This window comes from Populus alba, chromosome 3 (assembly GCF_005239225.2).
Source record: "Populus alba chromosome 3, ASM523922v2, whole genome shotgun sequence".
Taxonomy (NCBI): Eukaryota; Viridiplantae; Streptophyta; class Magnoliopsida; order Malpighiales; family Salicaceae; genus Populus; species Populus alba.
Window position 1 is genome coordinate 6,756,748 of NC_133286.1, and position 144,179 is coordinate 6,900,926.

General features: G+C 38.7%; 1 non-coding gene and 2 pseudogenes across 1 annotated transcript; 2 read left to right on the forward strand and 1 right to left on the reverse strand.

The window, feature by feature from the left end:
* Nucleotides 1-5,555: 5,555 nt before the first annotated feature.
* LOC140955436 (uncharacterized) lies at nucleotides 5,556-46,030 on the forward strand (annotated as a pseudogene).
* On the forward strand, nucleotides 8,116-8,222 carry LOC118031078 (small nucleolar RNA R71). Its single transcript, XR_004684451.1, has one exon. It is a non-coding gene; the product is annotated as a small nucleolar RNA R71 (small nucleolar RNA).
* Nucleotides 46,031-51,564: 5,534 nt separating the features above from the next.
* LOC118031068 (uncharacterized) lies at nucleotides 51,565-68,350 on the reverse strand (annotated as a pseudogene).
* Between the last annotated feature and the right edge of the window lie 75,829 nt (nucleotides 68,351-144,179).

Below are 144,179 nucleotides of genomic sequence, written 5' to 3' on the forward strand. Positions count from 1 at the left end.
AATGTCCAAAAACTCTTGTAATGATTTGAGGACAATCCAACGATCGAATCAAAAGTTATGGCCTCTCGAAGCGATACAGTGGTCTGGTCTGGCGCGACCAGAGCTCCACGTCACCGAGTAGCGATTCCACATCTACTCCAAAACAAATGGCGTCCGAAAATTCTGGTAAAAATTTGAGGCCAATCTAATGGTCTGATGAAAAGTTATGGCCAAATCGAACTGGTACTCTGGTTTGGTTGGGCGTGACCAGACCTCTGCATCACCGAGTAGCGATTCCACATCTACTCTAAGGCAAACGTAGTCCAAAAACTCTCTTAAAGATTTCACAGTGATCTAACGGTCGGACAAAAAGTTATGGCCTTGTTGAATCGGAACTCTGGTGTGGTCTGGAACAACCAGACTTCACCGAGTAGGCTTTCCGCATCAACTTCAAGGCAAACGGCGTATGGAAACTCTCCTAAAAATTTAAGGGCGATCCAATGGTCGAATCAATAGTTAAGGCTCTGTCGAACCGGTACTCTGGTCTAGTCTAACGAGACCAGACCTCCGTGTAATCAAGTAGTGATTCCACATCTAAGCCAAGGCAAACAATGTCCAGAAACTCTCATAATGATTTGAGACCGATCCAACGGTCAGATCAAGAGTTATGGCTCAGTCGCCTAGGTAATCTGGTGTGGTCTGGCGTGACCAGACCTTCGCTTGACCAAGTAGCGATTCCACTTCTACTCCAAGGAAAATGGTGTCGAGAAACTCTGGTAAAAATTTCACAGCGATACAATAGTAAAATAAAAAGGTATGGCCATGTTGAACTGGTACTCTGGTCTGGTCTGGCGCGACTAGTGATTCCACATCTACTACAAGGCAAATGGTGTCTGGAAACTCGTAAAAATTTGAGGGCAATCAAACTGTCGGATAAAAGTTAAGACCCTGTCGAACCAGTAATCTAGCATTGTCTCGCACGACCAAACCTCCGCTTCACCGAGTAGCGATTCCACGTCCACTCGAAGGAAAATGGTGTCCGGAAATTCTAGTAAACTCTGTGTCACCAAGAAGCGATTCCACATCTACTCCAAGGCAAACAGCGTCTGTAAACTCTCGTAAAGATTTGAGGGCGATCCTACAGTCGGATCCAAAGTTATGGCATGTCGAAGTGGTATGCTGGTCTCGTCTAGCGCGACCAGACCTCTGTGTCACCGATTAAGGATTCCACATCTATTCCAAAGTGAAGTTGTAAGCTAGGTTGGTTTGGCACGACCAGACCTTTGCGTCCCCGTGTAACGATTCCACCTCTACTCCAAGTCAAATGGCGTCTGGAAACTCTCGTAAACATTTGAGGGCGATCCAACGCTTGGATCAAAATTTATGGCACTATCGAAGCTATACGCTGGTCTGGTCTGGCGCGACCACACCTTCGCGTTAATGAGTAACGCGTCCAGAAAAATTTAAACGCGTCCGTAAACTCTCGTACAAATTTAAAGGCGATCCAACATCGCATAAAAATTTATGACCTTGTCGAGCGTAACTTTGGTATGGTCAAGTGCGACCACACCTCAGCGTCACGAAGTAGCAATTCCACATCTACTCAAAGGTAAAAATTTAAGGGCTATCCAACGGTCAGAATAAAAGTTATAGCCCTGTCAAAACCGTACTCTTGTCCGGCTTAACCAAACCACCATGTCATCGAGTAGCAATTCCACATCTACTCCAAGGCAAATTACGTCCGGAAACTGTCATAAAAATTTGAGGGCAATCCAACGGTCAGATCAAAAGTTATGGCCCTATCAAACCCGTACTCTGGTCTAGTTTGGCGCGACAAGACCTCCGCGTCATTGAGTAGCGATTCCACATTTACTCCAAGGCAAGCGGCGTCCGAAAACTCTCATAAACATTTGTTGGCGATCCAATAGTCGGATCAAAAGTGATGGCCTTGTCGAACCGGTACTCTGGTCTGGTCTGGCGTGACAAGACCTCTACATTATCGAGTAGCGATTCCATATCTACTCCAAGGCAAACAACGTCTATAAACACTCATAAGAATTTAAGGGCCATCCAATGTCGAATAAAAATTTATAGCCCTGTCAAGCAGAACTCTGGTCTGGACAAGTGCGACGAGACCTCTGCATCACATTATAGCGATTCCACATCTACTCAAAGGAAAAAGGCATTCGAAAAATCTTGTAAAAATTTAAGGGTGATCCAACGGTCAGAATAAAAGTTATGGCCCTGTTGAAACGGTACTCTAATCTGGCCCAACCAGACCTTCGCGTCATCGAGTAGCGATTCCACATCTACTTCAAGGTAAACGGCGGCTGGAAACTCTGGTAAAAATTACAGGGCGATCCAACAATCAAATAAAATGTTATGGCCTTGTAAAATGGGTACTCTAGTCTCGTCTGGAGCGACCAGACCTCTGCATCACTGAGTAGCGATTCTACATCTGCTCCAAGGCAAGCGGCGTCCGAAAACTCTCGTAAACATTTGAGGGCGATCCAACGGTCGGATAAAAAGTTACGGCCCTACTAAATTGGTACTCCGGTCTAGTGTGGCCCGACCAGACCTCCGTATCACCGAGTAACGATTCCACATCTACTCCAAGGCAAACGGCAGCCGGAAACTTAGGTAAAAATTTCAAGGCCATCCAATGGTCGGATAAAATGTTATGGCCCTGTCGAACCGGTACTATAGTCTGGTCTGACGCAACCAGACCTCCATATCACCGAGTAGCGCTTCCACATCTACTCCAAGGCAAATGGTGTCCGGAAACCCTCATAAACATTTGAGGGCGATCTAACAGTCAGATCAAAAGTTATGGCCCTATTGAACATGTACGCTAATCTAGTCTGGCGCGACTAGACCTCATCGTCACCTAGTAGCGATTCCATATCTACTCCAAGTCAAATGGCGTCCGGAAACTCTCATAAACATATGAGGGCGACCCAACGATCAAATCAAAAGTTATGGCCTTGTCGAATCGAAACTCTGGTCTTCTCTAGCGCGACCAGACCTCTGCCTCACCGAGTAGCGATTCCACATGTACTCCAAGTCAAACGGCATCCGGAAACTGATCTAAATTTTAGGGCGATCCAACGGTCGAATCAAAAGTTATGGCCTTGTGGACGATCCAATGGTCGGATCAAAAGTTATGGCACTATCGAGCCTGTACGTCGGTTTGGTCTGGTCTAGTGCGACCAGACCTCCGTATCACCTAGTAGCGATTCCACATCTACTCCAAGGAAAACAATGTCTGGAAACTCTCTTAAACATTTGAGGGCAATCCAATGGTCGGTAAAAAGTTATGGCCCTCTCGAACCGGTACGCTGGTCTGGTTTGGAGCAACCAGACCTTCGCGTCACTAGTAGCGATTCCACATCTAATCCAAGGCAAAGTTGTGCAAAAACTCTTTTAAAAATTTGAGGGCAATCCAACGGTTGGATCAAAAGTTATGGTCCTGTCGAACCAGTATTCTGGTCTAATCTCGCACGACCAAACTTCTGCGTCACCAAGTAGCGATTCCACATCTACACTAAGTCAAACGACATCCGAAAACTCTTGTAAAAATTTAAGGGCGATCCAACAGTCGGAACAAAAGTTATGGACTCTCAAACTGGTACTCTGGTCTAGTATGGCACGACCAGACCTCCGCGTCACTGATTAGCGATTCCACATTTACTCCAAGGCAAACAATGTTTGGAAACTCTCATAAAAATTTCAAGGAGATCCAACAGTCGGATCAAATGTTATGGCCATGTCGAACCTTTTCTCTAGTTTGGTCTAGCGTAACCAAACCTCCGTGTCACTAAGTAGCGATTCCAAATCTACTCCAAGTCAAATGGTGTCTGGACTCTCATAAACATATGAGGGCGACCCAACGATCGCATCAAAAGTTATGGCCTTGTCGAATCAAAACTTTGGTCTTCTCTGGCGCAACCAGACCTCTGCCTCACCGAGTAGCGATTCCACATGTACTCCAAGTCAAACGGCATCCAGAAACTCATAAAAATTTTAGGGCGATCCAACGGTCGAATCAAAAGTTATGGCCTGTAGACGATCCAATGATCGGATCAAAAGCTCTGGCACTATCGAGCCTGTACGTTGGTCTGGTGTGACCAGACCTCCGTATCACCGAGTAGCGATTCCATATCTACTCTAAGGAAAACAATGTCTGGAAACTCTCGTAAACATTTGAGGGCAATCCAATGGTCGGATAAAAAGTTATGGCTCTCTCGAACCGGTACACTGGTCTGGTTTGGAGCAACCAGACCTCCACATCACCTAGTAGCGATTCCACATCTAATCCAAGGCAAAGTTGTGCAAAAACTCTTGTAAAAATTTAAGGGCAATCCAACGGTCGGATCAAAAGTTATGGCCCTGTCGAACCGGTATTCTGGTCTAGTCTCGCGCGACTAGACTTCTGTGTCACCAAGTAGCGATTCCACATCTACTCTAAGTCAAACGGCATCCAAAAACTCTCATAAAAATTTGAGGGCGATCTAACAGTCAGATCAAAAGTTATGGCCTCTCAAACTGGTACTCTGGTCTGGTATGGCGCCAGACCTCCGCATCACTGATTAGCAATTCCACATGTACTCCAAGGAAAATGGTGTTTGGAAACTCTCGTAAAAATTTCAAGGCAATCCAACAGTCGGATCAAATGTTAAGGCCATGTCGAACCTTTACTCTGGTCTGGTCTGGCGCAACCAGACCTCTGTGTCACTGAGTAGCGATTCCAAATCTACTCCAAGTCAAATGGTGTCTGGACTCTTGTAAACATTTTAGGGCAATGCAACGGTCGGATCAAAAGTTATGGCCTTGTGGAACCGGTATTCTAGTATGTTCTAACGCGACTAGACCTCCGCATCACCGAGTAGCGATTCCACATCTACTCTAAGTCAAACGGCGTCCAAAAACTCTCGTAAAAATTTGAGGGCGATCCAACAGTCGGATCAAAAGTTATAGCCTCTCAAACCGGTACTTTGGTCTGGTCTGGTCTGGTATGGCGCGACCAGACCTCCGCGTCACTGATTAGGGATTCCACATTTACTCCAAGGCAAACGGTATCTGGAAACTCTCGAAAAAAGTTCAAGGCGATCCAACAATCGAATCAAATGTTATGGCCATGTCGAACCTTTGCTCTAGTCTGGTCTGGCGCAACCAGACCTCCGTGTCACTGAGTAGCGATTCCAAATCTACTCCAAGTCAAATGGCGTCTGGACTCTCGTAAACATTTTAGGGCGATCCAACAATCGGATCAAAAGTTATGGCCCTGTGGAACCGGTATTCTAGTATGTTCTAACGCGACTAGACCTCTGCATCACCGAGTAGCGATTCCACATCTACTCCAAGGCAAACAATGCCCGAAAACTCTCGTAAACATTTGAGGACGATTCAATGGTCGGATAAAAAGTTATGACCCTCTTGAACCAGTACACTAGTCTAGTTTGGAGCAACCAGACCTCTGCGTCACCTAGTAGCGATTCCACTTCTACTCCAAGTCAAATGGCGCCCGGAAACTCTCATAAACATTTGATGGTGACCCAACGATTGGATCAAAAGTTATGGCCCTGTCGAATCGAAACTCTGGTCTTGACTGGTGTGACCAGACCTCCGACTCATCGAGTGCGATTCCATATGTACTCCAAGTCAAACGGCGTCCGGAAACTCTCAAAAAAAGTTTAGGGCGATCCAACGGTCGCATCAAAAGTTGTGGCCCTGTGGACGATCCTATGGTCGGATCAAAAGTTATGGCACTATCGAGCCTGTACGTTGGTCTGGTCTGGCGCGACCAGACCTCCGTATCACCGAGTAGCGATTCCACGTCTACTATAAGGCAAACAATGTCTGGAAAATCTCGTAAACATTTGAGGGCGATTCAATGGTCGGATAAAAAGTTATGGCCCTCTCGAACCGGTATGCTGGTCTACTTTGGAACGACCAGACTTCCACGTCACCTCATAGCGATTCCACATCTACTCCAAGTCAAATGGCATCTGGAAACTCTTGTAAAAATTTAAGGGCAATCCAACGGTCGGATCAAAAGTTTTGGCCCTATCGAACCGATATGTTGGTCTAGTCTCGCACAACCAGACTTCCGCGGCACCGAATAGCGATTCCACATCTACTCTAGGTCAAATGGTGTCCGAAAACTCATGTAAAAATTTGAGGGCCATCCAGCTGTCGGATCAAAAGTTATGACCTCTCAAACTGGTACTCTGGTCTGGTCTGGCGCGACCTGACCTCCGCATCACTGATTAAGGATTCAACTCTTGTAAAAATTTGAGGGCGATTCAACGGTCGAATCAAAAGTTATGGCCTTGTGGAACCGATATTTTGGTCTGGTCTTACGCGACCAGACCTCCGCATCACCAAGTAGCGATTTCACATCTACTCCAAGGCAAACAATGTCCCGAAACTCTCGTAAACAATTGAGGGCGATCCAATGGTCGGATAAAAATTTATGGCCCGACCGAACCAGTACGTTGGTCTGGTTTGGAGCAAAAGTTATTGCTCTAGCGAACCTGTATTCTGGTGTGGTCTGCCGGGACCAGACCTCCACCTCACCGAGTAGTGATTCCACATCTACTCAAAGGCAAACATTGTCTAGAAACTATCGTAAACATTTGAGGTCGATCCAATGATCGGATCAAAAGTTATGGCCCTGTCGAACCGGTACTCTAGTTTGGTCTAGTCCGGTATGACCAGCCATCCGCGTCACCGAGTAGCGATTCCACATCTAATCCAAGGCAAACGGCATCCGGAAACTTTCATAAAAATTTAAGGGCAATCTAGCAGTCGAATCAAAAGTTATGGCCCTTTTGAAAGGTACTCTAGTGTCGTCTGGCGCGACCAGACCTCTGTGTGAAGGAGTAGCGATTGCACATCTACTAAAATGAAAGTGGCGTTCAGAAACTCTTGGAAAAATTTAAGGGCGATCCAAAGGTCAAAATAAAAGTTATGGCCTTGTCGAACCGGTACTCTGGTCGGGTCTGGCGCGACTAGACCTCTGCCTTACCGAGTAACGACTCCACATTTACTCCAACAAAAATGGCATCCAGAAACTCCTATAAAAATTTAAGATCGTCCTCACCATGTCGTGATTCCACATCTAAGCCAAGAAAATAGCCTCTGAAAACACCTGTACATCTTATCAAGAGGAGATCCTAGTACATCTTATCCATGTGCAAGAGGGGTCCAATACAACCTTATTTGGTCCATGAGATAAGGGCTTTATTTTATTTTGTTAGCTACAGCCCAAGGCTTGATTGGGCTTAATTCATACTTTGTTTTAAGCTAGGATCCAAGGCTTGTTTGGATTAAGTTATGGGCTTTTTATTTTAGGGTTTTGGGCCAGTTTTGAGTGGACCTCATATAAGTCCACATAAAGGGTCCATTAGGGTTAACTTTTCAAGAACTATTTAAACTCATGTAGGCCAAAATTTCGGCAGCTTTGATGATTATTATTTTGAATTTTTCAGTTTTAACGTGTGAGAGTGATTCTTGCATTCTTCAGTTCTTGAACGAACTGAATCTGACTTATCGAAGATTAACTGGTTTCGTAGCGTCATTCTACTCATTCCAATAGTGTTGGTGCCTTGGGGCAGGTTTCCATTGTGTCGCATTCATATCAGACCTATTTCGGCTTTTCCGGGATCAGATCTTAATCTTGATTGTGGGTTGCGTGACCACGTGATCACGAGGTTCGCATCAGTTATGGCCCTTTTTTATTCTGGTCTGGCGCAACCAGACCCCCTCCTCACCGAGTAGCGATTCTAGATCTACTCCAAGGAAAACAAACTTCAAAAACTCCAGTAAAAATTTGAGCGCAATTAAATGGTCGGATAAAATGTTATGGCCGTTTTGAACCATTATTCTCTTTTGGCGTGACCAAACCTCCACCTCACCGAGTATCAACTTCACATCTAGTCCAAGGAAAATAGCCTCCAAAAACTCGTCTAAAAATTTGAGCGTGATCAAATGATCGAATCAAAAGTTATGGCCTTTTTGAATAGTTACTTTAGACCATCCTCGAGTGTCTTATCTACCAATGCCCCTCCACTTGCCACATTGATGACACTGCGGTCAGTAGGCATCAATCCTTCATAGAAATATTGAATGAGCATCTGATGTTGAGGGCATTGAATGCACAGTTGCTCAAATCTTTCCCAATACTCAGAGAGTGTCTCTCTATAAGATTGTTGAATCCTATATATTTCTTTCCTTAAGTTGGCAACTTGAGAGGCTGGCAAATACTTTTCAAGAAAAATCTTCTTCATGCCATTCCACGTTCCAATGGAACCTAGGAGAATAGAGAAAACTCACATCTTTGTTGCCTTTTTTAAGAAATAGAAAGGAAAAGCTTTCAACTTAACCTATTCTTCGTAAACTACATTTGGTTTCATGCCAACACAAACCATATGGAACTCCTTGAGATGAGTATAAAACCAGACTTGAGCTTGAAATTGACATTATTGTCAATGTTTATGCACAATGGTTGCTTTTCCACATTGGGAACAACATGCTCCTTGAGTGTCTGTTGTCGTACAACAACCATAGTGTTGACGCAAGCTTCCTTTCATAACCTACGTAAAGTGGTTTTGATTTCGAGATATACTTGCACATGACTCTGGTTAGTAGAACAGGTTACAGGCATAAATAGTCAAGAAAACTCAAAAGAAATCGGCCACACAAGAGATTGAAAACAATGTAAATTGAATGAAAATCCTAAGCTAGAACATAAAAAATGCCTAAAAACCATAGAAAAACAGTGGAATTTGTCCTCGATAGGGTGGGGCTAGTGGCCAAATGCCACTAATCTTGTTCAGAATGTCATTTCTCTTTAGGAAACAAAGGTCGAGACCTAATTCCACCAAAAAATTGGTTTTAAACAGTATAGGTATCATATTGTACAGTACTGCAACACTGTTTTCTGTTTTTTTTAACAAAAAAATAACAATCACAACATAAGAATCAACTAAAATTACTTCCTTGGCAACGACTCATAAATTTGTTGCGATGTCGCGGTCACAAAAATTAATTACCCTAGCTTAAAACACAACACATAAAATAGTATATAGCAAGCAAGAGGTCGATCCCATGAGGAAGGTTCAAGTTAGATTTATATGCTAGTTGATATACAATTTGGGGGGAGGGTTGCATGTTATGTTGGCTAAAGTAAAAGAACAAAAAACGATCAAGTAAAATTAAATAAAATCAAAAAAATATCAAGAGAACAAACCTTGGTCGCAAGTAAACATCCACCTACAGAAATCAAAACTGATCATAGAAACGAAACGTCAATTTATGCTTTAAATATCTATCTTTTCTTATGTTGATTAGTTAACAGATTCATTGTATAACTACTTCTAGCCATCAAACAACCATAGTATCCGTACTAGTAATTTAATTTAATGACAGCCTTAAGAACTAGATGAGTTGATTAATCTAGACAACATAACTGTCCGCAGTCCATGTTTGATTTGATCAATCGAATGCTCTTCCTAAGATTACTAATCTGGATCCCCCACAATTATTAATCTTAGTTGCTTCACAAGTTTATATACTACAACTTTGGTTTTGATAGCAAACTTAGCAATAGATTGTTCACAATAATAACTTAGAGTCCGCTCTAGTAATTAAAATAAACAATCATAAGAAATAAGCATAAAAGAAATCTTTAGGTGGAGGCCAATCCTAAATGGCCTTAACCTTCTCCTCATCCTTCTCGATACCCTGTATAGTTAGAACATAGCCAGGAAACACAATTCTCTCCATGCTTTTTAAGATTAGCACATAATTTCTCACCATACAATACATTAAGTACATTACACAAATGGTCAAGATGCTTAGTTAAGTTCTTGTTATAGATTAGAATGCATCAAAATACACAACCACAAACTTACCTCTAAATGCACGCAACACATTATTCGTTAAACATATAAACGTTCAAGGTGCATTTATAAGTCCAAAGAGCATTACTAACCATTCATACAAATAATGCTTTGTGTTAAATGTTGTTTTCCGCTCATTCCCTTCTTTCATCCTAATTTGATGGTACCTACTTTTCAAGTCAATTTTAGAGAAAATAGAGGATCCATGTCTAACATGTCATCAAGCCTAGGAATTGGGTGTCTATACTTTACCGTTATGTTGTTAATGGCTTGGCAAATAACACATATCCTCCATGTTCCATCCTTCTTCGGCACAAGTAGCACGGGTACAACACACAGGCTCATACTCTCACGAATGTACCCATTTTCCATCAGCTCATCAACTTACCTTTGAAGCTCCTTCATCTCCTCAAGATTCTATAAGCTGATCGGTTAGGAATTGAAGCTCTGGATACAAAATCAATCTGATACTCTATCCCCCTTAATTATGGTAATCCGCTAGGAATATCATCGGGGAACAAATCATCAAACTCCTACAACAAAGCAATATCAACACTAGGCATAATATGATCAAGATTAATAGTATTGAAGTAAGCCTCTTTATACACAAGTAAAATCATTAGCTTGTTAATGAAAAATATAAATTTGACCTCACCCTCTAGCATAAAAAATTGCATTGTTTCTTTAGTTTTTCCACACAATTCTCATCACCCTTCCTGACTTTCTTTACTCCTCTTATCTTACCTCCACTCTCATCCAGATTTGGGTGTTTTTGAGTAATGGTCGAATGGTCTAATTTGTTTGGAGTGTTGGCCGAATATTTCTTTGTGTTTGGATGGGTGGCCAAATGGGTTGTAGTGGTGTTTTGGGTTCTAGCCGAATTTGTTGGTCTTCTCTCCCCTTCTTCCTCACCTTGATTTTCTCTCCCCATAGCCCCATGCTCATTTTTTGGCTTTATTTGATCATCATACACCAATTTGGGTGGAAGAGGTACAAGAATGATGGTTTTACCATCTTTTACAATGGTGTACATATTTTTAACCCCATCATGAATTGTCTTCCTATCATATTGTCATGGTCTCCCTAACAAGATGTGTGATTAGTACTTAAAAGTGCATTTTATCAAGGTTTTATATAACCTTAGGGAAGATCATGACCTCCAAGCCAAGTTTGCATCATTAGCTAGAAAAGTCAAGGCACTAGAATTGAAAAAGAGTGGTCATTTAAAATCTGTTCAAGACATTATGTGTCAAATCTGTGAAACAAATGAACATGCAACCAATGTGATGTGGACCAGCCCAGAAACACCAGCAAGGACCCATTACATGTTCCAAATGGACCAACGACTCGGTCCAAGACAAAGACATTGAAAGACGCATTGAATGCATTGGTTTTGAAGGTTTCCACCAAGTCATAATTGGAAGGTCCATTGGAGTATCAAGAGGAGATCCTAGTACATCTTATCCATGTGGAAGAGGGGTCCAATATAACCTTATTTGGGCCATGAGATAAGGGCTTTATTTTATTTTGTTAGCTACAGCCCAAGGCTTGTTTGGGCTTAATTCATACTTTGTTTTAAGCTAGGATCCAAGGCTTGTTTGGATTAAGTTATGGGCTTTTCATTTTTTTTTTTTTTGCTTAGATGACACAGACACGAAGAACAAGAAGATGGATGCAAACACTAAAAAACTTAAGGGACACTAAAAAAAACGAAAATAACAGAATGATATGACCTTGTTTCGGAGCCTAGCTCTGATACCAACTGATGCGAACCTCGTGATCACGTGGTCACGCAACCCACAATCAAGATTGAGATCTGATCCCGGAAAGCCGAAATAGGTTTGATATGAGTGCGACACAATGGAAACCTGCCCCAAGGCACCAACACTATTGGAATGAGTAGAATGACGCCATGAAGCCAGTTAATCTTCGATAAGTCAGATTCAGTTCGTTCAAGAACTGAAAAATGCAAGAATCACTCTCACACGTTAAAACTGAAAAATTCAGAATAATATTCATCAAAGCTCCCGAAATTTTGGCCTCCATGAGTTTAAATAGTTCTTGAAAAGTTAACCCTAATGGACCCTTTATGTGGACTTATATGAGGTCCACTCAAAACTGGCCCAAAACCCTAAAATGAAAAGCCCATAACCAAAAAATAAAAAGCCCATAACTTAATCCAAACAAGCCTTGGGCTTATTTCATCTTGTTACTGCCTCTAATCATATCAGTTTGTTAAAAAGAAAAAAAAATCAGAAAGAAATAGAGAAAAGAGTGATTAGTTGAAATTTGAAGGATCATTCAATTTTTGCTGCAGAAACACAAATCTTGGTGAACCATAAGCAAACCACCTCGGAATCAATTTAAACTTCATATTCAGTCTATTGGGGGTGGGATAGCATGATATATCAAATTTGGGCTTATTCTGATATTATTTGCTTGAGGTTTTAATTCGAGTTTCAATTCTGCCGCAAAACACTACTCTTAGTGAACCCTAGGTAAAACACCTTGGAATCTATTGAAACTTCATATTCTGAGTATTGGGTATGCGATTACATCACATATTAAATTTGGGATTATTTTGATATCGGTTTCTGGAGGTTTTAATTGGAGGTTCAATTCTGCCGCAAACTGATCATACAAGGGGTTTGGGTACCTAGACATTATAGAACGACCTATAAATTGATTTTTGGTGTTTTCATAGTATTGCAATACTAAATATTGAATTTGAGGTCATTTGGAGATCGTTTGGTCTGGGTTTCAATTCTGTTACATAAAATTGCGTAATAGGTTAGATTTGCCTCGAGTTTCAAAACATGATCTTTGCTGTTTAGTTTTGTCCAAATATTTTTTTTTTCTGCTATATTTGGATTATCTAGGAGTCAAGTAATTGTTTTCTTAACATTCGCTTCTGTTTTATTTCGTGTCTTCGTTTCGTCCACAATTCGTACGAATTTGCATTGCTACTCGCAAAATCATAATCCTAGTTTTGTTTTGCTTTGTTTTCAGTATATTTATTGATTCTTGAGTCTGAAAATTATATTTAGAGTGCGCTGCGAAGGCTATTGACTTTGATTTGTTGATTTCAGTTCCTAAAGAACCAAAAGAAAGCAAGTTGTGAGGTAAAAGGCATAGAGACCTTAATAGAGTGAAAAGCCTTCATTTTTGTTTGTGTGATACACGAGAGGTGTGAGGATATATTTGTGCTACTGACCAAATTTTGCAGATTCAAAGAATGTCTGAAAACAACGAATCAGCGACACAAAACGTTGACGTAGCTTTCCAATTGCGATCCATAGGCCAGCAACTTGAGTTGTTGTCTAGGACGTACAAGGATCTGAAAGATGAGGTGAATTCGATAAAGCAACAGAATAGTGGGGTTGATCGACGGGGAAATACGGTCCGTATGGCTGCACGGAATGTTAGATCTGATTTTGAAGAGTTTGTTGATGAAAACGCAGATGCGGGAGAAGATGACTATGATTTTGCATCAGCTGGCCAAGGAATCAGGTCTGGACCGAACAGGGCTAGGAGGAATGTGAATTTCCGTGGCATGAGCACTTATGAAGATATGGATGGGGACTTGGACACCATTAAACTGAAAATTCCTACCTTTCAAGGTAAAAACGATCCCGAGGCTTATTTGGAGTGGGAGAAAAAGGTAGATTGGATTTTTGATTGCCATAGCTATTCTGAACAGAAAAAGGTGAAATTGGTGATAATTGAGTTTACGGAGTATGCGTTGATTTGGTGGGATCAGATTGTGATCAGTAGGAGGAGGAATGGCGAGCGACCCGTTCAGACTTGGGGGGAGATGAAAGTCTTAATGAGGAGACGATTTGTGCCGAACCACTATTATAGAGACTTATATCTGAAGCTCCAAGGTCTGAATAAAGGTTATAAGACAGTAGATGAATATCACAAAGAGATGGAGATAGCAATGATTCGGGCTAATGTTGTTGAGGATAGAGAAGCCACCATGGCTAGATTTCTTAATGGGTTGAATCGGGACATTACTAATGTGGTTGAGCTACAGCACTATGTGGAGCTAGAGGACATAGTTCACATGGCGACGAAGGTTGAGAGACAACTTAGGAGGGGGCATGCTCGGCCAGCGTTTAATTCGGGTTCGTCATCATCTTGGAAGCCGAATCTAAAGAGAGAGGGCACTGTCCGCCCAAGATCCTTTGGTCCTTCTAGAACTGAACCACCAAAGGCTAAAGTTGATGTCCCTACTGATGCCAAAGGTAAATCTGAAACTCAACTTAAACGTACTCGTGATGTTAAATGTTTCAAGTGTCAGGGACATGGACATTATGCTTCAGAGTGTCCAAACAAGATAATCATGATGATTAGAGATAATGGTGATGTGGAATCTGAAAGTGACAGTTCTGATTGTGAAGGCATGCCACCATTGGAGGATAGTGATGGGGATGAGTTAGCATTACCGGTTGAGGAGTCCTTGGTTATAAGGCGAACACTTCAGGTTCAGGTCAAAGAAGATGATACTAATGAACAAAGGGAGAACATCTTCCATACGCGTTGTTACGTACAAAGAAAGGTGTGCGGTTTAATTATAGATAGTGGAAGCTGTGTTAATGTTTGCAGTGCCACCCTTGTTAGTAAACTGAATTTGTATACTGCTAAGCATGCTAAACCATATAGATTGCAATGGCTGAATGATAGTGGTGAAGTGAAAGTGACTAAACAGGTTGTGGTTCCATTTTCGATTGGGAAATATGTTGATGAAGTTCTGTGCGACGTGGTACCAATGCAAGCAAGTCACATCTTGTTGGGGAGACCATGGCAATATGATAGTAAGGCAATTCATGATGGGGTTAAAAATAGGTATACCATTGTAAAAGATGGTAAAACCATCACTCTTGTACCTCTTACACCCAAACAGGTGTATGATGATCAAATAAAGCTAAAAAGTGAGCATGAGGCGATGGGGAGAGAAAATCAAGGTGAGGAAAAAGGGAGAGAAACCATCAGATTCGGCTAGAACCCAAACCACTACAACCCATTCGGCCACCCATCCAAACATAAGCAAATATTCGGCCAACACTCCAAACAAATCAAACCATTCGACCACAACTCAAAAACACCCAAATCTGGCCGAGAGTGGAGGTAAGACAAGAGGAGTGAAGAAAGTCAGCAAGTGTGATGAGAATTGTGTGGAAAAACTAAAGAAACAACCCAATTTTTATGCTAGAGAGGGTGAGGTCAGATCTGCATTTTTCACTAACAAGCCAATGATCTTACTTGTGTACAAAAAGGCTTACTTTAATACTAATGATCTTGATCATATTGTGCCTAGTGTTGCTATTTCTTTGTTGCAGGGATTTGATGATGTGTTCCCCGACGATACTCCTAGCGGATTACCACCATTGAGGGGGATAGAGCATCAGATTGATTTCGTACCCGGAGCTTCAATTCCTAACCGACCAGCTTATAGAAGCAATCCCGAGGAGACGAAGGAGCTTCAAAGGCAAGTTGATGAGCTGATGGAAAAGGGCTACATTCGTGAGAGTATGAGCCCGTGTGCTGTACCCGTGCTACTTGTGCCAAAGAAGGATGGAACATGGAGGATGTGTGTTGATTGCTGAGCCATCAACAACATAACGGTAAAGTATAGACATCCCATCCCTAGGCTTGATGACATGTTAGATGAGTTACATGGATCCTGTATTTTCTCTAAAATTGACTTGAAAAGTGGGTACCATCAAATTAGGATGAAAGAAGGTGATGAATGGAAAATAGCATTTAAGACTAAGCATGGTTTGTATGAATGGTTAGTAATGCCGTTTGGACTTACAAATGCACCTAGTACGTTTATGCGTTTAATGAATCATGTGTTGCGTGCATTCATAGGTAAGTTTGTGGTTGTGTATTTTGATGACATTTTGATATATAGCAAGAACTTAACTGAGCATCTTGATCATTTGCGTAATGTACTTAGTGTGTTGCGTAATGAGAAATTGTATGCTAATCTTAAAAAGTGTGCCTTTTGCATGGAGAAAAATTGTGTTTCTTGCTATGTTGTAACTGCACAGGTATCGAGATGGATGAGGAGAAAGACAAATTATGTTCTGCACCTGTTTGGCTTTACCTGACTTTACAAAAAGCATTTTGAAATAGAATGTGATGCGTCTGGAATAGGAATAAGTGCTGTTTTGATGCAGGATCAGAGACCTATTGCGTATTTCAGCGAGAAGTTAAGTGGAGCAACCTTGAACTATCCCACTTACGACAAAGAACTCTATGCTTTGGTAAGAGCACTTGAGACATGGCAGCATTACTTGTGGCCAAAAGAGTTCGTAATCCATTCGGATCATGAGTCCTTGAAACATCTGAAAGGACAAGGTAAGTTGAATAAGAGGCATGCAAAATGGGTTGAATTCATTGAAACTTTTCCTTACGTAATCAAGTATAAGCAAGGGAAAGAGAACATCGTAGCTGATGCACTCTCGCGCAGGTATGTTCTTTTACACACCATGAATACTAGATTGTTAGGTTTTGAATATGTGAAGGAATTGTATGATAATGATTCTGACTTTGCTGAGATTTATAATGCATGTGGACATTCAGCTTTTGGTAAGTTTTATTTGATGGATGGTTATTTGTTCAAAGAGAATAAATTGTGTGTTCCTGCTAGTTCGTTGCGTGAATTGTTTGTTCGTGAAGCACATGGGGGTGGTTTAATGGGTCACTTTGGGGTTGCGAAAACCTTGGATGTATTGCATGAGCATTTCTATTGGCCAAAGATGAAAAGAGATGTGCAACGAATTTGTGAACAGTGCATTGCTTGTAGAAAGGCAAAATCTAGAGTACAACCGCATGGACTATATACACCACTACCTGTGCCTACTGAACCTTGGGTAGATATCTCTATGGACTTTGTTTTAGGTTTACCTAGGTCAAAGAAAGGTAGAGACTCTATCTTTGTTATGGTAGATAGGTTTTCTAAAATGGCGCATTTCATTGCATGCCATAAAACAGATGATGCATCTCATATCGCAGACTTGTTCTTTAGAGAGATTGTACGTTTGCATGGCATTCCTAAGAGTATAGTGTCAGATCGTGATGTTAAGTTCCTTAGTTACTTTTGAAAGACCTTATGGGGAAAGTTGGAAACTAAACTCTTATTTTCAACAACATGCCATCCTTAAACATATGGACAAACTGAGGTAGTGAATAGAACATTATCCCAACTTTTACGTGCTGTAATTCAAAAGAATTTGAAAAGTTGGGAAGAATGTTTGCCTTTTGTTGAGTTTGCTTATAATAGAACTGTGCATTCAACTACTACTTTTTCTCCTTTTGAAATTGTTTATGGTTTTAATCCACTAACTCCTATGGACTTAATTCCTTTACCTTTTGAAGAAAGGGTAAGTTTAGATGGTGAAAAGAAGGCAAAGATGGTGAGAGAACTCCATGAGGGAGTTCGACTACAAATAGAGAAAAAGAACAGACTTTACGCTTCTAAAGCAAATAAGAGACGTAAACTGGTTGTTTTCCAACCCGGTGATTGGGTATGGGTGCACATGCGTAAGGAACGATTTCCTAACCAAAGGAAATCAAAATTACAACCTCGTGGTGATGGTCCTTTTCAGGTTTTAGAGAGAATCAATGACAACGCATACAAATTCGACCTTCCAGGTGAGTATAGTGTTAGTGCTACCTTTAATGTTGCTGATCTTACTTTGTTTTACACAGATTTTGATTCGAGGTCGAATCCTTTCGAGGAGAGAGGGGATGATGCGGACCAGCCCAGAAACACCAGCAAGGACCCATTACATGTTCCAAATGGACCAATGACTTGGTCTAAGACAAAGACATTGAAAGACGCATTGAATGCATTGGTTTTGAAGGTTTCCACCAAGTCAGAATTGGAAGGTCCATTGGAGTATCAAGAGGAGATCCTAGTACATCTTATCCATGTGGAAGAGGGGTCCAATACAACCTTATTTGGGCCATGAGATAAGGGCTTTATTTTATTTTGTTAGCTACAGCCCAAGGCTTGTTTGGGCTTAATTCATACTTTGTTTTAAGCTAGGATCCAAGGCTTGTTTGGATTAAGTTATGGGCTTTTCATTTTTTGGTTATGGGCTTTTCATTTTAGGGTTTTGGGCCAGTTTTGAGTGGACCTCATATAAGTCCACATAAAGGGTCCATTAGGGTTAACTTTTCAAGAACTATTTAAACTCATGGAGGCCAAAATTTCAGGAGCTTTGATGAATATTATTCTGAATTTTTCAGTTTTAACGTGTGAGAGTGATTCTTGCATTCTTCAGTTCTTGAACAAACTGAATCTGACTTATCAAAGATTAACTGGCTTCGTGGCGTCATTCTACTCATTCCAATAGTGTTGGTGCCTTGGGGCAGGTTTCCATTGTGTCGCACTCATATCAGACCTATTTCGGCTTTCCGGGATCAGATCTTAATCTTGATTGTGGGTTGCGTGACCACGTGATCACGAGGTTCGCATCACAATGACTATCCAACTTTTCCTTCTTTCAAAGAATGCCTCCATGAACAAGCCCATGATTTAAACAATTTCCAAAGGCCCAATCATAACCCATACTCGCAAACATACAACCCTGGTTTGAGAAATCACCCAAATTTCAGTTGGAAGAGTGATAATAATAATGCACAAACTTCACAGCCACCGTTTCAAGCACACCATAATTTACAAAATTCTCATGGATATACACCTTTTTATGCTCCACCTCCTAGAAGAAATCTTGAGGAAACATTGCATGCATTCATTGAAAAGCAAGAAACAATCATCACTCAACTTTCTTAAAGCATGACAAATTTTAAAGATGCTATTGCAAAATTCACATCTACTCTCAGTTTTCAAGAGAAAGGTAAGTTTCCATCTCAACCACATCAAAATCCAAATGGGCAATACAATGCAAATGCAAGTAGTTCTGGAAGCCAACACATGGATCAAGTCAAATCAGTCATCACTTTTCACAGTGGTAAGGTTATTGAAAAACCCACTCTTGAGCTTTGCGAGAAAGATGATGAGTCAATCTTGAGGGTAAGAAAGGGGTTGAATCTTGGAGCTAGTATGAATTTACTTCCATATTCAGTCTTTCAAAGTCTCAATCTAGGTGGGTTAAAACCAATCTCTGTAACTCTTTTACTTGCTGATAGATCTGTAAAAGTACCTAGAGGAATAGTTGAGGATGAGTTAGTAAAAGTTGATAAATTCATTCATCCTGTGGATTTTGTTGTCTTGGATACACAACCTGTTGAAGCATGTAATTCAATTCATGTTATTTTAGGATGTCCATTTCTTGCAACTTCTAATGTATTGATTAATTGTAAGAATGGATTGATGAAGCTATCATTTGGAAATACAACATTGGACATGAATATTTTCAACATTTGCAAGCAACCTAGAGATGATAATGATTTACAAGAAGTGAAATTTATTGAAAAATTAGTTCATGATCAATTTCAAACCACTTCCAGTCAAACTGAAATTGATGAACTTGATGAGTTGCAAATGGTCTATTTTCAGGAAGAAGCAAAGGCATGTAATTAAAGATCACAAATTGAAGAATTGCCACCACGATCAATTGAGTCCATACCTTTAAGTGTTCAACCATCAAAACCTGATTTGAAGCCATTACCATTCAATCTCAAATACTCATTTTCGGGAGAAAATAAAACTTTTCTGGTAATAATCTCTTCCAAACTTAATGCACATCAAGAAGGTAAGTTATTACAAACTCTGAAAATGCACAAAAATGCATTAGGATGAACCATAGCTGACATAAAAGGAATTAGTCCTTTGATTTGCACACACAAGATTTATTTAGAGGAAAATGCTAAACCCTCCATAGAAATGCAACGAAGACTTAATCCTAATATGAAAGAAGTAGTGAAAAATGAAGTCATTAAGCTTCTAGATAATGGAATCATTTATCCTATTTCTTACAGCAAATGGGTAAGTCCTACCTAACCCAAGCTGTACCCAAAAAGTCTAGAGTCACTATGATAACAAATGAGAAAAATGAGTTAATTCCAACTCGGACTATTATTGGTTGGCGCATGTACATTGAGTATAGGAAACTTAATTCAATGACTAGAAAAGATCATTTCCCTTTACCTTTCATGGATCAAATCCTAGAAAGAGTTTTTTTTGGTAAGCTGACTTATGTATTAAAAGAAAATGATACAAAGAATATAATGGGCATACCCAAGATTTACAATGAGGACAGAAACGAAAACCAACAAATGGCTACAGGCTAGCCACAACAAAACAAAAACTTGGACCAACTAGATATGCTAGGGGTACAAAAACACCCAGCTAAACATCAAATTAAGAGTCCATGTTATTGACCCTCCAAAGTCTTTGGATCCTTATGTTTTCATCTGTTTGTTGAACATTCCTTATCAAAACAAGCTTATCGCGAATGATACATTCGATTTGATCAAAAACCAAATTCGAAGCTTTAGACACATCTGCAAAGATCCTTGCATTCCGTTCTTGCCAGATACAATACACTGTAGCTGCGAAACCCAGTTTACGAGAAAAGTTGACGAAACTTTTTCCATGCCAAGAGAAATCCTAGAAAGAGTTACAGGTCATGAATTTTATTGTTTCCTAGATGACTATTTAGGTTACAACCAAATTGAAATTGCATTGGAAGATCAAGAGAAGACTACTTTCACATGTCCATTGGTACTTTGCATATCAAAGAATTGCCTTTTGGATTATGTAATGCACCAGCCACGTTTCAAAGATGCATGCTTAGCATATTTAGTGATATGGTTGAACGTTTCCTTGAGATTTTTATGGATGATTTTTTTGTTTTTGGTGATTCATTTGATGATTGTTTAACTAACTTGGAAAAGGTTTTGAACAGGTGTGAAGAGAAGAATCGTGTACTGAACTGGAAAAAAATGTCACTTTATGGTAACAAATGGCATTGTACTTCGTCACATTGTTTCATCGAAAGGAATTGAGGTCGACAAATCTAAAATCGAGTTAATTGCCAACTTACCAACACCAAAATCTGTTAAAAATGTTTAAATCATTCTTAAGACATGCTCAAATGAATTACACCACCACTGAAAAAGAATTACTTGCAGTAGTATTTGCATGTGACAAGTTCAGATCTTATCTTGTTGGCTCACCTGTTGTCGTTTTTAGTTATCATGCAGCTTTGAAATATCTTCTCTCTAAGAAAGATTCTAAGGCTAGATTGGTGCGGTGGATTTTGTTACTTCAAGAATTTGATATCACAATCAAAGACAAGAAAGGCACCGAAAATGTTGTCACAGATCATTTGTCAAGATTGACAACCGATTCAAGATCTGACATCACATCAATCGATGACTACTATCCTGATGAATCTTTATTTTTTGTCTCTACAACGCCTAGGTTGCTAATATTGTTAATTTTTCTTGTTTCAGGACAATTGCCAGCTCATTGGAGTACCCAAGACAAAAGAAAGTTCTTGAACGAAGTGAAAATCTTTTATTGGGATGACCCTTATTTATTCAAATATTGTCCTGATCAAATATTTTGAAGATGCATTCTTGACAATGAGGTAAGTAGTGTCATTAAATTTTATCATTCTGAGGCATGTAGGGGTCATTTTTCATCAAGAAAGACAACTACAAAAATCTTACAAAGTAGATTTTACTGGCCCACCATGTTCAAAGACTCACATGCATTCTGCAAGACTTGTGAAAATTGTCAAAAGTTAGGATCTGTTTCGAAACGTCACATGATGCCTTTAAATCTGATGCGAACCTCGTGATCACGTGGTCACGCAACCCACAATCAAGATTGAGATCTGATCCCGGAAAGCCGAAATAGGTCTGATATGAGTGCGACACAATGGAAACCTGCCCCAAGGCACCAACACTATTGGAATGAGTAGAATGACGCCACGAAGCCAGTTAATCTTCGATAAGTCTTTTTTTTGGTAAGCTGACTTATGTATTAAAAGAAAATGATACAAAGAATATAATGGGCATACCCAAGATTTACAATGAGGACAGAAACGAAAACCAACAAATGGCTACAGGCTAGCCACAACAAAACAAAAACTTGGACCAACTAGATATGCTAGGGGTACAAAAACAACCAGCTAAACATCAAATTAAGAGTCCATGTTATTGACCCTCCAAAGTCTTTGGATCCTTATGTTTTCATCTGTTTGTTGAACATTCCTTATCAAAACAAGCTTATCGCGAATGATACATTCGATTTGATCAAAAACCAAATTCGAAGCTTTAGACACATCTGCAAAGATCCTTGCATTCCGTTCTTGCCAGATACAATACACTGTAGCTGCGAAACCCAGTTTACGAGAAAAGTTGACGAAACTTTTTCCATGCCAAGAGAAATCCTAGAAAGAGTTACAGGTCATGAATTTTATTGTTTCCTAGATGACTATTTAGGTTACAACCAAATTGAAATTGCATTGGAAGATCAAGAGAAGACTACTTTCACATGTCCATTTGGTACTTTTGCATATCAAAGAATGCCTTTTGGATTATGTAATGCACCAGCCACGTTTCAAAGATGCATGCTTAGCATATTTAGTGATATGGTTGAACGTTTCCTTGAGATTTTTATGGATGATTTTTTTGTTTTTGGTGATTCATTTGATGATTGTTTAACTAACTTGGAAAAGGTTTTGAACAGGTGTGAAGAGAAGAATCGTGTACTGAACTGGAAAAAATGTCACTTTATGGTAACAAATGGCATTGTACTTCGTCACATTGTTTCATCGAAAGGAATTGAGGTCGACAAATCTAAAATCGAGTTAATTGCCAACTTACCAACACCAAAATCTGTTAAAAATGTTTAAATCATTCTTAAGACATGCTCAAATGAATTACACCACCACTGAAAAAGAATTACTTGCAGTAGTATTTGCATGTGACAAGTTCAGATCTTATCTTGTTGGCTCACCTGTTGTCGTTTTTAGTTATCATGCAGCTTTGAAATATCTTCTCTCTAAGAAAGATTCTAAGGCTAGATTGGTGCGGTGGATTTTGTTACTTCAAGAATTTGATATCACAATCAAAGACAAGAAAGGCACCGAAAATGTTGTCACAGATCATTTGTCAAGATTGACAACCGATTCAAGATCTGACATCACATCAATCGATGACTACTATCCTGATGAATCTTTATTTTTTGTCTCTACAACGCCTAGGTTTGCTAATATTGTTAATTTTCTTGTTTCAGGACAATTGCCAGCTCATTGGAGTACCCAAGACAAAAGAAAGTTCTTGAACGAAGTGAAAATCTTTTATTGGGATGACCCTTATTTATTCAAATATTGTCCTGATCAAATATTTTGAAGATGCATTCTTGACAATGAGGTAAGTAGTGTCATTAAATTTTATCATTCTGAGGCATGTAGGGGTCATTTTTCATCAAGAAAGACAACTACAAAAATCTTACAAAGTAGATTTTACTGGCCCACCATGTTCAAAGACTCACATGCATTCTGCAAGACTTGTGAAAATTGTCAAAAGTTAGGATCTGTTTCGAAACGTCACATGATGCCTTTAAATCTGATGCGAACCTCGTGATCACGTGGTCACGCAACCCACAATCAAGATTGAGATCTGATCCCGGAAAGCCGAAATAGGTCTGATATGAGTGCGACACAATGGAAACCTGCCCCAAGGCACCAACACTATTGGAATGAGTAGAATGACGCCACGAAGCCAGTTAATCTTCGATAAGTCTTTTTTTTTGGTAAGCTGACTTATGTATTAAAAGAAAATGATACAAAGAATATAATGGGCATACCCAAGATTTACAATGAGGACAGAAACGAAAACCAACAAATGGCTACAGGCTAGCCACAACAAAACAAAAACTTGGACCAACTAGATATGCTAGGGGTACAAAAACAACCAGCTAAACATCAAATTAAGAGTCCATGTTATTGACCCTCCAAAGTCTTTGGATCCTTATGTTTTCATCTGTTTGTTGAACATTCCTTATCAAAACAAGCTTATCGCGAATGATACATTCGATTTGATCAAAAACCAAATTCGAAGCTTTAGACACATCTGCAAAGATCCTTGCATTCCGTTCTTGCCAGATACAATACACTGTAGCTGCGAAACCCAGTTTACGAGAAAAGTTGACGAAACTTTTTCCATGCCAAGAGACAGTGGCCAATCGAATCCATTCATCCAAGCTCTTTGTCATTCTTGGAATGTCGCATCTATCACAAACATTCCACCATAATGCTTTCGCAAAGGAGCATTCGAAGAACAAGTGGTTGTGATCTTCATTATTGCAGAGACAGAGTGAGCACCTATTGGGACCATGAATACCAAACCGATGAAGTCTATCCTGCGTTGAGAGTTTCCGTTGGATAGCCACCCAAAGAAGAAATGCATGTCTTGGGACAGCATTCTTGAACCACACGATGTCATGCCAATCAACCATTTGATGATGAATTCTTAGTTGTTCCCAAGCTACTTTGACTGAGAAACTCTGATTTGGCGAATCCAACCAAACAATCTCATCCTTTTGCCCCTTAGGAGTAGAGGTGGAAGGAATAGCTTCTAAAATGGGGTGCCAGCCAATAGCATGAGTGATAGGAATTCTCCATTCTAAGTTATTAATCAGCACGTTCACTCTCGCGTTGTGTTCCATACCTGAATCATAGATGAAACGTTCACCGTAGGTATCAGCGAGCGGGCTGTGAGGATGCCAATTGTCAAACCATAGAAAGGTTGTCATTCCATCTCCGATGACGTGCTTCATCTTCGGCCATGCTAAGGATCTGAGCTTTAGAATCTTTCCCCAAGCCCAAGAGCAGCTTCCTGGCGCCTTGATTGTCCAGAAATTCCTACCTCGCAAGAGATTGGATCTGATCCAAGTAGACCAGATTGAGCCATCTGAGTCATTGCACAAGTTCCAAATATGTTTCAACAAGGCAATCTTGTTCCATTCTGCTATCCTTTTTATGCCTAGCCCCCCTCCTTTTTTGGAAGACATACCTGATCCCAAGCCACTTTAGCCCTGGTAGTGCTCATATCTGAACCTGACCAAAGAAAGGATCTCATAATTTGCTCAACATTTTTCACTACTTCCCCAGGTAATAGGAATAGAGATGCCCAATAGACCTGGATGGAGAATAAGACTGAGTTAATCAGTTGTACTCGCCCTGCGAAAGAGAGTGTTCTACAGGTCCAATGTCGAACTTTGGCGGTAATTCGATCCACGAGGCCCTTACAAGTAACAGCCTTTAGTCTGGACGAGATAAGAGGCACTCCCAAATATTTCATAGGAAGCTCCCCCTCTCTAAACCCAAGAATACTGATAATTTGTTCCCTCTCAGCTCCTAACGAACCGCTCAAGAAGATGTCACTTTTGTTTGGATTTGGATATAGACCTGATAGAACCTGAAACTCTATGAGTACATTTTTGATCATACGGATTGAATGTACATCCCCTTTGCTGAATATCATCAAGTCGTCGGCAAAGCAAAGATGAGAAATTCTGTCCTTCTTGCATCTCCAGTGGAACTTGAAGTTTTGGTTGGCACTCATATTGCAGAACAGCCCTGACAGGATTTCCATGCATAGGACAAACAAATATGGAGATAATGGATCACCTTGTCTCAGCCCTCTCCCCCCTTGGAAGTAACCCGCAAGTTCACCGTTGACGTTGATTGAGAATTGACATGATGTAACACAAACCATGATCCAATCAATGACTGTTCTAGGGAATCCCATTTTTATCAACGTAGCATCAACGAAATCCCACCGAACAGAGTCATAAGCCTTCATCAGGTCTACTTTCATAGCACAACGAGCAGGACCCGTAGTTGTGTGATAGCCTTTCATTAGTTCCTGAGACAAAATAATATTGTCGCTGATTCTCCGTCCAGAGATAAAAGCTGTTTGATACGGACCTACTAAGGATGGTAAAACAACTTTCATTCTCCCAGCTAGAATCTTCGCGATGCATTTGTATACTGTATTGCAGCAAGATATAGGACGAAAATCTGTCAACCTCGTAGGATTAGCAACTTTAGGGATAAGGGAAATGGATGTAGCATTCATTTCTTTAAGCATTCTACGAGTCTGGAAGAAGGAGCTAACAGCGTTGATTACATCTTCCCCCACTATGTGCCACATTCTTTTGAAGAAACCTGCATTGAAGCCATCTGGACCAGGAGCTTTGTTGTTTTTTAAACTAAACATAGCATGCTTAATCTCCTCTCTTGTGACATCTTGTGCTAGTACATGCTGTTGAGTTGCTGACACTTTGTAAATAATTGCCGATTGCATCACTTCCTCGTTCAGGACCCTAGGCATCTGTTTCACTCCCAATACACGCTGGAAGTATGCAATTACTTCTGATTTGACTGCCTCGTGTCCTTCAGCGACTTCTCCATCCTCCCTTGTAACCGAGAGAAGCTTATTTCTATTCTGTCTACCATTTACTGATTTGTGAAAGTAGCTAGTATTTTGATCCCCCAAGCTAAGCCATTGTATCCTTGCCTTTTGTCTGAAAAAACACTCTTCCGCCCTGACAGTAGAAGCATAGTTACGAACAGCATCTCTTTCTCGCATACGCAATGTTGGATCCTCAGGCGCTGTATGCAGAGCTTGTTGAGCCCTATCCATGTGATCTTTTGCATCTTTGACTCTATCGGAAATATTGGAGAAGTGAGTCTTATTGAAATGTTTAAGTTCCTGCTTTAGCTTCCTTAGTTTGCAACACAGTTGATACATTGGACACCCTCCTGAATGCTGATCCCATACTTTCTTCACCAAGGGCATGAACTCGTCATGATCCATCCACATATCGAAGAATCTGAATGGTTTCTTTATGTTCTGAACATTGCCAGTGACTTTTACCACCATGGGAGAATGATCTGAAATACCAGCAGGCAAGAATCTCGCTTCCGACAATGGGAAGCGCATATTCCACTTCTCATTCACAAGCACTCTATCTAGTTTCCGCATAATCATATTCTCAGGACATTGGTTCGTCCAAGTATAATGCATACCTGAATACCGAAGATCATCCACTTTTCGCTTCACGTATACATGTTTCCAATCTGTCCATATGACCAGCCCACGTAGAAGACCCCCCTAACCTCTCTGACTGGTTGCGGATAGCATTAAAGTCACCCATAAGAATCCATGGGGTTGACTCCCATCCATCACTACGACTCACAATATCAGACCATAAAGCCTCACGTACAGATGCATTATTGTCTCCGTAAATGATTGAAGTATTAAAACAGATATTGGTAGCTAATATCATGACAGAAACATGGATAGCCTGGTCTGACATTCCCAGAACATCCACCTTCACCAAATCAGCATTCCAACAAACCCAAATACGACCACGACAAGAGAAATCATAATTATACAAGAATGACCAATTACGCAAAAGAAGTTGCGAAACATTATCTTTATTCCTGTCTCTAACCCGAGTTTCAACCAAACCAAAAAAAACCATCCTCTCTTGATGGATGAGCTGACGCAGTTCTGAATGCTTTATGGGATCATTCAAACCTCTAACATTCCAACATCCACTAATCATAGGGAAATAGAGAGGAGTACCAAACATCAACACACGGATTACCTTGACTTGCCCCCCCTCGAGGAGCCAGATTTCTTACTCTTCTTTGAAAAGCCTGGAGAACCCGTTTCTTTTTTTCTAGAGAGTCTCTAGCCTTGCTAGCTAACTGATTAATAAAAGTTTCCCCGTCAGAAGAAATCGGACTTTGCGGACTTGTTGGGATCAGTGACGTCGACTCCTTATCATCATCTTCCTTACCTGTACCACCTCCCATAACTCCAATATCAACATTCACCTCATGACTAACAAGGTTCATGGTTGCATTACAGATGGTTGAACTTTGATCTAAAGAAGTACATGCATCCCCTTCCTCCGGCACCATGTCTGCTCGTAAGCTCTTCAAAATAAGAGGAGAGGTAGGATTTTCATCTTCATAACAACCAGCATTGGGCACATCTAATGTCGCAGATTCATTCGTATTACAATCAGCACTCTGTAAAGCAGATGCTAAACAACCATTCTCATTACAATTAAGCTCTTTAGATGCCAAACAATCATTCTCACCAATCGTAACACCCTTATTTCGTTTACCAACTACCTGCCATTGAAGCTGATTCTGCTTATTATCTGCATGTTTAGAGTTCACAGCTCCTATTTTCCTTTTGCCCTCTGCCCCATTGTACGATCATCAACTTTACTGGTAGCACATATCGCTGTGGTATGTCCAAAGACATTGCAATTATTGCACCTTGAAGGAATCCATTCATAATCCGCTGAAATTGTTATGAATAACCCATTTGGACAGCGAAGGTCGTATTCCTTCACCAGCGTTTTCGAAGCTTCTATCTCAACGCAAACTCTGCGTAGCTAAGCCTTTTACGCAACAATGTAGTAAGGTCAGCATGAAGGGGAAACCCCAATAGCACTCGCTACACAACTCAGCCCCTTAACAGTCCAATACTCGAGAGGAACATTGTAGAGCTTAACCCATACCGGAACTCTATCCAGATCATCTTTCAAAAATTGCATGTTCGGATGCCAACGTTTAAGCACCAAAGGTCTGTTGGCCATGTGCCATGGGGCTCTCTCCAGAACATTAGTGGCGCGATCGACAGAATCAAAGTGAAGAGAAAGAATCCATTATCAGAAGATAAAACTTCGGATAGACCGTGGGAGCCCCATATTCTTTTAGCAATAGAATTAACAACAGGATAGGGTAATTTCTGACCCACGAAATGACCAACTGGAGTGGATTTCCAAAGTTCACAGCCATCCTCAAACACATCAAGTGGAGGAGCTACTGTCACACACGACCATCAGTTATTGCGGGGAGCAAAATGCAAGTTACGGACTGGATTCATATCAAGGGACATCCTACCCTTATTTTCATCAACATCAAAGCCCTTCAAAGCATTTAAAAAAATTCAATTTGGGGCTAAGGTGTAGCTGTTCTTGTTGCTTAGACCCAACCTTCAACTCATCACCTTTAGAACCCAACACAGGATTCATGTCATGACTATTTAGCATGTCTTGGAGCTCTAATTGTAAAGTATGTCCAGATTTAACTCCATTGTGTTGTTCAATGTCAGAGCTAACCATTGGAACAAATTTGACAGCAGAACACAAAGACAATTTGGCAGCATACAAATACTAGAAAAAACTCAGTCCAAGAAGCACTAATAAGCGACCAGCACTATGATTGGAACACCGATCAGTTCAAACATCCCAACGGTTCAAAGGAAGATATACATGTTATGTATAACATATTCAAAAATCAGCACAATTTAACGGTTGGATCGCCGCAGATCTTAATTATACCGAAACTAACCTGAGAATGACGACCTTCTGTTGAACATGTAGACAACGTTTCTGGAGGCTTAATTTCTAATCTCCACCGTTCAGAATGTGTATCATAACCAGATTCATCACATATCCAAAAATAAGCTTGATCCAACGGTGGAATAAGGAGAAATATGCCGGCGGCTCTGACTGTTCCGAGAAGGATTTCTCCAGAAATATTCAAATGGCTGGCTTCCGCAGGAGGAATCCAATATGGACGATCCCTCTGGACAGAATGTAGGCAATATAGATGTTCACAACATACCAAAAAATAGTCTGGATCCAACGGTATAACAAGGCAAAACGGGCCGGCGACTCTGACAGCACTAGGGGGTTTTCCAGAAAATTGCAAGTGTCCAGATTTCTTAAACGGCGGCAGCTTTAGAAGATCCCTCCGGTCAGAATGTAGACAATAGTTCAGTTCACAACATAACCAAATCTTGGCTTGATCCAACGGTGGTCGCCGGAGATATGGCTGTTGGAGCACCGCCCCTTTGAATCTTTCCTCTCTAACCTCTCTCTAACCTCTCTGTTGGATACTCCGGAGATCGGGTCAATTCTAATCTTCGATAAGTCAGATTCAATTCGTTCAAGAACTGAAGAATGCAAGAATCACTCTCACACGTTAAAACTGAAAAATTCAGAATAATAATCATCAAAGCTGCCGCAATTGTGGCTTACATGAGTTTAAATAGTTCTTGAAAAATTAACCCTAATGGACCTCTTATGTGGACTTATATGGGGTCCACTCAAAACTGGCCCAAAACCGTAAACTAAAAAGCCCATAACCTGATCCAAACAAGCCTTGAATCCTAGCTGAAAACAAACTATTAATTAAGCCCAAACATGAAAGAAAATAATAAAAATAAGTAACTTGTCATTAAATACCACCATCCCTTCTTTCCTTGTGTAGCTAGGATGAATAAGGAATCCTTATAAGAAAAGGATTCTGAAACATTAATGAATCCTTGCCACACTAGGAGATTATATTGCAACTCATTAAAGATCCTTGTGGAACTAGGAAATTCCCAAAACCAGCTCCCACATCCTTGGAGGAAAAGAATCCTAATCAAATAGGAAGTCCATAAGTCAAATGGAAGTAAATAACAAAATCCGTACAGCCTCTGTTGACCAGTATTGGGGTGCCTTCCCGAACTCCGATTGACCTGGATTGTTGCGCTTTTTACGCCAAAATCCGAATTTGACCTTACTTGGGTCGTATCACAGGGCTGAACCGTATCATTCCCTCCCTCTTCAAGAAGATTCGCCCTCGAATCTTGAATAGCATTAATGGTGACTTCAGTAACCTCTTGTTTAAGCCTTCGAAATCCCCTTATTGCTAACACCTTTCTCCAACAACACTGTATAGTAGTGACTGACAAGAATTTTTCAAAATAAAGCACGCCGTACTAACCACTTGCGTGCATACTTTTGAATGATAACCACAGCGACTCTCCTTCGTCTTTCATCCTTTTGGCGTTGTACCTCTTTTTCCCATGAAGCTTCAAGATCATAGCATAATCTTCTACACTTATCAACTTCTCGTTCTACAACCCCCAAACCATGGCTTAGTATTTCGCATCGTTGATCTACAATCCTCCTTTGTTCCCTCTCTCTTAGTGAATACATGACACATATAGGGGGGAAAAACAAGAAGACGATGACAAGAATAGAGTTTATAGCATGAAGAACATTGATTTAGACTCGAGAATACAAATCTGACTTTTGTTTGGACCAGAACTTATCGAAAAACAAACTAATGCGAGGGTGATGAAAATGACTCAAACAACAGCCAAATATCAAAATATGATGATAGTATAATGGCAGGAACGAAATCAACAGAAACAAAACAAGTTTTGAAAGATAACACCAAACAGACCCGTTACGACAAAACAAGACCTAATTCGGGAAACCTAAAGAAACCGATATCCAAATGACCTCTAATTTAATTTGTATTATTACAATACTATGAAATCATCAAAAATAAATTTATAGGTCGTTCTCTTATTTCTAGGTACCCAAACTCCCTGTATGATCAGTTTGCGGCAGAATTGATCCTCCAATTAAAACCTCCAGAAGCCGGAATCAAAATATGCCCAAATTTAATATATGGTGTGATCTCATCCCCAATACACATAATATGAAGTTTCAACTGATTCTAAGGTTTTTTTCTTACAGCTCACTAATAGTAGTGTTTCTGCGGCAGAATTGAACCTCGAATTAAAACCTCAAGCAGACAATATCAAAATATATCCAAATTTGATATATGATGCAATCTCATCCCACATAGACTGAATATGAAGTTTAAATTGATTCCAAGGTGTGTTACCTAGGGTTCACTAACAGTAGTGTTTTTGCGGCAGAATTGAAACTCGAATTAAAACCTCAAGCAAATAATATCAGAATAAGCCCAACTTTGATATATCATGCGATCCCACCCCCAATAGACTGAATATGAAGTTTAAATTGATTCCAAGGTGGTTTGCTTATGGTTCACCAAGATTTGTGTTTCTGCGGCAAAAATTGAATGATCCTTCAAATTTCAACTAATCACTCTTTTCTCTATTTCTTTCTGATTTTTTTTTTCTTTTTAACAAACTGATATGATTAGAGCAGTAACAAGATGAAATATAAACTTTTTTTTTTTTTTTTGCTTAGATGACACAGACACGAAGAACAAGAAGATGGATGCAAACACTGAAAAACTTAAGGGACACTAAAAAAAACAAAAATAACATAATGATATGACCTTGTTTTGGAGCCTCGCTCTGATACCAACTGATGCGAACCTCGTGATCACGTGGTCACGCAACCCACAATCAAGATTGAGATCTGATCCCAGAAAGCCGAAATAGGTCTCATATGAGTGCAACACAATGGAAACCTGCCCCAAGGCACCAACACTATTGGAATGAGTAGAATGACGCCACGAAGCCAGTTAATCTTTGATAAGTCAGATTCAGTTCGTTCACGAACTGAAGAATGCAAGAATCACTCTCACACGTTAAAACTGAAAAATTCAGAATAATAATCATCAAAGCTGCCGAAATTGTGGCTTACATGAGTTTAAATAGTTCTTGAAAAATTAACCCTAATGGACCTCTTATGTGGACTTATATGGGGTCCACTCAAAACTGGCCCAAAACCCTAAACTAAAAAGCCCATAACCTGATCCAAACAAGCCTTGAATCCTAGCTGAAAACAAACTATTAATTAAGCCCAAACATGAAAGAAAATAATAAAAATAAGTAACTTGCCATTAAATACCACCAACCCTTCTTTCCTTGTGTAGCTAGGATGAATAAGGAATCCTTATAAGAAAAGGATTCTAAAACATTAATGAATCCTTTCTACACTAGGAGATTATATTGCAACTCATTAAAGATCCTTGTGGAACTAGGAAATTCCCAAAACCAGCTCCCACATCCTTGGAGGAAAAGAATCCTAATCAAATAGGAAGTCCACAAGTCAAATGGAAGTAAATAACAAAATCCGTACAGCCTCTGTTGACCAGTATTGGGGTGCCTTCCCGAACTCCGATTGACCTGGATTGTTGCGCTTTTTACGCCAAAATCCGAATCTGACCTTACTTGGGTCGTATCACAGGGCTGAACCGTATCAAAATCCTATTCTTGTCATTGAGATCTTTGATTATTGGGGTATAGATTTTATAGGTCCATTTCCTCCATCATTTGGTTTCTTGTACATATTGGTCGCAGTAGATTATGTTTCAAAATGGATAGAGGCAATTCCAAGTCGAAACAATGATCATAAAACAGTGATAAAAATTTTGAAAGAAAACATTTTAAGTCGATTTGGAATCCCTCGAGCCATGATAAGTGATGGTCGAACACATTTCTGCAACAGGCCATTTGAGTCTTTAATGAAGAAATATGGAATCACACACAAAGTTGCCACCCCTTATCACCCTCAGACAAGTGGACAAGTAGAACTTGCTAATAGGAAGATCAAACAAATCTTGGAAAAAACAGTGAACCTTCATCAAAAAGACTGGTCTTTAAGACTTAATGATGCACTTTAGGCTTATCGAACTGCTTATAAAACATCATTAGGTATGTCACCTTATAGACTAGTCTATAGAAAACCTTGTCACTTACCTGTGGAAATTGAACATAAAGCTTATTGGGCTATTAAAGCTTTCAATTCAATCATTGATGATGCTAGTCAGTTGCGAAAATTGCAAATAAATGAGCTTGAGGAAATAAGAAATGATGCATATGACAATTCAAGAATTCATAAAGCAAGAATCAAAGAGTTTCATAACAAGAAAATACTTAGAAAAACATTCAATGTTGGTCAAAAAGTCTTACTTTATAATTCTTGACTCCATTTATTTCCTGGAAAACTAAGATCAAGATGGAGCGATCCTTTTATTATGAAACATGTGTATCTATATGGGGCCTGTGATATCAAAAATCCAAAGAATGGTAATGTTTTCAAGGTAAATGGCCATCGTTTGAAAGTTTATTTTGATAATTTTTCAGTTGAAAATGACTTTTATTGAATTGGGTGATCCTGTATATAAAGATTGATTCTTTTTCTCACATTGTTTTTGTGTGACTTTTGTTTTGTTAGTCTCTCACCCCGGTCAAATGGCGGATAACGGTACTCCGTGCTCTTAAGTCGGTTCTTTTAATTTCCCATGATAATTGATATCTATGTATATATTTGTGCAATTCTTTGCTCTGTCTCCTTTCTTTGAATCTCTCCTCCAATTCTCATTTGAAAATGGACACCACTCTTGAAAAATTGAAAAAGTATTTTCCCGCTCTAACTCAGAATGCGATTCTAAAAATTTATCATGCTAGATGTGCAAGATTGAGGTTGTTAATGAATCATGGAATTCCTGAAGATATTTGTTGGCTGATTGAAGCAAAGGTCCGATTATCAAGTGAGTCCTCTAATTCTTTCATTTCACACATGCCTGGAACAGATTAAAGCACTTTTGCAAAGAAATGTCATGCAAAACGACTCAAAGTCTGTCACAGATGTGCCAGATGGACTTGTAATGCAACATGTCGTTCTTTAGGAATGATATCTGTAAACCGTGAAGATAAAATACAATTCATTAAGGATGGCCTGAGTAAGGGGTCTTTAGATAATCTTCTATTGACTTTTGAGACGCACCCTAGTGGAGATGTGCATCGTGCAATTCATGATTTATGGCCACAATTCCATAAAGAACATGCTCGACTTAGTCTTGGGAATCTGACTAAAAAAGACCCTGTTTGGCAGTTTTTAAGAAAACTAGATGGGAAGCCTATCCCCGACCCATAGATGGCGTTTAAGCCGTTCTTGAACGTAAAACCAAGAAAAGATGTGAGCCACAATCACAACTACCTGTACATACATATGCTTTTTCAAAATAAATAAATAAATAAAGAGAGAGAGAGAGTGAGACTACAACTAGCCTACATATAGGTGGTATGATTGCATTTTCAATTTCTCATCTATAAATTCTTCTCTTCCCTCCCTTCATTTCTACTCAACCCATACATTCATCAAATATAGAAGTGTGTAGAAATGGCAGGTTCCTCAAGTCATCACATAAACAATATTTGTGTTTTCGGTGGATCCAATCCTGGGAAAGAAAAAGAGTTTTTAGAATCAGCAAATCATCTTGGTCAAGTACTAGCTGAGCGAAAGATTCATTTAATGTATGAAGGAGGCAGCCTTGGGTTAATGGGGGGAGTGTCAATAGCTGCATTTTTAGGAGGTAGGTCAAGTTTTGGGGGTTGTCCCCGAAGCTTTAGCACAAGGGGATATCATTGGAAAAAAAATTGTAGAGGAATTACAAGTCCCCACAATGTCTGATCAATCGAATGCAATATTTAACCATGTTGATGCCTTCATCGCCTTCCAGGTGGTCTGGGCACATTGGAAGAGATCTTTCATATTTCCTCTTGGGCCCAACTGCACATTCACCGTAAACCCATAGGTTTGTTAAATGTTAATAGTTTTTATCATAAGTTGTTATCTTGTCTTGATCATGCTATGGAACATGAATTTCTAACATCTTTTCTAACATCTTCGGCACGACAAATCATAATCTCTACTTCTACTGCTGAACAATTGATTGACCAACTACAATCTTTTATCCCTGTAATTAATCCCTCCATGAGTCGCATAAATTGGTCAACTAAGGAAAACCGTAAACATATTAGATTGGATTTAAGCCTGCATTTGTAAAAATTTGTGTCTTTTGGTTTTATTATTTTGTTTTGTTGTTTCTTATATTTGTTTAAGTGTGTTTCAGGTTTGTCAGTGTTCGTTGTTTCAAGTGATGTCTTCTATACTCTATACTCAGAATAGATTGTGTGTTCCTGCTAGTTCTTTGCGTGAATTGCTTGTTCGTGAAGCACATGGGGGTGGTTTAATGGGTCACTTTGGGGCTGCGAAAACCTTGGATGTATTGCATGAGCATTTCTATTGCCCAAAGATGAAAAGAGATGTGCAACGAATTTGTGAACAGTGCATTGCTTGTAGAAAGGCAAAATCTAGAGTACAGCCGCATGGACTATATATACACCACTACCTGTGCCTACTGAACTTTGGGTAGATATCTCTATGGACTTTGTTTTAGGTTTACCTAGGTCAAAGAAAGGTAGAGACTCTATCTTTGTTGTGGTAGATAGGTTTTCTAAAATGGCGCATTTCATTGCATGCCATAAAACAGATGATGCATCTCATATCGCAGACTTGTTCTTTAGAGAGATTGTACGTTTGCATGGCATTCCTAAGAGTATAGTGTCAGATTGTGATGTTAAGTTCCTTAGTTACTTTTGGAAGACCTTATGGGGAAAGTTGGGAACTAAACTCTTATTTTCGACAACATGCCATCCTCAAACAGATGGACAAACTGAGGTAGTGAATAGAACATTATCCCAACTTTTACGTGCTGTAATTCAAAAGAATTTGAAAAGTTGGGAAGAATGTTTGCCTTTTGTTGAGTTTGCTTATAATAGAACTGTGCATTCAACTACTACTTTTTCTCCTTTTGAAATTGTTTATGGTTTTAATCCACTAACTCCTATGGACTTAATTCCTTTACCTTTTGAAGAAAGGGTAAGTTTAGATGGTGAAAAGAAGGCAAAGATGGTGAGAGAACTCCATGAGGGAGTTCGACTACAAATAGAGAAAAAGAACAGACTTTACGCTTCTAAAGCAAATAAGGACGTAAACTGGTTGTTTTCCAACCCGGTGATTGGGTATGGGTGCACATGCGTAAGGAACGATTTCCTAACCAAAGGAAATCAAAAATTACAGCCTCGTGGTGATGGTCCTTTTCAGGTTTTAGAGAGAATCAATGACAACGCATACAAAATCGACCTTCCAGTTGAGTATAGTGTTAGTGCTACCTTTAATGTTGCTGATCTTACTTTGTTTGACACAGATTTTGATTCGAGGTCGAATCCTTTCGAGGAGAGAGGGGATGATGCGGACCAACCCAGAAACACCAGCAAGGACCCATTACATGTTCCAAATGGACCAATGACTCGGTCCAAGACAAAGACATTGAAAGACGCATTGAATGCATTGGTTTTGAAGGTTTCCACCAAGTCAGAATTGGAAGGTCCATTGGAGTATCAAGAGGAGATCCTAGTACATCTTATCCATGTGGAAGAGGGGTCCAATACAACCTTATCTGGGCCATGAGATAAGGGCTTTATTTTATTTTGTTAGCTACAGCCCAAGGCTTGTTTGGATTAAGTTATGGGCTTTTCATTTATGGGTTATGGGCTTTTCATTTTAGGGTTTTGGGCCAGTTTTGAGTGGACCTCATATAAGTCCACATAAAGGGTCCATTAGGGTTAACTTTTCAAGAACTATTTAAACTCATGGAGGCCAAAATTTCGGCAGCTTTGATGATTATTATTCTGAATTTTTCAGTTTTAACGTGTGAGAGTGATTCTTGCATTCTTCAGTTCTTTTTTTTTGGTAAGCTGACTTATGTATTAAAAGAAAATGATACAAAGAATATAAAGGGCATACCCAAGATTTACAATGAGGACAGAAACGAAAACCAACAAATGGCTACAGGCTAGCCACAACAAAACAAAAACTTGGACCAACTAGATATGCTAGGGGTACAAAAACAACCAGCTAAACATCAAATTAAGAGTCCATGTTATTGACCCTAAAAAGTCTTTGGATCCTTATGTTTTCATCTGTTTGTTGAACATTCCTTATCAAAACAAGCTTATCGCAAATGATACATTCGATTTGATCAAAAACCAAATTCGAAGCTTTAGACACATCTGTAAAGATCCTTGCATTCCGTTCTTGCCAGATACAATACACTGTAGCTGCGAAACCCAGTTTACGAGAAAAGTTGACGAAACTTTTTCCATGCCAAGAGACAGTGGCCAATCGAATCCATTCATCCAAGCTTTTTGTCATTCTTGGAATGTCGCATCTATCACAAACATTCCACCATAATGCTTTCGCAAAGGAGCATTCAAAGAACAAGTGGTTGTGATCTTCATTATTGCAGAGACAGAGTGAGCACCTATTGGGACCATGAATACCAAACCGATGAAGTCTATCCTGCGTTGAGAGTTTCCGTTGGATAGCCACCCAAAGAAGAAATGCATGTCTTGGGACAGCATTCTTGAACCACACGATGTCATGCCAATCAACCATTTGATGATGAATTCTTAGTTGTTCCCAAGCTACTTTGACTGAGAAACTCTGATTTGGCGAATCCAACCAAACAATCTCATCCTTTTGCCCCTTAGGAGTAGAGGTGGAAGGAATAGCTTCTAAAATGGGGTGCCAGCCAATAGCATGAGTGATAGGAATTCTCCATTCTAAGTTATTAATCAGCACATTCACTCTCGAGTTGTGTTCCATACCTGAATCATAGATGAAACGTTCACCGTAGGTATCAGCGAGCGGGCTGTGAGGATGCCAATTGTCAAACCATAGAGAGGTTGTCATTCCATCTCCGATGACGTGCTTCATCTTCAGCCATGCTAAGGATCTGAGCTTTAGAATCTTTCCCCAAGCCCAAGAGCAGCTTCCTGGCGCCTTGATTGTCCAGAAATTCCTACCTCGCAAGAGATTGGATCTGATCCAAGTAGACCAGATTGAGCCATCTGAGTCATTGCACAAGTTCCAAATATGTTTCAACAAGGCAATCTTGTTCCATTCTGCTATCCTTTTTATGCCTAGCCCCCCCTCCTTTTTTGGAAGACATACCTGATCCCAAGCCACTTTAGCCCTGGTAGTGCTCATATCTGAACCTGACCAAAGAAAGGATCTCATAATTTGCTCAACATTTTTCACTACTTCCCCAGGTAATAGGAATAGAGATGCCCAATAGACCTGGATGGAGAATAAGACTGAGTTAATCAGTTGCACTCGCCCTGCGAAAGAGAGTGTTCTACAGGTCCAATGTCGAACTTTGGCGGTAATTCGATCCACGAGGCCCTTACAAGTAACAGCCTTTAGTCTGGACGAGATAAGAGGCACTCCCAAATATTTCATAGGAAGCTCCCCCTCTCTAAACCCAAGAATACTGATAATCTGTTCCCTCTCAGCTCCTAACGAACCGCTCAAGAAGATGTCACTTTTATTTGGATTTGGATATAGACCTGATAGAACCTGAAACTCTGTGAGTACATTTTTGATCATACGGATTGAATGTACATCCCCTTTGCTGAATATCATCAAGTCGTCGGCAAAGCAAAGATGAGAAATTCTGTCCTTCTTGCATCTCCAGTGGAACTTGAAGTTTTGGTTGGCACTCATATTGCAGAACAGCCCTGACAGGATTTCCATGCATAGGACAAACAAATATGGAGATAATGGATCACCTTGTCTCAGCCCTCTCCCCCCTTGGAAGTAACCCGCAAGTTCACCGTTGACGTTGATTGAGAATTGACATGATGTAACACAAACCATGATCCAATCAATGACTGTTCTAGGGAATCCCATTTTTATCAACGTAGCATCAACGAAATCCCACCGAACAGAGTCATAAGCCTTCATCAGGTCTACTTTCATAGCACAACGAGCAGGACCCGTAGTTGTGTGATAGCCTTTCATTAGTTCCTGAGACAAAAGAATATATGTCGCTGATTCTCCGTCCAGAGATAAAAGCTGTTTGATACGGACCTACTAAGGATGGTAAAACAACTTTCATTCTCCCAGCTAGAATCTTCGCGATGCATTTGTATACTGTATTGCAGCAAGATATAGGACGAAAATCTGTCAACCTCGTAGGATTTAGCAACTTTAGGATAAGGGAAATGGATGTAGCATTCATTTCTTTAAGCATTCTACGAGTCTGGAAGAAGGAGCTAACAGCGTTGATTACATCTTCCCCCACTATGTGCCACATTCTTTTGAAGAAACCTGCGTTGAAGCCATCTGGACCAGGAGCTTTGTTGTTTTTCAAACTAAACATAGCATGCTTAATCTCCTCTCTTGTGACATCTTGTGCTAGTACATGCTGTTGAGTTGCCGACAATTTTGTAAATAATTGCCGATTGCATCACTTCCTCGTTCAGGACCCTAGGCATCTGTTTCACTCCCAATACACGCTGGAAGTATGCAATTACTTCTGATTTGACTGCCTCGTGTCCTTTCAGCGACTTCTCCATCCTCCCTTGTAACCGAGAGAAGCTTATTTCTATTCTGTCTACCATTTACTGATTTGTGAAAGTAGCTAGTATTCTGATCCCCCAAGCTAAGCCATTGTATCCTTGCCTTTTGTCTGAAAAAACACTCTTCCGCCCTGACAGTAGAAGCATAGTTACGAACAGCATCTCTTTCTCGCATACGCAATGTTGGATCCTCAGGCGCTGTATGCCAGAGCTTGTTGAGCCCTATCCATGTGATCTTTTGCATCTTTGACTCTATCGGAAATATTGGAGAAGTGAGTCTTATTGAAATGTTTAAGTTCCTGCTTTAGCTTCCTTAGTTTGCAACACAGTTGATACATTGGACACCCTCCTGAATGCTGATCCCATACTTTTCTTCACCAAGGGCATGAACTCGTCATGATCCATCCACATATCGAAGAATCTGAATGGTTTCTTTATGTTCTGAACATTGCCAGTGACTTTTACCACCATGGAGAGAATGATCTGACATACCAGCAGGCAAGAATCTCGCTTCCGACAATGGGAAGCGCATATTCCACTTCTCATTCACAAGCACTCTATCTAGTTTCCGCATAATCATATTCTCAGGACATTGGTTCGTCCAAGTATAATGCATACCTGAATACCGAAGATCATCCACTTTCGCTTCACGTATACATGTTTCCAATCTGTCCATATGACCAGCCCACGTAGAAGACCCCCCTAACCTCTCTGACTGGTTGCGGATAGCATTAAAGTCGCCCATAAGAATCCATGGGGTTGACTCCCATCCATCACTACGGCTCACAATATCAGACCATAAAGCCTCACGTACAGATGCATTATTGTCTCCGTAAATGATTGAAGTATTAAAACAGATATTGGTAGCTAATATCATGACAGAAACATGGATAGCCTGGTCTGACATTCCCAGAACATCCACCTTCACCAAATCAGCATTCCAACAAACCCAAATACGACCACGACAAGAGAAATCATAATTATACAAGAATGACCAATTACGCAAAAGAAGTTGCGAAACATTATCTTTATTCCTGTCTCTAACCCGAGTTTCAACCAAACCAAAAAAAACCATCCTCTCTTGATGGATGAGCTGACGCAGTTCTGAATGCTTTATGGGATCATTCAAACCTCTAACATTCCAACATCCACTAATCATAGGGAAATAGAGAGGAGTACCAAACATCAACACACGGATTACCTTGACTTGCCCCCCCTCGAGGAGCCAGATTTCTTACTCTTCTTTGAAAAGCCTGGAGAACCCGTTTTCTTTTTTTCTAGAGAGTCTCTAGCCTTGCTAGCTAACTGATTAATAAAAGTTTCCCCGTCAGAAGAAATCGGACTTTGCGGACTTGTTGGGATCAGTGACGTCGACTCCTTATCATTCATCTTCCTTACCATGTACCACCTCCCATAACTCCAATATCAACATTTCACCTCATGACTAACAAGGTTCATGGTTGCATTACAGATGGTTGAACTTTGATCTAAAGAAGTACATGCATCCCCTTCCTCCGGCACCATGTCTGCTCGTAAGCTCTTCAAAATAAGAGGAGAGGTAGGATTTTCATCTTCATAACAACCAGCATTGGGCACATCTAATGTCGCAGATTCATTCGTATTACAATCAGCACTCTGTAAAGCAGATGCTAAACAACCATTCTCATTACAATTAAGCTCTTTAGATGCCAAACAATCATTCTCACCAATCGTAACACCCTTATTTCGTTTACCAACTACCTGCCATTGAAGCTGATTCTGCTTATTATCTGCATGTTTAGAGTTCACAGCTCCTATTTTCCTTTTGCCCTCTGCCCCCATTGTACGATCATCAACTTTACTGGTAGCACATATCGTTGTGGTATGTCCAAAGACATTGCAAATTATTGCACCTTGAAGGAATCCATTCATAATCCGCTGAAATTGTTATGAATAACCCATTTGGACAGCGAAGGTCGTATTCCTTCACCAGCGTTTTCGAAGCTTCTATCTCAACGCAAACTCTTGCGTAGCTAAGCCTTTTACGCAACAATGTAGTAAGGTCAGCATGAAGGGGAACCCCAATAGCACTCGCTACACAACTCAGCCCCTTAACAGTCCAATACTCGAGAGGAACATTGTAGAGCTTAACCCATACCGGAACTCTATCCAGATCATCTTTCAAAAATTGCATGTTCGGATGCCAACGTTTAAGCACCAAAGGTCTGTTGGCCATGTGCCATGGGGCTCTCTCCAGAACATTAGTGGCGCGATCGACAGAATCAAAAGTGAAGAGAAAGAATCCATTATCAGAAGATAAAACTTCGGATAGACCGTGGGAGCCCCACATTCTTTTAGCAATAGAATTAAACAACAGGATAGGGTAATTTCTGACCCACGAAATGACCAACTAGAGTGGATTTCCAAAGTTCACAGCCATCCTCAAAACACATCAAGTGGAGGAGCTACTGTCACACGACCATCAGTTATTGCGGGGGGAGCAAAATGCAAGTTACGGACTGGATTCATATCAAGGGACATCCTACCCTTATTTTCATCAACATCAGAGCCCTTCAAAGCATTTAAAAATTCAATTTGGGGCTAAGGTGTAGCTGTTCTTGTTGCTTAGACCCAACCTTCAACTCATCACCTTTAGAACCCAACACAGGAGTCATGTCATGACTATTTAGCATGTTCTTGGAGCTCTAATTGTAAGTATGTCCAGATTTAACTCCATTGTGTTGTTCAATGTCAGAGCTAACCATTGGAACAAATTTGACAGCAGAACACAAAGACAATTTGGCAGCATACAAATACTAGAAAAAAACTCAGTCCAAGAAGCACTAATAAGCGACCAGCCACTATGATTGGAACACCGATAAGTTCAAACATCCCAACGGTTCAAAGGAAGATACACATGTTATGTATAACATATTCAAAAATCAGCACAGTTTAACGGTTGGATCGCCGCAGATCTTAATTATACCGAAACTGACCTGAGAATGACGACCTTCTGTTGAACATGTAGACAACGTTGCTGGAGGCTTAATTTCTAATCTCCACCGTTCAGAATGTGTATCATAACCCGATGCATCACATATCCAAAAATAAGCTTGATCCAACGGTGGAAGAAGGAGAAATATGCCGGCTCTGACTCTTCCGAGAAGGATTTCTCCAGAAATATTCAAATGGCTGGCTTCCGCAAGAGGAATCCAATATGGACGATCCCTCTGGACAGAATGTAGGCAATATAGATGTTCACAACATACCAAAAATAGTCTGGATCCAACGGTATAACAAGGCAAAACGGGCCGGCGACTCTGACAGCACTAGGGGGTTTTCCAGAAAATTTCAATTGTCCAGATTTCTTAAACGGCGGAAGCTTTAGAAGATCCCTCCGGTCAGAATGTAGACAATAGTTCAGTTCACAACATAACCAAATCTTGGCTTGATCCAACGGTGGTCGCCGGAGATATGGCTGTTGGAGCACCGCCCCTTTGAATCTTTCCTCTCTAACCTCTCTCTAACCTCTCTCTATTTCAGATTTGTTCAGTAAACAAACATCTCTTTACATTAGTTCAGTAAACAAACATCTCTTTACATTGATCTCTACTGGAAAAAAAAATCTTCCTCTAGGCCCAAGAAGATATTGAAAGAGGTCTAACGTGCTAGAAAGAACAACCCTCGAGCAAAATATTATGCACTCAATTTGACCATTCTTTCATTCTTCAGTTCTTGAACGAACTGAATCTGACTTATCGAAGATTAACTGGCTTCGTGGCGTCATTCTACTCATTCCAATAGTGTTGGTGCCTTGGGGCAGGTTTCCATTGTGTCGCACTCATATCAGACCTATTTCGGCTTTCCGGGATCAGATCTTAATCTTGATTGTGGGTTGCGTGACCACGTGATCATGAGGTTCGCATCACCGAAGGGGTGTTTTAACACTTAATACCCTAAAGTTAACTGACTTGGGAGCTATTGGCCCAACGCTTGTTACATGGATTGAGGAGAAAAGCTTAAGGGAATCAAACATTGCACTATCTACGTATCAATATCTACAACCCGAGTTACTAAGCTCGTAAAGGTGTCTCAACACCTAATGCCCTAAGACCAATTAGTCTAGGAGTCATTAGCTGAAAGCTTGTTGTTACATGGGTTAAAAATGCATTATGTTTTAAGTTATATGTATATATTAGAAGAAAAAAAAGATAATAATCTCAACGCAAGGAAGTTAACCTTAAATATTAGAACAAAAATTTGTTTTTCTTCCAATTAAAGCCCCATAACTATATGTTGGTATTTTGAGCACAAAAGGAAGGTTTATTAATATCTTGTTTAAGAGGTATTAAGTAGATATATGAATTTAATGAGAGTTTGTTTATCTGGATAGATTAATGGAAGTTGAATGATAATTGCCTTGTTTTGTGGAATGCTCTCCCTAAGATTACTAATCTGGATCTGCCATAATTATTAATCTCAGTTGCTTCACAAGTTTATATACCACAACTTCGGTTTTGATAGCAAACTTAGCTATCACCATAATAACTTAGAGTCCACTCTAGCAATTAAAATAAACAATCATAGGAAATAAGCATAGGAGAACAAACATATTCATTCATCATATAAATTGAAAAGAAAAGGTAAAATAGATCTCACAATTCTTGAAATTTGAAGGTTTTTATGTCCTTGTTATCAAGAAAAAGAGTTTAGCCTTACATATCTACTGAACAATTAATTAAAAAGAAGGAAGAAAACATGAATTCGGGTTTGTTAGAAGAAGGGGGCATTTTTATCTCTTATGTTCATCACCTCTCTTCTCCTCTTTCCCTTCTCTCTTTCTTTTAATATCCTAGGAAACCCTAGTTTTTATTTTATAAAATAGTCCTCCCTTAAGTAGACAGTTTACATTTATGTACTTCAATAACTATTTTCCTAAAAAAGGAGAAATAGCCTTGCATGAAATCTTCAAGCTTGGACTTAAAGTAGCTAAATTGCTGAAATAAAAACTTGAATGCCAATTTGGATGCTTCGGGATGTAATTTGGACTCGTTTCTTCACAAAACTTATTTCCTTGTAGAATTCATTTATCATCTTAGAAATATCATATCTCCCTCATATGAGATCTTTTTTGGCTGAAAGTTGGTAAGTTGATAGGTATTTGAGTCAAGAATTCAAAAAAATTAAGTTTACATTAAGTGGACTTCTGTAGCTCAAGATATTCAAGTCGTAATGGTTGAAGGTCAACACTGGCAGATTATGAGATTTGACTTTGTAGGCTGCGATTTCCATGCTCTTCAAACATGGAGAGTTGGTTGATAGTGATGAGGCCGAAATTAAAGTTAAGGATGAGCATGGAAAAGATTTTGAGCCAGTGGAAGGGGATTTGTTAGTGGTGCAGCAGGTTTTGAATGCACAAATTGATAGCAAAGAACAATGTGAGAACATCTTTTATACGAGATGTCAAATTTGAGATAAGGTGTGTGGAATGATTATTGACAATGGAAGTTACACTAATATTGTGTCCTCTACCTTAGTGTAGAAGTTGGGTTTAATCACTATTCCACATCCTAAACCATATAGTTTACGGTGGCTTAATAAGAATGGAGAGATTTAGGTGACAAAGTAGGTTCATGTGTCTTTTTCCATCACAACCTATCATTATGAGGTTTTATGTGACGTGGCTCCGATGTCAGCTAGCCATGGTCTTATTGAGGCACCGGTGGCAATCTGATAAAGATGTGACCTACAATGAATGAAAGAATACTTACTTGTTTATGCTGGATGGGAAGAAGGTGAATTTATTGCCATTGAGTTCTCGACAAGTTATAAAGGATCAGTTGCGGAGTCAACAAAATAAGGTGAAATTGGGTAAAGGGCTTATGTTAGCTAAGAAGGGAGACATCGAGCAAGGATTAGCTTTAATTGGGGCTATTTTCATGGTATGGGCAAAACCATTATTGCAAGTAAAGAATGCGGAATTGCCAACACAAATTATTAAGTTTGTTGATAAGTTTCCAAAAGAGTTACCTAAGGGTTTACCACCTATTTGTAGGATTGAGCATCAAATTGATTTGGTGCCGAGTGCTTCACTTCCTAACCAACCAGCCTATAGGTGTAATCCAGAGGAGGCAAATGAGATTTAAAGGTAAGTTGTATATGTTTTCAACTTAAGGGTGATGATATCCATCATGATTCTAACATGGAAGGGGTTGATTCTAATGTATATGGGCATTCAGATTGATTCAAACCTCGTGATCGCATGGTCACGCCACCCACAATCAAGATTGAGATATGATCCCGGAAAGCCGAAATAAGTCTGATAGAGTGTGACACAATGGAAACTGCCCCAAGGCACCAATAGTATTGGAATGAGTAGAATGATGCCGCAAAGCCAATTAATCTTCAATGAGTCATATTCAGTTCGTTCAAGAACTAAAGAATGCAAGAATCACTCTCACAAGTTAAAACTGAAAAATTTAGAAGTAATAATCATCAAAGCTGCTGAAATTTAGGTTACATGTGTTTAAATAGTTCTTAAAAGTAACCCTAATGGATTTACCCTTGTAGGTTGAATTGACTGATGCGACCATATTATTCGAAAGTTTCACCCACATTTAACTAGTGTTTTGCATGTTTTATATATAAAATGCCTTGATATATTATTTTTTTTTTAATGTTTTGAAGGAACTTTTGGATGAAAGATGAAAAAAGGAGTAAATTGGAGATAATTGGTAGATTTGACCTTTAGTCGATGTTTTGTGCAGAGCATGAGCTCTAGAGGTTGAAATGAAGTGATTCCAGTGGCATTAAAAAGATAACATCCATACCTTTATGGAAACCCAAGGCTAGAAAATAAAATAAGGAAGAGCTTGGAAATTACAACCTTCAAAGTCAAATCTCGCAATCCGCCAGTGTTGACCTTCGACCATTCCGACTTAAATATCTAGAGCTACAGAAGTCCAATTGACGCAAACTCAATTTTGTTGGATTCCTGATTCAAAGGCCTATAAATGCACTGATTCACTTGAAAATGTACCCTAACATAGACAAATATCATTGGAATTTTATGGTAAAGTTTCAGCTTGATCCAATATTCGATTTGAAGTATGCTCAATAGCGTAAAACTGGATGATATAAAATTTTATGCCAAAATCCAAATCTGACCTTTCTTGGGTTGTATCACAAGACTGAACCATAACACAAATGGTCCAATGACTAGAGCTTGGGCTAAACAATTACAAAGTACCTTAACAAGTCAGATTAGTGTGACTGAAGCTTCGATGAGTTTGAGGGCTTGCAAACTGAATGAAAATGGTTTAAATATGTTTGTTTGTCTACAAATAAGGCTTCGGTCATGATTTAGGAGTTTTGATGAGTTTGGGTTTGTTGTCAACCTATTGACCAATTTTGTCCCTAAATTTGTTGTTGTTTAATGCATGGGAAAATAAAGCCTATTCTACATGGTTTTTAAGTTCAGAATGTCATATTTTCATATTGTCCAACCATGCATGCATTAGAGTTTTGTACAAAATGTTATGGCTATTTTAGTTTTTTATGTCTGTTTGTGTCTTCTATAAGTCAAAAACATGTGTTATTTATTATTTGTCTAGTTTTATGAACAAAGTCATTTATTTAGGTCTCCATTATGTTATTTTGGTATTTTCCTAGACTTGGAAGGTAGTTTCAAGTATATAATGATGTTTCAGACCATGTATTGAGACTTTTTGGCAATAATGTTAAACTTTTCAACTTCTCATTCAAAGAGTTTTCTTCCTTGTTCTCCCATTTTCAGAATTGGTTGAAGAACGAATCAAACTTACCACTCTAAATCACAAAGAGTGTGGCATCTTTATCTTAGATTGGTCTTTGTGGTATCCACATTGACTTATCAAAGTATCATTCTAGTCTATCCCTCATCTTGTTTACCTTAAATTCAGTATAAACCAACCTAAACACCAAAAGAAAGACAACACAACCAGACCCATCCTTCATCAATTTTCGTTAAAATTCATTGTTGCTAATTTTTGAATCATTCACGACGCATCAGTTCTAATAAAAAGAAAAAAAGAAGAAGAAAACCAAGTCAGGCTACTGTGCGAGGCAATTTCGAGGTAATCTTGTGTCCATTGTTGGTTTTTCCATCCTATTATTTTGTTTACTATATTTATCGGATGTTGGAATATTAGAAGTTTGATTGACCCCTTAAAACATTCAGCATTTCATTGTATTGTACAAAAGCATTTGGTAGCTCCATTTGGCTTACTTGAAACCCGGGTTCAAGAGGTGAATAAGGATAGAGTTTGTGCACTTCTTTTTCAGAATTGGTCTTGTTTAATTATGATCAATCTAATGGAGAGTGCTCATATTTAGGTATGTTCTAATCTTAATGCATTGAAGGTTGATCTTTTAGGTAGTTTGAAACATATTATTCATGTCAGTGTTACTATGGTGGGATCAAACATTTCATTTAATGCTTCCTTTGTCTATTGAGATAATTGTTCATCTACACACCATTTGTACATAGCAATGCGTACGAAAGATGTTCTTCCTTTTTTGACTAGTTTCATCTTCCTTTACCTGAACCTGAAGTGTTCGCTTTATAACCAAGGACTCCTCGACCGGTAATGCTACTCATCCCCATCAAGTTCCTTTAATGGTGGCATGCCTTTACAATCATATTTGTCACTCTCAGATTCGATATCACCATTATCTCTAATCATCATGATTATCCTGTTTGGACATTCTAAAGCATAAAGTCCATGTCCTCTCTAATCATCATGATTATCTTGTTTGGACATTCCATAACATAATGTCCATGTCCCTAACATATGAAACATTTAACATCATGAGTACATTTAGGTTGAGTTTTAAATTTACCTTTGGCACCAGTAAGGACATCAACTTTAGCCTTTCATGGTTCGGCTTTATAAGGAACAAAGGGTCTCGACCATACAGTACCCTCTCTCCTTCAATTCGACTTCCAAGATGATGAAGAACCCGAATTAAACGCTAGTCGAACATGTCCCTTCCTAAGTTGTCTCTCCACACCTTCGTAACCATGTGAACTATGTCCTTTAGCTCCACATAGTGTTATAACTCAACAACATTGGCAATGCCTCGATTCAACCCATTAAAAAATTTAGCCTTGGTGGCTTCTCTATCGTCAACAACATTGGCCCCAACCATTTCTTTCTCCATCTCTTTGTGATATTCATCTACTGATTTATAACCTCAATTCAAATTTTGTAGCTTCCATATATAAGTTTTGTAAATAGTGGTTTGACACAAATCATCTCCTTATCAAGACTTCATCTCCCCCAAGTCTGAATGGGTCACTCCCCATTTCTCCTCTTATTGATTACAATCTGATCCCACCAAATCAATGCATGCTTCATAAACTCAATGACCACCAATTTCACCTTTTTTTGTTCAGAATAGCTATGACAATAAAAAATTCAATCTATCTTCTTCTCCCACTCCAAATAAGCCTTGGGATCGTTTTTACCTTGGAAGTTAGGAATTTTCAGTTTAATGGAGTCCAAGTCCCCATCCACATCTTCATAAATCCCCATGCCATTAAAATTCACATTTCTCCTAACCCTATTCGGTTCAGACCTGATTCCATGGCCAGTAGATGTAAAATGATATGGACCAGCCCATAAGCACCATCAAGGACCCGTTACATGTTCTAAATGGTCAAATAACTCGGTCTAAGTCAAAGACATTAAAAGATGCATTGAATGCATTTGTTTTGAAGGTTTCGACCAAGTCAGATTTGAAGGGTCCATTGGAGTATCAAGAGGAGGCCCAAGTACATCTTATCCATTTGCAAGAGGAGTCCAATACAACCTTATTTGGGTCATGAGGTAAGGACAACAAAGAATCCTACTACAACTTGGAAACAATGATGCAACCATATTATTCGATAGTTTCACCCACATTTAACTAGTGTTTGGCATATGTTTTATATATAAAATGCCTTGATATTCTTTGTTTTATGTTTTGAAGGCACTTCTGGATGAAAGATGCAAAAAGGAGTAAATTAGAGGTAATTGGCATATTTGACCTTCAGTCAATGTTTTGTGAAAAGCGTGAGCTCTAAAGGTAGAAATGAAGTGATTCCAGTGGAATTAAAAATCTAACATCCATACCTTTCTGGACATCTAAGGTAAGACAATAAAATAAACAAAAGCATGGAAATCGCAGCTTTCAAAGTCAAATCTTGCAATCTGCCAGTGTTGACCTTCGGTCATTCCAACTTGAATATCTAGAGCTACAAAAGTCCAATTGATGCAAACTCAATTTTGTTGGATTCCTGACTCAAATGCCTATAAAAACTCAAAATTTCAGCCAACAAAGATGTCATATGAGGTAGATATGATTTTTCAAAGATGACAACTGAATTATGCCAGCAAACAGGTTTCGTGAAGCATCTAAACCGATATCCAAGTTTTTATTTCAACAATTTAGTTCCTCCAAGTCAAAGCTTGAAGATTTCATGCAAGCTTATTTATTTGTTTTTAGGAAAATAGTTATTAAAGTACTTAAATGTAAACAGTCTACTTACGAGAGGACTATTTTGTAAAACAGAGACTAGGGTTTCATAGGATATAAAAAGAATGAGAGAAGAGAAGGGGGGCAGCCACCCAAGAGGAGAAAAATACCCCCTACTCTAAGAAACCCAAAATCATGCATTCCTCCATCTTTTTTATTAGATATTTAACAAACATGCAAGGCTATGACAACTGAATTATGCTAGCAAATAGGTTTCGTGAAGCATCTAAACCGATATCCAAGTTTTTATTTCAACAATTTAGTTCCTCCAAGTCAAAGCTTGAAGATTTCATGCAAGCTTATTTCTTTGTTTTTAGGAAAATAGTTATTAAAGTACTTAAATGTAAACAGTCTACTTACGAGAGGACTATTTTGTAAAACAGAGACTAGGGTTTCATAGGATATATAAAAAGAATGAGAGAAGAGAAGGGGGCAGCCACACCAAGAGGAGAAAAATACCCCTACTCTAAAGAAACCCAAAATCATGCATTCCTCCATCTTTTTTATTAGATATTTAACAAACATGCAAGGCTAAACTCATTTTCTTAGTTGCAAGGACACGGAAACCTTCGGATTTTAAGAACTGTGAGATTTATTTTACCTTTTCTTTTTAGTTTATATGATGAATATATTTGTTCTCCTATGCTTATTTTTCTTATGATTGTTTATTTTAATTGCTAGAGCGGACTCTAAGTTATTATTGTAGACAATCTATTGCTAAGTTTGATATCAAAACTAGAGTTGTAGTGTATGAACTTGTGAAGCAACTGAGTTTAATAATTGTGGCAGATTTATGTTATTAATCTTATGGAGAACATTTAATCAAATCAAACATAGACTACGAACAGTTATGTTTTCTTGATTAATAAACTTATCTAGTTCTTAAGGCTACCATTGAATTAAATTACTAGTGTGGACATTGTGGTTGTTTTTTTTTTTTTTGATCAAATGTAAGAAGTATATAGATAAAAAAAGAGCAAGACAAGCTTGCAATACAAGCTGGAAACCAGCAAAACATTACATACACTAGCCAAGGAAACCCTTGAATAAACTGAAGCTAACACTAAAAGCGAGGGCATGGGAACATTTTCCCCAGCATAAGCCAGCTAAAAAGAATCTTGAACTAAGGAACAACCTCCCTAAAACAAGCAATCCTACCATGAACAAGAGTTCTCCCTAGAGAAACCAAAATATTTACAATACGCGTTTGTAGGAGAACAGCCTCTCCAGACAAGCACACTAAAGTTAGAACAAAGGAACATGATCCCTTGAGCAAACAAAAGAAGCCAACACAACATACCAGCCAAACCACCTAAGCAATGACAACAGGCCTCAGCCACCAAAACAGCAGGCAGAGCCAGCCAACAACAACCAATTAGCAGATCAAACAAGCAGGGGAAATACCCAGGAACCGCCAGAGCAGAGACCAAACAGGGATGAAGTTGTACAAAGGATAAGAAGTTCCCCACAGTCCTGACAAACAGGAACAATAGAAAGCAAGCAACAGGCGAACCAGCAAAATAATTGCACAAGACAAAAGCAAGAGCCAATTAGCAGAGAAGCTACACAAAACAAGAAAATACCATAAAAAATAGTCCAGATGAGCATGACATCCACCCAAAAAGCAGGAGCCCCGAACTCTGCCAGACCAAAGGTCAGAAAGTGGATGAGGGGGCAGAGTCATCAGAGCTGTGCAGCGACTGAAACACTACAGTAGGGGTGTTGGGTTTCATCCCTAATACGAGGGATGGCAGCTGCTTTACTACGAGTGAGATACTGCCTCTTGAGTGGTTGAGATACAGTACCCACCTCTTTAGAAATTGGATCAGAGAGCTTAGTACCATCAGCCTTGGATCTCTTGCGACCAAGGGACTGGGTGCTAGTAGGATCTGCTGCAGCAACTTCAGTGGACATAGGATCCTCCTAAAAGATTAACAGAAGGCCCTGTACAATACTGATCATGTTTCTCAACATCAGTAGTCTCTGTAGAAGGACTTGAACTGGCTGAGCAGGCTGAATTGTCATGGGCCTCTTTCTATTGCGGGGGACGTGCCCTTTGGTGCAAGTGAGTGGAATGTCCAAGAGACTTACACTGCTTACAATAGTGTGGCAGTGATACATACACCACTTGCTGCACCAACGTGTTATCATTGGGTAATAGCACAGTGACAGTGGATGGCAGATCAGAAAAGGAGGTCTACTTCAATGAGGACACGAGCATAAGAAACCCGGGTCATTTGAACAGTAGGCCCATCACAATGAATCGGTTTACCAACCATGCTTGCAATTTTGGATAAGCAAATATGGTTCCAACAACGTAATGTCAGATTTAGGAATCGCACCCATGTGGGCATTGTAGTGAGCTTAGTGAATTGGAAATCAAAAAAATCAGGCATGATTTGCAAAACAAGAGGCCTACCAAATATAGCATATGGACCCGCCCCTAGAACATCCAACATCTCTAATTCTGAAGAGAATGAAAAGATCAACCAACCCGAATCATGCATGGAGAGATTTGCTTTATGTTGCCATGTGCGGTTAATAAACGATTGCATAGCAGAATATCTAGGAAATTTCCCAGCCACATAGCCAACCAAACAAAACTTCCATTTATCAAATGGTTCACTAACATCACTACCCTAAATATGACATGCAGTAGAGGATGCAAAATCGGGGAAGTGAACAAGAGTGGCGGAGTGTAATGTACCTGGTGAACCAGGCGAAGCAACTCGGCTAGAACCAGCCTGGGGTGCAGTTATCACTCAGGGTGCCATAGGGACCCCCTTAGAAGAACATGTCACTGAAGGTTGGCCCTGAACTGGAGTGGGGGAGGGAGCAATCTGTTTGGAGTGAAGGCGAGAATTGCTAGCTTTAGCCTCACCACGGCGCACCTCATGGTGATCTAAGTTCATGGGAATGGCCTTGGAATGACCAGATGAGTCACTGGTTCAACCACCAGAAGAGGGACAACGAGAAGGAGCAGGGGAGCCCAATATTGACATGGGTTTTTTCCTGCGAGGAGCCAAAACCCTAGCTTCACTGGAGAAATTTACAAAATCTACAAAAGCAACTTTTGATCGAGGTGGAATAGAAGTCGGAGATGGGGATTGCACTGTTTGATGGTTAGGGTTAGTTATACGGCGGATCCATTAACTAACCAATGTTAAGAAGAGATAAATATTCAAAATATAAATTGATGTTTTGTTTCCATGATCAGTTATGATTTCTATAGGTGGATGTGTGCTTGCGACCAAGGTTTGTTCTCTTGATAGTTTTCTTTTTTCTTTTGCTTTAGCCTAGATAACGTCCAAAACCCCCCCTCAAATTCCATATCATCTAGCATAAAAATCAGACTTGAACCTTCCTTGTGGGATCGACCCCTTGCTTGCTCTATACTATCTTGTGTGTTGTGTTCGAAGTTAGGGTAATTAATTTGTGCAACCGCGACATCGCAACAAACAACATGGGTGCTACCTTTTCCTTTTGTTTCTAAGATTAATAGGATGCATGGAAGGCTATATATAAGCCTTGAATCAGTTCTATAATATTTTATTTGTTTCTCTTATTCTCATGGCAGAACATGGATTTAATATTATGGGCCTTATTTTTAATTTTATTAGTTACAACCCAAGGCTTGTTTGGGCTTAATTAATACTTTATTTTCAAGTTAGGATCCAAGGCTTGTTTGGATCAGGATATGGCTTTTTAGTTTAGAGCTTTTGGATCAGTTTTGTATGTGGGTCAGTTCAACCCACAATGATAGATCGCTTAGGGTTAATTTTTAAGAATTATTTAAACACATGTAACAAAAATTTTGGTAGCCATTGATGAATATTACTTCTGCATTTTTCAGTTTTAACGTGTGAGTGTGATTCTTGCATTCTTCAGTTCTTGAACGAACTAAATCTGACTTATCAAAGATTAACTAGATTTGTGGCATTATTATACTATATTCCAATAGTGGTGGTGCCTTCGGGTAGGTTTCCATTATATCACACTCCTATCAAATCTTTTTTGGCTTTTCGACATCAGATCTCAATCTTGATTATGAGTTGCGTGACCACGTGATCGCGAGGTTCACATCAGAGCTAGGCTCCGAAACAAGATCATATCCTTCTGTTATTTTTGTTTTTTTTTAGTGCTCCTTTTAAGCTTTTCAATATTTGCTTTGTTCATCTTCTTGTTCTTTGTGTCTACATCATCTAACCAAAACAAAAATGTTATATTTCATCTTCTTTTTTTTTTTTTTATCTCTAATCATATCAGTGACATATAGAAAGAGACAGATAAAGAGATTAGATGAAATTTGAAGAATGATTTAATTCTGCCGCAGAAACACAACCCTTAGTGAACCATATGCAAACCAACTTAGAATAAATTCAAACTTCATATTCTGTCTATTGGGGGTGAGATCGCACATCAAATTAAATTTGGGATTATTTTGATATCGTTTGCTTGAGGTTTTAATTCGAAGTTCAATTTTGCCGCAAAAAAACAACTCTTAGTGAACTATTAGAAAACCACCTCAAAATCCATTGAAACTTCTTATTTTGTCTACTAGGTGTGAAGTTGCACCAAATATTAAATTTGGACTTATTTTGATATTGTTTGCTTGATGTTTTAACTCGAGGTTCAATTTTGCGATAGAAACACAACTCTTAGTGAACAATAGGAAAACCACCTCAGAATCCATTAAAACTCTATATTATGTCTATTAGGTGTGAGATCATATTAAATTTGAGCTTATTTTGATATCGTTTGCTTGAGGTTCAATTCTGCCGCAAAGTGGTCATGCAAAGGGTTTGGGTATCTAGACATAAGAGAATGACCTATAAATAGAGATTTGTTGTTTGTTTGGTATCAAAAAACTAAATATTGAAATTAACGGCATTTTGAGATCGTTTGGTTTGGGTTTCAATTTTGTTATGTAAAAATTGCGTAACAAGTCAGATCTGCGTCAAGTTCCAAAACATGATCCTTATTGTTTGTTTGTCTAAATCTTACAATTATGTTTTCTCTATTATTCACTTCTATTTTATTTTGTGTCTTCATTTCATCCATAATTTGTACAAATTTGCATTGCTACTCGTGAAATTGTAATTATAGTTTCGTTTTGATTTGTTTTCAATATATTTATTGATTCTTGAGTCTGAAAATTATAATTGGATTGCATTGTGAAGGCTACTGACTTTGATTTGTTGATTTCAATTCCTAAAGAACCAAAGGTAAGCAAGTTGTAAGGTAAAAGGTATAGTGAGCATATTAGAGTGAAAACCCTTGATTGTTGTATGAAACACAAGTGTGAGTATATATTTTGTGCTACTAACTAAATTTTACATATTCAAATAATGTCTGAAAGCAACAAGTTAGTGACACAAATTGCTAACATCGCTTTCCAACTGCAAGCCATAGGCTAGCAACTTGAGCTATTGTCTGTAACGTACAAGGATCTAGAAGATAAGGAGAATTTGATAAACCAACAGAATAGTGGGGCTGATTGTCGAGGAAATAAGGTTAGTAGGGCTGTACAGAATGTTTGATGCGGACCAGCCCAGAAACACCAGCAAGGACCCATTACATGTTCCAAATGGACCAATGACTCGGTCCAAGACAAAGACATTAAAAGACGCATTGAATGGATTGGTTTTGAAGGTTTCCACCAAGTCAGAATTGGAAGGTCCATTGGAGTATCAAGAGGAGATCCTAGTACATCTTATCCATGTGCAAGAGGGGTCCAATACAACCTTCTTTGGGCCATGAGATAAGGGCTTTATTTTATTTTGTTAGCTACAGCCCAAGGCTTGTTTGGGCTTAATTCATACTTTGTTTTAAGCTAGGATCCAAGGCTTGTTTGGATTAAGTTATGGGCTTTTCATTTTAGGGTTTTGGGCCAGTTTTGAGTGGACCTCATATAAGTCCACATAAAGGGTCCATTAGGGTTAACTTTTCAAGAACTATTTAAACTCATGTAGGCCAAAATTTCGGCAGCTTTGATGAATATTATTATGAATTTTTCAGTTTCAACGTGTGAGAGTGATTCTTGCATTCTTCAGTTCTTGAACGAACTGAATCTGACTTATCGAAGATTAACTGGCTTCATGGCGTCATTTTACTCATTCCAATAGTGTTGGTGCCTTGGGGCAGGTTTCCATTGTGTCACACTCATATGAGACCTATTTCGGCTTTCCGGGATCAGATCTCAATCTATATTGTGGGTTATGTGACCACGTGATCACGAGGTTCGCATCAATGTTAGATATGATTTTGACAAGTTTGTTGATGAAAACGCAAATGTAGGTGAAGATGACTATGATTTTACATCTACTGGCCATGGAATCAGGTCTGGACCAAATAGGGTTAGAAGGAATGTGAATTTTCATAGCATAGGGAATTATGAAGATGTGGACGGGGACTTGGACTCCATTAAACTGAAAATTCCTAACTTCCAAGGTAAAAACGATCCCGAGGCTTATTTGGAGTGGGAGAAGAAGGTAGATTGGATTTTTGATTGCCATAGCTATTCCAAACAAAAAAAAGGTGAAATTGGTGGTCATTGAGTTTATGAAGCATGCATTGATTTGGTGGGATCAGATTGTAATCAGTAAGAGGAGGAATGAGGAGCGACCTATTCAAACTTGGGGGAGATGGAAGTCTTGATAAGAAGATGATTTGTGCCAAACCACTATTACAAAAACTTATATATGAAGCTACAAAATTTGTATCAAGGTTATAAATCAGTAAATGAATATCACAAAGAGATGGAGAAAGCAATGGTTGGGGCCAATGTTGTTTGAGGATAGAGAAGGCACCATGACTAGATTTTTTAATGGGTTGAATCGAGGCATTGCCAATGTTGTTGAGTTATAACACTATGTGGAACTAGAGGATATGGTTCACATGGCTAGGAAGGTTGAGAGACAACTTAGGAAGGGACATGTTCGACTAGCGTTTAATTTGGGTTCTTTATCATCTTAGAAGTGAAATCTAAAGAAATATGGTAATGTCTAGTTGAGGTCCTTTATTCCTTCTAAAACCGAACCACTAAAGGCTAAAGTTGATGTCCCTACTAATGCCAAAGGTAAATTTGAAACTCAACCTAAATGTACTTGTGATGTTAAATGTTTCGAGGACATGGACATTAAGCTTTGGAGTGTCCAAACAAGAGAATCATGATGATTAGAGATAATGGTGATATCAAATCTTAAAGTGATAGATCTGATTGTGAAAGCATGCCACCGGGAGGATAGTGATGGGTATGATTTAGCATTATTGGTTGAGGAGTCTTTGGTTATAAGGCAAATACTTTAGGTTTAGGTCAAGAAAGATAAACCTAATCAATAAAGGGAGAATATCTTCCATATGCGTTGCTCTGTACAAACCAAGGTGTATATTTTAATTATGTATAGTGGAAGTTGTGTTAATGATGTGGACCAGCCCATGAACACTAGTAAGGACCCATTACATGTTCCAAATGGTCCAATAACTCGGTCCAGGACAAAGACATTAAAAGAGGCATTGAAGGTTTTTCAACAAGTCAAAATTGAAAGGTCCATTGGAGTATCAAAAGGAAATCCTAGTACATCTTATCCATGTGCAAGAGGGGTCCAATACAACCTTATTTGGGCCATAAAGTGAGGACAGCAAAGGAAACAAAAGAATCCTACTACAACTTGGAAACAATATGGGTGGCTACTTTTTTCTTTTGTTTCTAGGATTAAGGGGCTGCATGGAAGGCTATAAATAAGCCTTGAATCAGATCTGTAATATTTTACTTCATTCTATTCTTTTATGGCAAAACAAGGATTTAGTATTATGGGCATTATTTTTATTTTGATAACTTCAGCCCAAGGCTTGTTTGGGCTTAATTAATACTTTGTTTTTTAGCTAGAATCCAAGGCTTGTTTGGGCTTAATTAATACTTTGTTTTTAGCTAGAATCCAAGGCTTGTTTGGATTAAGTTATGGGCTTTTCAGTTTAGGGTTTTGGGCCAGTTTTGAGTTGACCTCATATAAGTCCACATAAGGGGTCCATTAGGGTTAATTTTTCAAGAACTATTTAAACTCATGTAAGCCAAAAATTTGTTGGGTGAGGGTTTTCGTTTCCAATAGTGCTAATGCCTAGGTACAAGTTATCTTTGTGTCACACTCTTATCAAACCTGATTTACTTGGCTTTCCAGGAATTGGTGTCTTTGTGTGTGGGTTACGTGACAATGTGATCATGAGGTTCGCATCACTCTAGTATATTTTTCATCCAAAAAAAATTTGTACAGAACCTTCTTACTGCAATATACTTGGCTTCTGAAGTGGATAATGAGATTGAATTTTATTTCTTACTCATCTATGCTTCTAATAAGTTGCCACAAACATAAAAACATCTTATAATGCTTCTATAAATCTTACACAAACACCCACACTAAAAGCAATGTCATGTCTAGCAATAATGTAAAATAGATTTCCTATCTTGCTTCTATAAAGTTTATAATCAACACACGTGTAGAATTTTAGTTCATTTTGATAGATGTGTATATAGGTGTACGAGCATGACTCTTTTCTTTCATACCATACTTTTTAACCATATTTTTAAAATACCTAGATTAAGAAATTAAAGTCTCATTTTCGCTCTGCTTAATTTGTATGTCAAGGAAGCAATTTAACTCACCACTTATTTCAAATTCTTATTTCATTTCTTTAGCAAACTTATGAGAAAATGAATCACAAATAGATTCAAACACAATGTTATCAACATAAATCTAAGCAATGACTAGGTGTTTACTAGTCTTTCTTATGAAAATAGTCATGTCAACTTGTCCTGTTTTGAAATTATTGTTTAACAAATCTTTTTTTAATCATCCATACCATGCTCTTGGTGCTTCTTTAGACCTTAAAGGGTTTTCTTCAACCTGTGTATGTGATTAGAAAACAAATGATCAATGAAACCTTAGATTCTATTTAAGAATGCACTCATAACATTCATCTGATACAATTTAAAATTCAAATGACAAGTAATTGCAAACAGTATGCGCACATATCCCAAATGAGCTACTGGTGCAAGTATCTCATCAAAATCAATTCATTTGACTTCAGTGTATCCTTGTGCCACCAGTCTTGCTTTATTTCTAATAATTACTCCATGCTTGTTTGTTTTGTTCTTGAAAATCTATTTAGTTCCAACTATGTTGTGACAATCAAGACGTGGAACTAGTTCTTATACATCATTTTGTATGAACTAAATTAGTTCCTCATGCATGGCATTGATCTAATTTTTATCTTGTAGGGCATCTTCAATCTGTAATAAATAACACACATATCAGACTTGATTGATAACTCTCTCTTTTTTAATCTCAATTTTTTCATATGTATGAACTAAATTATGTTCTTCTTATGACGATTGTGTTTTATTCATAAGGAAGGTTGATGCGAACCTCGTGATCACGTGGTCACGCAACCCACAATCAAGATTGAGATCTGATCCCGGAAAGCCGAAACAGGTCTGATAGGAGTGCGACACAATGGAAACCTGCCCCAAGGCACCAACACTATTGGAATGAGTAGAATGATGCCACGAAGCCAGTTAATCTTCGATAAGTCAGATTCAGTTCGTTCAAGAACTGAAGAATGCAAGAATCACTCTCACACGTTAAAACTGAAAATTTCAGAATAATAATCATCAAAGCTGCCGAAATTTTGGCCTACATGAGTTTAAATAGTTCTTGAAAAGTTAACCCTAATGGACCCTTTATGTGGACTTATATGAGGTCCACTCAAAACTGGCCCAAAACCCTAAAATGAAAAGCCCATAACTTAATCCAAACAAGCCTTGGATCCTAGCTTAAAACAAAGTATGAATTAAGCCCAAACAAGCCTTGGGCTGTAGCTAACAAAATAAAATAAAGCCCTTATCTCATGGCCCAAAGAAGGTTGTATTGGACTCCTCTTCCACATGGATAAGATGTACTAGGATCTCCTCTTGATACTCCAATGGACCTTTCAATTCTGACTTGGTGGAAACCTTCAAAACCAATGCATTCAATGCGTCTTTCAATGTCTTTGTCTTGGACCGAGTCATTGGTCCATTTGGAACATGTAATGGGTCCTTGCTGGTGTTTCTGGGCTGGTCCGCATCATCCCCTCTCTCCTCGAAAGGATTCGACCTCGAATCAAAATCTGTGTCAAACAAAGTAAGATCAGCAACATTAAAGGTAGCACTAAACACTATACTCACCTGGAAGGTCGATTTTGTATGCGTTGTCATTGATTCTCTCTAAAACCTGAAAAGGACCATCACCACACGAGGCTGTAATTTTGAATTTCCTTTGGTTAGGAAATCGTTCCTTACGCATGTGCACCCATACCCAATCACCGGGTTGGAAAAACAACCAGTTTAACGTCCCTTATTTGCTTTAGAAGCGTAAAGTCTGTTCTTTTTCTCTATTTGTAGTCGAACTCCCTCATGGAGTTCTCTCACCATCTTTGCCTTCTTTTCACCATCTAAACTTACCCTTTCTTCAAAAGGTAAAGGAATTAAGTCCATAGGAGTTAGTGGATTAAAACCATAAACAATTTCAAAAGGAGAAAAAGTAGTAGTTGAATGCACAGTTCTATTATAAGCAAACTCAACAAAAGGCAAACATTCTTCCCAACTTTTTCAAATTCTTTTGAATTACAGCACGTAAAAGTTGGGATAATGTTCTATTCACTACCTCAGTTTGTCCATCTGTTTGAGGATGGCATGTTGTCGAAAATAAGAGTTTAGTTCCCAACTTTCCCCATAAGGTCTTCCAAAAGTAACTAAGGAACTTAACATCACGATCTGACACTATACTCTTAGGAATGCCATGCAAACGTACAATCTCTCTAAAGAACAAGTCTGTGATATGAGATGCATCATCTGTTTTATGGCATGCAATGAAATGCGCCATTTTAGAAAACCTATCTACCACAACAAAGATAGAGTCTCTACCTTTCTTTGACCTAGGTAAACCTAAATCAAAGTCCATAGAGATATCTACCCAAGGTTCAGTAGGCACAGGTAGTGGTGTATATAGTCCATGCGGTTGTACTCTAGATTTTGCCTTTCTACAAGCAATGCACTGTTCACAAATTCGTTGCACATCTCTTTTCATCTTTGGCCAATAGAAATGCTCATGCAATACATCCAAGGTTTTCGCAACCCCAAAGTGACCCATTAAACCACCCCCATGTGCTTCTCGAACAAGCAATTCACGCAAAGAACTAGCAGGAACACACAATCTATTTTCTTTGAACAAATAACCATCCATCAAATAAAACTTATCGAAAGCCGAATGTCCACATGCATTATAAATCTCAGCAAAGTCAGAATCATTATCATACAATTCCTTCACATATTCAAAACCTAACAATCTAGTATTCATGGTGTGTAAAAAGAACATACCTGCGCGAGAGTGCATCAGCTACGATGTTCTCTTTCCCTTGCTTATACTTGATTACGTAAGGAAAAGTTTCAATGAATTCAACCCATTTTGCATGCCTCTTATTCAACTTACCTTGTCCTTTCAGATGTTTCAAGGACTCATGATCCGAATGGATTACGAACTCTTTTGGCCACAAGTAATGCTGCCATGTCTCAAGTGCTCTTACCAAAGCATAGAGTTCTTTGTCGTAAGTGGGATAGTTCAAGGTCGCTCCACTTAACTTCTCACTGAAATACGCAATAGGTCACCGATCCTGCATCAAAACAGCACCTATTCCTATTCCAGACGCATCACATTCTATTTCAAATGCTTTTGTAAAATCAGGTAAACCCAAAACAGGTGCAGAACATAATTTGTCTTTCAAAAAAACAAAAGCCAACTCTTGTTCCTCCCCCCATCTAAACCCAACTGACTTTTTAAGAACTTCATTCAAGGGCGCAGCTATTGTGCTGAAATCTTTCACAAAACGCCTGTAAAAACTAGCTAACCCATGAAAACTCCTTACCTCACTTACCGATTTGGGTGTAGGCCATTCCCGGATGGCCTTAACTTTCTCCTCATCCATCTCAATACCATGTGCAGTTACAACATAGCCAAGAAACACAATTTTCTCCATGCAAAAGGCACACTTTTTAAGATTAGCATACAATTTCTCACTACGCAACACACTAAGTACATTACGCAAATGATCAAGATGCTCAGTTAAGTTCTTGTTATATATCAAAATACACAACCACAAACTTACCTATGAATGCACGCAACACATGATTCATTAAACGCATAAACGTACTAGGTGCATTTGTAAGTCCAAACGGCATTACTAACCATTCATACAAACCATGCTTAGTCTTAAATGTTGTTTTCCATTCATCACCTTCTTTCATCCTAATTTGATGGTACCCACTTTTCAAGTCAATTTTAGAGAAAATACAGGATCCATGTAACTCATCTAACATGTCATCAAGCCTAGGGATGGGATGTCTATACTTTACCGTTATGTTGTTGATGGCTCGGCAATCAACACACATCCTCCATGTTCCATCCTTCTTTGGCACAAGTAGCACGGGTACAGCACACGGGCTCATACTCTCACGAATGTAGCCCTTTTCCATCAGCTCATCAACTTGCCTTTGAAGCTCCTTCGTCTCCTCGGGATTGCTTCTATAAGCTGGTCGGTTAGGAATTGAAGCTCCGGGTACGAAATCAATCTGATGCTCTATCCCCCTCAATGGTGGTAATCCGCTAGGAGTATCGTCGAGGAACACATCATCAAATCCCTGCAACAAAGAAATAGCAACACTAGGCACAATATGATCAAGATCATTAGTATTAAAGTAAGCCTCTTTGTACACAAGTAAGATCATTGGCTTGTTAGTGAAAAATACAGATCTGACCTCACCCTCTCTAGCATAAAAATTGGGTTGTTTCTTTAGTTTTTCCACACAATTCTCATCACACTTGCTGACTTTCTTCACTCCTCTTGTCTTACCTCCACTCTCGGCCAGATTTGGGTGTTTTTGAGTTGTGGTCGAATGGTTTGATTTGTTTGGAGTGTTGGCCAAATATTTGCTTGTGTTTGGATGGGTGGCCGAATGGGTTGTAGTGGTTTGGGTTCTAGCCGAATCTGATGGTCTTCTCTCCCCTTTTTCCTCACCTTGATTTTCTCTCCCCATCGCCTCATGCTCACTTTTTAGCTTTATTTGATCATCATACACCTGTTTGGGTGAAAGAGGTACAAGAGTGATGGTTTTACCATCTTTTACAATGGTATACCTATTTTTAACCCCATCATGAATTGCCTTCCTATCATATTGTCATGGTCTCCCCAACAAGATGTGACTTGCTTGCATTGGTACCACGTCGCACAGAACTTCATCAACATATTTCCCAATCGAAAATGGAACCACAACCTGTTTAGTCACTTTCACTTCACCACTATCATTCAGCCATTGCAATCTATATGGTTTAGCATGCTTAGCAGTACACAAATTCAGTTTACTAACAAGGGTGGCACTGCAAACATTAACACAGCTTCCACTATCTATAATTAAACCACACACCTTTCTTTGTACGTAACAACGCGTATGGAAGATGTTCTCCCTTTGTTCATTAGTATCATCTTCTTTGACCTGAACCTGAAGTGTTCGCCTTATAACCAAGGACTCCTCAACCGGTAATGCTAACTCATCCCCATCACTATCCTCCAATGGTGGCATGCCTTCACAATCAGAACTGTCACTTTCAGATTCCACATCACCATTATCTCTAATCATCATGATTCTCTTGTTTGGACACTCTGAAGCATAATGTCTATGTCCCTGACACCTGAAACATTTAACATCACGAGTACGTTTAGGTTGAGTTTCAGATTTACCTTTGGCATCAGTAGGGACATCAACTTTAGCCTTTGGTGGTTCAGTTCTAGAAGGACCAAAGGATCTTGGGCGGACAGTGCCCTCTCTCTTTAGATTCGGCTTCCAAGATGATGACGAACCCGAATTAAACGCTGGCCGAGCATGCCCCCTCCTAAGTTGTCTCTCAACCTTCGTCGCCATGTGAACCATGTCCTCTAGCTCCACATAGTGCTGTAGCTCAACCACATTAGCAATGTCCCGATTCAACCCATTAAGAAATCTAGCCATGGTGGCTTCTCTATCCTCAACAACATTAGCCCGAATCATTGCTATCTCCATCTCTTTGTGATATTCATCTACTGTCTTATAACCTTGATTCAGACCTTGGAGCTTCAGATATAAGTCTCTATAATAGTGGTTCGGCACAAATCGTCTCCTCATTAAGACTTTCATCTCCCCCCAAGTCTGAACGGGTCGCTCGCCATTCCTCCTCCTACTGATCACAATCTGATCCCACCAAATCAACGCATACTCCGTAAACTCAATTATCACCAATTTCACCTTTTTCTGTTCAGAATAGCTATGGCAATAAAAAATCCAATCTACCTTTTTCTCCCACTCCAAATAAGCCTCGGGATCGTTTTTACCTTGAAAGGTAGGAATTTTCAGTTTAATGGTGTCCAAGTCCCCATCCATATCTTCATGAGTGCTCATGCCACGGAAATTCACATTCCTCCTAGCCCTGTTCGGTCCAGACCTGATTCCTTGGCCAGCTGATGCAAAATCATAGTCATCTTCTCCCGCATCTGCGTTTTCATCAACAAACTCTTCAAAATCAGATCTAACATTCCGTGCAGCCATACGGACCGTATTTCCCCGTCGATCAGCCCCACTATTCTGTTGCTTTATCGAATTCACCACATCTTTCAGATCCTTGTACGTCCTAGACAACAGCTCAAGTTGCTGGCCTATGGATCGCAATTGGAAAGCTACGTCAAAGTTTTGTGTCGCTGATTCGTTGTTTTCAGACATTCTTTGAATCTGCAAAATTTGGTCAGGAGCACAAATATATCCTCACACCTCTCGTGTATCACACAAACAAAAATTAAGGCTTTTCACTCTATTAAGCTCTCTACGCCTTTTACCTCACAACTTGCTTTCTTTTGGTTCTTTAGGAACTGAAATCAACAAATCAAAGTCAATAGCCTTCGCAGCGCACTCTAAATATAATTTTCAGACTCAAGAATCAATAAATATACTGAAAACAAAGCAAAACAAAACTAGGATTACGATTTTGCGAGTAGCAATGCAAATTCGTACGAATTGTGGACGAAACGAAGACACGAAATAAAACAGAAGCGAATGTTAAGAAAACAATTACTTGACTCCTAGATAATCCAAATATAGCAGAAACAAAAATATTTGGACAAAACTAAACAGAAAAGATCATGTTTTGAAACTCTAGGCAAATCTAACCTATTACGCAATTTTACGTAACAGAATTGAAACCCAGACCAAACGATCTCGAAATGACCTCAAATTCAATATTTAGTATTGCAATACTATGAAAAAACCAAAAATCAATTTATAGGTCGCTCTATAATGTCTAGGTACCCAAACCCCTTGTATGATCAGTTTGCGGCAGAATTGAACCTCCAATTAAAACCTCCAGAAACCGATATCAAAATAATCCCAAATTTAATATGTGCTGCAATCGCATACCCAATACTCAGAATATGAAGTTTCAATAGATTCCAAGGTGTTTTACCTAGGGTTCACTAAGAGTAGTGTTTTGCGGCAGAATTGAAACTCGAATTAAAACCTCAAGCAAATAATATCAGAATAAGCCCAAATTTGATATATCATGCGATCCCACCCCCAATAGACTGAATATGAAGTTCACCAAGATTTGTGTTTCTGCGGCAAAATTGAATGATCCTTCAAATTTCAACTAATCACTCTTTTCTCTATTTCTTTCTGATTTTTTTTTCTTTTTAACAAACTGATATGATTAGAGGCAGTAACAAGATGAAATATAAACTTTTTTTTTGCTTAGATGACACAGACACGAAGAACAAGAAGATGGATGCAAACACTAAAAAACTTAAGGGACACTAAAAAAAAATGAAAATAACAGAATGATTTGACCTTGTTTCGGAGCCTAGCTCTGATACCAACTAATGCGAACCTCGTGATCACGTGGTCACGCAACCCACAATCAAGATTGAGATCTGATCCCGGAAAGCCGAAACAGGTCTGATAGGAGTGCGACACAATGGAAACCTGCCCCAAGGCACCAACACTATTGGAATGAGTAGAATGATGCCACGAAGCCAGTTAATCTTCGATAAGTCAGATTCAGTTCGTTCAAGAACTGAAGAATGCAAGAATCACTCTCACACGTTAAAACTGAAAATTTCAGAATAATAATCATCAAAGCTGCCGAAATTTTGGCCTACATGAGTTTAAATAGTTCTTGAAAAGTTAACCCTAATGGACCCTTTATGTGGACTTATATGAGGTCCACTCAAAACTGGCCCAAAACCCTAAAATGAAAAGCCCATAACCCTAAAATGAAAAGCCCATAACTTAATCCAAACAAGCCTTGGATCCTAGCTTAAAACAAAGTATGAATTAAGCCCAAACAAGCCTTGGGCTGTAGCTAACAAAATAAAATAAAGCCCTTATCTCATGGCCCAAATAAGGTTGTATTGGACTCCTCTTCCACATGGATAAGATGTACTAGGATCTCCTCTTGATACTCCAATGGACCTTCCAATTCTGACTTGGTGGAAACCTTCAAAACCAATGCATTCAATGTGTCTTTCAATGTCTTTGTCTTGGACCGAGTCATTGGTCCATTTGGAACATGTAATGGGTCCTTGCTGGTGTTTCTGGGCTGGTCCACATCACACAAAGTGCGGCAAACAAGAAGTTTTATTAATTTGAATTGTCTTCCCTTACATGTCTGGTTATGCCCTTATTTATAGTGACTGCAAACTAAAATAAACCCTAATGGACCCCTTATGTGGACTTATGTGATGCCCACTTACAATTAAACCCAAATAATATAAATAAACCCCAAACTAAGAAGAAAATAACAATAAAATAAATAAATCCGAATTTAATATCCTAAATATGATAGGATCAGATTTGTTGCCCTTTAGAAGTCCTATATAAGCTAGGAGAATCAAATCTGAAGGTGAAATTAATTCTGAAATCTTCTTTCCTTTTTGTAGCTAGGATGAATAAGGAATCCTTGTAAGAAAAGGATTCTGAAACATTTATGAATTCTTGCCACACTTGAAAACTATGTTGCTGCCCATTAAACATCTTTGTAGAATTAGGAGATTCCCAAAATAAGCTGCCACATCCTTTTAGGAATAGAATCCTAGCCAAATAGAAAGTCCACAAGTTAAAAGTAAGTAAATAACAAAACTAATACAGCCTCTGTTGACCCGTGTTTGGATGCCTTGCCGAACTCCGATTAACATGATATTTTAACCCAAGGTAGGATAACATGTCAGGAGACTCCACGTAAAATTTCAGCTCGATCCAATGGTACGATTGAGAATTATGACTATTGCCGTAAAACTGGATGGTTGCACATTTTACGTCAAAATCCGAATTTGACCTTGCATAGATCGTATCAGTTATGCTTACAAGAGACAATGGGGAGGTTGAATCTAAAAGTGACAAATCTGAAAGTGAAGAGATGCCACCTTTGGTGGATTGTAGTGATGAGATTGCATATCCTATTGAGGGAGAGGCCTTGGTTATAAGGCGTGCGTTGAACATGCAAATCAAAGAAGATGATTTAGATCAGCAACGGGAAAATATTTTTCACACTTGATGTCATATCCAAAACAAGGTATGTAGCATGATAATTGATGGAGGTAGTTGTGCTAACGTTGCTAGTGATACCCTTGTGAAGAAATTGAATCTGAGTTGTATTAAGCATCCCAGGCCTTATAGATTACAATGGTTGAATGAATGTGGTGAAGTAAGGTTTTGATTGCGTTTGCTATTGGGAAGTATTCTGATGAGATTTTGTGTGATGTAGTCCCAATGCATGCTAGTCACTAACTTTTGGGGCGTCCATGACAGTTTGATCGGAAAGCAATTCATAATGGGTTTAAAAATAGGTTCACTATTGTAAAAGATGGTAAAACCATCACTCTTGTACCTCTTTCTCCAAAACAAGTGTATGATGATCAAATCAAATTAAAAAAAGAATGTGAGGATGGGAAGAGTGAAAATTCACGTGAGGACAATGGTGAGAGAAAACCATCAGATTCGGCTAAACCTAAACCATTAATTAAATCGATTGAGAGTGGAGGTAAAAACCGAGTGAAGAAAGTAAGCTTGTGTGATGATAGTAGTGTGTGGAAAAATTAAAGAAACAACCTAATTTTTATGCAAAAGGATCTCAAATCAGATCTGTATTTTTCATTAATAAGCCAATGATCTTACTTGTGTATAAGGAGGCTTATTTTAACACTAACGATCTTGATTCTGCTATTTCTAGTGTGGTTGTTTCTTTGATGCAGGAGTTTGATGATGTATTACCACCATTGAGGGGGATTGAACATCAAAATGGACCTTGTGCCCGGAGCTTCGATTCCTAAACCGTCCAGCCTTATAGAAGCAACCCCGAGGAGACAAAGGAGCTTCAAAAGCAAGTAGATGAGTTGATGATGAAGGGGTACATTCGTGAGAGTATGAGTCCTTGTGCTGTGCCAGTGCTACTTGTGCCTAAAAAGGATGGAACATGGAGGATGTGTGTTGATTGTCGTGCCGTCAATAACATAACGGTAAAGTATCGACATCCTATTCCTAGGCTTGATGACATGCTAGATGAGTTACATGGATCTTGTATTTTCTCTAAGATTGACCTAAAAAGTGGGTACCATCAGATTAGGATGAAAGAGGGTGATGAGTGGAAAACTACATTTAAGACTAAGCATGGTTTGTATGAATGGTTAGTCATGTCGTTTGGACTTACAAACGCGCCTAACACGTTTATGCGTTTAATGATCATGTATTGCGTGCGTTTATAGGTAAGTTTGTTGTTGTGTATTTTGATGACATTTTGATCTATAGCAAGAACTTAAATGAGAATCTTGATCATTTACGTAATGTACTTAGTGTGTTGCGTAGTGAGCAATTATATGCTAATCTTAAGAAGTGTACCTTTTGTATGGAAAAAATTGTGTTTCTTGGCTATGTCGTAACTGCACAGGGTATCGAGATGGACAAGGAGAAAGTTAAGGCCATCCGGGATTGGCCTACACCAAAATTGGCAAGTGAGGTAAGGAGTTTTCATGGACTTGCTAGTTTTTATAGAAGGTTTGTGAAGGATTTTAGTACCATTGCTACACCTTTAACTGAAATTGTTAAAAAGTCTGTTGGATTCAAATGGAATGATGAACAGGATAAGGCTTTTAATTTGTTGAAAGATAAGCTTTGTTCGGCACCTGTTTTAGCTTTGCCAGACTTTATGAGAGTTTTTGAAGTTGAATGTGATGTGTTAGGTATTGGTATAGGAGCTGTGTTAATGCAGGATAAAAGGCCCATTGCGTATTTCAATGAAAAACTTAATAGGGTAGCTTTGAATTACCCTGCATATGATAAGGAGCTCTATGTCTTAGTAAGAACTCTAGAGACGTGGCAACATTACCTGTGGCCCAAGGAGTTTGTGATACATTCTAATCATGAATCATTGAAGCACTTGAAAAGGCAAGGTAAGTTGAGTAGGAGACATGCCAAATGGGTGGAATTTATTGAAACCTTTCCGTATGATCAAGTATAAGCAAGGAAAAGAAAACATTGTGGCTGATGCACTTTCACGCAGGTATGTTCTTTTATCTACTTTGGATGCTAGATTTCTAGGATTTAAACACACAAAAGAGTTGTACAAGGATGATAGTGATTTTGCTAATGTTTACAATGCTTGCGAAACTTCGGCTTTCAGGAAGTTTTATAGACTTGATGGATATTTGTTTAAAGAGAGTCGATTGTGTGTTCCATTAAGTTCTATGTGTGAATTGCTTGTACGTGAAGCACATGGGGGCGGGTTGAAGGGGCATTTTGGTGTTGTTAAGACTTTGGATGTGTTGCATGAGCATTTTTATTGGCCTAAAATGAAAAAAGATGTGCAACTTATATGTGATAAATGCATAACTTGTAGTAAAGTAAAGTCTAGAACTCAACCACATGGCTTGTATACTCCTTTTCTTGTACCTAAGGAACCATGGGTAGACATTTCAATGGATTTTGTCTTAGGTTTACCTAGGTCAAAACGGGGTAGGGATTCAATCTTTGTAGTTGTTGATAGGTTTTCAAAGATGGCACACTTTATTCCATGTCATAAAACCGATGATGCCACTAACATTACTGATTTGTTCTTTAGGGAGATAGTACGACTTCACGGGGTCCCTAAGAGCATTGTTTCTGATAGAGATGTTAAGTTCCTTAGCTATTTTTGGAAGTTGTTATGGGGAGAATTGGGTACTAAACTGTTTTTTTCAACTACTTGTCACCCCCAAACAGATGGACAGACCGAAGTAGTTAATAGAACCTTAACACAACTTTTGCATGCTGTCATTCAAAAGAACTTAAAGAATTGGGAAGATTGTTTGCCATTTATAGAGTTTGCATATAATCGTAGTGTGCACTCTACTACTGAATTTTCACCATTTGAAATTGTGTATGGATTTAACTCTTTAACTCCAATGGATTTGATTCCTTTGCCTGTTGATGAAAGGGTTAGTTTGGATGGTAATTGTAAAGCACAGGTGGTGAAAACACTTCATGAGAGTGTGCGACAACAGATTGAAAAGAGGAATCGTGTATATGTGACCAAAGCCAATGAGGGGCGCAAACATGTTGTCTTTCAGCCTGGTGATTGGGTTTAGGTGCATATGCGTAAGGAGAGACTTTCGGCCTATAGGAAATCAAAGCTACAACCACGAGGAGATGGGCCATTTCAGACCCTTAAGAGGATCAATGACAATGCTTATAAAGTTGATTTGTCAGGTGAGTATGGTGTTAGTGCTACCTTTAATGTTTCTGATCTTACTCTGTTTGATGTAGGCGATGATTCGAGGTCGAATCCTTTTGAAGAGAGAGGGGATGATGCGGATTAGCCCAACACCATGCGTAATCATGTCAACAATCCATTGGAGGTGCCAATTGGGCCAATCACAAGATGATGTGCATCATGGGAATTATAATCCATCTCGTAAAGCTGAATCTAATATGCAAGAGGATTCATATGGTCCAATGACAAGAGCGAGAGCGAAACAACTACAACGGGCCTTGACGAATCAAATTGCAATGATTGAAGCTGCGTCGGAGTTAAAAATTAGCAATCAGTTTGAAATTGGTTCAAGGGTGCTTATTTACCTACAATTGGAACTTGGAGATGGGAAAAGCCCTTAATGGTTCTTTTCATGCTGGGCTACTTGTATTTGGATTGATAATGCAAGTGAAGGAATTGATGCTGTTTACGGTCAGAACAGTAGATGGATTTGAACCCGAATTTGAAGTCATCCAATGCATGTGAAAACAAGATTTATGTAGGTAAAATTCAAGTTCAGAACGTGATCTTTCTATATTGTCCAACCATGATAGCATTGGACTTTTGTGTCAAAAGTTATGGCTGTTTTAAATTTAGTCTGCATATGTTTTAAGAAATGTCAAAAAAAAACGTCTGTTAGTTAAATTTGTCTACTTGCTTTATTAAAAGTCTAGTTTTTTAGGCTTGACTTCTGTCATGTTGAATTCACCTAACTTTGGAGGGATGTTCCAAAGATAAATATGTATCAGAATATGAAGAAAACACTTTTGGCCAAGATTTGAAAACTTAATTCAGAGAATTAAGAGTTGTTCTTCCAAATTCGTTTTGTGAAAGAACCCTACCTGACTTATCACTCTTCAATCACAAAGAGTGTGGCGTCGAAATCCTAGATTGATCTTTGTGGCGTCCAGATCGACTTATCAAAGTATCATTCTAGTCTATCTCCATCTTATTTACCTTAAATCACTACAATCCAGCCTAAATACCAAAAGAAAGACAACACAAACCAGACCCATCCTTCATCCATTTTCATTATATATCATTGTTGCCTGATTTTGAATCATTCACGGCACATCATCTGGTATCAGAGCATCAGTTGCGATCTTAGGCGGGAGCCAAAAAAAAAAAAAAAAAAAAAGAAGAAGAAAGGTTTGCTGGAATTGAGGTTGATAAACTTAACTATGGCTGGAGATAAAGAAGATTTGCCAAGAGGGTTAAGTTTGGAACAGGCACAGGTTATGGGCTTACAACGATCTCATGCTGAGATCCGGGATGAGATGACGGGAATTCGTGAACAGTTGAATACCCTTATACAAAGGATGCAAAGAAATAATTTGCAACCCCAACCGAGGCAAGCACTTAGGGTGCCACGAAATGATATTATAGAAGCTGACGAAGATCCAAATGGGGATGATGAGGCTGATGATAGGGTCAGACCAAGAAGGCAGAATTATAATCCTCCTAATGGTCTCAAACTTAAGATTCCACCGTTTAGAGGAAGTAGTTCACCTGAGGAATACTTGGAGTGGGTTCAGAAGGTTGAAAAGGTGTTTGAATGGTATGATTATTCTGAAGAAAGGAAGTGCAAGGTGGCAGCACTTGAGTTTACAGATTATGCTCTTTTATGGTGGGAAAACTTAAAGATTCAGAGGAGAAGGGATGAAGAGGAGGAGATTGCAACATGGGCAACTATGAAAAGAGTGATGAAGAAGAGATTTGTTCCTGATTACTATAAACAGGAGCTATACATCAGACTTCAAACTTTGCGACAGGGATCTTTGACTGTGGAAGAGTATGTGAAAGAGTTTGAGCTGCTGCTGATTCGATGTGAATTGATGGAACCTCAAGAGCAAACAATAGCTAGATTTCTTGGAGGGTTGAGGAAGGATATAGCTAATGTTGTTTGAGTTACAGCCGTACATCTTCCTTGAGGATGTTATAAAGCTTGCAACCCGAGTAGAGAGGCAGCAGAGACGAGGAGGTGTCCGAACTGGTGGAACTACGTCAAGCGCGACAAGGGCTGTTTCTACGCCTACACAAACATGGAACACACCTAAACGAGATGAGAAGGTGGAGTTTAGCAAGGGGAATACCAGTTCTGATTCTTTGAAGGGAAAGGAGAAGGTGACAGAACCTCAACACCCTAGGAGGTCTCGGGACATCAAGTGCTTCAAGTGCTTGGGACATGGGCATATTGCTTCGGAATGTCCAAATAAAAGGGTGATGATTTTGCATGGGGATCATGGAGAGCTGATCAGTGGAGATGAGGTTGAAACTGAAGACGAAGATGAGGTACAAGTGGCTGAACAAGAAGAGGATTTCGAACCAGTGAAGGGAGATTTGTTGGTTGTTCAACGGGTTCTGAATGCACAAATTGACGTTAGTGATGAGCAACGCGAGAACATCTTTCATACTCGATGTCAGATTCGAGATAAGGTGTGCGGGATGATCATTGATAATGGAAGTTGCACTAATGTTGCGTCAACTACCTTGGTGGAGAAATTGGGTTTAAATACCCTTCCACATCCCAGACCTTATAGTTTGCGATGGCTGAATGAGAATGGGGAGATTCGGGTGACAAAGCAAGTTCGTGTACCTTTTTCCATTAAAACCTATCATGACGAGGTTTTATGTGATGTTGCACCAATGTCAGCTAGCCATTTGTTGCTAGGTCGTCCATGGCAGTTTGATAAGGATGTGACCTACAATGGACGAAAGAACACTTATTCTTTTATGCTGAATGGAAAGAAGGTGAACTTGTTACCACTGAGTTCTCAACAAGTTAGAGAGGATCAGTTACGAAGCCAACAAAAGGAGGTGACATCACGAAAGGGGCTGTTGTTAGCCAAAAAGGAGACATCAAACAAGCATTAGCCGCAACAGGGATTGTTTTCATGGTCTGGGCAAAGCAACTACTACAAGTAGAAGGATTGGACTTACCAAGACAGATTAAGGAATTACTTGAAGAATTTAAAGATGTGTTTCCAGATGAATTACCTAAAGGATTACCACCTATTCGTGGTATTGAGCATCAAATTGATTTGGTGCCGGGAGCTTCACTTCCTAATAGACTAGCATACAGATGTAATCCAGAGGAAGCGAAAGAGAGATTCAAAGGCAGGTCGGTGAGCTCTTAGAGAAGGGCTTGTGCGAGAATCACTTAGTCCATGTTCCGTACCTACTTTGCTTGTTCCGAAGAAAGATGGTACCATGAGGATGTGTATGGACAGCCGTGCTATCAACAAAATAACAGTTAAGTATCGATTTTCTATACCCAGACTTGATGATTTGCTTGATGAGTTGCATGGTGCTGTATTGTTTTCTAAAGTCGATTTTCAAATCGTACTTGGATTACCAAGAACACAACGTGGGAAGGATTTAATAATGGTGGTGGCTGATCGATTCTCCAAAATTTCCCATTTCATTCGTTGTATGAAAACTGACGATGCAGTACATGTTGCTGATTTGTTCTTTCAAGAGATTGTTCGTTCGTTTGCATAAGAATTCCTAAAAGCATTGTCTCTGATTGTGATACAAAGTTCTTAAGCCACTTTTGGAAGACTATTTGGAGGAAACTTGGAACAAAGTTACTTTTCAGTACGGCATGTCATCCACAAACTGATGGACAAACTGAGGTAGTAAACCGAACTTTATCTTCTTTGTTACGAGCTGTTATAACATAAGAATTTGAAGAGTTGGGATACTTGTTTGCCGATTGTGGAGTTTGCATATAATCGTAGTGTGCATGGGGCTACAAAATTTTCACCATTTGAGGTTGTCTATGGCTTTAATCCTTGTGTTCCTATTGATCTTGTTCATATTCCAATTGATGAGAGGACATCTATGGATGGAATTAGAAAGGCAGAATTGATGAAGAAACTACATGAGCAGGTTCGACTACATATTGAGGAGAAAACAACAAAGTATGCTAAACAAGCTAACAAGGGGCGAAAGATGGTCAGGTTTGAACCTGGAGATCTTGTTTGGATTCATATTAGCAAGGGCAGATTTCCAAGCAAACGTAAGTCCAAGTTGATGCCAAGAGCTGACGGTCCAATTTCGTATTATAGAGAAGGTGAATGACAATGCGTATAAGGTAGATCTTCCTGGTGATTACAATGTATCAGCTACTTTTAATGTGAAAGACTTATCTCCGTACTTGGATGATGATGACGATTCTGATTTGAGGACAAATCATTTTCAACCCGGGGCTGATGATGTGCATCATGGGAATTATAATCCATCTCGTAAAGCTGAATCTAATATGCAAGAGGATTCATATGGTCCAATGACAAGAGCGAGAGCGAAACAACTACAACGGGCCTTGACGAATCAAATTGCAATGATTGAAGCTGCGTCGGAGTTAAAAATTAGCAATCAGTTTGAAAATTGGTTCAAGGGTGCTTATTTACCTACAATTGGAACTTGGAGATGGGAAAAGCCCTTAATGGTTCTTTTCATGCTGGGCTACTTGTATTTGGATTGATAATGCAAGTGAAGGAATTGATGCTGTTTACGGTCAGAACAGTAGATGGATTTGAACCCGAATTTGAAGTCATCCAATGCATGTGAAAACAAGATTTATGTAGGTAAAATTCAAGTTCAGAACGTGATCTTTTCTATATTGTCCAACCATGATAGCATTGGACTTTTGTGTCAAAAGTTATGGCTGTTTTAAATTTAGTCTGCATATGTTTTAGAAATGTCAAAAAAAAACGTCTGTTAGTTAAATTTGTCTACTTGCTTTATTAAAAGTCTAGTTTTTTAGGCTTGACTTCTGTCATGTTGAATTCACCTAACTTTGGAGGGATGTTCCAAAGATAAATATGTATCAGAATATGAAGAAAACACTTTTGGCCAAGATTTGAAAACTTAATTCAGAGAATTAAGAGTTGTTCTTCCAAATTCGTTTTGTGAAGAACCCTACCTGACTTATCACTCTTCAATCACAAAGAGTGTGGCGTCGAAATCCTAGATTGATCTTTGTGGCGTCCAGATCGACTTATCAAAGTATCATTCTAGTCTATCTCCATCTTATTTACCTTAAATCACTACAATCCAGCCTAAATACCAAAAGAAAGACAACACAACCAGACCCATCCTTCATCCATTTTCATTATAATCATTGTTGCCGATTTTGAATCATTCACGGCACATCACAAGAGCTAGAGCAAATAAGCTTAAAGAAGCATTGAATGGGCTTGTTCAGAACTTATGGAGCAAGATGGACCTAGAAGGGCTTGGGACATTTAAGGAGCATGAAGGACAGCCTTTAATTTATCTAGTTCAGGTCCAAGAAGAGCCCAATTCGTGTGGAACAAGGGGTTGATATGTCCGGCCCAATACCAGCCTTGTTAGGCTTTTTTTTTTTTTTCCTAATGCTACAAGGATAAAAAGCCAGCAATTTATTCTCCTAATTAAGTAAGGAAGTTGGCCATATCTTATTCCTAAAGAGGGGAGGACTATTTAATGCTTTTCCTAACATAGGAAGGAAAGTAATTAAATCAGCAATAAAGAAGGAAATTTATCCAAGCTAATCAAGGACATCAAAGGAAAGGGGGCAGCAACACAAATTTGATTAGGATGGTAATTTTTGGATTTTTATTATTTTTATTATTTTCTTCTTAGTTTTTGGGTTATTATTATTTATCTGGGTCAATTGTAAGTGGGCTTCATATAAGTCCACATAAGGGGGGTCCATTAGGGTTTCTTTAAGTCTAGAGTCAGTATAAATAGAGGCATAAACAAACATGTAAGGTTACGCAATTTTCATATGAATAAACTTATTTGCTGCACTTGTTGTGTGTTGGTGGGATAATCTCCCTTCCTTGGTTCTCGAAAGAACTGAAAACGACTTATCAAAGAACAACTGACTTCATGGCGTCATCCTTATACTTCTCGTTCGCGAATCAATATTCGTTGGGTGGGGGTTAACATTCCAATAGTGTTGGTGCCTAGGTACAAGTTATCTTTGTGTCACACTCCTATCAAACCTGATTTACTTGGCTTTCCGAGAATTGGTGTCATTGCGTGTGGGTTGCATGACCACGTGATCACAAGGTTCGCATCAGTTTCCATACACCATAAGGATTCCACATTATTACAGAGTCCATATCACACATGGAAACTATGTTGTTGCCCATTAAATATCATTGCAAAACTAGGAAATTTCTAAAATCAACTGTCATATATTTGTAGGAAAAAAAAATCCTAGCCAAATAGAAAGTTCATAAGTAAATAACAAAATTTGTACAACCTCTATTGACCAGTATTGTGATGTCTTCCTGAACTCCAGTTAACCTGAAATGTTAACCCAAGGTAAGAAAATATGTCAGGAGACTTCATATAAACTTTCAGCTCAATCCAACAGTCAAATTGAGAATTATGATTATTGCTGTCAAATTGGACAGTTGCGTATTTTACGTTAGAATCTGAATTTGATTGTTTTTTTATTGCTTGCATCGTATCACTTTATCTTAATTTTCTTTCTGGATTCTCAGATATATTATCTCTTTAACTGCATCATGTTTTTCTACATTAGATTGTTGTTGTGTTTTTGGTCGTCGTATGATGTCGTTATAAATTGCATTGGAGAGAAGAAAGCATTTAACCATGTTTTTATTTTTTATCTAGGTCGTCCATGGAAACCCCTATATATTGATGCATGCCAGAGTTTGTCAAACCTGAATAGCTAGATTTGATGGGAAACCCAACGATTTTAATTGTATTTTTATGGATAATTAGGTTTGTTTTATGTGTACAACTTTTAAATTTTCATTTGTGGCATTGCTTTCATTATTGGTTAAGTTTCTTTTAAAATTTGATATAGGGTGGGGCAATCCAAGGATTAAGAAAAGTAAGGGATATTCTACTTTTCAACAATTTTATTATTAAAGGTGAGCACTATGAGATCAGGGGATTTCACACCTATGAGAAACATATCAGTGAACATGGTGCTTTAGAACGATGTCATCGTTGATCTAAAATCTGACACAAAAATTTCTACGGTTTCTACAATTGCCCCATCGGTGCCTAGGCATTACTTCAAGCTCATTGACTTCTCTCATGTTTTTTTAAAAGGAAAGGGATCAAGGATTCTCATGAGGTTTTGAAACCACTGTTGATTATTTTCTACAAGTCGAGTCTTTGTTGTTTTATGTTTGTTTAGAAAAAAAAAAAAAAAAAAGATATGGCTTTTATTGCTTCTTAGATGTTCTTGGAAGAATCAAGGCAATACAACCACCTAAGCAAATCATGGTGCATGGCCAAAGCCTCGAGAACAAGAAGGAAATAATTCTAAAAAAATATACGGTTAGTAGTCACAACTCATTAACTTTGTTAAATGTTTTTTCATTTCATAATACATTTTTAACCTATGTTTCAGGGGTTATGGGATGCGTGTTACTCTTTATAGTAACTTTGCTAGAAGCTTCGATGTTATTGCTCTACATGAGCTCCAATCAATAATTGTTGTTTTCGCAGGATTTCATATCTCTAAGTTTCGAGGTGAACACTTTCTTACTTTTAAGAATATAAAAAATCTCAAATCATCAATATCTCTTTGTAGTTTTATTGCGATGTTGCGGTTATACAAATTAATTACCCTAACTTGAAACATCACACACAAGATAGTATAGAGCAAGCAAGGGGTCAATCCGATGAGGAAGGTTCAAGTCCGATTTTTGTGCTATATGATATGCAATTTAGGGGGGGGGTTGGAAGTTATCTAGGCTAAAGCAAAAGAAAAAAGAAAACTATCAAGCGAAATTAAATAAAATCAGAAAATTATCAAGAGAACAAACCTTTGTTTCAAGTAAACATCCACCAACGAAAATCAGAATTGATCACTAAAACGATACATCAATTTTATATTATGAAAATTTATCCTTTCTTAACACTATTTAATTAATAGATCCGCCATATAACTAACCCTAACCATCAAATAACCACAGTGTCCGAATTAGTAATTTATTGAATGACAGCCTTAAGAACTAGATAAATTAATTAATCTTAACAACATGACTGTCCGCAGTCTATGTTTGATTTGTTCGAATGTTCTCCTTAAGGTTAATAACGTAGATCCGCAATAATTATTAAACTCAATTACTTCAAAGGTTCATATACCACAACTCCGGTTTTGATATCAAACTTAGCAATAGACTGTCTACAATAATAACTTAGAGTCCGCTCCAGCAATTAAAATAAACAATCATAGGAAAAATAAGCATAGGAGAATAAACATATTCATCATATAATCTAAAAATAAAAGGTAAAATAAATCTCACAGTTCTTGAAATCCGAAGGTTTCTATGTCCTTGCAACCAAGAAAAAGAGTTTAGGCTTGCATGTTTATTGAACAATTAATCAAAAAGGAGGAGGAAAACATGATTTCGGGTTCTATTGGAGGAGCGTGCGTTTTTCTTCTCTTTGCTAGTCGTCCTCTCTTTCCTTTCTCTTTTTCTTTTTATAACCTAGGAAACTCTAATCCCTTTTTTACAAAATACTCCTTTCTTGAGTAGACAATTTATACTTAAGTGATTCAATAACTATTTCCATAAAAAATTAAGAAATAGTCTTGTATAAGATCTTCAAGTTTTGACTTTTGACTTAGAGGAGCTAAATTGCTGAAATAAACACTTGGATGTAATTTTTGATGCTTTGAGAAGTATTTTGGACTTGTTTCTTTATAAAAAAACTTGTCTGCTGGCATAATTCACGTGTCATCTTAGAAAAATCATATTTCTCTCATATGAGCTTTTTTTCTGCTAAACATTGGTATGGTGATAGTTCATCAAGTTAGGAATCCAACACAACTAAGTTTGCATCAAATGGACTTCTGTAGCTCAAGATATTCAAGTTGAAAAATGGCTAAAGGTCAATAGTGGCAAAATATGAGACTTGTCTTTAAAGGTTGCAATTTCCATGCTCTTTCTTTTTTATTTTTCTTGACATATATATATAGGAAGGTATCGATATTAGCTTTCTAATGCCACTAGAATCACTTCGTTTCAACCTTTAGAGCTCAAGTTCTGCACAAAACATCGACTAAAGGTCAAATCTACCAATTATCTTCAATTTACTTCTTTTTGAATCTTTCATCTAAAAATGCCTTCAAACATAAAATAAAAAAATATCAAAGCATTTTTATGTATAAAATGTAGGCAAAAACACTAGATAAATATGTGTAAAACAATCAAATAATATAGTTGTATCAAGTTTATTATATTTGTTATACTATATTTTTGTTTTTTTTAACTATGCAAATCTTTTTTTATGATATCAATAGCTTTAAAGAAAGGCACTGCCTTGAGTGATTTCAACCCTTGAAGGAGATCGAGGAGTACATCTTGATCAAGGAGTAAACAATCTTAACACTTCTTACAAATCGATAAGAGGGACTCATCATTAGTAATTGCACACATCCTTTTTTGGAGTAGCTAGTGTCCAAAAACCCGCTCCCCCCCCTCAACACATGGGCTAGAGTTAACTTAATGCTACGGTTCAGCCTTGTGATATGATCCAAGTAAGGTTGGATTCGGATTTCGGCATAAAAAGCGCAACAGTCCAGGTTTACGACAACAGTCATAATTCTCAATCCGACCGTTGGATCGGACTAATATTTTATGTGGACTCTTCAAACATGTTTTACTACCTTTGGTTAAAAATTCAGGTCAATCGAAGATCAGGAAGGCACCGCAATACTGGTCAACAAAGGTTGTATGAATTTTGTTATTTACTTCCATTTGACTTGTAGACTTCCTATTTGGTTAGGATTCTTTTCCTACAAGGATGTGGCAGCTAGTTTTGATAATTTTCTAGTTCCACAATGATCTTTAATGGGTTGTAATATGATCTACAAGTGTGGTAAGGATTCTGATGTGCATCATGGGAATTATAATCCATCTCGTAAAGCTGAATCTAATATGCAAGAGGATTCAGATGGTCCAATGACAAGAGCGAGAGCGAAACAACTACAACGGGCCTTGACGAATGTTCAAATCATTCACGGCACATCAGATTCATTAATGTTTCAGAATCCTTTTCTTATAAGGATTCCTTATTCATCCTAGCTACACAAGGAAAGAAGGGTTGGTGGTATTTAATGACAGATTAGTTATTTTTATTATTTTCTTTAATGTTTGGGCTTAATTAAAACTTTGTTTTGAGCTATGGTCCAAGTCTTGTTTGGATTAGGTTATGGGCTTTTCAGTTTAGGGTTTTTAGGTCAGTTTTGTTTGGGGGTCAGTTCAGCCCATAAGAATAGATCCATTAGGGTTAACTTTTCAAGAACTATTTAAACTCATGTAAACCAAAATTTCAACAGCTTTGATGATTATTATTTTGAATTTTTCAGTTTTTACGTGTGAGAGTAATTCTTGCATTCTTCAGTTCTTGAACGAACTGAATCTGACTTATCGAATATTAACTGGCTTCGTGGTGTCATTCTACTCATTCCAATAGTGTTGGTGGTTAGAGCAGGTTTTCATTATGTCACACATATCAGACCTATTTCAACTTTCCGGGATCAAATATCAATCTTGATTGTGGGTTGCATGATCACATGATTACGAGGTTCGCATCATTTAAGATTTAGGTTTCAGCATAACAAAGCTTGCATTGTCTTTTTGCACTTAGGCATAAGTCAGGATATCCCTGCCCTCCGAACTAGAGCACATCATGCAAGCAGGGTTCTTGCCTGACCTAGGAGGTAAGAATCATTAAATCATCCAACACTCATATACTATATATTATACTCAACCTCAGGTAAGGCATAAATCTGGGGAGTTCCTTATGTTCTCCGTCTACCTACGAAAAAAGTCAACCCACCGGTAGACCAAGTTTTATTAATCAGAGGCCTAGGGTATGGCGCAATTGCCGTAACATCCTGCGTAATAGTTTTCATGCTTAATTCTGCGGCAATTTCTCTTTTTTTTTTGGTAAGCTGACTTATGTATTAAAAGAAAATGATACAAAGAATATAATGGGCATACCCAAGATTTACAATGAGGACAGAAACGAAAACCAACAAATGGCTACAGGCTAGCCACAACAAAACAAAAACTTGGACCAACTAGATATGCTAGGGGAACAAAAACAACCAGCTAAACATCAAATTAAGAGTCCCTTCAGAAAGCTTTGAATCAAAAGGTGGTTGTTAGACTTCGCTCGAAAGCGTCACTTTTGCGTTAAACCAGGTAAGCCAAACTTAAGTTCTACCGCTACTTCACTTTAGTACTTTAATCCTGACATACCTGAGGTGTTAGCATACAAAATTTTTCCAATGCTATGTTACAATTTTAGTCAGCTCCTTGTTGAAATCTATCACATTCCACCATCTTTAAATGTTGTATTGTCAATGGAAGACCAGATCAATAAAAATAGAAAGACAATTAAAGATGTTCTATGTATGAATCTCTATGAGCACAAGGTTCGCTAATTTAATTAAGATTCTTTATGATTAATTTTTACTAATTTATGTGAAGCGTTCTTGAAATTCTTACAAGAAATCATAACCTTCACAATTTGCTACAGTGCCTTTGATTTCTCATTATGGGATATTAAACGTTTTTTTATTTTATTTTTTCAGGATACAAGGTTCATGTGTTGTGCATCGATTGTTAATTTTGATTTATAAAAAAGATGGTGGTATCTAAGTTGACCAAAATGCAATAAGAAACTTAATGGATCTGGAAAAAAAGAATACATATGCATTGAACATGATGTCATTGCCTTATTACCGATTCTATGGTGTGTTACATTACAATTTAACAGGCTTGATCTTTAAAAGAATAAATCAATTTGTCTTAAATGCTATAAATTTCTTACTTTTTTTCCACAACATGCACACAAGTTTCGACTAGAATGTGTTGTGATTGATGGAGAAGATGTGACAAGCTTTCTTTAGCTCGAAAAGGCTGCTGAATCCTTTTTTGGTTTGTCTGAACATCATCATGTTTATGACTTAAAATTCAGCAGTCCTTTTGTTGTCGCACCTTCGATGATTACCAAACTTGGCAAAATCAATGGTGCATATCATTCATTTTTCAACTTAGATTAGGTACTTTCAGGGCTGGTGCAAATCGATATGACATTGTCATTTGTTGAGTTTTTGATGATGTCCCTTAAAATGACCTTAACAAACATAACGAACAAGCAGTTTTATCAACATCACTTGCCTTGGCTGCTACTTATTCAACCTCAACGCCCCCACAACCACACAACGATTTTAGCCCTGCATGCGTGATGCCCCAACAATCAACAACCATGATAACTTCTTCCACATGACCAATAACATGCCCACCAGGCTTCCTAGTTGAAATGAAAAGAAGATTGCATTTTGACAATGACGCAACGCTATCAAGGTGAGGCTCGCTTTTTTCTCTACCTTCAAATCCTCCTTATGTGGTGGTTTCATAGTTCATGATGTAGACCAGCCCAGAAACACCAGCAAGGACCCATTACATGTTCCAAATGGACCAATGACTCGGTCCAAGACAAAGACATTGAAAGACGCATTGAATGCATTGGTTTTGAAGGTTTCCACCAAGTCAGAATTGGAAGGTCCATTAGAGTATCAAAAGGAGATCCTGGTACATCTTATTCATGTGCAAGAGGGATCCAATACAACCTTATTTGGGCTATGAGATGAGGAAAGCAAAGGAAATAAAAGAATCCTACTACAACTTGGAAACAACATGGTGGCTACCTTTTCCTTTTGTTTGTAGGATTAAGAAGCTGCATGGAAGGCTATAAATAAGCTTTCAATCAGTTCTGTACTATTTTAGTTCATTCTCTTCTTCTCATGGCAGAACATGGATTTAATATTAAGGGCTTTATTTTATTTTGTTAGCTACAACCCAAGGCTTGTTTGGGCTTAATTAATACTTTGTTTTAAGCTAGGATCCAAGGCTTGTTTGGATTAAGTTATGGGCTTTTTCAGTTTAGGGTTTTGGGCCAATTTTGAGTGGACCTCATATAAGTCCACATAAGGGGTCCATTAGGGTTAACTTTTCAAGAACTATTTAAACTCATGTAGGCCAAAATTTTGGCAGCTTTGATGATTATTATTCTGAATGTTTCAGTTTTAACATGTGAGAGTGATTCATGCATTCTTCAATTCTTAAACGAACTGAATCTGATTTATCAAAGATTAACTGGCTTCGTGGCGTCATTCTACTCATTCCAATAGTGTTGGTACCTTGGGGCAGGTTTCCATTGTGTCACACTCTTATCAGACCTCTTTTGGCTTTCCGGGATCAGATCTCAATCTTGATTGTAGGTTGCATGACCACGTAATCACGAGGTTCGCATCAGTTCATTAATCATTTTTCAAGTGCTTGATCATTGTTCCTTATTTTTAATACAACAAACCTCAACAAGAACCAGGTTGTGCAAACAATGGTCAATAACTTGTTGTGCAACACACTTCACCTCCACCAACGAAGAAACCACACATATCAGCCTCCTTAGATTTAGAGCTTTTGTCACTCTCCTTTACCATGTTTTTTGTTGCTTAATTAAAGCATTTTGCGATCTTAATTTCTCATTCTCTTTAATATGCGCTTCAATTAATTTCTTAAACATTGCTGAAAGACAACGTGCTCTTATATTCAATCCCTTATTTATTTATTTATTTGACTTTTCTATCACAAGAATATTGCTTAATTAAAGCATTTTGCCATCTTAGTTTCTCATTCTCTTTAATATGCGCTTCAATTAATTTCTTAAACATTGCTGAAAGACAACATGCTCTTATATTCGATCCCTTATTTATTTATTTTTTGACTTTTCTATCATAAGAAATAATTTTTTTTTTTTTTAATGTTGTTCATTGAAATTTATTTTCTATGCGAATTCTAACGACGTAAAAAAAAAATGTAGGGTCGATCTAGGCTTTGATGAAAGTGCATTGATCATTGCTCATGCCAACACACGTCATTTTATTTTAGTGCTTCATCACACTAAAAAATTATTTGGAGTTTTAATTTATTTTGCTAGCAATTTACTTTATTTTTTAGGAATAACTAATTTATATCCATTGCAATCTTGCATGTGGATCAATGTCACTATTGCTGTTATGCATTGCTATCTTCTTCTATATGAAAATATTCCCAAAACTAACATCCAAATGACATTACCATAACTCATACAATCCTAGCAACGAAAAACAATCAGATTCATATTATGAAATAAAATGTGCAACTGTTTAGTTTCATAAAAATAGTAATAAGTCCCGATTGAACAATTGGATTGGGCTAAAATTGTACGTGAAGTCTCTTAACTTATCGTTCTACCTCAATCTAAAATTTCAGGTCAATCAAAATTCGAGAAGGCATCGCATTACTGGTCAACAGAGGTTGTATGGACTTTGTTATTTACTTCCTTTTGACTTATGGACTTTCTATTTGGTTAGGATTATTTTCATACAAGGATGTGGTTGTTGGTTTTGGAAATTTTCTAATCCTACAAGGATATTTAATGAGCAACAACATAGTTTTCATGTGTAATATGGACTCCATGTTAATGTAGAATCCTTATGGAGTATGAAACAATTATTATATCCTTATTATAGTAGGAATCTATAATTAAATAAGTTTCCAAGTCAGCAAAGAATACTATGCACACAATGAAACTAAAAAGAAGGCAACTTCAAATTTGATTCTCCTAACTTATATGAGACTTCTAAAGGACAACAAATCTGATTCTATCATATTTAGAGTATTAAATTAAAGATTATTATTATTATTATTATTATTATTTTTGATGCGAACTTGGTGATCACGTGGTCACGCAACCCACACGTAAAGACACCAATTCCCGAAAAGGCAAGTAAATCAAGTTTGATAGGAGTGTGATATAAAAATAACTTGTACCCAGGCACCAACACTATTGGGAACAAAAAATTCCCACCCAACATATATTGATTGTGACACAAAGATAACTTGTACCTAGACACCAGTACTATTGGAAACAAAAAAACCCCCACCTAACGAATATTGATTCTTGAATGAGAAGTATAAGGATGATGCCACAAAACCAGTTGTTCTTCGATAAGTCATTTTCAATTCTTTAGAGAACCAAGAAAAGGAGATTATCCCACCAACACGCAACAAGTGCAACAAACAAGTTTTATTAATCTGAATTGTCTAACTTACATGTCTGGTTATGCCTTTATTTATACTAACTCTAGACTTAAATAAACCCTAATGGACCCCTTTTAGGTGGACTTATATGAGGCCCACTTACAATTGACCCAAATAAGTAATAATAACCCAAAAACTAAGAAGAAAATAATAAAAATCCAAAAATTATTATCTTAAATATGCTAGAATCATATTTGTTACCCTTAAGAAGTCCCAAATAAACTAGGAAATCTAATTTGAAGGTAGAATTAATTCTGAAGTCTTCTTTCCTTGTTGTAGCTAGGATGAACAAGGAATAATTGTAAGAAAAGGTTTGTGAAACATTTATAAATCCTTGCTACACATTAAAGATCCTTATAGAGCTAGGAAATTCCCAAAACAAGCTGCCATATCCTTGTAGAAAAAGGATCCTTACCAAATAGAAAGTCCACAAGTTAAAAAAAAGTAAATAACAAAATCTGTACAGCCTCTATTGACCTGTATTGCGATGCCTTCCCGAACCTCAATTGACCTAAAATTTTAACGTTGAGTAGGATAACAAGTCAAAAGACTTCACATAAAATTTCAGTCTGATCCAATGATCAAATTGAGAATTATAATTGTTGCCATAAAATTGTATAGTTGCACATTTTACATCAAAATCCGAATTTGACCTTGCCTGGATCGTATCATATTTTCTTCTTAGTTTAGGGTTTGTTTATATTATTTGGGTTTAATTGTAAGTGGGCATCATATAAGTCCATATAAGGGGTCTATTAGGGTTTGTTTATATTATTTGGGTTTAATTGTAAGTGGGCATCATATAAGTCCATATAAGGGGTCTATTAGGGTTTGTTTCAATCTAGAGTCAGTATAAATAAAGACATAATCATACTCTCCCTTATTTGGTTCTCTAGAGAACTGAAAAATAACTTATCCGAGAGCAACTGATTTCATGGCGTCATCCTTATACTTCTCAGAAGTTGATTAGGTTTAAATGAGGGGAGGAATATGAATCAACTTTTGCCCATTTGAAAGAAAAATTATGTTTCGCACCTATTTTAGCTTTACCTAATTTCATGAAAGCATTTGAAATTGAATGTGATGCTTTTGAAACAGGAATAACAACTATGTTAATGTAGGATCGAAGACCCGTTGCTTATTTTAATAAGTTAACTAGAGCGACTTTGAATTATCCTACTGATGACAAAGAACTGTATACTTTGATCGGAGCACTTAAGACATAACAGCATTACTTGTGGCCAAAGGAGTTTGTAATCTATTTCTGCCATGAGTCCTTGAACCATCTACAAGGACAAGAGAAGTTGAATAGGAGACATGCAAAATGGGTTGAATTCATTGAGATTTTTTCTTACGTAATAAAGTATAAAGAGGGAAAAGGAGGAACAACTAGGAAGTAACTACTCACCTCTATTATTTTCCTCCCACATGATCATATTTGGTTTCCTTTGCATCCTAACCTGAAATAGTTAATCAATTCTTATCCACATCTAGTTCACCATCTATGTTGCCAATGTCAACCCTTAACATTAGTAGCCTTCTTACATAGAGTAGCTAATCACACCTGAAATGGTTGCCAATACCAATGTGACCCATTGATATCTATGTTAACATCTTCCTAGTGAGCTTTAATGATTGGAAGTGAGGTGTACAAACCCGAATCCTGACTATGTGATTTATCAATGTAACATGTTCTACAACATTGTATGAACTTTGTAACATCTCTGTCCATCTTTAACTTCAAGAAGTTGTCCCGGATAACAACTAGTGTTTTGTCTCTCCTAAAGTGTCCATCAAGTCCATCGTTGTGAGCTTTAAAAGTGATGGCTTCCCTCAAAGTAACCTTGAGGAATATACAAATGGTTTTCTTTGAAAATATAACCCTCTAGCATAACAAAATGTTTGGAAACACCACTTTGGCATTCAATCTATATCTTATCGAAATCTCCATCATGCTTGTAGAGATCTTTCAACACTTCAAAACCTGTCACTTATACTTGTATATTAACTAATAACAAATATCTTTGACTCAAAGCATCAACAACAACATTACAAACTCCAAATTTATGCTTTATAGAAAAACTAAAAGTCTGTAGAAATTCAACCCAATAGGCATGTCTTCGGCTAAGTTTCTACTGGCTATTAAAGAAACTTCAAAGCCTTGAAAAAAATAACATAGATGGTTTTTGGAATATTGACACTAATGGTCCAAAGTGCGAATGATGGCATAAAATTCCTTGCCATAAACCCTTTGTTGAATCATTAAGCTTCTCACTATATAAAGTAATAAGTTATCTTTCTCAGCTACGAATAACATTAATGCCAACATTAGATGCATCACATTCAACTTAAAAAACATTTTGCAAATCAAGTAAAGAAAGAATAGGATTGATTACCTTTTGTTTTATAACTTCAAAACACTTATTTACCTCATTAGTCCATTTGAAACTCCCTCATTTCAATCATTCAATGATTAGAGTAATACTAGTGCTGGATGTTTTTGATTAAATGTTGATAGAAAGATGCTAGGCCATGAAAACTTCAAATATCATAAAAAGTTTAAGGACGTAGTTAGCTAAGAAATGAGTCATAAAAAAGTCCAAACATGTAAGTTGAAAGGTAAGTTTATTTCTACTTGTCAACAATATGGAACTGCACATGTAAGAATATATCGTATTAATCTAGAAAATAGATTTGCTAACAAGGTTCAAGATCTAAAGTATAAAACTGACCTAGTATTAAATCAATTGTGTGTTGTAGAAAGGAAACTTGGTAAGTTAGTAGGTTTTGGGAAATCTTAAGAGATTGAAAATTCTAACAAAACAAAAATGAAAAATTAATGGGTGTTTAAGAAAAAGGCAATATATCTAGTAGCACATAAAACATTGAAAACAATGAATAATAATTTGTGGTACTCTTAGATAGTGGTTGTGATGCGGACCAGCCCAGAAACACCAGCAAGGACCCATTACATGTTCCAAATGGACCAATGACTCGGTCCAAGACAAAGACATTGAAAGACGCATTGAATGCATTGGTTTTGAAGGTTTCCACCAAGTCAGAATTGGAAGGTCCATTGGAGTATCAAGAGGAGATCCTAGTACATCTTATCCATGTGGAAGAGGGGTCCAATACAACCTTATTTGGGCCATGAGATAAGGGCTTTATTTTATTTTGTTAGCTACAGCCCAAGGCTTGTTTGGGCTTAATTCATACTTTGTTTTAAGCTAGGATCCAAGGCTTGTTTGCATTAAGTTATGGGCTTTTCATTTTTGGGTTATGGGCTTTTCATTTTTGGGTTTTGGGCCAGTTTTGAGTGGACCTCATATAAGTCCACATAAAGGGTCCATTAGGGTTAACTTTTCAAGAACTATTTAAACTCATGGAGGCCAAAATTTTGGCAGCTTTGATGAATATTATTCTGATGTTTTCAGTTTTAACGTGTGAGAGTGATTATTGCATTCTTCAGTTCTTGAACAAACTGAATCTGACTTATCGAAGATTAACTGGCTTCGTGGTGTCATTCTACTCATTCCAATAGTGTTGGTGCCTTGGGGCAGGTTTCCATTGTGTCGCACTCATATCAGACCTATTTCGGCTTTCTGGGATCAGATCTCAATCTTGATTGTGGGTTGCGTGACCACGTGATCACGAGGTTCGCATCAGTTGGTATCAGAGCTAGGCTCCGAAACAAGGTCATATCATTATGTTATTTTCGTTTTTTTTAGTGTCCCTTAAGTTTTTTAGTGTTTGCATCCATCTTCTTGTTCTTCGTGTCTGTGTCATCTAAGCAAAAAAAAAAAAAAAAAAAAAGTTTATATTTCATCTTGTTACTGCCTCTAATCATATCAGTTTGTTAAAAAGAAAAAAAAATCAGAAAGAAATAGAGAAAAGAGTGATTAGTTGAAATTTGAAGGATCATTCAATTTTTGCCGCAGAAAAACAAATCTTGGTGAACCATAAGCAAACCACCTCGAAATCAATTTAAACTTCATATTCAGTCTATTGGGGGTGGGATCGCATGATATATCAAATTTGGGCTTATTCTGATATTATTTGCTTGAGGTTTTAATTCGAGTTTTAATTCTGCCGCAAAACACTACTCTTAGTGAACCCTAGGTAAAACACCTTGGAATCTATTGAAACTTCATATTCTGAGTATTTGGTATGCGATTGCAGCACATATTAAATTTGGGATTATTTTGATATCGGTTTCTGGAGGTTTTAATTGGAGGTTCAATTCTGCCGCAAACTGATCATACAAGGGGTTTGGGTACCTAGACATTATAGAACGACCTATAAATTGATTTTTGGTGTTTTCATAGTATTTCAATACTAAATATTGAATTTGAGGTCATTTCGAGATCGTTTGGTCTGGGTTTCAATTTTGTTACATAAAATTGCGTAATAGGTTAGATTTGCCTCGAGTTTCAAAACATGATCTTTGTTGTTTAGTTTTGTCCAACTATTATTAATTGTTCCCTCTGCCACTTTCAACCTTCATTCTAGACTTTATGAGATTGAACATGATCATTTTTGCTTATTACATTACCGATACCAATATCACCGGTACCATCATCATCACTCCATATGAGTCATTCCAAGGTGATCCCCTTATCCGGGATCCTAACATACACTAAATGTATGCTAGTCCAATTATGGCGATCCCCTTACCCGGGATCCTAACATACACTAAATGTATGCTAGCCGATACATGGTGATCCCCTTACCCGAGATCTTAACATACACTAAATATATGTTAGTCCATATATGATGATCCCCTTACCCGGGATCCTAACATACACTAAATATATGTTAGTTTACGCCTCAAAACGTACTTCTCATATTTTCTTTGTCAGTGATAATTTCATCATTTGGCAATTAACACAACTTTTCACCTTGAATACCCATACATTTAGAAATTCACATTTCACATTGGTAATATAAATAAATCATGGAAATTAACCAGGAAGTATAGGTGCGATTCACCTACCTGAAATAGAAGCTCTATTTGTACTCCTCTGCTGCTGTTGTTGCTGTTGCCCCACGCCTGTGGTCCCTCCTGAAATTCACAGGTTTTTATCCCATAAGTTTCTTCTCACTCAAGGATATGTTTTATATATAAACATATCAACAACCAATAAGTCTTTCTTTCAGTCATCATTTTTTTTTTAATATTTTATGTTTTTTCTTATTTCACCATTAATATTGTCATTCTTTGTGCAACTGTTAGTCATGATTCCCTTATATATATATATATATATATATATATATATAAAACTATTTCTACTTAAAATCCGAACTGTTACTGTCTCGTTTTTGAACTGTCACTGTCTCATTTTGGTGACTTATAGCTGGAGTTCTATAACTCTAAATCAAGCAAGACCAATTTCATTAGTTAGCCAAAATTCAAAACTATAATTTCTATAAGGAATTTGATCCTAATTCTTTCATCCTCCTACCCGAAATCTCTCTGAAAATCAAGAGACGAAATTGTCCAGATTTGTCAGCCTTTCCATTTACACACAACACATGAAGTTCTTTAATTTAGCAACTCATATTTTTTTTCTTCAATTTAAGTCTAAGAACTAAAATCTATAATTTAACATCCAGGCATCAATTTATAATCAACTTGAAATGACTCATAAAAGCAGGTTTAGAATACTTTACATGATACGCATCAAAGTTTCGATCCCTCTTTTTTTTATTCTTTTTAAGGGCAACCGGCCCTTCCCTCTTCTCTTCTTGTTAATCCCTTTCCCACCAGTGTTTCTATCTTATTTGTAAAAATAAACATAAAAGTCCCTCTTTTCTTTCTTTACGTTATCTCCAGATCTGTTTTTGGTGACAAGAGGAGTACTTATGCTCTATAATTATTCTTATTTGCATTTAGGCCCCATCTTCTTTAAGTGTATTTGTTTTGCCCCCACTTCTTTCTAGTTTAGTTTATTTCCTTTAAATTTAATCCAGCCTTGATTTTTTTTTTATTCTTATAATTTTTTTTTCTCGGGATTTACATCATGTTTCACTTAAACACCCTTAATATCCTCACACACTCACACCTTTAGTCTCACCTTTTTGCAGTTTTTGTGATGTGCACTAGCACAAGAAGACTAGCAAGGACCCATTACATGTTCCAAATGGTCCAATAACTTGGTCCAAGACAAAGACATTGAAAGAGACATTGAATGCATTGGTTTTGAAGGTTTCTGATTGTGCATCAAAAGTATCATTAAATCTTTTATTTTACATATGTATTTATTGTTTTTATTTGGGTTTTTATAATAAGTGATGTGCTTTTTAGTAATGAAGTTTCTTTTAATGTTTCGATAGGTTTTTGGAGCTTAAATGAATTATTTCAGAAAATTCAACGTTAGAATTCAGAACAAAGAATTGAAGATAAATTTAGTTGAAGATTGAAGCAAATCTTGGTTCAAATAAGTGCTCTAAATTTGCCCAAAAAATCAATTCTATTCCAATTCTAAAAAAGAATATCATATGATCTATTTCAAGCCCAAACTTGCCTTATGTTGTGTGCAAACTTGTATCAAACACTCAAGGTTTCAATGTCAATCTTAGCCCAAATAATAGGTACATTTGTATATTTATTTGATGCTTAAATTCAGCCCCAAATCAGCCTCCAAATCAGCCCAAGCATAATCCATGATCTTACATGTCCACACAACAAATAACATTTGATTTATTTTGGGCAATTCATTGATCTAAGAGGGCAAGCACATGGATGGAAAGCTGGAGGGGACATTGTGAAATTATTTTGGGTCAAAAAGAAGAAAGAGACAGCTCATAAAGGAGGAAGAAAAACGTGCACCAAAGTGTTCTCCAAGCTAGCCTGAATTGATTTTTCAGAACATCTTTCGGTGTTTTGCCCATAACTTTTGACTCAGATGTCTAAATGATCTGTTCTTTAATTCTCTGGAAAGATAACCGAATGGCCTATAAATATGTGTCTAATAGTCATCTCCAGAAGAGGCTTCTAAGAGGGTCTAATTGCTGTCCAAAGTTAGAGTCAGATTTGTGTCCGATTTTTTACTGAAATTGTCTTGTCTTCTTCTTTGTAGATTTCGGTTCTTTAGTTTGTAAAACTTATTATTTCAGTTTGATTCAAGTTATTTCATGTTTATTAAAGTATTCTTATATATAATCATGGTTGGCTAATCTCTTTCTTGGATCCAAATCAAGGATGATGGTGATTGAGGTAAGTTCTTTAAAATATGAATGAATCTTAATGTTTATCTTCTCATTTTCTTCATGAATGTTTTATTATTGCAAAGAAATTTTAGAAATCATTTAGGTAATGTTATAATCTTGAATTTTTATGCACAAACCTTAGTTTTGGTATAGAGATTGCTTGATTCAATGTCTTACTTAATATGAAAGTACTTGTTCATTCTTAAGCAATAATCAATCTTCATCTTTTTAAACTTCATTGTAATATCTTCCGATCTAATATCACCATCGTTGATATTAGGTTGAGTTATCTTATATATGTTGAAGAAATCACCAATACATCACCATTAAAATTGATTTGGACCAAGACTTACTTTTTCTTGTCATTTAAAATCTATTTAAACTTTTTCATCTTAGAAAACAAATCCATCAATTATTTTCAACCAAGTTATTGTTAATTTAATTTCTCTTGAGTTTTTTTGTTACCTAACTTAATTTCTAGATCTAGCTCTCTGTGGATATGACATCGATCTTATTGAGTTAATTGCTACATCGCACACTTGTGCACTTGCGAGTTAAAACAAGTCAATCATAAAAAGCAGTCAAGCAATTTTGGCGCCGTTGTCGGGGAGCAAGCAAGCAAAGGTAACAAATTTATATTTGATATTGGAAAATAAATAAAAAAATTCATATAAATAAAAAAATCAAATGGCTGGTTTTACCATTTATTGGACTGTGGTTTGGACTATTGATTGTTGGATTTTTATTGGTTCAACCATTTTTCTTTTATTGTCTATTCTAGTTAGTTTCTAATATTTATTGTTTATATATAAGGCTGTTTTACCGCCTCTTGTATATTTTATTTTGTTGTTATTATTTCTCTTATATTTATTATTTGAAGTGCTTGGCCGATATTACCGCCTCTTGTTTATTTTATTTTGTTGTTATTATTTCTTTTATATTTATTGTTTGAAGTGCTTGGCCGGTATTACCGCCTCTTTATTCATGCTTGTTATACTTATCTTTTAATGTTTATTGTTGTTAATATTGTTTATTAGTTGGAGAGTGAATTTCTTAATTTGTTGTATTTTTATTTTTGAGCTATTACTTTATCTCTTACGTTTCATTTAATTTTATTTGTAATTTTTTTTCTTTTTTCTTTTTTTTTTTCTCCTTTCCTTTCGTATTCATATAATTGTTATATTATTGTTTTTTTTTTTTTTTTATCATGGCTAATGTTGAAGATGTAGAGGGTGAAGGGAGTGTTCAAGGTAATGGTCCTCCACAATTCAATGATCAACCTAATTTTCGAACTCTTAGGGAATATCTTCACCCGGCTAGACAAAGTACACCTTCATGTATTATCTTGCCTCTTAACCAACAAGCTTTCAATTTGAAACCGAGCATGATTCAACTTCTTCCCACATTTCACGGTATGGATTCTGAAAATCCATACATACACATTAAGGACTTTGAAGAGGTATGTAATACTTTTATTGATAGAACATGCACCGAGGAAACTATTCGGCTTAAATTGTTCCCATTCTCTCTAAAGGATAAAGCCAAGCTTTGGCTAAACTCTTTGCATCCTAGGTCTATAGGTACATGGAGAGAAATGCAAGCTGAATTTTTGAAAAAATACTTCCCCACTCATAGGACGGCAGCCTTACAACGTCAAATGATGAATTTTTCTTGTAGTTCAAATGAGTCATTTCACCAAGCTTGGGAAAGGTTCAAAGACTTGTTAAATGCATGCCCCCACCATGGTTTTGAGATGTGGAGGTTAGTGAGTTTCTTCTACGACTCTCTTACCGCAGATTTTAAAAACCTAGTGTCAACCATGTGTAATGGTGAGTTTTATGACAAAGAACCAAGTGAGGCCTTCGATTTTTTTGATCAATTGGCTGAAAAGACAAAGCAGTGGGAGACTTCTCTCCCACTTCATGTTAAGTCTAGAAACACCATTTCTCATTCAAGTGGGAAGTTCCAATTGAAAGAGACTGATGACCTCAATGCTAGATTAGCCTCATTGGCTAGGAAAGTAGAGTCTCTTGAGATTAAAAAAGTGCATGTCATGAGTGAACAACAAGAGAAAAATTGTGTTGTTTGTGAGAGCAAAGGGCATAGGACAACTGAGTGTCCTACCATTCCAGCCTTCAAGGAAGTGCTATATGGCAAAACTGCTAATTCGAGTAATGTTAGAAAGCCATTTTGAAACCAAGTAGGCAATCCCTACTCTGAGACCTATAATCCTGGATGGAGGAACCATCCAAATTTTGGATGGAGAAATGAGGGTTCTTCAGTACCTCAAACAACCTCCACCCCAACCATTTCATGCTCCCACACATAACACGTACCAACCACCTCATAAGAGATCCCTAGAGGATACTCTTCAACAATTCATGCAAACGCAAGGAGGAATCAACAATCAAGCTTACAAATTTCAAGACCAGACTAATAGGACCTTAGATGACATTCGAAGTCAACTAAGTAAGTTGACTCAATCACTAAGCATTCAAGAGAAGGGAAAGATCCTAGCTCAACCAATGCCAAATCCTAGAGGTCAGGTACACATGAGTGAATCCTCACTTAGTGAACCTTCAAACCATGAACAAGTCCAAGCCATCACTACCCTTAGAAGTGGAAAGATTATTGACAAAGCTATAGGTTTCAGGATTCCTAGAGGTATTGTGGAGGAGAAATCTAGTGAGAGTGAAGAGGGAATCAAAACACAAGTGACAAATGAGAGTTTGAGTGACAAAGAATGCGAGATAAATGAGAAAGAGATGAGTGAGAAAGGAGATGATTCAAGAAAAATTGGAGTCAAAGTGAGTGATTTAGAATTTGTTCCTAGAGCACCATTTCCACAGAGGTTAGGGAAACCTAAACATGATCTTATGAACTCGGAAATCTATGAATTGTTCAAACAAGTGAAAGTCAACATTCCACTCCTTGATGCAATTAAACAAGTCCCATCTTATGCAAAGTTCCTTAAGGACTTATGCACAGTCAAAAGGAGATTGAATGTGAAAGAAAGAGCCTTTCTAACTGAGCATGCTAGTGCCATCATCCAGTTTAAAACCGAGCCAAATACAAAGATCTTGGTTGTCCTACCATTTTATGCATTATTGGAAGTCATAAGATAGACCAAGCTTTGTTAGATTTAGGAGCAAGTGTGAATTTGATACCCTACTCTATTTACGAACAGTTAGGTTTAGGAGAATACAAGCCTACTCGAATCACCCTTCAATTAGCTAATAGGTCAATCAAGATTCCTAGGGGTATTGTTGAGGATGTGTTGGTCCAAGTAGATAAATTCTACTTTCCTATTGATTTTGTAGTTTAGACACCGCACCTATTCAAGGTTCTAATGCTCCCATCCCAATCATCTTAGGTAGACCTTTCCTAGCTACATCTAATGCTTTAATTAACTATAGGAATGGGGTGATGAAATTGTCTTTTGGGAATATGATTGTGGAGATGAACATATTCAATGTCTCCAAACAAATTGGTGAACATGAGGACATTAGAGAGGTAGATTTGATCCAAACAATTTGTCAATAACACTTTGAGAGAGAATGGGTAAAGGATCCATTGGAAAGAACTTTAATTCATGATGAAAGACTTTATTCTTTGGAATGTGTTGATGAGGAAGTAAGAGAACTCGAGACTTATATGGATCCAATGCCTATTATGTCAATAGGTCAATGGACCCCGTCGTTTGAGCCTTTAATTTCACCCCAAGAGAAAGTTGAGGCATCTCTTGTCCAACCTTATAAACCAGATAGGAAGCCTTTACCGAGTGATCTTAAGTATGCATTTCTAGGGGAGGATGAATCATATCCTATTGTGATTTCATCAAAACTTAGCATAGAGTAGGAACAAGAACTTTTGAGAGTGGTGAGAAAACACAAGAAAACAATTGGGTGGACAATCACTGACTTGAAAGGAATTAGCCCTCTTTTATGTACACATAGAATTTATCTTGAAGAAGAGGCTAAATCTGTGAGGCAAATGCAAAGACGATTGAACCCAAACATGAAGGAAGTAGTGAGAGGTGAAGTGCTTAAGCTACTTGATGCAGGTATCATTTACCCCATTGCAAATTCAAAATGGGTTAGTCCAACCCAAGTTGTCCCCAAAAAATCTGGAGTCACGGTAGTGAAGAATGAAAATAATGAGCTAGTACCAACTAGAATCCAAACTGGATGGCGTATATGCATTGATTATCGTAAGTTGAACATGGTGACTAGGAAGGACCATTTTTCGCTTCCATTTTTAGACCAAGTGCTTGAAAGAGTAGCCGGAAGAACTTTCTATTGTTTTCTTGATGGATACTCAGGTTACAACCAAATTGAGATTTCCTTAGAAGACCAAGAAAAAACCACTTTCACTTGTCCTTTTGGTACCTATGCTTATAGAAGAATGCCTTTTGACTTGTGTAATGCACGAGCCACTTTTCAAAGGTGTATGATGAGTATCTTTAGTGACATGGTGGAAAATTTTTTGGAAGTTTTCATGGATGATTTTTCAATTTATGGGGATTCTTATGAGTTGTGTCTAATGCATTTAGAAAAAGTTCTTGAAAGATGTGAAGAGAGCAATCTTGTACTTAATTGGGATAAGTGTCATTTTATGGTGACACATGGCATTGTCTTAGGTCACATTGTCTCTTCAAAAGGGATAGAGGTAGATAAGTCAAAAGTTGAAGTCATTCAAAAATTACCTACCCCTAGGACTGTGAAAGATGTGAGATCCTTTTTAGGACACGCTGGTTTTTACCGAAGATTCATTCATTCTTTTAGTACCATTGCCAAACCATTGCGTAACTTGTTGTCACAAGATGTCCAATTTGATTGGACATCAAAATGTCAAGAAGCTTTTGAAAAGCTAAAAGGGTTGTTGACCACTGCACCAATCATGCAAGCTCTTGATTGGTCTTTACCATTTGAACTGATGTGTGATGCTAGTGATTTTGCTGTAGGGGCTGTGATGCGAACCTCGTGATCACGTGGTCACGCAACCCACAATCAAGATTGAGATCTGATCCCGGAAAGCCGAAATAGGTCTGATATGAGTGCGACACAATGGAAACCTGCCCCAAGGCACCAACACTATTGGAATGAGTAGAATGACGCCACGAAGCCAGTTAATCTTCGATAAGTCAGATTCAATTCGTTCAAGAACTGAAGAATGCAAGAATCACTCTCACACGTTAAAACTGAAAAATTCAGAATAATAATCATCCTTCAAATTTCAACTAATCACTATTTTCTCTATTTCTTTCTGATTTTTTTCTTCTTCTTAACAAACTGATATGATTAGAGATAGTAAAAAGATGAAATATAAACTTTTTTTTTTTTTTTTGCTTAGATGACACAGACACGAAGAACATGAAGATGGATGCAAACACTGAAAAACTTTTTTTTTGGTAAGCTGACTTATATATTAAAAGAAAATGATACAAAGAATATAATGGGCATACCCAAGATTTACAATGAGGACATAAACGAAAACCAACAAATGGCTACAGGCTAGCCACAACAAAACAAAAACTTGGACCAACTAGATATGCTAGGGGTACAAAAACAACCAGCTAAACATCAAATTAAGAGTCCATGTTATTGACCCTCCAAAGTCTTTGGATCCTTATGTTTTCATCTGTTTGTTGAACATTCCTCATCAAAACAAGCTTATCGCGAATGATACATTCGATTTGATCAAAAACCAAATTCAAAGCTTTAGACACATCTGCAAAGATCCTTGCATTCTGTTCTTGCCAGATACAATATACTGTAGCTGCGAAACCCAGTTTACGAGAAAAGTTGACGAAACTTTTTCCATGCCAAGAGACAGTGGCCAATCGAATCCATTCATCCAAGCTTTTTGTCATTCTTGGAATGTCGCATCTATCACAAACATTCCACCATAATGCTTTCGCAAAGGAGCATTCGAAGAACAAGTGGTTGTGATCTTCATTATTGCAGAGACAGAGTGAGCACCTATTGGGACCATGAATACCAAACCGATGAAGTCTATCCTGCGTTGAGAGTTTCCGTTGGATAGCCACCCAAAGAAGAAATGCATGTCTTGGGACAGCATTCTTGAACCACACGATGTCATGCCAATCAACCATTTGATGATGAATTCTTAGTTGTTCCCAAGCTACTTTGACTGAGAAACTCTGATTTGGCGAATCCAACCAAACAATCTCATCCTTTTGCCCCTTAGGAGTAGAGGTGGAAGGAATAGCTTCTAAAATGGGGTGCCAACCAATAGCATGAGTGATAGGAATTCTCCATTCTAAGTTATTAATCAGCACGTTCACTCTCGCGTTGTGTTCCATACCTGAATCATAGATGAAACGTTCACCGTAGGTATCAGCGAGCGGGCTGTGAGGATGCCAATTGTCAAACCATAGAGAGGTTGTCATTCCATCTCCGATGACGTGCTTCATCTTCGGCCATGCTAAGGATCTGAGCTTTAGAATCTTTCCCCAAGCCCAAGAGCAGCTTCCTGGCGCCTTGATTGTCCAGAAATTCCTACCTCGCAAGAGATTGGATCTGATCCAAGTAGACCAGATTGAGCCATCTGAGTCATTGCACAAGTTCCAAATATGTTTCAACAAGGCAATCTTGTTCCATTCTGCTATCCTTTTTATGCCTAGTCCCCCCTCCTTTTTTGGAAGACATACCTGATCCCAAGCCACTTTAGCCCTGGTAGTGCTCATATCTGAACCTGACCAAAGAAAGGATCTCATAATTTGCTCAACATTTTTTCACTACTTCCCCAGGTAATAGGAATAGAGATGCCCAATAGACCTGGATGGAGAATAAGACTGAGTTAATCAGTTGTACTCGCCCTGCGAAAGAGAGTGTTCTACAGGTCCAATGTCGAACTTTGGCGGTAATTCGATCCACGAGGCCCTTACAATTAACAGCCTTTAGTCTGGACGAGATAAGAGGCACTCCCAAATATTTCATAGGAAGCTCCCCCTCTCTAAACCCAAGAATACTGATAATCTGTTCCCTCTCAGCTCCTAACGAACCGCTCAAGAAGATGTCACTTTTGTTTGGATTTGGATATAGACCTGATAGAACTTGAAACTCTGTGAGTACATTTTTGATCATACGGATTGAATGTACATCCCCTTTGCTGAATATCATCAAGTCGTCGGCAAAGCAAAGATGAGAAATTCTGTCCTTCTTGCATCTCCAGTGGAACTTGAAGTTTTGGTTGGCACTCATATTGCAGAACAGCCCTGACAGGATTTCCATGCATAGGACAAACAAATATGGAGATAATGGATCACCTTGTCTCAGCCCTCTCCCCCCTTGGAAGTAACCCGCAAGTTCACCGTTGACGTTGATTGAGAATTGACATGATGTAACACAACCATGATCCAATCAATGACTGTTCTAGGGAATCCCATTTTTATCAACGTAGCATCAACGAAATCCCACCGAACAGAGTCATAAGCCTTCATCAGGTCTACTTTCATAGCACAACGAGCAGGACCCGTAGTTGTGTGATAGCCTTTCATTAGTTCCTGAGACAAAAGAATATTGTCGCTGATTCTCCGTCCAGAGATAAAAGCTGTTTGATACGGACCTACTAAGGATGGTAAAACAACTTTCATTCTCCCAGCTAGAATCTTCGCGATGCATTTGTATACTGTATTGCAACAAGATATAGGACGAAAATTTGTCAACCTCGTAGGATTAGCAACTTTAGGGATAAGGGAAATGGATGTAGCATTCATTTCTTTAAGCATTCTACGAGTCTGGAAGAAGGAGCTAACAGCGTTGATTACATCTTCCCCCACTATGTGCCACATTCTTTTGAAGAAACCTACGTTGAAGCCATCTGGACCAGGAGCTTTGTTGTTTTTCAAACTAAACATAGCATGCTTAATCTCCTCTCTTGTTACATCTTGTGCTAGTACATGCTGTTGAGTTGCCGACAATTTGTAAATAATTGCCGATTGCATCACTTCCTCGTTCAGGACCCTAGGCATCTGTTTCACTCCCAATACACGCTGGAAGTATGCAATTACTTCTGATTTGACTGCCTCGTGTCCTTCAGCGACTTCTCCATCCTCCCTTGTAACCGAGAGAAGCTTATTTCTATTCTGTCTACCATTTACTGATTTGTGAAAGTAGCTAGTATTCTGATCCCCCAAGCTAAGCCATTGTATCCTTGCCTTTTGTCTGAAAAAACACTCTTCCGCCCTGACAGTAGAAGCATAGTTACGAACAACATCTCTTTCTCGCATACGCAATGTTGGATCCTCAGGCGCTGTATGTAGAGCTTGTTGAGCCCTATCCATGTGATCTTTTGCATCTTTGACTCTATCGGAAATATTGGAGAAGTGAGTCTTATTGAAATGTTTAAGTTCCTGCTTTAGCTTCCTTAGTTTGCAACACAATTGATACATTGGACAACCTCCTGAATGCTGATCCCATACTTTCTTCACCAAGGGCATGAACTCGTCATGATCCATCCACATATCGAAGAATCTGAATGGTTTCTTTATGTTCTGAACATTGCCAGTGACTTTTACCACCATGGGAGAATGATCTGACATACCAGCAGGCAAGAATCTCGCTTCCGACAATGGGAAGCGCATATTCCACTTCTCATTCACAAGCACTCTATCTAGTTTCCGCATAATCATATTCTCAGGACATTGGTTCGTCCAAGTATAATGCATACCTGAATACCGAAGATCATCCACTTTCGCTTCACGTATACATGTTTCCAATCTGTCCATATGACCAGCCCACGTAGAAGACCCCCCTAACCTCTCTGACTGGTTGCGGATAGCATTAAAGTCACCCATAAGAATCCATGGGGTTGACTCCCATCCATCACTACGACTCACAATATCAGACCATAAAGCCTCACGTACAGATGCATTATTGTCTCCGTAAATGATTGAAGTATTAAAACAGATATTGGTAGCTAATATCATGACAGAAACATGGATAGCCTGGTCTGACATTCCCAGAACATCCACCTTCACCAAATCAGCATTCCAACAAACCCAAATACGACCACGACAAGAGAAATCATAATTATACAAGAATGACCAATTACGCAGAAGAAGTTGCGAAACATTATCTTTATTCCTGTCTCTAACCCGAGTTTCAACCAAACCAAAAAAAACCATCCTCTCTTGATGGATGAGCTGACGCAGTTCTGAATGCTTTATGGATCATTCAAACCTCTAACATTCCAACATCCAATAATCATAGGGAAATAGAGAGGAGTACCAAACATCAACACACGGATTACCTTGACTTGCCCCCCCTCGAGGAGCCAGATTTCTTACTCTTCTTTGAAAAGCCTGGAGAACCCGTTTTCTTTTTTTCTAGAGAGTCTCTAGCCTTGCTAGCTAACTGATTAATAAAAGTTTCCCCGTTAGAAGAAATCGGACTTTGCGGACTTGTTGGGATCAGTGACGTCGACTCCTTATCATCATCTTCCTTACCTGTACCACCTCCCATAACTCCAATATCAACATTCACCTCATGACTAACAGGGTTCATGGTTGCATTACAGATGGTTGAACTTTGATCTAAAGAAGTACATGCATCCCCTTCCTCCGGCACCATGTCTGCTCGTAAGCTCTTCAAAATAAGAGGAGAGGTAGGATTTTCATCTTCATAACAACCAGCATTGGGCACATCTAATGTCGCAGATTCATTCGTATTACAATCAACACTATGTAAAGCAGATGCTAAACAACCATTCTCATTACAATTAAGCTCTTTAGATGCCAAACAATCATTCTCACCAATCGTAACACCCTTATTTCGCTTACTAACTACCTGCCATTGAAGCTGATTCTGCTTATTATCTGCATGTTTAGAGTTCACAGCTCCTATTTTCCTTTTGCCCTCTGCCCCCATTGTACGATCATCAACTTTACTGGTAGCACATATCGCTGTGGTATGTCCAAAGACATTGCAATTATTGCACCTTGAAGGAATCCATTCATAATCCGCTGAAATTGTTATGAATAACCCATTTGGACAGCGAAGGTCGTATTCCTTCACCAGCGTTTTCGAAGCTTCTATCTCAACACTAAAAAAACTTAAGGGACACTAAAAAAAAAACGAAAATAACAGAATGATATGACCTTGTTTCGGAGCCTAGCTCTGATACCAACTGATGCGAACCTCGTGATCACGTGGTCACGCAACCCACAATCAAGATTGAGATCTGATCCCGGAAAGCCGAAATAGGTCTGATATGAGTGCGACACAATGGAAACCTGCCCCAAGGCACCAACACTATTGGAATGAGTAGAATGACGCCACGAAGCCAGTTAATCTTCGATAAGTCAGATTCAGTTCGTTCAAGAACTGAAGAATGCAAGAATCACTCTCACACGTTAAAACTGAAAAATTCAGAATAATATTCATCAAAGCTCTGAAATTTTGGCCTCCATGAGTTTAAATAGTTCTTGAAAAGTTAACCCTAATGGACCCCTTATGTGGACTTATATGAGGTCCACTCAAAACTGGCCCAAAACCCTAAACTGAAAAGCCCATAACCCTAAAATGAAAAGCCCATAACTTAATCCAAACAAGCCTTGGATCCTAGCTTAAAACAAAGTATGAATTAAGCCCAAACAAGCCTTGGGCTGTAGCTAACAAAATAAAATAAAGCCCTTATCTCATGGCCCAAATAAGGTTGTATTGGACTCCTCTTCCACATGGATAAGATGTACTAGGATCTCCTCTTGATACTCCAATGGACCTTCCAATTCTGACTTGGTGGAAACCTTCAAAACCAATGCATTCAATGCGTCTTTCAATGTCTTTGTCTTGAACCGAGTCATCGGTCCATTTGGAACATGTAATGGGTCCTTGCTGGGGTTTCGGGGCTGGTCCGCATCAGGCTGTTTTAGGGCAAAGGAAAGATAAGAAGCCCCATGTCAAAGGCAAGTTGATGAGCTGATGGAAAAGGGCTACATTCGTGAGAGTATGAGCCCGTGTGCTGTACCCGTGCTACTTGTGCCAAAGAAGGATGGAACATGGAGGATGTGTGTTGATTGTCGGGCCATCAACAACATAACGGTAAAGTATAGACATCCCATTCCTAGGCTTGATGACATGTTAGATGAGTTACATGGATCCTGTATTTTCTCTAAAATTGACTTGAAAAGTGGGTACCATCAAATTAGGATGAAAGAAGGTGATGAGTGGAAAACAGCATTTAAAACTAAACATGGTTTGTATGAATGGTTAGTAATGCCGTTTGGACTTACAAATGCACCTAGTACATTTATGCGCTTAATGAATCATGTTTTGCGTGCATTGATAAAGTTTGTGGTTGTGTATTTTGATGACATTTTGATATATAGCAAAAATTTAACTGAGCATCTTGATCATTTGCGTAATGTACTTAGTGTGTTGCGTAGTGAGAAATTGTATGCTAATTTTACAAAGTGTGCCTTTTGGGCTTAATTAAAACTTTGTTTTGAGCTAGGGTCCAAGGCTTGTTTGGATCAGGTTATGGGCTTTTCAGTTTAGGGTTTTGGGCCAGTTTTGAGTGGACCTCATATAAGTCCACATAAGGGGTCCATTAGGGTTAACTTTTCAAGAACTATTTAAACTCATGTAGGCCACAATTTCGGCAGCTTTTGATGATTATTATTCTGAATTTTTCAGTTTTAACGTGTGAGAGTGATTCTTGCAGTCTTCAGTTCTTGAACGAACTGAATCTGACTTATCGAAGATTAACTGGCTTCATGGCGTCATTCTACTCATTCCAATAGTGTTGGTGCCTTGGGGCAAGGATTCCATTGTGTCGCACTCATATCAGACCTATTTCGGCTTTCCGGTATCAGATCTCAATCTTGATTGTGGGTTGCGTGACCACGTGATCACGAGGTTCGCATCACCCGAGCTATGATTAGTGATGGGGGAAAGCATTTTTGTAACAAGCCCGTTGGGATGTTGATGAGAAAATATGGTGTAATTCACAAGGTCAGAACCCCCTATCACCCACAGACTAGTGGCCAAGCTGAGTTGGCAAATAGGGAGATCAAGAACATTTTAGAGAAAACAATCAATCCAAACCGTAAGGATTGGTCCCTACGACTAGTTGATGCTTTGTGGGCATATTGCACTGCTTACAAGACCTCTTTAGGAATGTCTCCTTATAGACTAGTTTATGGAAAACCTTGTCATCTCCCTGTTGAGATTGAGCACCGTGTATATTGGGCCATTCGGCAATTCAATAACAATGAAAACGAGGTTGGCAAAAATAGAAAGCTTCAATTGGATGAATTAGAGGAGCTGAGAAATGATGCATTTGAAAATGCAAAAATTTCAAAACATAAGATGAAAGCTTTGCATGATAAACATATTTTTAGAAAATCCTTTCATGTTGGTCAAAAGGTTCTCTTGTATAATTCACGATTACATCTCTTTCCTGGGAAGTTGAGGACAAAATGGACTGGTCCATTTGTGATTAAATCCATCTCTGAGCCTGGTGCATTTGAGGTAGAAAATCCTAAGAATGGAAATGTTTTCAAAGTAAATGGTCATCGATTGAAACCTTATCTTGAAAACGTTGTGGCTGAAGTTGAGACATTGGATCTTAAAGATCCAATACCATTGTAGTATCAGAAGTAATGAGTTTTTATTTTTGTTTTTATTTTTATTTTTATTTTTTTCATTTTTATTTATTTTTTTTCTTTCTTCCATCTCTTATATTTTCTTGTTCATGCATTAGGGACAATGCAATATTTTAAGTTGGGGGGTGTGAGGTTCTTTATTTTTTAAAAAAAAATTCAATGTTTTCTTTTAGTTGTGATATGCAGGTTAAAAAAAAATCAAGCAAGAAATCAGCTCCTGTCCAATCCAATCAGACATTCATCCTTGAAAACAAAAGGGGAGTAACAGTTTTCTAATCTTTATATTTTTCTTCTCTTTCTTTTTTTACATTAAGGATAATGTAAAACTTAATTTTAGATATGATGCGAACCTCGTGATCACGTGGTCACGCAACCCACAATCAAGATTGAGATCTGATCCCGGAAAGCCGAAATAGGTCTGATATGAGTGCGACACAATGGAAACCTGCCCCAAGGCACCAACACTATTGGAATGAGTAGAATGACGCCACGAAGCCAGTTAATCTTCGATAAGTCAGATTCAGTTCGTTCAAGAACTGAAGAATGCAAGAATCACTCTCACACGTTAAAACTGAAAAATTCAGAATAATATTCATCAAAGCTCCGAAATTTTGGCCTCCATGAGTTTAAATAGTTCTTGAAAAGTTAACCCTAATGGACCCTTTATGTGGACTTATATGAGGTCCACTCAAAACTGGCCCAAAACCCTAAAATGAAAAGCCCATAACCCAAAAATGAAAAGCCCATAACTTAATCCAAACAAGCCTTGGATCCTAGCTTAAAACAAAGTATGAATTAAGCCCAAACAAGCCTTGGGCTGTAGCTAACAAAATAAAATAAAGCCCTTATCTCATGGCCCAAATAAGGTTGTATTGGACCCCTCTTCCACATGGATAAGATGTACTAGGATCTCCTCTTGATACTCCAATGGACCTTCCAATTCTGACTTGGTGGAAACCTTCAAAACCAATGCATTCAATGCGTCTTTCAATGTCTTTGTCTTGGACCGAGTCATTGGTCCATTTGGAACATGTAATGGGTCCTTGCTGGTGTTTCTGGGCTGGTCCGCATCATCCCCTCTCTCCTCGAAAGGATTCGACCTCGAATCAAAATCTGTGTCAAACAAAGTAAGATCAGCAACATTAAAGGTAGCACTAACACTATACTCACCTGGAAGGTCGATTTTGTATGCGTTGTCATTGATTCTCTCTAAAACCTGAAAAGGACCATCACCACGAGGCTGTAATTTTGATTTCCTTTGGTTAGGAAATCGTTCCTTACGCATGTGCACCCATACCCCATCACCGGGTTGGAAAACAACCAGTTTACGTCCCTTATTTGCTATAGAAGCGTAAAGTCTGTTCTTTTTCTCTATTTGTAGTCAAACTCCCTCATGGAGTTCTCTCACCATCTTTGCCTTCTTTTCACCATCTAAACTTACCCTTTCTTCAAAAGGTAAAGGAATTAAGTCCATAGGAGTTAGTGGATTAAAACCATAAACAATTTCAAAAGGAGAAAAAGTAGTAGTTGAATGCACAGTTCTATTATAAGCAAACTCAACAAAAGGCAAACATTCTTCCCAACTTTTCAAATTCTTTTGAATTACAGCACGTAAAAGTTGGGATAATGTTCTATTCACTACCTAAGTTTGTCCATCTGTTTGAGGATGGCATGTTGTCGAAAATAAGAGTTTAGTTCCCAACTTTCCCCATAAGGTCTTCCAAAAGTAACTAAGGAACTTAACATCACGATCTGACACTATACTCTTAGGAATGCCATGCAAACGTACAATCTCTCTAAAGAACAAGTCTGCGATATGAGATGCATCATCTGTTTTATGGCATGCAATGAAATGCGCCATTTTAGAAAACCTATCTACCACAACAAAGATAGAGTCTCTACCTTTCTTTGACCTAGGTAAACCTAAAACAAAGTCCATAGAGATATCTACCCAAGGTTCAGTAGGCACAGGTAGTGGTGTATATAGTCCATGCGGTTGTACTCTAGATTTTGCCTTTCTACTAGCAATGCACTGTTCACAAATTCGTTGCACATCTCTTTTCATCTTTGGCCAATAGAAATGCTCATGCAATACATCCAAGGTTTTCGCAACCCCAAAGTAACCCATTAAACCACCCCCATGTGCTTCACGAACAAGCAATTCACGCAAAGAACTAGCAGGAACACACAATCTATTCTCTTTGAACAAATAACCATCCATCAAATAAAACTTACCGAAAGCCGAATGTCCACATGCATTATAAATCTCAGCAAAGTCAGAATCATTATCATACAATTCCTTCACATATTCAAAACCTAACAATCTAGTATTCATGGTGTGTAAAAGAACATACCTGCGCGAGAGTGCATCAGCTACGATGTTCTCTTTCCCTTGCTTATACTTGATTATGTAAGGAAAAGTTTCAATGAATTCAACCCATTTTGCATGCCTCCTATTCAACTTACCTTGTCCTTTCAGATGTTTCAAGGACTCATGATCCGAATGGATTACGAACTCTTTTGGCCACAAGTAATGCTGCCATGTCTCAAGTGCTCTTACCAAAGCATAGAGTTCTTTGTCGTAAGTGGGATAGTTCAAGGTCGCTCCACTTAACTTCTCACTGAAATACGCAATAGGTCTCCGATCCTGCATCAAAACAGCACCTATTCCTATTCCAGACGCATCACATTCTATTTCAAATGCTTTTGTAAAGTCAGGTAAAGCCAAAACAGGTGCAGAACATAATTTTTCTTTCAAAAAAACAAAAGCCAACTCTTGTTCCTCCCCCCATCTAAACCCAACTAACTTTTTAACAACTTCATTCAAGGGCGCAGCTATTGTGCTGAAATCTTTCACAAAACGCCTGTAAAAACTAGCTAACCCATGAAAACTCCTTACCTCACTTACCGATTTGGGTGTAGGCCATTCCCGGATGGCCTTAACTTTCTCCTCATCCATCTCGATACCCTGTGCAGTTACAACATAGCCAAGAAACACAATTTTCTCCATGCAAAAGGCACACTTTTTAAGATTAGCATACAATTTCTCACTACGCAACACACTAAGTACATTACGCAAATGATCAAGATGCTCAGTTAAGTTCTTGCTATATATCAAAATGTCATCAAAATACACAACCACAAACTTACCCATGAATGCACGCAACACATGATTCATTAAACGCATAAACGTACTAGGTGCATTTGTAAGTCCAAACGGCATTACTAACCATTCATACAAACCATGCTTAGTCTTAAATGTTGTTTTCCATTCATCACCTTCTTTCATCCTAATTTGATGGTACCCACTTTTCAAGTCAATTTTAGAGAAAATACAGGATCCATGTAACTCATCTAACATGTCATCAAGCCTAGGGATGGGATGTCTATACTTTACCGTTATGTTGTTGATGGCTCGGCAATCAACACACATCCTCCATGTTCCATCCTTCTTTGGCACAAGTAGCACGGGTACAGCACACGGGCTCATACTCTCACGAATGTAGCCCTTTTCCATCAGCTCATCAACTTGCCTTTGAAGCTCCTTCGTCTCCTCGGGATTGCTTCTATAAGCTGGTCGGTTAGGAATTGAAGCTCCGGGTACGAAATCAATCTGATGCTCTATCCCCCTCAATGGTGGTAATCCGCTAGGAGTATCGTTGGGGAACACATCATCAAATCCCTGCAACAAAGAAATAGCAACACTAGGCACAATATGATCAAGATCATTAGTATTAAAGTAAGCCTCTTTGTACACAAGTAAGATCATTGGCTTGTTAGTGAAAAATGCAGATCTGACCTCACCCTCTCTAGCATAAAAATTGGGTTGTTTCTTTAGTTTTTCCACACAATTCTCATCACACTTGCTGACTTTCTTCACTCCTCTTGTCTTACCTCCACTCTCGGCCAGATTTGGGTGTTTTTGAGTTGTGGTCGAATGGTTTGATTTGTTTGGAGTGTTGGCCGAATATTTGCTTGTGTTTGGATGGGTGGGTGAATGGGTTGTAGTGGTTTGGGTTCTAGCCGAATCTGATGGTCTTCTCTCCCCTTTTTCCTCACCTTGATTTTCTCTCCCCATCGCCTTATGCTCACTTTTTAGCTTTATTTGATCATCATACACCTGTTTGGGTGTAAGAGGTACAAGAGTGATGGTTTTACCATCTTTTACAATGGTATACCTATTTTTAACCCCATCATGAATTGCCTTCCTATCATATTGCCATGGTCTCCCCAACAAGATGTGACTTGCTTGCATTGGTACCACGTCGCACAGAACTTCATCAACATATTTCCCAATCGAAAATGGAACCACAACTTGTTTAGTCACTTTCACTTCACCACTATCATTCAGCCATTGCAATCTATATGGTTTAGCATGCTTAGCAGTATACAAATTCAGTTTACTAACAAGGGTGGCACTGCAAACATTAACACAGCTTCCACTATCTATAATTAAACCACACACCTTTCTTTGTACGTAACAACGCGTATGGAAGATGTTCTCCCTTTGTTCATTAGTATCATCTTCTTTGACCTGAACCTGAAGTGTTCGCCTTATAACCAAGGACTCCTCAACCGGTAATGCTAACTCATCCCCATCACTATCCTCCAATGGTGGCATGCCTTCACAATCAGAACTGTCACTTTCAGATTCCACATCACCATTATCTCTAATCATCATGATTCTCTTGTTTGGACACTCTGAAGCATAATGTCCATGTCCCTGACACCTGAAACATTTAACATCACGAGTACGTTTAGGTTGAGTTTCAGATTTACCTTTGGCATCAGTAGGGACATCAACTTTAGCCTTTGGTGGTTCAGTTGTAGAAGGACCAAAGGATCTTGGGCGGATAGTGCCCTCTCTCTTTAGATTCGGCTTCCAAGATGATGATGAACCCGAATTAAACGCTGGCCGAGCATGCCCCCTCCTAAGTTGTCTCTCAACCTTCGTCGCCATGTGAACCATGTCCTCTAGCTCCACATAGTGCTGTAGCTCAACCACATTAGCAATGTCCCGATTCAACCCATTAAGAAATCTAGCCATGGTGGCTTCTCTATCCTCAACAACATTAGCCCGAATCATTGCTATCTCCATCTCTTTGTGATATTCATCTACTGTCTTATAACCTTGATTCAGACCTTGGAGCTTCAGATATAAGTCTCTATAATAGTGGTTTGGCACAAATCGTCTCCTCATTAAGACTTTCATCTCCCCCCAAGTCTGAACGGGTCGCTCGCCATTCCTCCTCCTACTGATCACAATCTGATCCCACCAAATCAACGCATACTCCGTAAACTCAATTATCACCAATTTCACCTTTTTCTGTTCAGAATAGCTATGGCAATCAAAAATCCAATCTACCTTTTTCTCCCACTCCAAATAAGCCTCGGGATCGTTTTTACCTTGAAAGGTAGGAATTTTCAGTTTAATGGTGTCCAAGTCCCCATCCATATCTTCATAAGTGCTCATGCCACGGAAATTCACATTCCTCCTAGCCCTGTTCGGTCCAGACCTGATTCCTTGGCCAGCTGATGCAAAATCATAGTCATCTTCTCCCGCATCTGCGTTTTCATCAACAAACTCTTCAAAATCAGATCTAACATTCCGTGCAGCCATACGGACCGTATTTCCCCGTCGATCAGCCCCACTATTATGTTGCTTTATCGAATTCACCTCATCTTTCAGATCCTTGTATGTCCTAGACAACAGCTCAAGTTGCTGGCCTATGGATCGCAATTGGAAAGCTACGTCAACGTTTTGTGTCGCTGATTCGTTGTTTTCAGACATTCTTTGAATCTGCAAAATTTGGTCAGTAGCACAATTATATCCTCACACCTCTCATGTATCACACAAACAAAAATGAAGGCTTTTCACTCTATTAAGCTCTCTACGCCTTTTACCTCACAACTTGCTTTCTTTTGGTTCTTTAGGAACTGAAATCAACAAATCAAAGTCAGTAGCCTTCGCAGCGCACTCTAAATATAATTTTCAGACTCAAGAGTCAATAAATATACTGAAAACAAAGCGAAACAAAACTAGGATTATGATTTTGCGAGTAGCAATGCAAATTCGTACGAATTGTGGACGAAACGAAGACACGAAATAAAACAGAAGCGAATGTTAAGAAAACAATTACTTGACTCCTAGATAATCCAAATATAGTAGAAACAAAAATATTTGGACAAAACTAAACAACAAAGATCATGTTTTGAAACTCGAGGCAAATCTAACCTATTACGCAATTTTACGTAACAGAATTGAAACCCAGACCAAACGATCTCGAAATGACCTCAAATTCAATATTTAGTATTGCAATACTATGAAAACACCAAACATCAATTTATAGGTCGTTCTATAATGTCTAGGTACCCAAACCCCTTGTATGATCAGTTTGCGGTAGAATTGAACCTCCAATTAAAACCTCCAGAAACCGATATCAAAATAATCCCAAGTGATGCAATTTTTTTCAATAGATTCCAAGAAAAACCTCTAGGAATGCCGCCGCCTTTTGCCATACCGTTGATTAGATCCAGACTATATGTTGTGAACATTTTGCCTACATTCCCAGAGGGATCGTCCATATTGGATTCCTCCTGCGGAAGCTTTGAAGGAGAAAATCTTCTCGGAATAGTCAGAGCCGCCGGCATATTTCTCCTTCTGGATCCCAAGCTTTAATATGTTGAATGGATACAGCATTCTGAACGGTGGAGATTGGAAAATCGCCTCCAGCAACGTTGTCTACATGTTCAACAGAAGGTCGTTCATTCTCAGGTCAGTTTCGGTATAATTAAGATCTGCGGCGATCCAACCGTTAAACTGTGCTGATATTTGAATATGTTATACATAACATGTGTATCTTCCTTTGAACCGTTGGGATGTTTGAACTGATCGGTGTTCCAATCATAGTGCTGGTCGCTTATTAGTGCTTCTTGGACTGAGTTTTTTCTAGTATTTGTATGCTGCCAAATTGTCTTTGTGTTCTGCTGTCAAATTTGTTCTAATGGTTAGCTCTGACATTGAACAACACAATGGAGTTAAATCTGGACATACTTTACAATTAGAGCTCCAAGACATGCTAAATAGTCATGACATGAATCCTGTGTTGGGTTCTAAAGGTGATGAGTTGAAGGTTGGGTCTAAGCAACAAGAACAGCTACACCTTAGCCCCAAATTGAATTTTTTAAATGCTTTGAAGGGCTCTGATGTTGATGAAAATAAGGGTAGGATGTCCCTTGATATGAATCCAGTCCGTAACTTGCATTTTGCTCCCCCCGCAATAACTGATGGTCGTGTGACAGTAGCTCCTCCACTTGATGTGTTTGAGGATGGCTGTGAACTTTGGAAATCCACTCTAGTTGGTCATTTCGTGGGTCAGAAATTACCCTATCCTGTTGTTAATTCTATTGCTAAAAGAATATGGGGCTCCCACGGTCTATCCGAAGTTTTATCTTCTGATAATGGATTCTTTCTCTTCACTTTTGATTCTGTCGATCGCGCCACTAATGTTTGGAGAGAGCCCCATGGCACATGGCCAACAGACCTTTGGTGCTTAAACGTTGGCATCCGAACATGCAATTTTTGAAAGATGATCTGGATAGAGTTCCGGTATGGGTTAAGCTCTACAATGTTCCTCTCGAGTATTGGACTGTTAAGGGGCTGAGTTGTGTAGCGAGTGCTATTGGGGTTCCCCTTCATGCTGACCTTACTACATTGTTGCGTAAAAGGCTTAGCTACGCAAGAGTTTGCGTTGAGATAGAAGCTTCGAAAACGCTGGTGAAGGAATACGACCTTCGCTGTCCAAATGGGTTATTCATAACAATTTCAGCGGATTATGAATGGATTCCTTCAAGGTGCAATAATTGCAATGTCTTTGGACATACCACAGCGATATGTGCTACCAGTAAAGTTGATGATCGTACAATGGGGGCAGAGGGCAAAAGGAAAATAGGAGCTGTGAACTCTAAACATGCAGATAATAAGCAGAATCAGCTTCAATGGCAGGTAGTTGGTAAACGAAATAAGGGTGTTACGATTGGTGAGAATGATTGTTTGCATCTAAAGAGCTTAATTGTAATGAGAATGGTTGTTTAGCATCTGCTTTACAGAGTGCTGATTGTAATACGAATGAATCTGCGACATTAGATGTGCCCAATGCTGGTTGTTATGAAGATGAAAATCCTACCTCTCCTCTTATTTTGAAGAGCTTACGAGCAGACATGGTGCCGGAGGAAGGGGATGCATGTACTTCTTTAGATCAAAGTTCAACCATCTGTAATGCAACCATGAACCCTGTTAGTCATGAGGTGAATGTTGATATTGGAGTTATGGGAGGTGGTACAGGTAAGGAAGATGATGATAAGGAGTCGACGTCACTGATCCCAACAAGTCCGCAAAGTCCGATTTCTTCTGACGGGGAAACTTTTATTAATCAGTTAGCTAGCAAGGCTAGAGACTCTCTAGAAAAAAAGAAAATGGGTTCTCCAGGCTTTTCAAAGAAGAGTAAGAAATCTGGCTCCTCGAGGGGGGGCAAGTCAAGGTAATCCGTGTGTTGATGTTTGGTACTCCTCTCTATTTCCCTATGATTATTGGATGTTGGAATGTTAGAGGTTTGAATGATCCCATAAAGCATTCAGAACTGCGTCAGCTCATCCATCAAGAGAGATGGTTTTTTTTGGTTTGGTTGAAACTCGGGTTAGAGACAGGAATAAAGATAATGTTTCGCAACTTCTTCTGCGTAATTGGTCATTCTTGTATAATTATGATTTCTCTTGTCGTGGTCGTATTTGGGTTTGTTGGAATGCTGATTTGGTGAAGGTGGATGTTCTGGGAATGTCAGACCAGGCTATCCATGTTTTTGTCATGATATTAGCTACCAATATCTGTTTTAATACTTCAATCATTTACGGAGACAATAATGCATCTGTACGTGAGGCTTTATGGTCTGATATTGTGAGTCGTAGTGATGGATGGGAGTCAACCCCATGGATTCTTATGGGCGACTTTAATGCTATCCGCAACCAGTCAGAGAGGTTAGGGGGGTCTTCTACGTGGGTTGGTCATATGGACAGATTGGAAACATGTATACGTGAAGCGAAAGTGGATGATCTTCGGTATTCAGGTATGCATTATACTTGGACGAACCAATGTCCTGAGAATATGATTATGCGGAAACTAGATAGAGTGCTTGAAGGTTATAGAGAGAGGTTAGAGAGAGGTTAGAGAGGAAAGATTCAAAGGGGCGGTGCTCCAACAGCCATATCTCCGGCGACCACGGTTGGATCAAGCCAAGATTTGGTTATGTTGTGAACTGAACTATTGTCTACATTCTGACCGGAGGGATCTTCTAAAGCTTCCGCCGTTTAAGAAATCTGGACAATTGAAATTTTCTGGAAAACCCCCTAGTGCTGTCAGAGTCGCCGGCCCGTTTTGCCTTGTTATACCGTTGGATCCAGACTATTTTTTGGTATGTTGTGAACATCTATATTGCCTACATTCTGTCCAGAGGGATCGTCCATATTGGATTCCTCCTGCGGAAGCCAGCCATTTGAATATTTCTGGAGAAATCCTTCTCGGAATAGTCAGAGCCGCCGGCATATTTCTCCTTCTTCCACCGTTGAATCAAGCTTATTTTTGGATATGTGATGCATCGGGTTATGATACACTTTCTGAACGGTGGAGATTAGAAATTAAGCCTCCAGCAACGTTGTCTACATGTTCAACAGAAGGTCGTCATTCTCAGGTCAGTTTCGGTATAATTAAGATCTGCGGCGATCCAACCGTTAAACTGTGCTGATTTTTGAATATGTTATACATAACATGTGTATCTTCCTTTGAACCGTTGGGATGTTTGAACTGATCGGTGTTCCAATCATAGTGCTGGTCGCTTATTAGTGCTTCTTGGACTGAGTTTTTTCTAGTATTTGTATGCTGCCAAATTGTCTTTGTGTTCTGCTGTCAAATTTGTTCCAATGGTTAGCTCTGACATTGAACAACACAATGGAGTTAAATCTGGACATACTTTACAATTAGAGCTCCAAGACATGCTAAATAGTCATGACATGAATCCTGTGTTGGGTTCTAAAGGTGATGAGTTGAAGGTTGGGTCTAAGCAACAAGAACAGCTACACCTTAGCCCCAAATTGAATTTTTTAAATGCTTTGAAGGGCTCTGATGTTGATGAAAATAAGGGTAGGATGTCCCTTGATATGAATCCAGTCCGTAACTTGCATTTTGCTCCCCCCGCAATAACTGATGGTCGTGTGACAGTAGCTCCTCCACTTGATGTGTTTGAGGATGGCTGTGAACTTTGGAAATCCACTCTAGTTGGTCATTTCGTGGGTCAGAAATTACCCTATCCTGTTGTTAATTCTATTGCTAAAAGAATATGGGGCTCCCACGGTCTATCCGAAGTTTTATCTTCTGATAATGGATTCTTTCTCTTCACTTTTGATTCTGTCGATCGCGCCACTAATGTTTTGGAGAGAGCCCCATGGCACATGGCCAACAGACCTTTTGGTGCTTAAACGTTGGCATCCGAACATGCAATTTTTGAAAGATGATCTGGATAGAGTTCCGGTATGGGTTAAGCTCTACAATGTTCCTCTCGAGTATTGGACTGTTAAGGGGCTGAGTTGTGTAGCGAGTGCTATTGGGGTTCCCCTTCATGCTGACCTTACTACATTGTTGCGTAAAAGGCTTAGCTACGCAAGAGTTTGCGTTGAGATAGAAGCTTCGAAAACGCTGGTGAAGGAATACGACCTTCGCTGTCCAAATGGGTTATTCATAACAATTTCAGCGGATTATGAATGGATTCCTTCAAGGTGCAATAATTGCAATGTCTTTGGACATACCACAGCGATATGTGCTACCAGTAAAGTTGATGATCGTACAATGGGGGCAGAGGGCAAAAGGAAAATAGGAGCTGTGAACTCTAAACATGCAGATAATAAGCAGAATCAGCTTCAATGGCAGGTAGTTGGTAAACGAAATAAGGGTGTTACGATTGGTGAGAATGATTGTTTGGCATCTAAAGAGCTTAATTGTAATGAGAATGGTTGTTTAGCATCTGCTTTACAGAGTGCTGATTGTAATACGAATGAATCTGCGACATTAGATGTGCCCAATGCTGGTTGTTATGAAGATGAAAATCCCTACCTCTCCACTTATTTTGAAGAGCTTACGAGCAGACATGGTGCCGGAGGAAGGGGATGCATGTACTTCTTTAGATCAAAGTTCAACCATCTGTAATGCAACCATGAACCCTGTTAGTCATGAGGTGAATGTTGATATTGGAGTTATGGGAGGTGGTACAGGTAAGGAAGATGATGATAAGGAGTCGACGTCACTGATCCCAACAAGTCCGCAAAGTCCGATTTCTTCTGACGGGGAAACTTTTATTAATCAGTTAGCTAGCAAGGCTAGAGACTCTCTAGAAAAAAAAGAAAACGGGTTCTCCAGGCTTTTCAAAGAAGAGTAAGAAATCTGGCTCCTCGAGGGGGGGCAAGTCAAGGTAATCCGTGTGTTGATGTTTGGTACTCCTCTCTATTTCCCTATGATTATTGGATGTTGGAATGTTAGAGGTTTGAATGATCCCATAAAGCATTCAGAATTGCGTCAGCTCATCCATCAAGAGAGGATGGTTTTTTTTGGTTTGGTTGAAACTCGGGTTAGAGACAGGAATAAAGATAATGTTTTCGCAACTTCTTCTGCGTAATTGGTCATTCTTGTATAATTATGATTTCTCTTGTCGTGGTCGTATTTGGGTTTGTTGGAATGCTGATTTGGTGAAGGTGGATGTTCTGGGAATGTCAGACCAGGCTATCCATGTTTCTGTCATGATATTAGCTACCAATATCTGTTTTAATACTTCAATCATTTACGGAGACAATAATGCATCTGTACGTGAGGCTTTTATGGTCTGATATTGTGAGTCGTAGTGATGGATGGGAGTCAACCCCATGGATTCTTATGGGCGACTTTAATGCTATCCGCAACCAGTCAGAGAGGTTAGGGGGGTCTTCTACGTGGGCTGGTCATATGGACAGATTGGAAACATGTATACGTGAAGCGAAAGTGGATGATCTTCGGTATTCAGGTATGCATTATACTTGGACGAACCTATGTCCTGAGAATATGATTATGCGGAAACTAGATAGAGTGCTTGTGAATGAGAAGTGGAATATGCGCTTCCCATTGTCGGAAGCGAGATTCTTGCCTGCTGGTATGTCAGATCATTCTCCCATGGTGGTAAAAGTCACTGGCAATGTTCAGAACATAAAGAAACCATTCAGATTCTTCGATATGTGGATGGATCATGACGAGTTCATGCCCTTGGTGAAGAAAGTATGGGATCAGCATTCAGGAGGGTGTCCAATGTATCAACTGTGTTGCAAACTAAGGAAGCTAAAGCAGGAGCTTAAACATTTCAATAAGACTCACTTCTCCAATATTTCCGATAGAGTCAAAGATGCAAAAGATCACATGGATAGGGCTCAACAAGCTCTGCATACAGCGCCTGAGGATCCAACATTGCGTATGCGAGAAAGAGATGCTGTTCGTAACTATGCTTCTACTGTCAGGGCGGAAGAGTGTTTTTTTCAGACAAAAGGCAAGGATACAATGGCTTAGCTTGGGGGATCAGAATACTAGCTACTTTCACAAATCAGTAAATGGTAGACAGAATAGAAATAAGCTTCTCTCGGTTACAAGGGAGGATGGAGAAAGTCGCTGAAGGACACGAGGCAGTCAAATCAGAAGTAATTGCATACTTCCAGCGTGTATTGGTAGTGAAAACAGATGCCTAGGGTCCTGAACGAGGAAGTGATGCAATCGGCAATTATTTACAAATTGTCGGCAACTCAACAGCATGTACTAGCACAAGATGTCACAAGAGAGGAGATTAAGCATGCTATGTTTAGTTTGAAAAACAACAAAAGCTCCTGGTCCAGATGGCTTCAACGCAGGTTTCTTCAAAAGAATGTGGCACATAGTGGGGGACGATGTAATCAACGCTGTTAGCTCCTTCTTCCAGACTCGTAGAATGCTTAAAGAAATGAATGCTACATCCATTTCCCTTATCCCTAAAGTTGCTAATCCTACGAGGTTGACAGATTTTCGTCCTATATCTTGCTGCAATACAGTATACAAATGCATCGCGAAGATTCTAGCTGGGAGAATGAAAGTTGTTTTACCATCCTTAGTAGGTCCGTATCAAACAGCTTTTATCTCTGGACGGAGAATCAGCGACAATATTCTTTTGTCTCAGGAACTAATGAAAGGCTATCACACAACTACGGGTCCTGCTCGTTGTGCTATGAAAGTAGACCTGATGAAGGCTTATGACTCTGTTCGGTGGGATTTCGTTGATGCTACGTTGATAAAAATGGGATTCCCTAGAACAGTCATTGATTGGATCATGGTTTGTGTTACATCATGTCAATTCTCAATCAACGTCAACGGTGAACTTGCGGGTTACTTCCAAGGGGGGAGAGGGCTGAGACAAGGTGATCCATTATCTCCATATTTGTTTGTCCTATGCATGGAAATCCTGTCAGGGCTGTTCTGCAATATGAGTGCCAACCAAAACTTCAAGTTCCACTGGAGATGCAAGAAGGACAGAATTTCTCATCTTTGCTTTGCCGACGACTTGATGATATTCAGCAAAGGGGATGTACATTCAATCCGTATGATCAAAAATGTACTCACAGAGTTTCAGGTTCTATCAGGTCTCATGCTATTGGCTGGCACCCCATTTTAGAAGCTATTCCTTCCACCTCTACTCCTAAGGGGCAAAAGGATGAAATTGTTTGGTTGGATTCGCCAAATCAGAGTTTCTCAGTCAAAGTAGCTTGGGAACAACTAAGAATTCATCATCAAATGGTTGATTGGCATGACATCGTGTGGTTCAAGAATGCTGTCCCAAGACATGCATTTCTTCTTTGGGTGGCTATCCAACGGGAACTCTCAACGCAGGATAGACTTCATCGGTTTGGTATTCATGGTCCCAATAGGTGCTCACTCTGTCTCTGCAATAATGAAGATCACAACCACTTGTTCTTTGAATGCTCCTTTTTTTTTTTGGTAAGCTGACTTGTGTATTAAAAGAAAATGATACAAAGAATATAATGGGCATACCCAAGATTTACAATGAGGACAGAAACGAAAACCAACAAATGGCTACAGGCTAGCCACAACAAAACAAAAACTTGGACCAACTAGATATGCTAGGGGTACAAAAACAACCAGCTAAACATCAAATTAAGAGTCCATGTTATTGACCCTCCAAAGTCTTTGGATCCTTATGTTTTTCTTTGAATGCTCCTTTGCGAAAGCATTATGGTGGAATGTTTGTGATAGATGCGACATTCCAAGAATGACAAAAAGCTTGGATGAATGGATTTGATTGGCCACTGTCTCTTGGCATGGAAAAAGTTTAGTCAACTTTTCTCGTAAACTGGGTTTCGCAGCTACAGTGTATTGTATCTGGCAAGAACGGAATGCAAGGATCTTTGCAGATGTGTCTAAAGCTTCGAATTTGGTTTTTGATCAAATCGAATGTATCATTCGCGATAAGCTTGTTTTGATAAGGAATGTTCAACAAACAGATGAAAACATAAGGATCCAAAGACTTTGGAGGGTCAATAACATGGACTCTTAATTTGATGTTTAGCTGGTTGTTTTTGTTCCCCTAGCATATCTAGTTGGTCCAAGTTTTTGTTTTGTTGTGGCTAGCCTGTAGCCATTTGTTGGTTTTCGTTTCTGTCCTCATTGTAAATCTTGGGTATGCCCATTATATTCTTTGTATCATTTTCTTTTAATACATAAGTCAGCTTACCAAAAAAAAAGGTTCTATCAGGTCTATATCCAAATCCAAACAAAAGTGACATCTTCTTGAGCGGTTCGTTAGGAGCTGAGAGGGAACAGATTATCAGTATTCTTGGGTTTAGAGAGGGGGAGCTTCCTATGAAATATTTGGGAGTGCCTCTTATCTCGTCCAGACTAAAGGCTGTTAATTGTAAGGGCCTCGTGGATCGAATTACCGCCAAAGTTCGACATTGGACCTGCAGAACACTCTCTTTCGCAGGGCGAGTACAACTGATTAACTCAGTCTTATTCTCCATCCAGGTCTATTGGGCATCTCTATTCCTATTACCTGGGGAAGTAGTGAAAAATGTTGAGCAAATTATGAGATCCTTTCTTTGGTCAGGTTCAGATATGAGCACTACCAGGGCTAAAGTGGCTTGGGATCAGGTATGTCTTCCAAAAAAGGAGGGGGGCCTAGGCATAAAAAGGATAGCAGAATGGAACAAGATTGCCTTGTTGAAACATATTTGGAACTTGTGCAATGACTCAGATGGCTCAATCTGGTCTACTTGGATCAGATCCAATCTCTTGCGAGGTAGGAATTTCTGGACAATCAAGGCGCCAGGAAGCTGCTCTTGGGCTTGGGGAAAGATTCTAAAGCTCAGATCCTTAGCATGGCCGAAGATGAAGCACGTCATCGGAGATGGAATGACAACCTCTCTATGGTTTGACAATTGGCATCCTCACAGCCCGCTCGCTGATACCTACGGTGAACGTTTCATCTATGATTCAGGTATGGAACACAACGCGAGAGTGAACGTGCTGATTAATAACTTAGAATGGAGAATTCCTATCACTCATGCTATTGGCTGGCACCCCATTTTAGAAGCTATTCCTTCCACCTCTACTCCTAAGGGGCAAAAGGATGAGATTGTTTGGTTGGATTCGCCAAATCAGAGTTTCTCAGTCAAAGTAGCTTGGGAACAACTAAGAATTCATCATCAAATGGTTGATTGGCATGACATCGTGTGGTTCAAGAATGCTGTCCCAAGACATGCATTTCTTCTTTGGGTGGCTATCCAACGGAAACTCTCAACGCAGGATAGACTTCATCGGTTTGGTATTCATGGTCCCAATAGGTGCTCACTCTGTCTCTGCAATAATGAAGATCACAACCACTTGTTCTTTGAATGCTCCTTTGCGAAAGCATTATGGTGGAATGTTTGTGATAGATGCGACATTCCAAGAATGACAAAAAGCTTGGATGAATGGATTCGATTGGCCACTGTCTCTTGGCATGGAAAAAGTTTCGTCAACTTTTCTCGTAAACTGGGTTTCGCAGCTACAGTGTATTGTATCTGGCAAGAACGGAATGCAAGGATCTTTGCAGATGTGTCTAAAGCTTCGAATTTGGTTTTTGATCAAATCGAATGTATCATTCGCGATAAGCTTGTTTTCATAAGGAATGTTCAACAAACAGATGAAAACATAAGGATCCAAAGACTTTGGAGGGTCAATAACATGGACTCTTAATTTGATGTTTAGCTGGTTGTTTTTGTACCCCTAGCATATCTAGTTGGTCCAAGTTTTTGTTTTGTTGTGGCTAGCCTGTAGCCATTTGTTGGTTTTCGTTTCTGTCCTCATTGTAAATCTTGGGTATGCCCATTATATTCTTTGTATCATTTTCTTTTAATACATAAGTCAGCTTACCAAAAAAAAAAAAAAAAATAGATAGAGTGCTTGTGAATGAGAAGTGGAATATGCGCTTCCCATTGTCGGAAGCGAGATTCTTGCCTGCTGGTATGTCAGATCATTCTCCCATGGTGGTAAAAGTCACTGGCAATGTTCAGAACATAAAGAAACCATTCAGATTCTTCGATATGTGGATGGATCATGACGAGTTCATGCCCTTGGTGAAGAAAGTATGGGATCAGCATTCAGGAGGGTGTCCAATGTATCAACTGTGTTGCAAACTAAGGAAGCTAAAGCAGGAACTTAAACATTTCAATAAGACTCACTTCTCCAATATTTCCGATAGAGTCAAAGATGCAAAAGATCACATGGATAGGGCTCAACAAGCTCTGCATACAGCGCCTGAGGATCCAACATTGCGTATGCGAGAAAGAGATGCTGTTCGTAACTATGCTTCTACTGTCAGGGCGGAAGAGTGTTTTTTCAGACAAAAGGCAAGGATACAATGGCTTAGCTTGGGGGATCAGAATACTAGCTACTTTCACAAATCAGTAAATGGTAGACAGAATAGAAATAAGCTTCTCTCGGTTACAAGGGAGGATGGAGAAGTCGCTGAAGGACACGAGGCAGTCAAATCAGAAGTAATTGCATACTTCCAGCGTGTATTGGGAGTGAAACAGATGCCTAGGGTCCTGGAGGAAGTGATGCAATCGGCAATTATTTACAAATTGTCGGCAACTCAACAGCATGTACTAGCACAAGATGTCACAAGAGAGGAGATTAAGCATGCTATGTTTAGTTTGAAAAACAACAAAGCTCCTGGTCCAGATGGCTTCAACGCAGGTTTCTTCAAAAGAATGTGGCACATAGTGGGGGAAGATGTAATCAACGCTGTTAGCTCCTTCTTCCAGACTCGTAGAATGCTTAAAGAAATGAATGCTACATCCATTTCCCTTATCCCTAAAGTTGCTAATCCTACGAGGTTGACAGATTTTCGTCCTATATCTTGCTGCAATACAGTATACAAATGCATCGCGAAGATTCTAGCTGGGAGAATGAAAGTTGTTTTACCATCCTTAGTAGGTCCGTATCAAACAGCTTTTATCTCTGGACGGAGAATCAGCGACAATATTCTTTTGTCTCAGGAACTAATGAAAGGCTATCACACAACTACGGGTCCTGCTCGTTGTGCTATGAAAGTAGACCTGATGAAGGCTTATGACTCTGTTCGGTGGGATTTCGTTGATGCTACGTTGATAAAAATGGGATTCCCTAGAACAGTCATTGATTGGATCATGGTTTGTGTTACATCATGTCAATTCTCAATCAACGTCAACGGTGAACTTGCGGGTTACTTCCAAGGGGGGAGAGGGCTGAGACAAGGTGATCCATTATCTCCATATTTGTTTGTCCTATGCATGGAAATCCTGTCAGGGCTGTTCTGCAATATGAGTGCCAACCAAAACTTCAAGTTCCACTGGAGATGCAAGAAGGACAGAATTTCTCATCTTTGCTTTGCCGACGACTTGATGATATTCAGCAAAGGGGATGTACATTCAATCCGTATGATCAAAAATGTACTCACAGAGTTTCAGGTTCTATCAGGTCTATATCCAAATCCAAACAAAAGTGACATCTTCTTGAGCGGTTTGTTAGGAGCTGAGAGGGAACAGATTATCAGTATTCTTGGGTTTAGAGAGGGGGAGCTTCCTATGAAATATTTGGGAGTGCCTCTTATCTCGTCCAGACTAAAGGCTGTTAATTGTAAGGGCCTCGTGGATCGAATTACCGCCAAAGTTCGACATTGGACCTGTAGAACACTCTCTTTTCGCAGGGCGAGTACAACTGATTAACTCAGTCTTATTCTCCATCCAGGTCTATTGGGCATCTCTATTCCTATTACCTGGGGAAGTAGTGAAAAATGTTGAGCAAATTATGAGATCCTTTCTTTGGTCAGGTTCAGATATGAGCACCACCAGGGCTAAAGTGGCTTGGGATCAGGTATGTCTTCCAAAAAAGGAGGGGGGGCTAGGCATAAAAAGGATAGCAGAATGGAACAAAATTGCCTTGTTGAAACATATTTGGAACTTGTGCAATGACTCAGATGGCTCAATCTGGTCTACTTGGATCAGATCCAATCTCTTGCGAGGTAGGAATTTCTGGACAATCAAGGCGCCAGGAAGCTGCTCTTGGGCTTGGGGAAAGATTCTAAAGCTCAGATCCTTAGCATGGCCGAAGATGAAGCACGTCATCGGAGATGGAATGACAACCTCTCTATGGTTTGACAATTGGCATCCTCACAGCCCGCTCGCTGATACCTACGGTGAACGTTTCATCTATGATTCAGGTATGGAACACAACGCGAGAGTGAACGTGCTGATTAATAACTTAGAATGGAGAATTCCTATCACTCATGCTATTGGCTGGCACCCCATTTTAGAAGCTATTCCTTCCACATCTACTCCTAAGGGGCAAAAGGATGAGATTGTTTGGTTGGATTCGCCAAATCAGAGTTTCTCGGTCAAAGTAGCTTGGGAACAACTAAGAATTCATCATCAAATGGTTGATTGGCATGACATCGTGTGGTTCAAGAATGCTGTCCCAAGACATGCATTTCTTCTTTGGGTGGCTATCCAACGGAAACTCTCAACGCAGGATAGACTTCATCGGTTTGGTATTCATGGTCCAATAGGTGCTCACTCTGTCTCCGCAATAATGAAGATCACAACCACTTGTTCTTTGAATGCTCCTTTGCGAAAGCATTATGGTGGAATGTTTGTGATAGATGCGACATTCCAAGAATGACAAAAAGCTTGGATGAATGGATTCGATTGGCCACTGTCTCTTGGCATGGAAAAAGTTTCGTCAATTTTTCTCGTAAACTGGGTTTCGCAGCTACAGTGTATTGTATCTGGCAAGAACGGAATGCAAGGATCTTTGCAGATGTGTCTAAAACTTCGAATTTGGTTTTTGATCAAATCGAATGTATCATTCGCGATAAGCTTGTTTTGATGAGGAATGTTCAACAAACAGATGAAAACATAAGGATCCAAAGACTTTGGAGGGTCAATAACATGGACTCTTAATTTGATGTTTAGCTGGTTGTTTTTGTTCCCCTAGCATATCTAGTTGGTCCAAGTTTTTGTTTTGTTGTGGCTAGCCTGTAGCCATTTGTTGGTTTTCGTTTCTGTCCTCATTGTAAATCTTGGGTATGCCATTATATTCTTTGTATCATTTTCTTTTAATACATAAGTCAGCTTACCAAAAAAAAAGATCTTGAAATGACCTCAAATTCAATATTTAGTATTACAATACTATGAAAACACCAAAAATCAATTTATAGGTGGTTCTATAATGTCTAGGTACCCAAACCCCTTGTATGATCAGTTTGCGGCAGAATTGAACCTCCAATTAAAACCTCCAGAAACCGAAATCAAAATAATCCCAAATTTAATATGTGGTCCAATCGCATACCCAATACTCAGAATATAAAGTTTCAATAGATTCCAAGGTGTTTTACCTAGGGTTCACTAAGAGTAGTGTTTTGCGGCAGAATTGAAACTCGAATTAAAGTTTCGTCAACTTTTCTCGTAAACTGGGTTTCGCAGCTACAGTGTATTGTATCTGGCAAGAACGGAATGCAAGGATCTTTGCAGATGTGTCTAAAACTTCGAATTTGGTTTTTGATCAAATCGAATGTATCATTCGCGATAAGCTTGTTTTGATGAGGAATGTTCAACAAACAGATGAAAACATAAGGATCCAAAGACTTTGGAGGGTCAATAACATGGACTCTTAATTTGATGTTTAGCTGGTTGTTTTTGTTCCCCTAGCATATCTAGTTGGTCCAAGTTTTTGTTTTGTTGTGGCTAGCCTGTAGCCATTTGTTGGTTTTCGTTTCTGTCCTCATTGTAAATCTTGGGTATGCCCATTATATTCTTTGTATCATTTTCTTTTAATACATAAGTCAGCTTACCAAAAAAAAGATCTTGAAATGACCTCAAATTCAATATTTAGTATTACAATACTATGAAAACACCAAAAATCAATTTATAGGTGGTTCTATAATGTCTAGGTACCCAAACCCCTTGTATGATCAGTTTGCGGCAGAATTGAACCTCCAATTAAAACCTCCAGAAACCGAAATCAAAATAATCCCAAATTTAATATGTGGTCCAATCGCATACCCAATACTCAGAATATAAAGTTTCAATAGATTCCAAGGTGTTTTACCTAGGGTTCACTAAGAGTAGTGTTTTGCGGCAGAATTGAAACTCGAATTAAAGTTTCGTCAACTTTTCTCGTAAACTGGGTTTCGCAGCTACAGTGTATTGTATCTGGCAAGAACGGAATGCAAGGATCTTTGCAGATGTGTCTAAAGCTTCGAATTTGGTTTTTGATCAAATCGAATGTATCATTCGCGATAAGCTTGTTTTGATGAGGAATGTTCAACAAACAGATGAAAACATAAGGATCCAAAGACTTTGGAGGGTCAATAACATGGACTCTTAATTTTGTTTAGCTGGTTGTTTTTGTACCCCTAGCATATCTAGTTGGTCCAAGTTTTGTTTTGTTGTGGCTAGCCTGTAGCCATTTGTTGGTTTTCGTTTCTGTCCTCATTGTAAATCTTGGGTATGCCCATTATATTTTTTGTATCATTTTCTTTTAATACATAAGTCAGCTTACCAAAAAAAAAAGAAACTCGAATTAAAACCTCAAGCAAATAATATCAGAATAAGCCCAACTTTGATATATCATGCTATCCCACCCCTAATAGAATGAATATGGAGTTTAAATTGATTCCGAGGTGGTTTTCTTATGGTTCACCAAGATTTGTGTTTCTGCGGCAAAAATTGAATGATACTTCAAATTTCAACTAATCACTCTTTTCTCTATTTCTTTCTGATTTTTTTTCCTTTTTTTTTAACAAATTGATATGATTAGAGACAGTAACAAGATGAAATATAAACTTTTTTTCTTTTTTTGCTTAGATGACACAGACACGAAGAACAAGAAGATGGATGCAAACACTGAAAAACTTAAGGGACACTAAAAAAAAAAAAAACGAAAATAACAGAATGATATGACCTTGTTTCGGAGCCTAGCTCTGATACCAACTGATGCAAACCTCGTGATCACGTGGTCACGCAACCCACAATCAAGATTGAGATCTGATCCCGGAAAGCCGAAATAGGTCTGATATGAGTGCGACACAATGGAAACCTGCCCCAAGGCACCAACACTATTGGAATGAGTAGAATGACGCTAATGGACCTTTTTTTTTTTTTGGTAAGCTGACTTATGTATTAAAGAAAATGATACAAAGAATATAATGGGCATACCCAAGATTTACAATGAGGACAGAAACGAAAACCAACAAATGGCTACAGGCTAGCCACAACAAAACAAAAACTTGGACCAACTAGATATGCTAGGGGTACAAAAACAACCAGCTAAACATCAAATTAAGAGTCCATGTTATTGACCCTCCAAAGTCTTTGGATCCTTATGTTTTCATCTGTTTGTTGAACATTCCTTATCAAAACAAGCTTATCGCGAATGATACATTCGATTTGATCAAAAACCAAATTCGAAGCTTTAGACACATCTGCAAAGATCCTTGCATTCCGTTCTTGCCAGATACAATACACTGTAGCTGCGAAACCCAGTTTACGAAAAAAGTTGACGAAACTTTTTCCATGCCAAGAGACAGTGGCTAATCGAATCCATTCATCCAAGCTTTTTGTCATTCTTTGAATGTCACATCTATCACAAACATTCCACCATAATGCTTTCGCAAAGGAGCATTCAAAGAACAAGTGGTTGTGATCTTCATTATTGCAGAGACAGAGTGAGCACCTATTGGGACCATGAATACCAAACCGATGAAGTCTATCCTGCGTTGAGAGTTTCCGTTGGATAGCCACCCAAAAAAGAAATGCATGTCTTGGGACAGCATTCTTGAACCACACGATGTCATGCCAATCAACCATTTGATGATGAATTCTTAGTTGTTCCCAAGCTACTTTGACTGAGAAACTCTGATTTGGCGAATCCAACCAAACAATCTCATCCTTTTGCCCCTTAGGAGTAGAGGTGGAAGGAATAGCTTCTAAAATGGGGTGCCAGCCAATAGCATGAGTGATAGGAATTCTCCATTCTAAGTTATTAATCAGCACGTTCACTCTCGCGTTGTGTTCCATACCTGAATCATAGATGAAACGTTCACCGTAGGTATCAGCGAGCGGGCTGTGAGGATGCCAATTGTCAAACCATAGAGAGGTTGTCATTCCATCTCCGATGACGTGCTTCATCTTCGGCCATGCTAAGGATCTGAGCTTTAGAATCTTTCCCCAAGCCCAAGAGCAGCTTCCTGGCGCCTTGATTGTCCAGAAATTCCTACCTCGCAAGAGATTGGATCTGATCCAAGTAGACCAGATTGAGCCATCTGAGTCATCGCACAAGTTCCAAATATGTTTCAACAAGGCAATCTTGTTCCATTCTGCTATCCTTTTTATGCCTAGCCCCCTCCTTTTTTGGAAGACATACCTGATCCCAAGCCACTTTAGCCCTGGTAGTGCTCATATCTGAACCCGACCAAAGAAAGGATCTCATAATTTGCTCAACATTTTTCACTACTTCCCCAGGTAATAGGAATAGAGATGCCCAATAGACCTGGATGGAGAATAAGACTGAGTTAATCAGTTGTACTCGCCCTGCGAAAGAGAGTGTTCTACAGGTCCAATGTCGAACTTTGGCGGTAATTCGATCCACGAGGCCCTTACAATTAACAGCCTTTAGTCTGGACGAGATAAGAGGCACTCCCAAATATTTCATAGGAAGCTCCCCCTCTCTAAACCCAAGAATACTGATAATCTGTTCCCTCTCAGCTCCTAACGAACCGCTCAAGAAGATGTCACTTTTGTTTGGATTTGGATATAGACCTGATAGAACCTGAAACTCTGTGAGGCCCACTCAACCCTTTATGTGGACTTATATGAGGCCCACTCAAAACTGGCCCAAAACCCTAAAATGAAAAGCCCATAACTTAATCCAAACAAGCCTTGGATCCTAGCTTAAAACAAAGTATGAATTAAGCCCAAACAAGCCTTGGGCTGTAGCTAATAAAATAAAATAAAGCCCTTATCTCATGGCCCAAATAAGGTTGTATCGGACCCCTCTTGCACATGGATAAGATGTACTAGGATCTCCTCTTGATACTCTAATGGACCTTCCAATTTTGACTTGGTGGAAACCTTCAAAACCAATGCATTCAATGCGTCTTTCAATGTCTTTGTCTTGGACCCAGTCATCGGTCAATTTGGAACATGTAATGGGTCCTTGCTGGTATTTCTGGGCTGGTCCGCATCAATGTGGGTTGCTTGAGCGCATTTCAAGAGGTTTCAATCACTTTTCCATGTTTTTAAAGGAAATCCTAGTCCTATAAGGAAAGAAGACTTCAATAATTAAATTCATATTCAGCTTAGACTTCCTAGCATCTAAAGGACTTTAAAAGCTGGCTAAGCAATCCTAGAGCATCAAGGAAGGTGGATCTGGGCTAAGAGTTATTACTAGGGAATTAAAATATTTTATCTTGTTTTTTCTTTCTTTTATTTGCAGCATCAACAAGATTTTGTCCAACTTGTTGTTTTCATTATTATTTCTATTTTTTAGCTTAATTAATACTTGGTTTTCAACTAACTTCCAAGGCTTGGTTGGATCAGGGTTTGAGCTTGCTAGTAAAGGTTTTTGACTAGTTTTTGTAACTGTGTCAATTCAACCCACAAGGGTAGATCCATTAGGGTTAATTTCTCAGGACTATTTAAACACATGTAAAGCTTAAACTTCTGAACTTTTTAGTTTAACATATGAGAAAGATTCTTGTATTATTTGGTTCTTGAACGAACCGAATCTGACTTATTGAAGATTAACTAGTTTCGTGGCATCATTCGATTTCATTCCAATAGTGGTGGTGCCTTGGGATAAGTGCCCAATCTGACACTGATGCGAACCTCATGATCACGTGGTTACGCAACCCACAATTAAGATTGAGATCCGATCCCGGAAAGCCAAAATAGGTCTGATAAGAGTGTGACACAATGGAAACCTGCCCCAAGGTACCAACAGTATTGGAATGAGTAGAATGACGCCACGAAACTAGTTAATCTTCGATAAGTCAGATTTAGTTCGTTCAAGAACTGAAGAATGCAAGAATCACTCTCACACGTTAAAATTGAAAAATTCAGAATAATATTCATCAAAGCTGCTGAAATTTTGGCTTACATGGGTTTAAATAGTTCCTGAAGAATTAACCTTAATGGACCCCTTATGTGGACTTATATGAGGTCCACTCAAAACTGGCCCAAAACCCTAATATGAAAAACCCATAACTTAATCCAAACAAGCGTTGGATCCTAGCTTAAAACAAAGAATTAATTAAGCCCAAACAAGCCTTGGGCTGTAGCTAACAAAATAAAATAAAGCCCATAATATTAAATCTATGTTCTGCCATGAGAAGAAGAGAATGAACTAAAATAGTACAGAACTGATTGAAGGCTTATTTATAGCCTTCCATGCAACCCCTTAATCCTAGAAGAAAAAGGAAAAGGTAGCCACCATGTTGTTTCCAAGTGGTAGTAGGATTCTTTTGTTTCCTTTGTTGTCCTCATCTCATGGCCCAAATAAGGTTGTATTAGACCCCTCTTGCACATGGATAAGATGTACTAGGTTCTCCTCTTGATACTCCAATGGACCTTTCAATTCTGACTTGGTGGAAACCTTCAAAACCTAAAGGAATTAAGTCCATAGAAGTTAGTAGATTAAAACCATAAACAATTTCAAAAGGAGAAAAAGTAGTGGTCGAATGCACAGTTCTATTATAAGCAAACTCAATAAAAGGCAAACATTCTTCCCAACTTTTCAAATTCTTTTTTTGAACAAGCCCTGAAACACCAGCAAGGACCCATTACATGTTCCAAATGGTCTAATGACTCAGTCCAAGACAAAGACATTGAAAGAGGCATTGAATGCTTTGGTTTTAAAGGTTTCAACCAAGTTAGAATTGAAAGGTCCATTGGAGTATCAAGAAGAGACCCTAGTACATCTTATCCATTTGTAAGAGGGGTCCAATACAACCTTATTTGGGCCATGGGATGAGAACAACAAAGGAAACAAAAGAATCCTACTACCACTTGGAAACAACATGGTGGCTACCTTTTCCTTTTGCTTCTAGGATTAAGGGGTTGTATGGAAGGCTATAAATAAGCCTTCAATCAGTTCTGTACTATTTTAGTTCATTCTCTTCTTCTCATGGCAGAACATGGATTTACTATTAGGGGCTTTATTTTATTTTGTTAGCTACAGCCCAAGGCTTGTTTGGGCTTAATTAATTCTTTGTTTTAAGCTAGGATCCAATGCTTGTTTGGATTAAGTTATGGGTTTTCAATTTAGGGTTTTGGGTTAATTTTGAGTGAACCTTATAATTCCACATAAGGGGTCCATTAGGGTTAACTTTTCAAGAATTATTTAAACTCATGTAAACCAAAGTTTTGGCAGCTTTGATTATTATTACTTCTGGAGTTTTTTCAATTTTAATGTGTGAGAGTGATTCTTGCGTTCTTCAGTTCTTGAATGAATTGAATCTGACTGATCGAAGATTAACTGGCTTCGTGGCGTCAATATACTCATTCCAATAGTGTTGGTGCCTTGGGGCAGGTTTCCATTGTGTCACACTCTTATCAGACCTATTTCGAGTTTTCGAGATCTGATCTCAATCTTTATTGTGGGTTGCGTGACCATGTAATCACGACATTTGCAGAATGAAAAACCCCCACCCTTTTTTTTTTGGTAAGCTGACTTATGTATTAAAAGAAAATGATACAAAGAATATAATGGGCATACCCAAGATTTACAATGAGGACAGAAACGAAAACCAACAAATGGCTACAGGCTAGCCACAACAAAACAAAAACTTGGACCAACTAGATATGCTAGGGGTACAAAAACAACCAGCTAAACATCAAATTAAGAGTCCATGTTATTGACCCTCCAAAGTCTTTGGATCCTTATGTTTTCATCTGTTTGTTGAACATTCCTCATCAAAACAAGCTTATCGCGAATGATACATTCGATTTGATCAAAAACCAAATTCGAAGCTTTAGACACATCTGCAAAGATCCTTGCATTCCGTTCTTGCCAGATACAATACACTGTAGCTGCGAAACCCAGTTTACGAGAAAAATTGACGAAACTTTTTCCATGCCAAGAGACAGTGGCCAATCGAATCCATTCATCCAAGCTTTTTGTCATTCTTGGAATGTCGCATCTATCACAAACATTCCACCATAATGCTTTCGCAAAGGAGCATTCAAAGAACAAGTGGTTGTGATCTTCATTATTGCGGAGACAGAGTGAGCACCTATTGGGACCATGAATACCAAACCGATGAAGTCTATCCTGCGTTGAGAGTTTCCGTTGGATAGCCACCCAAAGAAGAAATGCATGTCTTGGGACAGCATTCTTGAACCACACGATGTCATGCCAATCAACCATTTGATGATGAATTCTTAGTTGTTCCCAAGCTACTTTGACCGAGAAACTCTGATTTGGCGAATCCAACCAAACAATCTCATCCTTTTGCCCCTTAGGAGTAGATGTGGAAGGAATAGCTTCTAAAATGGGGTGCCAGCCAATAGCATGAGTGATAGGAATTCTCCATTCTAAGTTATTAATCAGCACGTTCACTCTCGCGAGAAATCTAGCATCCAAAGTAGATAAAAGAACATACCTGCGTGAAAGTGCATCAGCCACAATGTTTTCTTTTCCTTGCTTATACTTGATCACATACAGAAAGGTTTCAATAAATTCCACCCATTTAGCATGTCTCCTACTCAACTTACCTTGCCCTTTCAAGTGCTTCAATGATTCATGATCAGAATGTTGAACAATCTCCTTGGCCCACAGGTAATGCTGCCACATCTCTAGAGTTATTACCAAGACATAGAGCTCTTGGTCATATATAGGGTAATTCAAAGCTGTCCCACTAAGTTTTTCATTGAAATACGCAATGGCCCTCTTATTCTGCATTAACACAACTCCTATACATACATTCAACTTATAAAGCTCTCGTAAAGTCTAGCATAGCTAAAACAGGCACTGAATAAAGTTTATCTTTCAACAAATTCGAAGCTAAAATCTTGTTCATCGTTCCATTTAAATCTAATAGACTTTTTCACAAATTCAGTTAAAGGTGCAGCAATAGTACTAAAATCCTTCACAAACCTTCTATAAAATCCTTACCTCACTTTCTGATTTTGGTGTAGGCTAATCCCGAATGACCTTAACTTTCTCTCTGTCCATCTCGATACCCTGCGCAGTTACAATATAGCCAAGAAACACAATTTTCTCCATGCAAAAGGTATACTTCTTAAGATTAGCATACAATTGATCACTATGCTATACACTAAGTACATTATGTAAATGATTAAGATGCTCATTTAAGTTCTTGCTATAGATTAAAATGTCATCAAATACACAACAACAAACTTACCTATAAACGCACGCAATACATGATTCATTAAATGCATAAACGTACTAGGCGGATTTATAAGTCCAAACGGCATGAGTAACCATTCATACAAACCATGCTTAGTTTTAAATTCAATTTTCCACCCATCACCCTCTTTCATCCTAATCTGATGCTACCCACATTTTAGGTCAATCTTAGAGAAAATACATGATCAATGTAACTCATCAAGCCTAAGAATAGGATGTCGATACTTTACCATTATATTATTGACAATATGACAATCAACATACATCCTCCATGTTCCATCCTTTTTAGGCATAAGTAGCACTGGCATAGCATAAGGACTTATACTCTCATGAATGTACCCTTCATCATCAACTCATCTACTTGCCTTTGAAGCTCCTTCACCTCCTCGGGGTTGCTTGTATAGGATATCCAAATGACCTCGAATTTAATCTGTATTATTACAATACTATGAAATCACCAAAAATCAATTTATAGGTCGTTCTCCTATTTCTAGGTGCCCAAACTCCTTGTATGATCAGTTTGCGGCAGAATTGATCCTCCAATTAAAACCTCCAGAAGCCGGAATCAAAATATGCCCAAATTTAATATATGGTGTGATCTCATCCCAAATAGACTGAATATGAAGTTTAAATTGATTCCAAGGTGTTTTACCTAGGGTTCACTAAGAGTAGTGTTTTTGCAGCAGAATTGAAACTCGAATTAAAACCTCAAGCAAATAATATCAGAATAAGCCCAACTTTGATATATCATGCGATCCCACCCCCAATAGACTGAATATGAAGTTTAAATTTATTCCGAGGTGGTTTGCTTATGGTTCACCAAGATTTGTGTTTCTGCGGCAAAAATTGAATGATCCTTCAAATTTCAACTAATCACTCTTTTCTCTATTTATTTCTGATTTTTTTTTCTATTTAACAAACTGATATGATTAGAGACAGTAACAAGATGAAATATAAACTTTTGTTTTTTTTTTTGCTTAGATGACACAGACACGAAGAACAAGAAGATGGATGCAAACACTGAAAAACTTAAGGGATACTAAAAAAAAAACGAAAATAACAGAATGATATGACCTTGTTTCGGAGCCTCGCTCTAATACCAACTGATGCGAACCTCGTGATCACGCAACCCACAATCAAGATTGAGATCTGATCCCGGAAAGCCGAAATAGGTCTGATATGAGTGCGACACAATGGAAACCTGCCCCAAGGCACCAACACTATTGGAATGAGTAGAATGACGCCACAAAGCTAGTTAATCTTTGATAAGTCAGATTCAGTTCGTTCAAGAACTGAAGAATGCAAGAATCACTCTCACACGTTAAAACTGAAAAATTCAGAATAATAATCATCAAAGCTGCCGAAATTGTGGCTTACATGAGTTTAAATAGTTCTTGAAAAATTAACCCTAATGGACCTCTTATGTGGACTTATATGAGGTCCACTCAAAACTGGGCCCAAAACCCTAAACTAAAAAGCCGATAACCTGATCCAAACAAGCCTTGGATCCTAGCTGAAAACAAACTATTAATTAAGCCCAAACATGAAAGAAAATAATAAAAATAAGTAACTTGTCATTAAATACCACCATCCCTTCTTTCCTTGTGTAGCTAGGATGAATAAGGAATCCTTATAAGAAAAGGATTCTGAAACATTAATGAATCATTGCCACACTAGGAGATTATATTGCAACTCATTAAAGATCCTTGTGGAACTAGGAAATTCCCAAAACCAGCTCCCACATCCTTGGAGGAAAAGAATCCTAATCAAATAGGAAGTCCACAAGTCAAATGGAAGTAAATAACAAAATCCGTACAGCCCCTGTTGACCAGTATTGGGGTGCCTTCCCGAACTCCGATTGACCTGTACTGTTGCGCTTTTGACGCCAAAATCCGAATCTGACCTTACTGGGGTCGTATCACAGGGTTGAACCGTATCATCACTTTTACCTCACCACTATCATTCAACCATTGCAATCTATATGGTTTAGCATGCTTAGCAGTACACAAATTTAGTTTACTAACAAGCGTGGCACTACAAACATTAACACAGCTTCCATTATCTATAATTAAACCACACACCTTGCTTTGTACATAACAACGCGTATGGAAGATGTTCTCCCTTTGTTCATTAGTATCATCTTCCTTGACCTGAACCTAAAGTGTACGCCTTATAACCAAGGACTCCTCAACCGATAATGCTAACTCATCCCCATCACTATCCTCCAATGGTGGCATGCCTTCATTCTATTAAGCTCTCTACGCCTTATACCTCTCGTGTATCACACAAAACAAAAATTAAGGCTTTTCACTCTATTAAGCTCTCTACGCCTTTTACCTCACAACTTGCTTTCTTTTGGTTCATTAGGAACTGAAATCAACAAATCAAAGTCAGTAGCTTTTGCGGCGCACTCTAATTATAATTTTTAGACTCAAGAATCAAAAAAATATACTGAAAACAAAGCAAAACGAAACTACGATTACGATTTTGCGAGTAGCAATGCAAATTCGTGCGAATTGTGGATGAAACGAAGACACGAAATAAAACAAAAGCGAATATTAGCGAAAACAATTACTTGACTCCTAGATAACCCAAATATAAGAGAAATTAAAAGATTCAGACAAATCTAAATAGTATAGATCATGTTCTCAAACTTTACGTAACAGAATTGAAACCCAGACCAAACGATCTCCAAATGACCTCAAATTCAATATTTAGTAATAGAATACTATGAAAACACCAAAAATCAATTTATAGGTCGTTCTCTTATGTCTAGGTACCCAAACCCCTTGTATGATCAGTTTGCGGCAGAATTGAACCTCCAATTAAACCTCCCCAAACCGTCATCAAAATAATCTCAAATTTAATATGTGGTGCGATCGCATACCCAGTACTCAGAATATAAAGTTTCAATAGATTCCAAAGTGTTTTACCTAGGGTTCACTAAGAGTAGTATTTCTATGGCAGAATTGAAACTCGAATTCAAACCTCAAGCAAATAATATCAGAATAAGCCCAACTTTGATTTATGATGCAATCCCACCCCCAATAGATTGAATATGAAGTTTAAATTGATTTCGAGCTGGTTTGTTTATGGTTCACCAAGATTTGTGTTTCTACGGCAAAAATTGAATGATCCTTCAAATTTCAACTAATAACTCTTTTCTCTATTTCTTTCTGTTTTTTTCTTTTTTTTTAATAAACTGATATGATTAGAGACTGTATCCAAATGAAATATAATTTTTTTTTTCTTAGATGACGCAGACTCGAAGAACAAGAAGATGGACGCAAACACCGAAAAACTTAAGGGAATATTAAAGAAAAAAAAACAAAAATAACAGAATGATATGACCTTGTTTCGGAGCCTAGCTCTGATACCAACTGATGCGAACCTCGTGATCACGTGGTCACGCAACCCACAATCAAGATTGAGATCTGATCGTGGAAAGCCGAATAGGTCTGATGTGAGTGTGACACAATGGAAACCTGCCCCAAGGCACTAACACTATTGGAATGAGTAGAATGATGCCACAAAGCCAGTTAATCTTCGATAAGTCAGATTCAGTTCGTTCAAGAACTGAAGAATGCAAGAATCACTCTCACATGTTAAAACTGAAAAATTCAGAGTAATAATCATCAAACTGCCGAAATTTTGGCCTACATGAGTTTAAATAGTTCTTGAAAACTTAACCCTAATGGACCCTTTATGTGGACTTATATGAGGTCCACTCAAAACTGGCCCAAAATCCTAAAATGAAAAGCCCATAACTTAATCCAAACAAGCCTTGGATCCTAGCTTAAAACAAAGTATTAATTAAGCCCAAACAAGCCTTGGGCTGTAGCTAATAAAATAAAATAAAGCCCCTAATATTAAATCCATGTTCTGCCATGAGAAGAAGAGAATGAACTAAAATAATACAGAACTGATTGAAGGCTTATTTATAGCCTTACATGTAGCCCCTTAATCCTAGAAACAAAAGGAAAAGGTAGCCACCATGTTGTTTCCAAGTTGTATTAGGATTCTTTTGTTTCCTTTGCTGTCCTCATCGCATGGCCCAAATAAGGTTGTATTGGACCCCTCTTGCACATGGATAAGATGTACTAGGATCTCCTCTTGATACTCCAATGGACCTTCCAATTCTTTTTTTTTTTGGTAAGCTGACTTATGAGTGATAGGAATTCTCCATTCTAAGTTATTAATCAGCACGTTCACTCTCGCGTTGTGTTCCATACCTGAATCATAGATGAAACGTTCACCGTAGGTATCAGCGAGCGGGCTGTGAGGATGCCAATTGTCAAACCATAGAGAGGTTGTCATTCCATCTCCGATGACGTGCTTCATCTTCGGCCATGCTAAGGATCTGAGCTTTAGAATCTTTCCCCAAGCCCAAGAGCAGCTTCCTGGCGCCTTGATTGTCCAGAAATTCCTACCTCGCAAGAGATTGGATCTGATCCAAGTAGACCAGATTGAGCCATCTGAGTCATTGCACAAGTTCCAAATATGTTTCAACAAGGCAATCTTGTTCCATTCTGCTATCCTTTTTATGCCTAGCCCCCCCTCCTTTTTTGGAAGACATACCTGATCCCAAGCCACTTTAGCCCTGGTAGTGCTCATATCTGAACCTGACCAAAGAAAGGATCTCATAATTTGCTCAACATTTTTCACTACTTCTTTTTTTTTTGGTAAGCTGACTTATGTATTAAAAGAAAATGATACAAAGAATATAATGGGCATACCCAAGATTTACAATGAGGACAGAAACGAAAACCAACAAATGGCTACAGGCTAGCCACAACAAAACAAAAACTTGGACCAACTAGATATGCTAGGGGTACAAAAACACCAGCTAAACATCAAATTAAGAGTCCATGTTATTGACCCTCCAAAGTCTTTGGATCCTTATGTTTTCATCTGTTTGTTGAACATTCCTCATCAAAACAAGCTTATCGCGAATGATACATTCGATTTGATCAAAAACCAAATTCGAAGTTTTAGACACATCTGCAAAGATCCTTGCATTCCGTTCTTGCCATATACAATACACTGTAGCTGTGAAACCCAGTTTACGAGAAAAGTTGACGAAACTTTTTCCATGCCAAGAGACAGTGGCCAATCGAATCCATTCATCCAAGCTTTTTGTCATTCTTGGAATGTCGCATCTATCACAAACATTCCACCATAATGCTTTCGCAAAGGAGCATTCGAAGAACAAGTGGTTGTGATCTTCATTATTGCAGAGACAGAGTGAGCACCTATTGGGACCATGAATACCAAACCGATGAAGTCTATCCTGCGTTGAGAGTTTCCGTTGGATAGCCACCCAAAGAAGAAATGCATGTCTTGGGACAGCATTCTTGAACCACACGATGTCATGCCAATCAACCATTTGATGATGAATTCTGAGTTGTTCCCAAGCTACTTTGACTGAAAAACTCTGATTTGGCGAATCCAACCAAACAATCTCATCCTTTTGCCCCTTAGGAGTAGAGGTGGAAGGAATAGCTTCTAAAATGGGGTGCCAGCCAATAGCATGAGTGATAGGAATTCTCCATTCTAAGTTATTAATCAGCACGTTCACTCTCGCGTTGTGGTCCATACCTGAATCATAGATGAAACGTTCACCGTAGGTATCAGCGAGCGGGCTGTGAGGATGCCAATTGTCAAACCATAGAGAGGTTGTCATTCCATCTCCGATGACGTGCTTCATCTTCGGCCATGCTAAGGATCTGAGCTTTAGAATCTTTCCCCAAGCCCAAGAGCAGCTTCCTGGCGCCTTGATTGTCCAGAAATTCCTACCTCGCAAGAGATTGGATCTGATCCAAGTAGACCAGATTGAGCCATCTGAGTCATTGCACAAGTTCCAAATATGTTTCAACAAGGCAATCTTGTTCCATTTCTGCTATCCTTTTTATGCCTAGCCCCCCCTCCTTTTTTGGAAGACATACCTGATCCCAAGCCACTTTAGCCCTGGTAGTGCTCATATCTGAACCTGACCAAAGAAAGGATCTCATAATTTGCTCAACATTTTTCACTACTTCCCCAGGTAATAGGAATAGAGATGCCCAATAGACCTGGATGGAGAATAAGACTGAGTTAATCAGTTGTACTCGCCCTGCGAAAGAGAGTGTTCTACAGGTCCAATGTCGAACTTTGGCGGGTAATTCGATCCACGAGGCCCTTACAATTAACAGCCTTTAGTCTGGACGAGATAAAGAGGCACTCCCAAATATTTTCATAGGAAGCTCCCCCTCTCTAAACCCAAGAATACTGATAATCTGTTTCCCTCTCAGCTCCTAACAAACCGCTCAAGAAGATGTCACTTTTGTTTGGATTTGGATATAGACCTGAATAGAACCTGAAACTCTGTGAGTACATTTTTGATCATACGGATTGAATGTACATCCCCTTTGCTGAATATCATCAAGTCGTCGGCAAAGCAAAGATGAGAAATTCTGTCCTTCTTGCATCTCCAATGGAACTTGAAGTTTTGGTTGGCACTCATATTGCAGAACAGCCCTGACAGGATTTCCATGCATAGGACAAACAAATATGGAGATAATGGATCACCTTGTCTCAGCCCTCTCCCCCCTTGGAAGTAACCCGCAAGTTCACCGTTGACGTTGATTGAGAATTGACATGATGTAACACAAACCATGATCCAATCAAATGACTGTTCTAGGGAATCCCATTTTTTATCAACGTAGCATCAACGAAATCCCACCGAACAGAGTCATAAGCCTTCATCAGGTCTACTTTCATAGCACAACGAGCAGGACCCGTAGTTGTGTGATAGCCTGTCATTAGTTCCTGAGACAAAAGAATATTGTCGCTGATTCTCCGTCCAGAGATAAAAGCTGTTTGATACGGACCTACTAAGAATGGTAAAACAACTTTCATTCTCCCAGCTAGAATCTTCGCGATGCATTTGTATACTGTATTGCAGCAAGATATAGGACGAAAATCTGTCAACCTCGTAGGATTAGCAACTTTAGGGATAAGGGAAATGGATGTAGCATTCATTTCTTTAAGCATTCTACGAGTCTGGAAAAAGGAGCTAACAGCGTTGATTACATCTTCCCCCACTATGTGCCACATTCTTTTGAAGAAACCTGCGTTGAAGCCATCTGGACCAGGAGCTTTGTTGTTTTTCAAACTAAACATAGCATGCTTAATCTCCTCTCTTGTTACATCTTGTGCTAGTACATGCTGTTGAGTTGCCGACAATTTGTAAATAATTGCCGATTGCATCACTTCCTCGTTAAGGACCCTAGGCATCTGTTTCACTCCCAAAACACGCTGGAAGTATGCAATTACTTCTGATTTGACTGCCTCGTGTCCTTCAGCGACTTCTCCATCCTCCCTTGTAACCGAGAGAAGCTTATTTCTATTCTGTCTACCATTTACTGATTTGTGAAAGTAGCTAGTATTCTGATCCCCCAAGCTAAGCCATTGTATCCTTGCCTTTTGTCTGAAAAAAACACTCTTCCGCCCTGACAGTAGAAGCATAGTTACGAACAGCATCTCTTTCGCGCATACGCAATGTTGGATCCTCAGGCGCTGTATGCAGAGCTTGTTGAGCCCTATCCATGTGATCTTTTGCATCTTTGACTCTATCGGAAATATTGGAGAAGTGAGTCTTATTGAAATGTTTAAGTTCCTGCTTTAGCTTCCTTAGTTTGCAACACAGTTGATACATTGGACAACCTCCTGAATGCTGATCCCATACTTTCTTCACCAAGGGCATGAACTCGTCATGATCCATCCACATATCGAAGAATCTGAATGGTTTCTTTATGTTCTGAACATTGCCAGTGACTTTTACCACCATGGGAGAATGATCTGATATACCAGCAGCAAGAATCTCGCTTCCGACAATGGGAAGCGCATATTCCACTTCTCATTCACAAGCACTCTATCTAGTTTCCGCATAATCATATTCTCAGGACATTGGTTCGTCCAAGTATAATGCATACCTGAATACCGAAGATCATCCACTTTCGCTTCAACGTATACATGTTTCCAATCTGTCCATATGACCAGCCCACGTAGAAGACCCCCCCTAACCTCTCTGACTGGTTGCGGATAGCATTAAAGTCGCCCATAAGAATCCATGGGGTTGACTCCCATCCATCACTACGACTCACAATATCAGACCATAAAGCCTCACGTACAGATGCATTATTGTCTCCGTAAATGATTGAAGTATTAAAAACAGATATTGGTAGCTAATATCATGACAGAAACATGGATAGCCTGGTCTGACATTCCCAGAACATCCACCTTCACCAAAATCAGCATTCCAACAAACCCAAATACGACCACGACAAGAGAAATCATAATTATACAAGAATGACCAATTACGCATAAAGAAGTTGCGAAAACATTATCTTTATTCCTGTCTCTAACCCGAGTTTCAAACCAAACCAAAAAAAAAACCATCCTCTCTTGATGGATGAGCTGACGCAGTTCTGAATGCTTTATGGGATCAATTCAAACCTCTAACATTCCAACATCCAATAATCATAGGGAAATAGAGAGGAGTACCAAACATCAACACACGGATTACCTTGACTTGCCCCCCCTCGAGGAGCCAGATTTCTTACTCTTCTTTCTGAAAAGCCTGGAGAACCCCGTTTTCTTTTTTCTAGAGAGTCTCTAGCCTTGCTAGCTAACTGATTAATAAAAGTTTCCCGTCAGAAAGAAATCGGACTTTGCGGACTTGTTGGGAAATCAGTGACGTCGACTCCTTATCATCATCTTCCTTACCTGTACCACCTCCCATAACTCCAATATCAACATTCACCTCATGACTAACAGGGTTCATGGTTGCATTACAAGATGGTTGAACTTTGATCTAAAGAAGTACATGCATCCCCTTCCTCCGGCACCATGTCTGCTCGTAAGCTCTTCAAAATAAGAGGAGAGGTAGGATTTTCATCTTCATAACAACCAGCATTGGGCACATCTAATGTCGCAGATTCATTCGTATTACAATCAGCACTATGTAAAGCAGATGCTAAAACAACCATTCTCATTACAATTAAGCTCTTTAGATGCCAAAACAATCATTCTCACCAATCGTAACACCCTTTATTTCGTTTACCAACTACCTGCCATTGAAGCTGATTCTGCTTATTATCTGCATGTTTAGAGTTCAACAGCTCCTATTTCCTTTTGCCCTCTGCCCCCATTGTACGATCATCAAACTTTACTGGTAGCACATATCGCTGTGGTATGTCCAAAGACATTGCAATTATTGCACCTTGAAGGAATCCATTCATAATCCGCTGAAATTGTTATGAATAACCCATTTGGACAGCGAAGGTCGTATTCCTTCAACCAGCGTTTTCGAAGCTTCTATCTCAACGCAAACTCTTGCGTAGCTAAGCTTTTACGCAACAAATGTAGTAAGGTCAGCATGAAGGGGAACCCCAAATAGCACTCGCTACACAACTCAGCCCTTAACAGTCCAATACTCGAAGAGGAACATTGTAGAGCTTAACCCATACCGGAACTCTATCCAGATCATCTTTCAAAAATTGCATGTTCGGATTTGCCAACGTTTAAGCCCACCAAAAGGTCTGTTGGCCATGTGCCATGGGGCTCTCTCCAGAACATTAGTGGCGCGATCGACAGAATCAAAAGTGAAGAGAAAGAATCCATTATCAGAAGATAAAACTTCGGATAGACCGTGGGAGCCCCATATTCTTTTAGCAATAGAATTAACAACAGGATAGGGTAATTTCTGACCCACGAAATGACCAACTAGAGTGGATTTCCAAAGTTCACAGCCATCCTCAAACACATCAAGTGGAG